This window comes from Gopherus evgoodei, chromosome 9, assembly GCF_007399415.2.
Source record: "Gopherus evgoodei ecotype Sinaloan lineage chromosome 9, rGopEvg1_v1.p, whole genome shotgun sequence".
In the NCBI taxonomy this organism is placed as follows: domain Eukaryota; kingdom Metazoa; phylum Chordata; order Testudines; family Testudinidae; genus Gopherus; species Gopherus evgoodei.
The window spans coordinates 40,727,554-40,871,732 of NC_044330.1; the positions used below are offsets into that span (position 1 = coordinate 40,727,554).

At 42.4% G+C, this 144,179-nt stretch overlaps 1 protein-coding gene across 3 annotated transcripts; it reads left to right on the top strand.

Moving 5' to 3' along the window:
* The first annotated feature begins 33,376 nt into the window (after positions 1-33,376).
* On the top strand, positions 33,377-89,361 carry SLC25A36 (solute carrier family 25 member 36). Of its 3 annotated transcripts, none has more exons than XM_030574319.1 (7): positions 33,377-33,682; positions 50,869-51,039; positions 62,196-62,273; positions 67,200-67,300; positions 77,989-78,055; positions 83,693-83,982; positions 84,819-89,361. In XM_030574319.1, exons 1-7 carry the CDS (start codon positions 33,642-33,644, stop codon positions 85,010-85,012), a joined length of 942 nt encoding a protein of 313 aa, XP_030430179.1. In that variant the 5' UTR covers positions 33,377-33,641; the 3' UTR covers positions 85,013-89,361. The 3 variants fall into 3 exon arrangements, with proteins under 3 accessions (XP_030430179.1, XP_030430178.1, XP_030430180.1); XM_030574318.1 differs by lacking the exon at positions 33,377-33,682 and adding an exon at positions 35,628-36,173; XM_030574320.1 differs by lacking the exon at positions 33,377-33,682 and adding an exon at positions 35,635-36,132.
* The last annotated feature ends 54,818 nt before the right edge of the window (positions 89,362-144,179 follow it).

Below are 144,179 nucleotides of genomic sequence, written 5' to 3' on the forward strand. Positions count from 1 at the left end.
ATAAACTTGTTAGTCTCTAAAGAGCCACAAGCACTCCTGTTCTTTTTGCGGATACAGACCAACACGGCTGCTACTCTGAAATCCATACAATCAGTAAATTTCCAGTCTTCAGCAACATGAAACTTGCATTTCTTCCTAGAAAAGCAGGAACTCGATAGCACTGTGTGGATAGTATTGCTGCAGTCAAAAGGGCTGAAACTGAGATTGAGTGACAGTGACTAATACTCACTAGAACAAAATACTTGGAGTTGGAGAAATTAAACATACATATTAAAGGGAAAATAGTTTAACTTATCAAGGCATTAGGGCATGTTTTTTATTAGCTGAGAAAAGGGAAACTGTCAAATCCAGGAGTATTCTATAGGTCAGAGATTCATTCAGAACTGTAGTGCCTTTTTAAGGCCAGAAAGCTTCATTTATGACATTAAACTAAAATTAAGTTGGAGGAGTGATGCTAAACCTGGGCTCCTGTGTTTCGTTCTATGCTGCAGCATGAGAGCACTGAACATTTTATATAAGCTCAGAATCTTATATAAGCTGTCCAATCCACTTATCAACTCTTTAGGGACCAGGATTAATAATGATCAAAATGTAACTAGGGGCTCCAGTTAACTTCAGTATAAAACTAACCAAACGGCTGGCCTCTCTCCTGCATAAGACTATAGAACCTTGTTTTTTTTTCCATCCTAGAACTCAAAAAGGCTTTTAGATTTTTTTAAAAAATCGAATATAGTGTCCCTGAATACAGTTGAGTCCACAGGTGCCAACTCCATGGGTGTTCCAGGGCTGCACTACCAAGGATAAAATTAGGGGGTGCTTAGAACCCACCAGCAGCCAATCCCTCACCCACCAGCACCTCCCCCGCTCCCACCCAGTAACCCCACTGATCAACTTCTCCCCCTCCCTCCCAGCACCTCCCTCCCGCTGCAGATCAGCGGTTTCATGGCATGCAGGAGGCACTGGGAGGCAGAGGGGACAGGGCATGCTTGGGGAAGGGAGCGGTAAGAGGCAGAGTGGGGGCAGGGGTGGAGTGGGGGTGGGGCCAGGGGCTGAGCAAGGGCAGAAAGAGGCAGGGTGGGAGTGGGTGCTTGGGGGAAGGGTTGGAGTGAAGGTGGGGCCTGGGACAGAGTGGAGGTCGAGCACACCCCGGGTAGAGAGGAAGTCGGCACCTATGGTCGAGTCTCTCCCTCAGCCATCAGTACAGAGGTACATAAATGTTATGCTTCTAGGTCACCTTGATATGTAGAAGAGCTTTGACAAACTAAATCCATGAGAGGAAGTTGGTGGCAATCATACGCTGAGGCCAAAGATTTTAAGGAATTTTTCTTCCTCTCCATAACCACATGCACAAAGTCTTGTCTAGCAGAACTGTTCCAGATGGCAGACAGCTTGGAGAGTATGGGCTGCCATCATCTGGGAGGAAGAGCAAATATTTCTTGCTGTGATTCTTTCTTGTGGATAAGACTGATCGGCTGTGAACTAGAGTGGTTGAATCTCCAGGGTCAGATCCATATCTGGAGGGAATAAATATCACATTTCAAGTTTAAGTTTTGACCTATTTCATGTAATGAGTTCCTGGATGTGCATGGGGAACTTTGGACTGCTATATGTGAGCTGGACCTGTGCACTTTATGCTTAGTAAAATTTAGTGGAAAATTGCTGAATTCAATGTTTATCAATATTATTAATTCTTCCTAAAAGCCTGCTGCAAGCTTCCCTCCTAACTGGCTCTTGTTACTCTAAAGAAATGGTTTCTTCAAAAATCTCATTAATTATCTCTCTCTCTCTCATGCTGCCTGCCATTTTGGGGCAACATTACTGAGAAGATGACAAGTTTAGCATTTATGGGAGTCTGTAGATTTCTTTGATCCCTATCTATCAGATTTTCAGGCTGTGATAATGGTACAAAGACTTCACTGGTTGTCTTGGTTAATTATCTCCTAGTGATGGGACAAAGAATAACTGTGCATGCTAGTTATCTGAGGCCAGTCAGCAACCTTGAATATTTTGTCCCATTAAGTGTTAATGCCACTGTGATGGGTTGGATCACAGAAACCCCCTGGGAGCTGCCACCTGATGTGCCAAGAGCACTTCTGCTCCTGCTTTCCCTGCCAGCTCAGGACTCCTGTCTTGCTAAGCCAGACACCCCCGTCTGCTCCAACAGAGACCCAGGGTCTGAATTACTTGCCTCAAAGCAGCAGGTTTACCTGAAAGCAGCTCACAGAAGTATTCCTGTCTTTAACACTCAGATGCCCAACTCCCAATGGGGTCTAAACCCAAATAAATCCGTTTTACCCTGTATAAAGCTTATACAGGGTAAACTCATAAATTGTTCACCTTCTATAACATTGATAGAGAGATATGCACAGTTGTTTGCTCCCCCAGGTATTAATACATACTCTGAGTTAATTAATAAGTAAAAAGTGATTCTATTAAATACAGAAAGTAGAATTTAATTGGTTCCAAGTAGTAACAGAAACAACAAACAGACATGCATCTGAGGAAGTGGGTATTCACCCATGAAAGCTCATGCTCCAAAACGTCTGTTAGTCTATAAGGTGCCACAGGATTCTTTGCTGCTTTTACAGAAACAACAAAGTAAGTTATCAAGCAAAATAAAATAAAATGGGCAAATCTATGTCTAATCAAATTAAATACAGATAAGATCCTAACCAGTTCCAGAATGCTCCATTTTACAGACTAATCTCCTTTAGCCTTGGTCCAGCAATCACTCACACCTCTTGCAGTTACTGCCCTTTGTTCCAGTTTCTTTCAAGTATCCTGGGGGGTGGAGAGGCTCTCTCTTTAGCCAGCTGAAGACAAAATGGAGGAGTCTCCCAGGGGTTTAAGTAGACTTTCTTTTGTGGGTGGAGACCCCCTTCTCCTTCCTATGCAAAATCCAGCTTCAAGATGGAGTTTAGGAGTCACCTGGGCAAGTCACATGTCCATGCATGACTCACAGTTTTTACAGGTAGCATCCATTGTTTACATGCTACCTTGAACGTCCTCAAGTAGACTTCTTATGTGGATTGGTGCATTCCAAGATCCATTGTCCTTTAAGTGTTTCTTGATTTCGACTTAATTTCGACTTAAGGTACTTAATTTCGACATTCCTTTCTCCAGGAACTGACCAAATGCTCTACAAAGTTTATTTAGAAATTAAGCCAGTACACAGCCAAAATTCATAAAATGCATAACTTTGAATACAAAAATGATACATGCATATAAATAGGATTAATACATTCAGTAGATCATAACCTTTGAGATATGTTACATGGCCTATGTAGCATAAAACACATTCTAAACATATTTCCATAAAGCCTTATGGGAGGTACCGTCACAGACTTGACTAAAATTATTGGTAAGGATGGATAGTATCACAGTTGACTCACATAGTTCCTATTTTTAAGAGATATCTCAGAAGGCTGTGCTAGGAAATTACTTTCTCAATGGCAGAGATTGTGAGATGATTTTGTTGTAATGCCAACACCAGCTGTATGTCTCTCTTTAATTGAATCTGGATGCTTGAGTGTCTTATTTTTGTGATTAAGATAGGGACTCAAGTGGCAGCAAGCTAGCTGAGACTCAATTCAGAGAAGATTCATGTTACAAAGTCTGTATTAGGGAAAACTCCAGAGCAGTGGTGGGCAACCACTGCTCTAGAGAGAATGGCAGGTGTGGTTTCTGGTCCCTTTGATAGAGAGAGCTTTATATCCTCTGCATTTAGCATGGCATTGGTGACTGGAAGTGTTTGTTTCTGATCTGGATCTGGACGTGATTATCAATGCATGTGGACTCAAGATTGAATTCCTGTACTACACTTTATATTGAGCTACTATTGAAGACCTCTTGTAAACTCTAAGTGCTGACAATAGATCAGGTTCCCATATTTTCAATAATTTATTTATTTCTGAGTTGTACCAATTTCTGTCTCACAAGAGTTCCCAGTAGCAGAACCCACTTCACTGCAGTGTCTTGAAAAGAACTACAGAAATGTTGATAGTCTAATGATGCCTGATTTTCAGAGGGGCTGAGCATCTGCAGCCCTCCCTGACTTCAGCTGGAGTGGTGAGAGTTTGACATTTCTAAAGATCAGACCCCTATTGAGCATATGTTCAAACTCTGCACAGCTTCCAGGCAATGGCTGTGAATTATATTGGAGAGCTAAAAAAACAAAATTTGAATAACACACATGATTCATTCTAAATGAGTAAAATTTTTCACCTTGCCTGGATGTTCATAAAATTTTGTTTTATGTCCCCCAATGATCTTATTAATATTCATTCATTGTAGTGCTCCCTGGAAAGGAAAGCTCTATAATTAAGGTTGTAAACATTATTTTCCACTATAAACCTCTGTTTTCAGACACAAATTAACTTCCTGGATTTCTCCCATTTGACAAAATTTCCATGTTTGGTTTCAGCACAGGATTTTTTAGACATTTTGAAGAAATATCTGGCAACCATTTCTATATTCTGGCCACCAATTTTAGGGGTTGGGGACAGATTTACAAATAACTTAAAAAGATCTTTAGGAGGCTGATTCACTATTATACTACTCCAGTTTTATGCTAGTATAATTCATCTGATTTCAGTGGAGTTACACCAAGATGAAGTTGGAGTGACATGGTAGTGAATCAGACAGCATCCTTGAGGGGGAGTTATGCCTTAGCTTAGGTTAGGTAGGAAGAGGGACCAAAAAATAAAGTTACAACTGAAAAATCTGAGCAGCGGTTAAACTTTCTTTCCAAACCTAATGACTACTGCCTCTTTTAAACATCACATAGGGATAGATGGTCTCACTCTTGGGACTGTCCTGGATTTTATAGACTTGCCCAGTGCCTTGCCCGTAGCCCTGACACCCCTCATTTTGTGGCTGCAGCCCTAACCCCCCCTCCCCACTGAACTCTGAGCCCCAGGCTAAAGCCCTGAGGCAGTAAAGTCTTTGCTGGGTTTTTTTTAACCCTATGCCTCCGCTGCTGCCTGATTACTTCCCATTCCAGAGGGTGTCCAGTTGACTGGTAAATATATAACTCTGGTGTTCGTATCTTTGAGGTTCTACTGTATGCAAAAAGAAATGGTCTCAGTCCACCTACTAATGCATGCATCACCAAAAGAAATCTTGGGCATGTGAATCTTGGCAGAGCCCCCAAAAAGTAAATGAGATTGAAGCCTGAACTGCCCTATTAGCCCTCTGGCTCCTCTAGGGCTAAAGCACATTAGCAGTAATTGTGAGGAAGTTTGCATTGCCAGTGCTTGTGCTGAACTGGTTCTATGCATAAATGGGGGGCTTCAGTGACTGCTAGAACTATCAATCTGGCACTTAATACCAGTGCTAAATTCACTATTCCATTTTAGAAAGGAAAAGGACATCATACTATCAGACTGGAGGGCGAGGGCAAGGGAACTTGACGTTTTCCCTGCTTTCAACTGATATCTCAGTTGTCTGACCTCTCAAAAAGACCAAGGCAAACACCATAGTACACATTTGTGATTTTTCTAATCTCTTCCTAGCCTGGTTTATTGACACTGAACTCTGATTAAATTCAGTGTGGGAAGTTGTGTATATAGTCTAACTTTGAACATAAGGCCTGGTCCCAAGCCCATGAAAATCAATAGAAATAAGGCCCCTAGTGTGTTTCGCAACCTGAAACTCAATTGCTAGAAGTTAGATTTCAGAAATTACAGTCAGAGTAATGGATTATGTTTCTTTCATCAAGATCAAACAAACATTTGAGAGAATGTCGTTTAATCAGCTAATGATTTTCTTATATTGATTACTATGCAATTGCATAAGGTTTATATCATGGTATATTTTCGTTTGAGATAGTATACATTTTGTTTAAAAAGCCACTAATTTCCAATAAAATATAAATATACTGTTTAGCAACAATTCTAATATATATCCTAATTTCTATATTTCTTTTCCCTTTTTCTAGTAGTGACATATGAATGAAATTCAGATTTATATTTCTGAAGGATTCCTCTATTTCTATTACTTATACCTTTCCTGAATTATCCTTTATGCTCAGTTTTTACCATCACAGTAATTTCCATATTGGCCAGTATTGATACTACAGACATAAGATTATATATATTTCTGGTGAGAAATAAGCAGCAGATTATGCAGGAAAATTATTCAGGAATAAAAATCTAAATCCTGAGACTCTAATGAGCCCCACCTTCTGTAAGACAGGCACCCAAAAATTAAGTAATCAAATATCACTAGTCACTTCTGAAAATGTAGGCCCTTGTTTTACAAATATCACTTATATTAAAATGCAGAGGGATGAAAAATTTGGGAAGTATATAAGTAGGATAGTTTCTATATCTCTCAAAGTTTGCTGTGAAGTATCAGCAGCTCTTTATTAGTTCATTGATCATGTATGCATTGTGCTAGAGCAGAGGTGGGCAAACTATGGCCCGTGGGCCACATCCGGTTTGCGGGACCATCCTGCATGGTCTGTGAGCTCCCGGCCGGGGAGGCTAGCCCCCAGTCCCTCCCCTGCTGTCCCCTCTCCCCCGCAGCCACACGGCCACATAAGCAGCGCTCTGGGCAGCGGGGTTGTGTGCTCCTGCCAAGCAGCATTGCAGCATGTCTAGCTGTGGACAGGTGGCATGGCTGCCAGACATGCTGCTCTGAGCAGCATAGTAAGGAGGCTGGGGGGTTGGATAAGGGGCAGGAGGTCCCAGGGGGCAGTCAGGGGACAGGGGGCAGTTGGATGGTGTGGAGATTCTAGGAGGTGGTCAGGGGATGAGTGTGGGGGCATTGGATAAGCATGGGAGTCCCAAGGGGGCCTGCAGTGGGCAGGGGTGTGGATAGGGGTCAAGGGACAGGGAACGGGGGGTTTGGATAGGGATGGGGTCCCAGGAAGCCTGTCAAGGGGCGGGGGTGTGGATAGGGGTCAAAGCAGTCAGGGGACTGGGACTGGGGGGGTTGCATGGGGGTGGGGTCCCAGGAGGGGGCGGTTAAGAGACAAGGAGTGGGGATTGGATGGGCCAGGAATTCTGAGGGGGGCAGTCAGGGGGCGGGAAGTGGGCGGGGTCAGATAGTGGGCAAGGGCCAGCCTGTTTGGGGAGGCACAGCCTTCCCTACTTGACCCTCCATACAGTTTTGCAATCCCAATGTGGCCGTTGGGCCAAAAAGTTTGCCCACCCCTGTGCTAGAGGGTGATATAGAATTGTTTAATGGGATAAGTTTTTGAACATTCAAGCTTGTTACTGCTATTTTGTTATATAATGATTTTATATGTATAGCCCTATGCTAAGGAACTAGTTGAGTAAAGAAGACACAGAAAACTTTTGTATCCTCAGCATCACCGAGATGTTTCTTTTAAAGATCTCCTAATCTTCTTGTGAGATCTGGCAAGCTGAAGGCCACAATGATATAGTGGAGTTGTATTAACTTTTGTCCTGAAAAGGACATTACATTTGTATCACTGTAATTATGAATTATTGTAGCCAATGTTAACATAAAATAAAGCTTTGTGTTATAAATAGCCCTACTCAAAACTAGAGCAGATCAAAACATGGAATTTCCATTTTGTGGAAAAATTTGATGCTGAAATTTTCCACAAAACTGAATTTCAGTAAAATATTGTTCCTGATACACAAACACATAGTATTTGCAAATCATGCTCCCTGGAATCCGCAGTAGCTGCTGGCTGAAATTGACATGATTCTCGTCAATCACTGTTGCCCACCACTGAATAGCAGTCCTGAAACTGAGTTCAGCCCACATGGTGGAACTACCACAGAGCTGCAGGCTCCGGAAGCTCTGGAGTCCCTGACACTGGATCAATCCACATAGCAAGGTTGCCCATCATGAATCATGGACCCTGGAAGTCTGTCCTAGGATTTCTAGGCTCCTAGCTCTGCAGCAGGGAGCCTGGAAGCCACAGCTAAGGCAAGAGTCTGGGAGCTGGTACTTCCAGGCTCTTGGCTGTGTAGCAGCAAATCTGGAAGCTGGAGGATACTGACTCCAGAGCAGTACCTCAGGCAGGCTGCTGAAGAGCCAGGCTAGTGAGCAGGCAAGTTTTGAAACCTGCCTGGCAGGCAGACTGGCTTCTGTCATCCCCCTGCCTATGTTTTGATGGAAGATTCCTCAAAAGCAAAAGATTTCCACAAAACAAATACTTTCTGATTGGAAAATTGTTCCACTAGAAACTTTCTAACCAGCTCTACTCAAAAGAACGTGAGGCATTGGTTAGAATTGCAGTGTACATGAACTGACATACTGGAGCTGTATTTGAAAATACTCCTTTTTATTCTTTTTGTATAATAATAGCCTCTGAAGTTAGTGGATACTCATACCTTTCATGTGACAAAAGGGTAATTTTTTGTAGCCCTCAGCCATGTCAGTTGACTGGCGCCAAGAACAAAGATTATATAATTAGTAATTTAGAGTGCCTCAATATTTTGGGTGCCTGATTGGACACACCTTTTAGGAAACTATTTTGCAGAGGGTGGATACACACAAGTTTCTAAAAATTAGGCCCCTCTAAGGAATCTCCACTTAGGCAACCGCTAATTGTAATACTTGAAATCACAAGTCACTTCTGAAAATCTTGGCCCAGTCTCCTACCTGTATTGCTATATGTCACATCTTTATTTTACAGCGTCTTCTTTCCCTTGTAAGAATGGATGGATGGAACACTCTAATCAGAACCTGATTTATATGAATTGTTACTTTTCTTAAATAAAAAAAACTAATATGGCAGAAGTAAAAGAGACCAGAAGTTACAATAGAGTAATCATTCTCTTTTGCCCTACACTTCATGTAAAGCTGTACCCATGTCATTTAACAATTTCTGACTTGTATTCTACTACAGGGAAAATATGATAGCAAACAATGAATCAAGCTCTTCTATTATTCTTTGTATAACATAACTCAGTACATAACTGAATAAACTAAATTAATATAGTATGCACACTGCAGTATATTGTTGAATTCTGGCTGCACTTTAAGAACATTTGTACTCTATTTGGAGATATTGAAGCACATGCAAGTTATACAATCACATATATACTCTGATCTGTTATCCGATAATAGATTGCTGCTTCTGCTCACATGACAGGGTAAAATTAAAATAATATCCAGATATGACTGAAAGTTCATTGTTTTGAAAGGATAAAGAGTATATTCTTAGCGGGGAATTCTAAGGCTCTCTCTTCTACCAAAGACTCCTGTCAATAAGATTTAAGGAGGGATGACTCACCTCACAGTAGGGTTTAGTTTTTCTGAAATTCAGATCCATAAATTGTGCTGAACTTGTTTTCTCACTGCATTTTTGTACATTTATCTTGAAGAAAAATGAGCAGTTTCTCTCTCTCTCTCTCTCTCTCTCTCACACACACACACACACAGAGTTTTATTCATCTCCCAGAGCTTTCAAGCCACACATCTGAGTATCAAAAACTTGTATAATAGATGACAGATCCTCCTAGCTAGTTCTTTTGAGAGGAGCAAAGCCTCTTTTATACAGGCCATTAGTTCACTCATTAAGAAAATATGGCATGAAACTTTCTCCCTGTAAAAACTTAATGTTGGTGATTAGATAGGCCCAAGCTTCGCATTTCAATTTTCTGATTGGCCATCCAAACTCAGGGCAGCTCATGTATAGAGTTGTTCAATGTCAGGGTAATTCCCAGCCTAAAACAGAGTCAGCAAGCTACTTTCTCTCTTCTCAGACATGCTATAAAAGAAGGAACTCCAGCCTCAACCCAGGAGTTCCTCTCCCAGGGAATCACAAGACCTGCACTGGAAGTTAATATTAACCCACACATTTAGTGCACCATGGGATCAGCAAGGTATTAGCAGCTGTAACCTGTATTTAGGAATGGGTAGAAGGTGAGAAGGATTCCCTTTTGAGTATTTGCTGGTCTAATGTTAATTTGTACTAACACTAATATTACTGGAATTGTTACTATTTACAGTAAGGTCATTTTTATTTGTAGTAGTGGGTCTAGAAAATATGGCATGAAACTTTCTTCCTGTAAAAACTTAATGTTGGTGATTAGATAGGCCCAAGCTTCGCATTTCAATTTTCTGATTGGCCATCCAAACTCAGGGCAGCTCATGTATAGAGTTGTTCAATGTCAGGGTAATTTCTATGTTGAGACCTACAAAGTACATAAGTGGGGCCCTAGAAAAGCTAGTGTCCACTTAATAGCACAACATTTTAAATAAATAGAATACAGACAATATTCATGGTTTAACTGAAATGGGGAGGGCAAAGCAGCCAATAATTCTGAATTGTGTAATCCAAAATATTTACAGTGAAGCAATTCTTAGCCCCATCCATAGGTTTGTTAGTATTAAGTAAAGGCTGACTCTAAGACAGGAAGCATAACCTTCATACAGAACAGTTTCTTAAACTTTTCAGTAATGTTAAGTGTCTTGTAGACATCCATGGTTTCACAGATCATCTCCCGTTTATAAATACCCAGACTGCCAGTTCTCGCATTCATGATCACATAACATTCCTGTTGCAACTACAATTGCTGACATGGAAAAGGAACATTAGGAATGTGCTGTTATGGTGGAAGATTTAATGGCTGTCATCAAGTGGATCTTTTTTCTGTAGTTACAGTCCTCATTAAAGCTGATGGCTGTGCTAGCCATCCTTAATTCCGGGGGAAATGGAATAAGTAATTAAGCTCCTTTATGGAGTAAGATTGTTAAAACAACAAAAGCCACTGCCAAAGGCACTAGACCACATGGGAAGGCCTGAGCAAGAACTAACTCCAAAGAGTTATTGATTGATTGAAAATGCAGAGACTGAAGCATTGTTTGGATTGCAGCTGTGTGTGTCTGTGTTTGCTAGAAGCAGAAAGGAATGAGACAGCCAGAGAAACAACTGGCATAATGGTTCTGAAAGGTAGCAAAGACAGAACTCCTTGGGGCACAGGACTGGCTGGAAAAGCAGGCTTGAAAATCCTGAGCAAAGAAAATGTCTGCTGTGCTGGTATTAGTTCCTACTGTTTAAGTGAATCAGGACTTGGTGTATGTTTATATAAATAAACCGGGATGCATAAAGAAACATCTGACTCTGTCATCAATTTCTCCTCTTAGCAAATGCAACCTGGCAAGGCCCCAAATAATAGCTAACCGCTTGGGTTAAGGGGCAACAGAACTTCATGTGTTTTTAGGTGTCTTTTAATGTAATTTAGTAGGTGGGAATAAGGAGGAAGAGCCGGGATTATGTGACATTGTCATGCAGACTACCATCAAGTGCTGCATGAGCCACAGTTTGGGAACTCTGGTGTGGTTTACACTAAGGCTAAAACATGCTTTAAGATCTAGTCATTATGGATGGGGCCAAATCCATATTCAAATTGAGTTTGGCAAGCATGGTTTTAGCTCTAATGCAAATTAGATGTATCATTGACCAAAGAACATTTCTGAAGCAAGTGAGGCTAGGGTATGACTAAGGTTAAGATTTTGTCATGGTTACTTTTAGTAAAAGTCACTCACAGGTGACAGGCAATAAACAAAAATGAATGGAAGCCTGTGACCTGGACATGGCAGCTTGGATCTGCAGAGCCTCTGCCACCTGTTGTGTCTGTTAGCTTTGGCCCCACCGCCCCAGACCTGAAGCCAAAGCAGAAAATGTCACAGACATCTCTCAAAATCACAGAATCTGTGACCTCCAGACAAAATCTTATCTTTAGATATGACCAGTGTTTGGTATGTAAGCTTATAGGTTAACTCTAACCCTGATCACACATACTTATGTAAGCAGAGTCAGGATGAGCTCTACCCTGACATCTGGTGGAAAGAATTTCAGAGAGTGTATTTGCATAGGCACGCCTACCCCATCCCATGCTGCCAAGCTGTGGGACTGCTTTGTGACAGAAATGACTCAACCTCAGTTGAGTGGTACTTGCTAGACAAGGGACATGGGTTCCAAAACCCAGTGAATTGAGAGAGGCTGGGGACAGGTATCTGTGCCTGGTGGTGCAGTCTCCTTGTGGAGCCAGAAGCACCAGTTCCACCCCCTCCTCTCTCCACTGTGGAATGTCAGAGTTGATTTTTTTATTCCCTCAAGAATCTAAATACAGGTTACTGAGCTGAACTCACTTTGGGCTAATGGTGCACTAGCACTGGGGCTCCCCTACTAAGAGCTGAGATCACTAAGAGTTGAAATCACTAAAGAGCTGAAATTACTGAGCTGAGAGCACTGAGTACTGTGCTAACTAGTGGAGGAGCCTGAAGATATGCTGTGGAACAGAGCAGCTGGTGGAGTGGAGCAGTTGTGGGGACGGCTGGAGTGGATCACGGGACAGCTGGTGGCAGCAGAGCGGCTGGCAGAGTGGAGTAGCTGTGGGACGGGTGGAGTGGCCCATAGAGCGAGCGGAGCCGAGCAGTTTGCAGGGAGAACTGGAGCCACTCATGGAGCAGAGCAGTTTCTGAGGACGGCTGGAGGAGCAGAGTGGAGCGGCTGGTAAAGCGGAGCAGTTTGTGGAGAAGGCGGAAGCAGAACCCACGGAGAGGCAGGGCAGTTGGCCCCGGACCACGTAAGGTGCCCCTTTCTACCCAGGTTGGGGGGAGGGACCTCTACAGATAAACTCTCGAACTCTGGGGTGGCATTGACCAGAGACTTTTGGGTTGTTGGACTTTGGGGTGATTGGACTTAAAACCATAAGGGGAAAAAGGACAGTGCCAAACGTACTTAGAGGTGGGTTTTTGTTTATGGTTTGTGTTATAACCCTATTTGTGGTGTTTCTCCAATGGGATGCCGCATTGATTCCTTCCTTTATTAAAAAGATTTTGCTACACTCAGACTCCGTGCTTGCGAGAGGGGAAGTATTGCCTCCTAGAGGCGCCCAGGGGGGTGTGGTATGTGAGTGTCCCAGGTCACTGGGTGGGGGCTCGAGCCGGTTATGCATTGTGTTACTGAAACGGAACCCCTGGATACTGAACCCAGCCCTTGTTGCTGCCAACTCAGAGGGGCAGAAGGGTTACACTTAACCTGTTCACTACTGCCAGTTGAAAAAAGAAAACAAATTGATGAAATGGGGCAGGGGGAAGGAAGGGCAAAGTTGGGTATAGTTGGCAAATATCCAGATTTTTTCTGAGAAATACCATCACAAACAAAATTAGTTTGTTTATTCATAAAGAATGCAAGTCTCACAAGTTGCAGAATTCCAGAAAGTCCTAATGACAATGTTAGTCCTCTAGAAACATTTGTAATTTATACTACCATGATCTGAGAAAGGATTCTGTTATTCTTGACCTGAGACAGTTGATAACCAGATCTTCGCACTACCTAGATTTAAAAAACTGTTTAATAACTTTGGTTTACTTCATTACTAGTGTTGTGAATGTTTCCATTACTGTGGGCTACTTTCCATCTAACTTATATTCTGTTTAAATAACTTGCAGTCCTCCTCTCCTATCCTCCAGGCAGTCAGAATATTGGAACATGTGAGAGACTTCTACACACAGAGAGATAAAAGCAAATATATAATTCACAAGTAAAAACACTCAGAACATTTTTTGAAAAGATTTAACACAGTTTTTGAGGAGCTTCCTTCCCTCCCCAGCAGACATCAGAGAGACATACCCAGGAAGGCAGTGTAGACAGGGTTCCAGGCAGGGAATCAGGAGATTTGGTTTTGTTCCTGTCTCTGCCATTGACTTGTCTGATTACCTTTTAAAATTGGTGTGCTTTAGTTTACCTATCTGTTAAAGGGGGATAAAAACATTTACCCAGTTTTGTAAAACAGTGTCAGAAAATCATAGAGATCATATCATGTCTCAGAGAGTGAGTTCTGAGATAAATGGAAGCCTTTAATTAGGTTAAACCAGTGGTTCTCCAAATATTTCATTCTATGGACCACATGAAAAAAGATCCTCTTTTTTCCTCCAAAATCCTCAATCCTTGTTCATCAAAATGTTAAATTCTATGGTCCACTAGGAAGAGCTCCATGAACTACTGATGATCCTCAGATTATGTTTTGAAAACATCATCACACACTAGGCTAAATTATTCCTGGACCTGCTTAGATTTACTTAAGCATGTATTACAAAATGGAAAATACTTTACAGGGTAATCAGATTCATATAGCCCTGAGGAACCCCCTCTAGCCTTAGGTTCAAAGTTACAGCAAACAGAGGTAAAATCCTCTCAGCAAAAAAGGAACATTTACAAGTTGAGAAAACAAAAATAAGACTAACATGCTTTGCCTGGCTTACTTACAAATCTGAAACATGAGAGACTGATTCAGAAAGATTTGGAGAGCCTGGATTGATGTCTGGTCCCTCTTAGTCCCAAGAGCGAACAACCCCCAAAACAAAGAGCACAAACAAAAGACTTCTCTCCACCAAGATTTGAAAGTATCTTGTCCCCCCATTGGTCCTCTGGTCAGGTGTCAGCCAGGTTTACTGAGCTTCTTAATCCTTTACAGGTAAAAGAGACATTAACCCTTGACTATCTGTTTATGACATTAACTAATATAAAATACTAAGTTCAAGTGAGAATGAGCTGTAGATGTTAATTTCACCAATAAGCAATAGGGCAGAAGCCTTTAAGCCCCTTCATAATTTTAAATGATATATAATTATATTTTATACATTTAAAGTATAGTACATCTGATGCTATTTGAAGAAGGGAGTGGAGCATTCCATCCCATTCCAAGTGGAAATCCATCAGCAGCAGACTTATGAGAGCCAGACTGAAAGGGAAACATCATAATATCACCCTGATTCAGTGCTATGTTCTGACAAATGACAGTGATGAAGAAGTAGAGGACAAATTCTATCTTACACTACAGGCGGAGTTAGAGAGAGTGCCATAACCTAACTCTTGTCATGGGAGGTAAGGTGAATGCCAAGGTTGGTAAGGACAACACAAACAATGACAGAGCAATGGGAGGACATGTGTCTGGCACCATGAATGGAAATGGAAAGAGGCTTATTGATTTCTGTAATATGAATGATCTAGTCATCAGCGTAACCCTATTTTAACATCATGAAATTCACAAGCTGACATGGTGTTCTCCAAATGGCAGAGATAAGAACCAGGTTGACCAAGGGAAGAGAGAGAGCTCAGTGGTTTGAGCACTGGCCTGCTAAACCCAGGGTTTTGAGTTCAACCCTTGAGGGGGCCATTTAGGGATATGGGGCAAAAATGGGTTGGATGATTTAATTGGAGGTTGGTCCTGCTTTGAGCAGGGGGTTGGACAAGATGATCTCCTGAGGTTCCTTCCAACCCTAATATTCTATGATCAATGGTAAATGGCAAAGCTCACTGACAGATGTGAAAGTGAGAAGGGCTGCAGATGTTGGCAGCAACCATCACCTTGTGACAGCCTCCATCAAGCTAAACCTGAGAAATGTGGGGCCACCAAACAAGGGACATAGATGTTATGACATTGAAAAACTAAAGTCCTCTGAAATAGACAAAGCCTTCATTTTGCAGTTAAAGAACAGATTTCAAGCACTTGCAGACCTTGATAAAGAGGAGGAGAATGCAGATGAGGAGATCAACAAGAAGTGGGACAAAGTAGCAGCAATTTATAAACAGAGCAGTGAAGCCTGTCTAGGGTACAGGCAGAAAAGGAGGAAGGAGTGGATTACACTCAGCACATGAAACGCCAAATAAACCAGACAAGCCCTGAAGAAAAACGTTTTAGACACAAAATCCTAGAAGCTAAAGGAAAAATACCACGAATAGTAGAGCAAGGCACACCGGGAGGTCAAGTGTCTTGTGAGAGGGGACAAACGGCATTATACTGATAATCTGGCAACACAAGAAAAGGATGCAGCTGCTCATGGTGAACAAGGAACCATATACAAAATTATGCAGCTTATAAGTGGTAAACAGCAGACACCAATAAACACTCTCATCAGCGACAAAGAAGGCCACCTTCTAACAACCAGAAAAGGACAAGAGCACTGCACTTGCTCTGGACAGAGCATTTCAAAGAATTGCTGAACAGGGAGCCACCTAAAGAGTAAGTAAACATCCAGGAGGCAGAAGAAGATCTTGATATCAACATAGACACCCTAACTAAGGAAGAGATTATTCGAGTAATCAAATCCTTAAAAAATGGGAAAGCTCCTGGGAAGGATAACTTGAATGCAGAATTGTTCAAGGTAAATCCTGAGTTAGCAGCATCTATTCTGGCCCTTCTATTTACATCAATGTGGGAAAGGGATAAAGTGTCAGATGAGTGGACCAATGGGGTTATAGTGAAGATACCAAATAAAGGAACTCTGTGATTGTAATAACTGGCATGGTATCACACTTTTATCTGTGCCAAGCATAGTATTGTGTAAGATCATAGTCCAACATATACCAAAGGCAGTTGATAGCATTCTCGGAAAAGAGCAAGCTCGTTTTCGGAAAGGGCATGGATGCACAGACCAGATCTTCACTCTAAGAAACATAATAGAACAGTGCTTAGAATGGCAATGGCAACTCTACATAAATTTCATAGACTTTGAAAGGACTTTTGCTAGCATTCACAGGACCTGCCTATGGCACATTCTGCAGGCATATGGAGTTCCTCTCTGTATAATCAACATCATCAAAAGCTTTTATTTCAACTTTACATGCACTGTTGATCACAGTGAGCTCAGTTTTGAAGCCAAAACAGGAGTATGTCAGAAGTGTGTCATGTCTGTCATCCTCTTCAACATTGCCATTGACAGGGTAATGCACCGTAGAACAGAAGACATCCCAAGAGGCATTAAATGGATATCTTTCTCATCCCTTGAAGACCTGGACTTCGCAGATGATCTCGCTCTCCTATCACATGCTCAACATCATATACAAGAAAAAACAACTTGACAATGCATTCAGCCTGCAAATTGGACTGAAAATCAACTGCACTAAGACAGATATCATGACCTTTGATATTGCCTCACCATCACAAGTATGGGTAGATGATTATGTTCCCACCAATGCAGAAACATTCACATACTTGGGCAGCAACATCAGCCAGGATGGTGGAACAAGCCAGGACATCCGGAACAAAATCAATAAAGCCAGGAACACCTTCAGGAGCTTAAATACAGTCTGGAAATTATCAATATACAAAACCAAAACCAAACTCAAGATTTATCAGAGCAGAGTACTTTCAGCATTACTTTATAGTGCAGAATGGTGGGGAATGAGAAAGTATGACACGTCCAAACTGTCTTCATTCAATACAACCTGCCTCAGAAAAATCCTCCGTATCTTTTGGCAAAGGACAATCTCAAACCAAGATCTTTTGACACAGTGCAGCAAAGAGGATATGAGCACCACCACTGCCAGAAGGCGTTAGAGATGGATTGGCCATGTGCTTCGGATAGAAACTGATTTTATCACTGGAGGAGCAATAAGATGGACACCTGAAGGCAAGCAAAAATGAGGCCGCCCAAAAACAACATGGTGAAAAGCTGTGGAAGTCTATCTCAAAAACCTGTGGCACAGCTGGGGAACCATTGAAAGACTTGCCAGAAACAGACAGGAATGGAGGAGGTTTGTTGCTGCCCTAAATGCCAGAGGCGTAATGGAAACACGATAATGATGATGATGATAATGACATCCGATGCATTGGTCTCTGGCTAGGTTATCCAATGGGTGATTGCAGAAGTCAACAACTAACTGTGATGTAGAGTATACCCTTTGGACATGTCTGCTCAAATACTATAAATAATGGAGAAGTGAGTGGGAAGAGTAATTCTTGTTCCAGGATATTGTGATAACTTCATGTTACTGCATGACATCTTGCAACTAAAATCTGTCTCATTCAGACAAGAAGTGGGTGTAATAGCAATAACATGCATGAAAACACTATTGCTAAATACTGTGGGTGGTTGCAAAAATGGGGATGGATTGCCTCAATTGGCAATAAAATGTAGAAGGGAATTTAGAGAAAGGAACTGTGATGATGTCCTTATGGAAAGTCCCTCCAATTGCTCTGTTGCAGGGGGTGAGCTTTGATCCCCTGCCGAACAGGCTGAGAAAACCAACCTGTCAAATTCTTTGGTGATTTTCAGAAGGTCAGGTTCAATTGCACAGAAGTCCCATGCATCTGTGCTCTCAGCAATTCTGCCCTCCCACCCCAAAACTGATAGATAAGCTTTCTTTTGTAAGCTCCACTTGATATGCATCTCTCACTCCAACTTGTTAATTGTTCCCCTCTCTTGAACCCAATCCTTCCTCTCTCCATGCAGCATTGAGGCCTCTGTGGTATCTGTATGAAACTGAGTTACAGAGCCTCAGCTCTGCAGGGAATAGGGGAGATCACATACATTTTGGGGTAGGATAGCCCCCATAGTGTGCAATCTGTCCATGCTCAAGGATTGGTTTATATATGGGTTAAGAAATCATGTCCTGAGCAGTTAATATATGGATTGGAAAACAATCTGGTGACATTCCAAGTCAAATGGCTGGATTTCTAGAAATAAAAATAATTTCAACAGGGGAGAAAATTAAGTTATAGCCCATAATTTCATGGATAGTTTCATCCATTCTTCTTCCAAATTATCTTAAAACACTTTCTTTACTCTTCTCATTATTTTTAAAAATATCTTCTTAGACTTGAATCACGAGTCTTCATAAATTTTAATTCCACACATACATTATTCAGTCCTGAATAAACTGGTTTCAAAATGGACCATTTTATAAGATCTCATCTGCTTGTTGATTGGCACTGGTACTAGGAAGATGTGGAGAAAGAGGCAAGGTACAGGTGAGGGTCATCTGAAGAGGGGGAAGAAGAGAAAGAGCTAGAGAATATGTGTATGAAGCATTTATTTGTAATAATCTCCAATAAACAGCATTTTAATAAATTTAGAAAGAGAGAGAAGCCTTGTTAAGAGATGGACAGAATGCTGAGTCCTGAAGATTCCATGGCAGTTGGAAAGAGATAAAGGAGAACCCGGGAAATGGAGTAATTAGGGGCTTCCTTACCACGGCCCCTGCCACTAAGAGCGAATGAGGGCAGGGAATCAGCAATCATGTGAGAAGGGAGGAAAAACCATTGGTGAAATCCTGGCCTCACTGAAGTCACTGGGAGTTTTGCCATTAGCTTCATTGGGGCCTGGATTTCATCCCAGGGACTGCGAACAGGAAAGGGAGTGAGTTTATTAACTTAGTGGAAATAGCAATCTGTACATAAAGAAGACCCCCTCACAAGAAGGTGGGAATGGGCGACAGGTGATGGATCACTTGATAATTACCTGTTCTTTTCATTCCCTCAGAAGCACTTGACATTGGCCACTGCCAGAAGACAGAATACTGGCCTACATGGACCTTTGGTTTGATCCAGTATGGCCATTCTTATGTTCTTAAGAGTCTGTTAGAGATTGAAGGGATAACCCCATCAACCCCAAGAGCCTTTCAAAGAAAGGGATTAGTCCTCCAATATCTTATTGTGGCAGGAATTGAGGGATTAACCCCAGCATTCCCCAGAGTCTGGGATTAACTCCAGCACTCCCAAGGGTCTGTCACAGACTGAAAGTTTAATTCTGTACCCCTCCCATACAGATGCAGGAATTTACCCACCCATCTCACATCAGAATTTAACACTAATGGAGAATTTAAACTCCCCTCGCCCCTAAACCTGACAGGGATAAACAATTTTATCTCAGAAACAGAGGAATTTTGTAGATGCAAAGAGAAATGGATTAAAATAGTTCAGAATCAAACCTTCAGTAAACTCAAACTGTAGTCAGTTATATCATGTTTGTGTGTGTCTGACCAGGGAAAGGAATAATGTGTTACTTAGATAAGTGAGTTGTCTGAGAATGTTAAATATTTCTCTTTTTAAATAGAGTTAATATAAATATTGTTACAAAGGGAAACAGCTAACCTTGGGGGTTGGCAAAAGATAGCAAAGGATATTTTGGAAAGAATGTTCCGTGCAATGGTAAGCAAAGCCATGATTACAATAAGTCCATGCTTCACGTTTGGAGGCTTCTTCTTCCCTCTTTTCCACCTAGTGTGGGCTTTTTTTAGTTTGTGCAAGCAATGTTGTCAACCCTTTCCATTGGAAAATCATGAGTCAGACCCTAAAAATAACATGATTGGCCTAAAAATCAGGAGGGGTTTTTTAAAATGAAATATGGGTTCTCTTTATTTCCCTTCTGGTTTCTGAGCCTTTAATGTGCTTTCTGGTCATATTTTCAGTCTTTCCTCTGCAACCACACAGGCTAGAAACTTACCTTTCTAGTACAGCAGGAGCCCTGGCCACCCTGGGGCTGATTGCAGGGGAAGCCCCAGCAACCCCAGGACTGACTGACTGATTTCTAAGGGTATGTCTACACTGGCAAGTTTCTGTGCCACAAGTTATATCACTTTTATTAAAACACTAGAATTAAACCACTGTTGAGTGTCCACATTGTGCTCCCTGTAACACTGGAGTGCATCCACATTAGCAGCTCTTGCCACGACAATGACAGCAGTGCATTGTGGTAATTATCCCACTGTGCAACTGGATGCAGGATGCTTTGGGAAGGGTTTGCAATGCCTCATAGGGCAGGCACAGCATCACATGATGCAGGTTTCCCAATCCCATTGTACCACGGGCATCCTACTACATTGCCAGCTGCTTTTCAATTGAAGTGGGGTGTGTAGGGGGGGAGCATGTGACAGAAAGTGTGTCAGCATGCTGTCTTGTAAGTTCAGACAGCAGCAGGAAGCACCAGTCCTGAGGCAGGGGGAAACTCCATCACCCCCCCCCCACACACACACACACAAACACACACACACACACACACACCCTGCCTCTGTGTTCAACAGTACAAGCGTTCCACATTAATGGTTTGCTTTGTGTCCCGGAGCAGATCAGCACAGCATGCAAGGGCTGTCAGAAACGGTGCTTTGAAAGGGATGGGGTACATATCTCCAGGGCAGCTGAGTTCAAAACAATGAGCAGAGCGGTGACTTGAGGCATTATGGGACAGCTCCGGAGGCCAATTACAGAGCAGAAAGCAATCAAGTGTCTACACTGGCAATAGAGCACTGGAGCCTCTGTCCAAATACCCTTACGTGTCTCATCTAGGTGTTTGTTTTTGAGCACTGCAACTGAGGAGTTTCTGCACACAAAGTGGCTTGGCAGCGTTTACACTTCTGCAGTTTGAGTGCAAAAAACTGCTTTACTGTGCAGAAACTTCCCAGTGTAGAAAAGTCATAAGTAAAATTAAGCCTTACTCATGATCTTGCGAAAGAACTCTCAAATGTCAGGATTTTTTTTTTTTCAGCCACTTGCTAGAAAAAAAAATTCTGACATTTGAGAATTCTAACCCGAGGTCATGAGTGAGGTTTAGTTTTACTTAGAAATCATCTTTTGTGATAAATTTGCATGAGTTGACACATCTGAAATGCCTACCCAATCAGCAAATGTGGATGCTCTGTGACCACATAGAGAGAAAGATTATGAAGCACCAGCACAGAATGTCATGGGCCCACACATTCTTTAGGAGCCCAAATAAAATAAAAGATTGTCTGTAGACAACAGCAGCATGAATTTTGCTGAATGGAGAAACATGCTATTATCCCACGCTGGGTAGGTGAGGTATTGTGGCCTGCTACATGCAGAAGGTCAGATGGTCCCTTCTGACCTTAAAGTCTATAACTACCAGAGAAGAGCAAGAAAAACTAGCCAGCTCTACCTAGAGCCATGAGAAAGAAGCAACTGGAAGAGTGTTTCTGCTACTCCTTCTGACATGAAAAGCAATTAGCAGGACAGAAAAGCTGCTGAGTTGAAAAGCGGCTAAGTTAGGGACAGAGACAAAAGTGGCTTCTGGTCAGAGGCTACAAGAGAAAAGTCCAGCAAAGAGGAGAAGCAGGTGGAATCCTGAGAGCTTCCAAGCTAGAGAACATGGGAACAAAGGGACTAGTTTTCTCTCACAATTTTTTACACCAAGGAAACTTTTCTGGCTCCAATTACCCAACACCTCATTTACTCCACTGCAATAGAGGAATAAGGCCCAAATAGTTAAAGTACAGTAATACAAACAAGAAAGACCATCACCTACTGCAATTGCTCGAGAATCCTGATATCCAGATATAAGACTCAGCAGGAGGGTTAGCCAGGTTTAATAGTAAGTGTGGGGAAGAACGCACCTTACAAAAGCTGGCAGGTTAGTGAGGGGGTAGGGAAAACCTGAATGAACTGCCTCTTTTAGACTTTCTGGTCTCACGCTTACTTGAAGTTTTCTTGCAGGGAAGTTACTTTATTTCCCTATGGGTATGTCTACACTACAAAATTTAGTTTGATTTAATAGAAGTTGATTTTTTAGAAATCGATTTGATATTGTCATTTGTGCGTGTCCCCACTAAGTGCATCAAGTCGGTGGTGTGTGTCCACAGTACTGAGGCTAGTATCGATTTTCGGAGTGTTGCACTGTGGTAGCTATCCCACAGTTCCCACAGTCTCCGCTCCCTATTGGAATTCTGGGTTGTGTTCCCAATGCCTGATGGGGCAAAAACATTGTTGCAGGTGGTTCTGGGTACATGTTGTCAGCCTCCCCGCCCTTCCTCCCTCCATGAAAGCAATGGGAAAAAATAATTTCTCGCCTTTTTTCCTGGGTTACCCATGCAGGCGACATATCACAGCAAGCATGGAGCCTGCTCAGCTCACTGTCACCATACGTCCCCTGGGTGCTGCTGACAGATGCAGTACTGCAGTGCTACACAGCAGCAACTCTTTGCCTTTGCAAATTGGCAAAGACAGTTACCAGTCATACTGTACCATCTGGTGCTTTGCAAGTTGGCAAAGACGGTTACCACTCATACTGTACCGTCTGCTGCTGTCATGGGTGCTCCTGGCCAGCCTTGGTGAGGTCAGTCGGGGGTGCCTGGACAAAAATGGGAATGACTCCCCAGGTCATTCTCTTCTTTAAGTTTTGTCTAATGGAGATTCAGTCCTGCCTAGAATATCAGGCAAGCCTACTAAAGAACCACAGATGCAAACCGCCACTTCGGGTCAGAGCCCCAGACATCCCGCAGAAATGATGAACTGCATGCCATCCTAGGGAGTGCCCCTACAACAACCCCACCCGTTGCTTCCCTCCTCCCCCATCCCTCCCAGGCTACCTTGGCAGTTATCCCACCATTTGTGTGATGAAGTAATAAAGAATGCATGAATTTGAAACAATGCTGACTTTATTGCCTCTGCAAGCGGAGATCAACGGGGAAGGGGAGAGCGGTTGGCTTACAGGGAAGTAGAGTGATCCACCATTCTCCACTTGCTCAGCCTATAGTTGGACTGCTCCTTACTACTGTCCAGGCTTTATGAGCCATGGGAGCAAGGGGTAGGCTGGGGTGGGTGCGACCGTGTGGTGCTGCCGACTGGGAGAGCAGCCTGAGGCAGAAGCCTCCAGCTGGCATGATATTCCAGGCAGGACTGAATCTCCATTACACAAAACTTAAAGAGAGAATGACCTAAAGACATTCCCATTTTTGTCTAGGTGCCCCCGACTGACCTCACCGAGGCCAGTCAGGAGCACCCATGTCTGCCCAGGCGCCCCCGACCGACCTCACCGAGGCCAGGCAGGAGCACCCACAGGACAATGAATACAGCTACCAGTCATACCGTACCGTCTGCCGTCTGCAAGGCAAGGCAAGGCAAGGGGATGCTGCTGTGTAGCACTGCAGTACTGCGTCTGCTAGCAGCATCCAGTAGACATACGGTAACAGTGAAAAAAGGCGAGAAACTATTTTTTCCTGTTGCTTTTATGGAGGGGGGGCCTGATGACATGTACCCAGAACCACCGGCGACAATGTTTTTGACCCATCAGGCATTGGGAGCTCAACCCAGAATTAAAATGGTTGGTGGAGACTGTGGGATAACTACAGTTGACAGTCACCCCTCCCTCCGTGAGAGCAACTGCAGACAATTGTTTCACACCTTTTTTCCGCACAGACGCCATAGCACGGCAAGCATGGAGCCTGTTCAGCTCACCGCAGCAGTTAGGAACATTGTAAACACCTCACGCATTCTCATGCAGTTTATGCAGAACCAGAAAAAACAGGCGAGGAGGCGACGGTGGTTTGGTGATGAGAGTGATGAGGACATGGACCCAGACTTCTCTCAAAGCATGTGCCCCAGCAATGTGGACATCATGGTGTTAATGGGGAAGGTTCATGCTGGGGAACGTCAATTCTGGGCCCGGGAAACAAGCACAGACTGGTGGGATCACATAGTGTTGCAGGTCTGGGATGATTCCCAGTGGCTCCGAAACTTTTGCATGCTAAGGGCACTTTCATGGAACTTTGTGACTTTTCCCTGCCCTAAAGCTCAAGAATACCAAGATGAGAGCAGCCCTCACAGTTCAGAAGCGAGTGGTGATAGCTGTCTGGAAGCTGGCAACGCCAGACAGTTACCGGTCAGTCGGGAATCAATTTGGAATGGGCAAATCTACTGTGGGGGCTGCTGTGATCCAAGTAGCCAGTGCAATCACTGAGGTTCTGCTATCAAAGGTAGTGACTCTGGGAAATGTGCAGGTCATAGTAGATGGCTTTGCTCCAATGGGATTCCCTAACTGTGGTGGGCCAATAGACAGAACTCATATCCCTATCTTTGGACCAGACCACCAAGGCAGCCAGTACATAAACCGCAAGGGGTACTTTTGAATGGTGCTATAAGCACTGGTGAATCACAAGAGATGTTTCACCAACATCAACGTGGGATGGCCAGGAAAGGTTCATGACGCTCGCATCTTCAGGAACTCTGGTCTGTTTAAATGGCTGCAGGAAGGGATTTATTTCCCAGACCAGAAAATAACTGCTGGAGATGTTGAAATGCCTATAGTTATCCCTGGGGACCCAGCCTACCCCTTAATGCCATTGCTCATGAAGCCACAAACATGCACCATGGACAGTAGTAAGGAGCTGTTCAACTATAGGCTGAGCAAGTGCAGAATGGTGATAGAATGTGCATTTGGATGTTTGAAGGGTCGCTGGCGCAGTTTACTGACTCACTCAGACCTCAGCGAAACCAATATCTCCATTATTATTGCTGCTTGCTGTGTGCTCCACCATCTCTGTGAGAGTAAGGGGGAGACATTTATGGTGGGGTGGGAGGTTGAGGCAAATCACCTGGCCACTGATTACGCACAGCTAGACACCAGGACAATTAGAAGAGCACACCAGGAAGCGCTGCGCATCAGAGAAGCTTTGAAAACCAGTTTCATGAATGGCCAGGGTACCGTGTGACAGTTCTATTTGTTTCTCCTGGATGAAAACCCACCCCCTTGGTTGACTCTAATTCCCTGTAAGCCAACCGCCCTCCCTACTTCGATCACAGCTTGGAAATAAAGTCACTATCATTTAAAAACCGTGTATTCTTTATTAATTGATTATAAAAATAGGGAGATAACTCACAAGGTAGCCCAGGTGGGGTGTGGGAGGAGGGGAGGAGGGAAGGAAAAGCCACTTCAATACTTGTTGAATGACAGCCTTCTGTCCACTGGGGTGGAGTGGCTGGGTGCCCGGAGTCTCCCTCTTCCCCCCCCCCACATTCTTGGGCATCTGGGTGAGGAGGTGGCTATGGAACTTGTGGGGGAGGGAGGGCAGTTAAACGAGGGCTGCAGCGGCAGTCTGTCCAGCTGACGTTCCTGAACCTCCACCAGATGCCGGATCAAGTCCGTTTGTTCCTGCAGTAGCTCCAGCATTGCATCCTGCCTCCTCTGATATTCCTGCCGCCACCTCTCCTCACGTTCACTGGCCACTTTCCTGTCCTGTGCTATTGTGTTCCTCCACCCTTTCTGCTGAGCTCTTTCAGTGCGGGACGCTGCATGATCTCAGAAAACATTTCATCGCATGTGCGGTTTTTTTGCCACCTTATCTGAGATAGCCTTTGGGATGGAGGAGGGAGGCTTGAAACATTTGCAGCTGCGGGAGGAAAAAAAGGGAGAGAAGTATTTAAAAAGATACATTTTATAGAACAATGGGTATAATCTTTCATGGTGAACAACACTATTCACATTACTTAGCATATGATGATTTCGGTACAAGGTCATTTTTTGCATTTTATATTGAGTGCCTGCAGCTATGATGTTAGAGATCAAACACGCCGGGAAACAGAATTTGGCTTGCAGGCCACCACGGTAAGCCATAGTCTTTCGGCTTCTGCAACCTTCATAACAGCAGTGCCCTCCTTTCTCATACCAAGCAAAGCCCGTTGAGCTGTCCGTTTAGGGCTGCAGTTTTCATGTTAATGTGCAGCAGCAGAAACCAAACTAAACACTCCCTCATCCTTTTCTCTGGGATGACCGCTTTAACCCTCCCCCCACTGCACTGCGCGGCTGGTATCAGGGAATATCCCTGCTAGCCAAATGCGAACAGTTCAGCGTGAAGCTCCCCCCCATCCTTTTCTCTGTGATGATCATTTTAACCCTTCCCCAACCGCGTGGCTGGTATCAGGAAAGATCCCTGCTAGCCAAATGCAAATAGTTCAGTGCCAGTGCTCCTCCCCCTCCCCCGCCCACCGCTTGGCAACTGCAGGGAGGATTTCTTTTCAGCTATAGGCAAACTGCCCAGTAGGAACGGGCACCTATGAATGTCCCCTTAATTAAATTCCCGTATTTCAACCAGGTTACCATGAACGATATCACTCTCCTGAGGAGATAAAGAATGGATGTTGCTTGAATGCCAGCAAACACTGGGACCATACACTTCCAGGCTTTGTCATGCAATGATACCAGATTACTTGCTACTAGCATGGCATAGTAAAGTGTCCTACCATAGAGGATGGAATAAGGCTGCTCTCCTCAGAAACCTTCTGCAAAGGCTTTTAGAGTACCTCCAGGAAAGCTTCATGGAGATGTCCCTGGAGGATTTCTGCTCCATCCACAGACACGTTAACAGACTTTTCCAGTAGCTGTACTGGCCATGAATGCATCCTAAGTCCTCAGAGCAAATTAATCATTAAAAATGCTTGCTTTTAAACCATGTGTAAGATTTACAAAGGTACAATCACCAGAGGTCCCTTCTATGGCTTCATGGTGTGGGATACCGTCTTGGGAGGGTTGGGAGGGTATTTCAGTCAGGGTGAGAAAAAGATCCTGGCTGTCGGGTAGAACAGTGTGCTGTGTGCTCTCCTCAACCTTGTCCTCCTCCTCCTCATCTTCCCCGTCCACAAAATCCTCAGGCATGGTGACTGAGAGTACCCCATCATCCGAGTCCATGGACAGGGATGGGGTAGTGGTGGTGGCCCCCCCTAGAATTGCCTGCAGCTCAGCATAGAAGCAGCATGTCTGTGGCTCCGTCCCGGAGCATTCATTTGATTCTTTGGCTTTCTGGTATGCTTGTCTCAGCTGCTTAAGTCCCTGTTGTGGCCTCTGTCAATCATGGCCTTGGAGATTTTTTCAAATGTTTGGCATTCTGTCTTTTGGAACAGAGTTCTGATAGCACAGATTCATCTCCCTATATCTAGTACCTCCCACACAGTCCATGCTGGAGCTCTTTTTCAATTCTGGGACTGCTCTCCACCCTGGGCAAACAGGAAATGAAATTCAAAAGTTCGCAGGGCTTTTCCTGTCTACCTGGCCAGTGCATCTGAGTTCAGATTGCTGCCCAGAGCAGTCACAATGGTGCACTGTGAGATAGCTCCCAGAGGTCAATACCATCGAATTGCATCCACACTAACCCTAATTTGAACCGGCAATGTCTATTTCAGCGCTACTCCCCTTGTCAGGGAGGAGTACAGAAATCAATTTCAAGAGCCCTTAATATAGACAAAAATGGCTTTGTTGTGTGGACACATGCAGGGTTAATTCGATTTAACGCTGCTAAATTTGATCTAAACTCGTAGTGTAGACCAGGCCTATTTTATGTAATTCACTCTGTTATTATGGTGAGGAGGGGCCTACAAGTAAGTACTAGAAAGACATAGTCTGCCTTCTTCTTTCCCTTTGCCTCTGCCTTCAGTTCCATGCATACGTATGCCCATAGAGACTAGGCTACTGCTCTCCTCCCATACCCAGGATGTTCATTATACATAGGAAGATAGGAAGGGGCTAGCCATATACAGATTACTCTTAAAGGACCCAGAAGTAAAAACCTGCTAGTTAGGTACTGGTAGGAATGTTGGTGAGATGCAGCCTGCATCAAAAATAAGGATAGATTAGGACTGTGAGCCAGTTAATGGGCTTTAGCAAGTGTTAAAATGAAATAGTCCTAAATATTTTACCTGAATATTAAAATAGATTTACAAATAGATCTGATTGAAAAATAGTGGTTTTTCCCCCACAGAAAATTTCAACATAAAAAGATTTTTTTTTCATTTAAATTTAATGTGGAAAGCTTTAGCTTTTTGGTGAAATATCAAAACCAAAAATATTCAATTGAAGACCAAAATAGTTCAATCCAAAATGGTGCTGCAGTGCCTTACTGGAGTTGTAGTTGTGGTGCCTTATGCTATTGTTCTCCTCTGTATGCTGTTCTCTCTGACTAGATTACATCTTCCAGGATGCACCACTCTTATCTTTGTTATGAGGAGTGGTAGTGCATCATAAGAATCCATTGTTATGGTGTATCATGAGAGATGCAGTCCACCCAGACAACACTGCCCATCAAGAAGAACAGGAACCTAAGGCATGCAGCACTATTTTGACTCAAAATATTCAGGTTTTGGATGAAAACCATTTTTTTTTCAATTTTGGGGCATTTGATTTTTTGATAAAATATCAAAAATTTCTATGCAACATAGACAAAATGTTTAGTCAAAGACCCAATTTTTCTGTCAAGTTTCAGTGGAAAAATTTTGACCTCCTCTACTTTCAATCTTTTCAACAAACATCCACATCACCTAATGTCATTTTTAATTTGTCAGTGTCTAAGCCAAAAGTACCACATGCAGCTATCCATTTCCAGTTTAGGAGTTCATCTAAGAAGAGGCAGTATTGAGCAAAAGAGTCTTTGTCATGCCTTCTTAGATTTTTAATCTTCTTTTGAGTTCCTTGGGATATGTGCTTAATGGTGAATGTCACATGGCCCTTTGAAAACCATCTTCTGTTTCTCCTAACTAACTGTAGATAGAAAAACTTGAACTCATGTGACCTTGGAGTATGCATCTGACAAATGCATCCTTCATGCAGCATTTAATGAAATCACTGATTAATGAAAACACTTTTCGAACAATCCCAAATTAATTTAACTGTTATTACCTTCAGCAAATGTAATGATCTTTTCTTGTTTGCCACCTGATGCCAAACTGCACATGATCCCCTTCAGCCTCTAGACCTGCCAAGTCTTACTCATCTGGAGAGGAAAAGCTCTCTCCATAGGTTTAATTTTAAGGTACTTTTTAAAGTCTTGCCATTTTGTTATGAAAGATTTAGCTGTGTGTTTCAATAAGAAATTTCAAATCTCCCTCATTTTCTTGCTGTTCCATCTTGAGAGACATTCTTCTATTTCCCCTACATGCTGTATACAGTAAAAATATATTATATCATGTGCTATGTAATTTGTAAAAAACATTGTCCATGTCATCTTTTGTCTCAACTACTGCAGCTTATGTCTTTCTGCATCTTAAATGCTATTGCTTCAACCATCTTCATTTCCCACCCCTCTAATCATTTCACTTTCCTCTTTGAATCATTTCACTGGCTTACTCATGCCTTCCACATCAAACTCAAACTTCTTATCTTCATCATATGTTGTCCATGTAGTTTAATAGGAAAAGTGTATAACTATCAAATATGGGAAATTATATATGTGTAGCCTTGCATTTTAAACTGACGAATGTGTAATTTGTGTGTACCTTAATGTTGCTTTTTCAGAAGGATTTTGTGTTGTGTTTATATTTTGAGATTACTCATAGGCGAACAGTATTTACTTTGGATCTACTATTGTGATAAATATGCATTTCAAAGTTGTACCATTGACATAATTATAAGCATTTCCATTATAGTTGATATGGATAGAATTTGCTTATTATATAGGCAGCATAAAATTTATGACGTCCTCAACTATTCATTTCCTTGCTCTCAAGTGCTTGGGTTCTGAAAATGTTGAGTTATGCCACGATTTTATTATCAATTAGCAACCTTAATGGGTTTTTGAAGCAAAAATTTTGGATTTGGGAATTTATCAAAGGTATTTTATTTTTTTAAACTTTTTTTATATAAGAAAATACAGAAATAGATTTTAAAATTTTCAATTCATGCAATGGAAAGTTATTAAACCAACAAAGCACGCAGCACTATTGAAGCTAATGAACCTCCTATGGAGCCCTGCTTCTTTCAATGCACAGTTGACATGATGCACTGATTCATAAGGCCCTGATCCTGCAAAGATTTATGCATATGCTTAACATTATGCATATGGTTAGTTCTGCTGAAGCCCAGTCTTAGCAGGATTATGAGCTAGGCATGCATGTATAGCACAGCCTACCTTCAGTTTGAATCCTGAAAATCTGTACGGGTATTAGTAAAATATTTTTGAGCTACATTAGCTATAAGTAAAAAATAAAATAAGATAATTTTAAATGGCCTATGATTCAAAAACTAATTTGTTAATTTTCTTCATGCTTCGCAGAAAAACACCCTTTTGCCTTCAGACTAAATGTGGCAATTTTCAGGCATAACACATTTTCATAACCAAAGTTATAGATGTGCTAGAATAAAGTTTTATCATAGAGCTGTTCACTACCTTAATATATGGAGAGACTATCATCTCTCTGTACTATTATTTCAATCTTTCCACAGACTCGGGAAGACACCATTACACTAGTTTATGTTTGGTTCACATTTGGAAGTTTTTCCAACCATAAGGAATATTAAACAACAACAACAACAACAAAATGAATTAAAGTTTAGATTCTGCAGAATCAGATGGGTCCACTTGAAATGTACTGGTGCTGTGTACTGCACATTACTAACTTAATTAAAGCTGATCCTTGCATTCTTAATCTACAGGGCTAGACCCTCAACTAGTATAAATTTTAGACTTTAAGGGCAGAAGGAACCATCATGATAATCTAGTATGACCTCCCATACTCTTGTAATTGGCCTATAACTGAGTTATTCATGTCCTCAGATTCTGATTTAAAAGACTTCACGTTGCAGATAATTCACTATTCACTCTAGTTCAAACCTGCAGTACTTGCTGAGGAGACTGAAAATCTCCTAGGGTATCTGCCAGTCTGACCTAAGCCAAAATTCCTTTCTGACCCTAAATATAATGATCAGTTAGACCCTGAGCATGTGGACAAGACCCACCAGCCAAATACCTGGCTTCAAGGAAGAGGACATGTAGGCAAGAATGGAAGGACACAAAAACTATGATCAGTTATCTGGCTTTTCCAGAAGACAGGAGGCAAGGAGAGGAATACAATACATGCAAAACAAACGTATACTCTGCCTTGCACACCACAGAATGCCATCTGGCAGTGAGACATTATCATCATGTCTCGCATGATCTTCTCATAATCAAACTAGAGAAACACAACCTCGATGGAGCTACTATAAGGTGGGTGCATAACTGGTTGGAAAGTCATTGCCTGAGAGTAGTTATCTGTGGTTCCACAGTCATGCTGGAAAGGCATAATGAGTGGGGTCCTGCAGGAATCTGTTCTGGGTCCGGTTCTGTTCAATGTCAATATCCATGATTTAAATAATTGCATAGAGAGTACACTTATCAAGTTTGCGGACAACACCAAGCTGGAAGGGGTTGCAAGTGTTTTGAAGGATAGGATTAAAATTCAAAATGATCTGGACAAACTGGAGAAATGGTTTGAAATAAATAGGATGAAATTCAATAAGGACAAATGCAAAGTACTCCACTTAGGAAGGAACAATCTGTTGCACACAATGGGAAATGACTGCCTAGGAACGAGTACTGTGGAAAGGGATCTGGGGGCCATAGTGGATGACAAGCTAAATATGAGTTAACAGTGTAACACTATTGCAAAAAACAACAACAACAACAAAATAAACCCATCATTCTGGGATGTATTAGCAGGAGTATTGTAAGCAAGACATGAGAATTCTTCTGCTCTACTTCAAGCTGATTAGGCTCAACTTGGAGTATTGTGTCCAGTTCTGGGCACCACATTTCAGGAAAGATGTGGACAAATTGGAGAAAGTCCAGAGAAGAGCAATAAAAATAATGAAAGGTCTAGAAAACATCACCTATGAGGGAAGATTGAAAAAAATTGGGTTTGTGGTTTGTTTAGGCTGGAGAAGAAAAGACTGAGGGGGGACATGATAACAGTTTTCAAATACATAAAAGGTTACAAGGAGGAGGCAGAAAAATTGTTTTTCTTAACCTCTGAGGATAGGACAAGAAGCAGTGGGCTTAAATTACAGCAAGGGCAGTTTAGGTTGGACATTAGGAAAAATTTCCTGTCAGAGTGGTTAAGCGCCGGAATAAATTGCCTAGGGAGGTTGTGGAATCTCCATCACTTGGATTTTTAAGAGCAGGTTGGACAAACACCTGTCAGGGATGGTCTAGATAATACTTGGTCCTGCCTTGAGTGCAGGGGCCTAGACTACATGACCTCTCAAGGTCCCTTCCAGTTCTATGAGTCTATGATTCTATGATCACCATTATCACTCCCAAAAATGCATTGGTCATTGGGGCATCAACACTGATGAGCAATCAACCAATTGTCTCCACCCCGGACGATTGTATGTCAGTGCTCAATTCTCCATGAAGACCATTCCTGTCCGCTCTTTTATGTTGTCACTCCATCTCTTCTTCTGCCTACCTCTTTTTCTCTTCCCTTGTACTGGCCCTTGGAGGATGATCTTGGATAGGCCACATGATCTTGTTACATGGTCATACCACTTCAGCTTGTGCTTCTTCACTGTCGAGTGAGACAGTATATCACATGCCAAATGTTATCATGCAGTCTTGTTATTATGCATGCCATAGGGTACTGTATAATAATAATAATCTGCTGTCTTGTAAGTTGTATCCCATATGGTACCACAAGACAGTGATACATTATCTTCTATATCAAAAGGATACCATATAATAGTGATAATAGTATCTCACACACCACAGATAGTACTATACAATAGTGATATGCCTTCTCACATACTGTAGATAACATACGGTACTAGAGGGATGTAGTATTTCCATTGACGAATGGTATACTGATGTACTATATTGCATGCTGTAAAACACATGATAGCAATATGCTATCCCCTATGCATATGGTGTCCTATGGTATCTTGTATGCTTTACAGGACTGTGCGATTGTATTAAGCTGTTAGCTGTACATTAATTATACACTATAGCCTCACATCCCTGTCTTCTCCACTCTCTCTGACTCTAGACAACAGCCTCCTCCATCACCCTTAGCTATTTCATTGAAGAATTTGCGAGTCACGTGAAAGGAGCCTACTGGAGCTGGGCCTGGGCGCTGATGTCACATCCTCCCATGGGCCAATGGCAGGGTCTGTTTATGTTGGGCCTAGTTTTATATTCATAAGCGAAGACCTGTAGGGGCACTGGCTTTGCTGCGGGTAGTTGTTGCCGCTGGAGGCTCCAGCAGCAGCTGTGATCGAGGCTGCTATTCTCTCCGCGGGAGGAGGGAAGGAGCCGGCGCTTGGTGGCACGTTCGCTCGCAGCAGGAAGCAGCTTTGACTCCGTGTCTGTTCATTCAGCGTCCAGAGGAGTGAACGAGCAGAGCGGAAGCGCCCATCACCTCCTCCCTCCCGTCTGCAGTGGACGAGAATGAGAGAGAATGAGCCAGAGAGACACCCTGGTGCATCTGTTTGCTGGAGGGTAGGTGCAGCCACTAATTATTTACTCTGGCCTCACCTCGTGCCCCACTGGCGTGTGTAGGTGCAAACCCTCTGCAATGTGATCAGCCAGGGGAGAGGTCTGAGGGAAATGGGGCCTGTCAAGGAATAGAAGGAGGCAGGGGGAAAGCAATTCGCTAGCGTTTCTCAGGAAGATCCCCTTTGTGCGAGATGTTTTCCCGTTCCTGGGTGTCAGCGAGGCCTGTACATGCAAAGCAGCACCTCTCCTAGCTCCTCCTCATTGCTGCAGCCACCAGGGAAATGGTTTCCAGCTCTGCAGTCTGGTGCAGCCGCTGCTGTTGTGGGGGGTGGGACTGCTGACGAGGCAAATCCTCCTTTGCTCTTTGGAGGAGATGGGTGGTTGGGTCTCCACAGCCCTCATTGTGGAGGGCAGAAGAGATTGCAGTGAGTGGGGTAGTGGCAGCAGGGAAACTTGTCTGGAGTGTGGATGGGAGGAGGCCACCCACTGCAGTGTCTGCATGGACTAGGGACTGATCTGCTGGTTGTGTGTGTGGAGGGGGGAGTGTGAATCTCAACCAATTCTCTTCAGGGGGAGGTGTGGGCAAAGGGGTGAGATGCTTGGGCTGAGAGTGACTTGGTTGGCGTTTGGGGGTGAACGAGTTGGCTGGCTGCCGCGAGCGATGCGGAGGAAGGGTTGAGATGGGGACCGTGGACAGCACGGGGGCAGAGGGTAGCTTGGAGGGAGGGAAGGGGGTTTCAGGCCACTGTAGGTGGAAACTGGCGAGCGGGGAAGTAAAAGGGTGTCTTGGGGTGGCGGCGGCGGCGTTTCAGGAGGAGGTGGCTGGGCTGCATGGCAGCAGGGGCTGTTTGCAGTGGGGAACGCGGCTGTCACGGTGCGAGTTGGCGGGCACTTTCGGGCAATGTCTTGCAGAGGTAGCTGGACAAGCAAGCGAGTGCTTGGGCCGAGGCTGGCATTGTTTGCGCAGATACCAGGGTTAAACAGTATCAGAGGGTAGCCGTGTTAGTCTGGATCTGTAAAAGCAGCAAAGAATCCTGTGGCACCTTATAGACTAACAGACGTTTTGGAGCATGAGCTTTCGTGGGTGAATACATGCATCTGAGGAAGTGGGTATTCACCCACGAAAGCTCATGCTCCAAAACGTCTGTTAGTCTATAAGGTGCCACAGGATTCTTTGCTGCTTTTACAGGGTTAAACACTTTCTCTCATCTCCTTCTTTCCTGTAAGGCGGCACAGTTTATTCTGCAAGCGGATGGGTTCCCCTCTCCTCCCCCCAGCCCTTCCCTGCTGCAACACCCAGCCCCTGCCCAGAGTCCTCAGGCACAAACAGCAACCTCTCCCCTCTTGTAACTAGCTATAGTTTCCGCCACGTAAACATGACCATCTTGGCTACTGCTGAGGACGTGCAACCGCCTCGTCACACCGGGGGCCGTGAAGATGGCCTGAGCCTGCTGCATTTTTCTCTTCCCATGTGCACCGCGGTGTGGCTGCTTCAGCTCCGCATTTTGCTCGCTACTCCCCACCCCGGTGTTACGCCGCGCTCTCCGGGCCCAAACGCCGAGCCGGGACAGTGCCCAGCCCCGCAGAGCGAGGATCAGCCCTCAGTGCCTCCATTCCGGGGAGGAGCCGGCACCAAACAGAGACCACCTGGCTCTTTGAGAGCCTCAAAGCAGAGAGCGTAGGGTCTCCTGCCCCTCCCTTTTTATCTCTGCCAGGGGAGGAAACTCTTCTGCCCTTCGCTGAGAGGACCCACCTTTCCCAGCTGCGTGCAGCCGCAGGGAGCAGTAGGGAGGGCGGGGAGGCTGCAAAGGTAGAGTCACTCCCCCCCGCTTGTGATTATCTAGACACAGAAATGCTCTCCGACCCGCCGCTGCTGCTAGATAACAGCGTCCCTCCCGGATATCCCTCTGCCCCGTGTGCTAAGAAATCTCCCCCAGGGAACACCCTACGGCACCCCTTTTCTCCACCCCCCTCTTGCCGTGATCCACCCTTTCCTTTCCCTCCCCGTTTCTGAATGTGGGGGCAGGAGAGGAGGCTGTAGGCGGATTCCCTCCCTCCAGCCGCCTGAGTTAACTCCCCTCTTTGCACCGCTTCTTTCCAGCCTCTCCCCTCCCTCTGCGGTGCTGGTCATGTGAACGGGGCCAGCTGGAGCGGGGCGGCGATGTCACGTCCTGCCGGGGGCCAGTGGCGATGTCTGGTGATGTTGGACCCAGCTGCGTGTTCATAAGTCCAGGTTCCTGGTTTGCCGTGGCTGCAGCCGCGGGAGGACGCGGCAAGAGCAGCAACTCCGGCTGCCGTTGCCTGTGACCTGGGAGGAACGGGTGTGGGCTCGCTCTCCACGCGGAACGCAGCCGTCTCTGTCGCCGGATAGCTCCATGTTCAGCAGCAGTTAGGGACCCTGGATGAGCACAAGCGCCCATTACCTCCTGTCTGCAGGGGCCAAGCATGAGAGGATGAGCCAGAGACACAGCCTGGTGCATCTCTTTGCTGGAGGGTGGGTGGTGGAGCCACTAGTTTCTCTCTCTAGCCCCCCACTCCTTATACTGCTGCATGGTATGGGGGCCTGGCAGGGGGGAGAGGCTCTGATGGTGGGGGTGAATCTCTCCGTTTTTATGTGGTCTCTTAATGGAAATTGGAGGCGTGCCTTGGGGGCATAGATGGCCATGGGGGTATTTTATAGTTTGTTTAATGGTATGTTTCTCAGGAGAGAAATGTGTCATTCACACACCTCCCTCCACCCCAAAGGCAGAAGGGATTGCAGAAGTGCTGCATGCAGAAGCATGTATCTGGCTGGCAGCAGGGCCTGTTGGCTGGGATGGTTTTTGAGCTGTTTTCTGCATCATTTTATATCCTTGCATAACAAATGATCTCATCACTCTTGTTCTGCTGGAGGAGTTGGGTGCCCGGGGTTTGTCTTAATCTTCTCAGGAGCTGTAATGTGAGGAACCTCTTTAGATAGCCTGTCTATTGTAGTGTTTGCAGGGCCTTCAGACAGTTCCTAGGGTAGGAAGAGGGACCTGGTGTAGGGGGAGGAGAGGAGAAGGTTCATCTAGACAGATCTTATAGAAAAGGAGGGCAACTTAACTGGACTCTGTGTGTGTGTGTACATATGTACAGCTGTGTGTTTGTGTGTTCGTATGTACAGATGCAAAGGTGTGTGGAGGAGACAGGGATGGATTCTCAGGGTTAGTCATTTGGGCTTCTGGTACAGCTGGGAGAGGATACCTTAACTGTGTTCCGTGAAGAATCATGAGGGTGGTCTATCTAGTTGCCCTGGTTTTTGAGGATTGGGAGTATGGCTTTGGGGAAGGGTGGGTCTCTCTGATAAGAGATTGCAGATTCAGGCTGAAGCAAACTATAGGATTTGGGTGTGAGTACACACTCTAGGATCTTAATGAGCAGAATGTGTGTCTGATTTCCCCAGCACTTTCCTTTTAACAGTGCTTGGGCAGGTACAATTACTTCCAGTTTCTGCCCTCCAGATGTACAAGTGGAAGGAGAAGAGAAGTAATGCAGCAGCAGGGCCCAGGACAGCGCCTCCTGGGTTTCAGCTCCTTGTAAATCTTCAGAAAAACGAATGAGAGAGAGAGAGAGTCCCTGCTTCCTCTAACATTTTGAACCCTCATCTCAGCACCCTGGCTTGACAGCTCTACAAAAGGAAGGCCAAGAGAGTGAGAGAAGCTTGCTTGAGAGTAAACACAAGGTTCAGGTCTGTAAACTGAATCAAGGCCAGATACAGATTGTTAATCTCTGAAGCTAATGAATTTCTCTGCCCTTGATAAGAGGTCTGATCTATAAACTTTGTGGTCTGGCAACCAGGCCCTTCAAATGAGTCAAAGGTTCTGTTGCGTGGAAGATGTTGAGACACCTTATATTACCTTTTCACTGGATGCTAGGCACAGATTTATTTCTAATCCTGGCTCAGCAAAGCCAGAAGTATATATTCATTCATTTAGCAGCGTGAAAGTTATTTAGGGTAACTGAAAAACCCATATGTCACTTTAGTTTATAGCATGAAGAGTAATCTTTCCTTGAGTGATTCCTTTTATTTTAGATTTTGCTGAAGAACATAGAAGAGCACTTTAAAATATTGCTTTATCAGGACTGTTACCATATCTAATTCTCTACTCAAATTGTGTGTGGTGGGAACAATATGGGAAGGTAGGAAAACAGGATTTCATTCATCTTACTGGGGTGAATGTAGTGCTTGTGAAATGTTCCAGATATGGGACCAAAACAGAAAACTCCAACATCACTTGCTTTAGGGGTGAGGGGGCAGTTGAGTCTTCATTTCCATTTAATTGTTGGCCTCTGTATTGAGACTACTGCTGAAGAAGTCAGTTGTAGTGATTTAATGATGCAGACACATCTTCTTAGAACTGAATTGTGATCACTAGCTCATTTCATAATAGGCACCAAACAAATATCTGATTGTAACAGCTCATGGCTGCTACCAGCTTGGTCTGGATTTTAAATTTAAAGAACTAAAGTTGAGAGGATCCACATTCTATTTCTGATTGCCTTCCTTTCCCCACCCCCACCCCCATGTACATGCCCCATACTCACATAGCTCCCTTTATAGCAGGCTTGATTGATATTGTAGCATACTGAACTTTAAACAGGTTGTAGTTGTTGCATAATTTTTCAGTGTTTTTAACTGTTAAAGCCATTTTACTTTGGTAGTTTCATTTTCTGAAAAATAAGTAAAGATAATGGTAAATATTATCAGTGTTTTATGACATCCAACCTAAAATAGAAATAATATTCAGCTATCTAAAATAATAAACAATTAGGGATTATGGTCCTTGTGTATATTGAAGTAACACAAACTTTTTCCTAGTAAACATTCAAGTTTTACTACATATTTCTACTGGAGTAATTTGATCACCAGTACATTTCTCCTCCCTCCGTAGCTTTATGAAAGTTTCACTATTGTTATGTGAAATCTACCTTTTAGACAACTATAGCTTCCAAAGGTGAGAATCTTTCAAAAATATATCAAAATATGGTAGAAGTCACATTTGGAGCCAGAAAGTCAATAGTGCAGGGAAACATCAAATAAGCATTGGCTCATTTTGATGTGTAGAAGACAGACAAGTAGGAGATTCAAAAATGTGTTGTTAAAACAAGAATTTGTCATTTTGTTCATTTGGTAACAGAGAACTTTGCAAATCATTTTTCTGCTATTGGAGCATCTGGTCTTAAAAAAGAAAAGCAATTTTCATCAGTAATAACTTGCAAGGAAATATTGTTTTAAATAGCAAATGCCTTTGGCCACTTTATGAATCCTTGCTTTACTATCTGTATACTGAAATACCAGATTTTGGACTTTTTTTATTGCAAAACAACAGTTACACAGTAGAACCATAATTCATAGATTGATAGATTCCAAGGCCAGAAGGGACCATTGGGATCATCTTGTCTGATCCAGAATAGAACTTCCTACAACAGATCTTTTACAAAAACATCCGGTCTTGATTTAAAAATTGCCAGCGATGGAGAATCCACCATGATCCTTCATAAGTTGTTCCAAAGGTTTATTACTCTCACTGATAAAAATTTATGCCTTATATCCAGTCTGAATCTGTCTACATTCAACTTCCATCCATTGGATCCTGTTATACCTTTTTCTGTTAGACTGAAAAGCCTATTATGAATATTTGTTTATCATGTAGTTACTTACAGTCCGTAATCAAGTCACTCCTTAACCTTCTCTTTGCTAAGATAAATAGATTGAGCTCCTTGAGAAATCATGTTTTCTAGTCCTTTAATCTTTCTCGTGGCTCTTCTCTGAACCGTCTCCAATTTATCAACATTCTTCTTGAATTGTGGGCACCGGAATTTGATACAGAATTCCAGCAGTGGTCATACTAAGGCCGAATACAGAAGTAAAATAACCTCTCTACTCCTACTCAAGAGTCCCCTGTTTATGCATCTAAGGATTACATTAGCTGTTTTGGCCACAGTGTTGCACTGAGAGGTCATGTGGGAGTCATGATGGATAATCTTCTGAACATCTTTTTCAGAGTCTCTGTTTCCCAGGATAGCGTTCCCCATGATATCAATATGGCCTACAGTCTTTGTTCCTAGGTGTATACATTGACATTTAGCCATATTAAAACACACGTGTTTTGCTTTCACCCAGTTTACCACACTTAATCAGAAGCTTTTTTTAATATTCTACATCAGAAGCACCAAAAGTTGATTGAAAGGATTTATACTTTTAGATATACTGTCAAGCCTGGATAGGTGTTGCATTATGCTTGTGCAATCACTGATACTGCTCACTTTCAACACAGCCAAAGTACTATATTCATACTACATTATTATATTAGTACTATATTCTAGCCATGCATCAGGATCCACAGCCACAAACCCATGTGCCCATGCAGAGTCCCACTAATTTCAAGCACCTTGCATTGAGGATTAGAAATCTGCACTACTGGATCTTGATCTAGGATCAGTGCCTTATGCGAGATTTCCAGTCACCTGAAGACTTGCTTGGATGCACTTCTTAGAACTCTTTTTTTTTTTAATTATTATTTTTATTTTTTAAGAACTACACAATTAATCAGGGGTTAGCATGGGCCCTCTGACTTCTGGTTGAGTCCATGTATTTGTATTCCCATGTAGTCTTGTGATGGGTATTAGATCGGGCATATTAACCCAGGCCAGGAAGGGGAAGGTACAGAAGATTACCAATTTTAAGATTGGAGAATCATGTTAATGGATCTCTGTATTGGATAGCATCTAAATTAATATTTTAGTCCAGTCCAAGCAGGTACATTAAATATATCTCTTGATTATAGGACCTTCTGTGAAAAGATTTGTAGCAGGAATCATTTTTTAAAAAATAATCTATACAATAAAGAATGATGCCCCTTAGTAATTGATTTTGGAATTCATTAGGAGTGGAGGCATCTTAGTAATTGACTTTGTAATTTGTGGGGAGGGAAGGGGTACTAGAAATTGGAGAGTCACAAATGAAAATTAGTTTAGTAACTAGCATCCGTGGTGGAGTGACTTCCTTTCTGTTCCAGAAATGCCCAGGGCCTTGGGGTTGCACAGACTGAGTTTATCCTTAAAACAGTAGGAACTCAGGCTGTGTGTTCTCTGGGACCAGTCAAGGATAAGACATTACATTACTACATAGGAGGTGGGAAACTTCTTTGCATGAGTGGTGTGGCTGAGCTGTGCAGTTCCTTGACTTTCACTCTTTTTTTTTTAAAGCTGTTTGGTTCCCTGCAGCAAGTTGACCTTTCTCCTGGATAGGTAAACATGCTTCAACAACAGTCTCCAGGGGATTCTGCAATCTGTACAGCTAACCAGAAATCTTTGGAATCCTAAAAATAACTGAAGTCATGCAGCAGTTTGTCTGCTTGCAGGTTTATAGTGAATCTCTGCAAAATACTGAAACAGAGTGAAGTCTTTGCAATTCATAGGATGAAGGTACACTGTACAGATTAACAGTGTTAGTGTCTGAAAGGGAGGATTCATGCACTGATAGTTTCCTGTGTTCAGTTTAAGATGTTAACTGGTAGCTAATTGTGTTGTGTTTTTTTTTTAAGTTGTACAAGGCCTGTATAATTAGACTGTTGGGAGGTAATTCATAACAATAAGGCAAAAAGTACTGTCAGGTTTACTTCAGTTGTCCTAACCGCTGGACCAAACCCACTTTCCCAAACTTAAGACTCTGGGCACAAATTAGTATACTTTGATATATTTCAGATTTAGTCCTGATCCTCTTCCTTTCCTAGGCCACCCCAATCCTTCCCTCCTGTAGCTTCCCCTTCCTCTGTTGCCCAAATAATCCTCTCAGGAAAAAAACAGTGTTAGTTTAGAATTGAGACTGTGTAATTTGCTCCATGAATTGGATGTTGCTACTTCGAACTTCTGTGCCCTTGGTAAAAATAGCTAATGATATTTTGAGAATTGTGGCATATCTAGAATATTCTATTGGAAAGCTGATGTTATTTAAAGGGTCACTGTCAACATAAAGATGAAGTTTATAAACAAATTTATTTACTTCTGTTAGTTATAGACACTCCAAAAACAAAGCATAAGGAGTAACACATAAATTGTTTTCTTTTTGTATTTTTGCAGTTCTCTCCGCTTGGATAATGAAAATCAGTTCAGTGTTACTGTCAGATTCTTAGTTTGAAACACAAATACTGCAACATGATTAGAATTTTTTTAAAAATTTAATTTCATTGCGATTTTATTTTGAAGCGGTGGAAGTATTCCTTTTGGTCTTAGGTTTGTAAAAGAAGGTGTTGGCTTTTTGTCTTTTTTTTGGTTTTTGTTAATACAAAAATTAAGTGTTGAGCTTTTTAAATAACCACTAAAATCTGAACAGCTGAATGAGACTTTCTGCTGGCTAATATTGTTAGATTCCTTGCTATATTTTGTGGGTAAAGTGCATTCTCTGGATGATTTGCTGTTCTTAACTAGGGTTTCCAGGTGTCCATTTTTCAAATGGAATATCTTGTTGAAAAGGGACCCTGGTGGCTCTGGTTAGCACTGCTGACCGGGCCATTAAAAGTCCGGTTGGCAGCGCAGCAGGTCTAAGGCTCCCTGCCTGCTATGGCTCCGCATGGGTCCTGGAAGCAGAGGCATGTCCCCTCTCTTACTGCGACATTTTAGGGGCTGTCAGGGGGCTCTGCACTCTGCCCCAGTCCCAAGCACCAGCTCTGCAGCCCCCATTGGTCAGGAACCACGGCCAATGGGAGCTGCGGGGGCAGCGCACAGAGCCGCCTGGCCATGCTTTTGCGTAGGAGCTGGATGGGAGTGGGGGACATGATGATGATGCTTCTTCCAGGAGCTGCTTGAGGTAAGCGCTGCCCTGAGCCTGCAATCATGACCCCCTCCTATGCCCCGACCCCCTGCCCAGCCCTGCTCCCCCTCCTGTGTTCCAAACCCTTTGATCCTAGTCCAGAGCACGCTTCTGGACCCCAAACCCCTCATCCCTAGCCCCACCACAGAGTCCAGACCCCCAGCCAAAGTCCTCACCCTGCCCCAACACCTTGCCCCAGCCCTGATTGCCCTCCCACCCTGTGAACCCCTCAGTTCCAGCCTGGAGCACCCTCCTGTACCCCAAATCCCTAATTTCTGGCCCCACCGCAGAGCCTGCACCCCCAGTCCAGAGCCCATACCCCCTCCCACACCCCAACCCCCCTGGAGATTTTTAAGAGCAGGTTAGACAAACTCTTGTCAGGAATGTCTAGATAATACTCAGTCCTGCCTTGAGTGAAGGGGACTGGACTAGATAACCTCTCAAGGTCCCTTCCAGTCCTATGATTCTATGATTTTTATCAACTACAGTTGGTTAATAACCATAGTAAAAGTGTCTTGATTTAATTAATAATCTAAGTTCTTAACCAATCACATAGTGTTTTAATATCATGTGCTGCAGAGAACCACAGGAGATACCTTAATGAGCTGCTTGCGAGCCTCAGCCTGAGTAACACTGGGTTACAGAATCTCTCTTTAGTAAACTGTAGTAGTTTGTCCATCTATTAATGGTATGCCAGAATTATGAACACACAGAAGTGGGTGTTTCTTTCTATGTATTTTTTGGTGTCAGTCTTAGTAAATAAACTGTGTGTGCAACAAATATTGAAGACTAATATTAGGAATTGACTGATACACAGGGATAACATGTTTTTCCTATTAAAATGCACTTTGGTCTCATTATGCTACTGTCAGAGTTACTGACCTACTTGTAAAGTTCCTTGTATGTCTGTATAAGTTATGTTTAGCAGCGTGTCTGATATTTTAGTTCTTTACCCACAGATTCTGTCTATTGAGTCACAGTGGAGGGACATGCACAGATGGGATTTTTTTTGTCAGTACTAATGATTCAAGTTAAAATTCAATTTTTATTTTATGTAATATATTATAATATATTTACAGTACATTCATTTTCAAGATCAGGGCTTCACTTTGTGTTTCGGTGCCAGTTCAATAAATCTTGTGACTACAGTTAATCACTGCATTGTATTCAGTTCCTCAATGTTTGGGAATTTTCCTTCTATCCAGACAAGTAAACAGCTGATGCATTATTACAAAATCTCTATTGAACCTTCCTCTCCCTACACCATTCTCTAATCTGACAAGTTAAGTGCAAATTCTAGAGAAGTTGATTGTGTGTGGTGGTGGTGGTTTGTTTTGTTTAAAATACTAAAATAAATATTTTTCACAATTCCTCCCCCCCCTTATAATATGTAAGTAAAATAAATCCTGAGCTATAATCTAACTACATTGTGCCTCTTTCTCACAGGAGAAAAGTGAGAAAGCACATAGATCTTCCACACTGATTCCTGTACTGTCATTTATAAGGCTTTGCGTCACTCTGGCAATGTAGGGGCCTTAAAACTCCTACAGATTTTGTGCTCCTGCAGGAATTGACTGAAAATGGGAATAGCTAACTAACAATAGGAACATTAACAATGTTACTGAGCAAGAACAGCTGCTACATTTTTGCCTCAGAGAATGAAATGAATTAACTAGCTAGCAGGCTGCTACATTTCTGCCTGGGAGAAAGAGCTTTCCTTGTGCATAATAAAAAAGCCCTACCCCTCCATGCCCCCAGCGAGCCTCAGTAGCAAGCAAGAGGGACAGAGTCTCACGCTTGTTCACAGGCACGCATGCCCAGCCCCACCCCTGACTGTGATCAAGGTCTCCGTGCACATCCATGTCCAGCCCCCCACAGTGATTTGCATTTTTGAGGGTGCCTGGGCTGCCAGGGAAGAGGCAGGTGTCCCACTGCAGATTTCTTTTGCACTTTTCTGTGCAGGGGGCACAGAAATTTGCAGGCCATATGAATTCTGTGCCTCCACAGGAGCGCAGAATTCTGTCAGGAGTAGCATATGCGTAGGAAGTGAGCTTCTTATCTCCACATACCTGTACTTTCAGCTACTGTAAGCAGGTGGTTATGAAATATTATAATCCGAACAGATGGGCTGTACTGGTATTTTTTTTTCTTAATATAGTGAAACATGGTTCACACTGGTTCAGGTGTTGCTGCAGGGAAATGGAAATGCTGCAAGAATCAAGCCCAAAGAGAGTTCATTTTGAACTCTACAAAATTATCCCACACAGAGTAAGTGAGGAATGGGTGGAAATAGGGACACCAAATGTAAAGCCCTAATGAAAGAAATGGGTCTGACCTTTTTTTTTTTTTTTTTTTTTGTAATGTCCCTTTACTTGAAAGCAATGGCTGAAACTCCATCTCTGTGTCTTGTTGGATGTCAGTGTCACAGTCTGCAGAGCTTGTATGGTATCAAATAGCATGCTACTAACAAGGGTCACTTTCAGATGGCCTCAAATCACCTCTAACAACAGCCAGAGAATGAGGTGATGATTTTAGCCTTAACTTTGTGTGTTTCCTTTAACAATTTTTAAATATATTTGTACCTTAAGATGAGAGATGGTGATGGGAATGAATCTTTTCTGTGAATGTGTACTGAGACCTCTTCAACATGCCATTAGCTTAGGTATACAGATGTGCCAGCTGCACTGATAAAATAAGTGTTAGTGTTTTGTACAAAGAAAATTGTACACAGTTGCTGTTTATTTGTAGCTTTCATAAGACATACAGCTCTTTGTTATGTACTTCTATGTACACAACCATCCTAACATATGTTGGCAGCTGTGGAGGAGAATCTTAATGTGATACAAAATAGAAGTTTTCAGTTTAGAGATCCTCCTCTTATTCAACAGGTCTAAAGAGAAAGAGAGGATAATCTTGTGACTCATGCACAGTCTGTGAGTCAGAAAATCACAGCTCTTTTTCTAGCTGTGTCATGTACTTCTGGTATGATCTTGGCTAGTCACCTAATATCGCCATGCCTCAGTTTTCCTGTCTATAGAAGTTAATACTTGCATCTTTCTTAACGGTGCTGAGACTTAACGATTGTGTAGTTCTTTGATAAAGAATAGCATGCCCTGCATCAGCAATAATTCATATGCAAAGTGCTTAAAAATCTACATTGCCGACAATAGCATAGGTTATATGAGTTTATTATGCCAAGCATTCATCATATATGCTATAATTTTAGAAATGAGGCACTCTACAATTTTTTTTTTGATCCTACATCCATGTAACTGCAAGAGAAGAAAATATTGATATCGGTCTCATTAACAAGTAAAATTCAAAAAGCCTCTTTTAAAAAAATTCATGGTAATAGTTCTTGTCTGTTCCCCTTTCCTGTACTCACTTCTAAATTTCTAAAAACATTTATCTACTCTGCATTTAAATGATTTTCCTGCACAATTCCACTTAATCTAAAAAGAGGCACTTTTTGCGGTATATTGCTTAAAAAAAAAAGGCACCTCAAACCACAATACCTAAATATTGAAATAGCTATATTTGTTTTTTCCCCTTAATTCGAAAATAACTTAATAGATCAGTGGTTCTCAACCTTTCCAGACTACTTTCAGAGTCTGATTTGTCTAGCATACTGTAAATTTCACCTCACTTAAAAACTTGGGCTTTGGCTTCAGCCCGATGTAGCGGGGCTTGAGCTTGGCCCTGGCAACCTCATTAAAACAAACTTGCCCACAGTTTGAGAACCACTGATATAGAAGATAAAACAGTATAAAATATCATTGTGTTAAATTTTAGTTTGTACTGAGTTTGCTAGTGCTTTTTATGTAGCCTGTTGTAAAACTAGGCAAATAGATGAGTTGGTGTACCCCCTGGAAGACCTCTACATACCCCTAGGGTACATGTACCCCTGCTTGAGAACCACTGGAATAGATGATTTGAACAGAGGGTAAAAGATTTTCTAGGCAGGTGCTTTGAATACCAAGTTTCATTCCATTTAATTTCTTTTCCCCTTCAGCAGATAATTTTTTTAAAAATTGAATCAACATAGTCTGAACTTATTTGAACAAATATGTGTACTAGTTCCTAATTTAAATTATTGAAACCTTCACAGATTAATGACTTGAACTTGGTAAAAGTTCGTAGTAACAATAAAGAATCGTTTGTAGTTTTGCATTTTCTAAAGCCTGCAACTTTAACTTTTTGGGAATTTTTAAAAAAACAAACAAACCTTCAACTGTGTACTGCAAGGTATTTTTGAAAACCTTTTTTAAAATCACTGCACAAATTTTGAAAGGTAAGACAGGATGTTTTACAGCTAACCTTTGGTTGGGGGCTGGCACAGATTTTCAAATTTTCCACTTTTCCAGATTTTTAATTGATTAAGCAGTGAAAAGACAAATAATTTCTCCAATCTTGTAAAACTGTGCAAGTTTTACATAGTTAACAAAAAGATTGGGCAAATATAGTATGAAGTATGTGGCATCCAAACATTAAAATCACTATAGCAGCCTTACAAAGTCCCAGGGATAGAGAGTAATGCTTAACACTGTTTGGAGGAAAGGCTTACAGACTTTCAGATGTCATCACATAACATCCCTGTGTGAACTACAGAAATTGTTTACATGTAGAAGTTGTATTAGCTACAAATATATTCAATATTTTCCTATCTTTTAGGGCAACTTGACACTTTCCAGGTGTCAAAGTTGTCAAGTGTCAAGTTGCCCTAAAAGATAGGAAAATATTGAATATATTTGTAGCTAATACTATTTCTACATGTAAACAACTTCTGTAGTTCACACAGGGATGTTATGTGGTGACAAATGGGACAGAGGTCCTCCATATGATTGTAGATGAGAGGGGAAGGGATTCAGAAGACAGTCTCCTAATGTGATCCACAAGAGGAAAGTCTGACAATGCCTGGTGTACAGCCCTGGTGCATGCTCTAAATGTGTGAAATAATTAACTGTAAAACCAGGCTGGAATGAAGTTTGTGTGGGAGAGATCAAGGGTGCTTCTCATTAGTGGTTTTGTTTTGTTTTAAATATTTGGTATCTTAAGGACCAACCAGTGTGGAATCAAATGCTGTATTACCAGCTTAGTTTTCTATTGGTGAATAATATTCATAGGTAGCCTTTGTGGATGATAAGATAATGGATCTGTGTTTGAACCTGGGCCATTATTTAGCAAAGCAAATCCCAGACCTTGGACCTGCAAAACATTTGCTCCCTGAAAGTGTAGCACTGTTCTTTTACTCATTAGCATCTTAATATTCTGCCCCTCTTCTCCTTCATCTAAGAAAATGCTATGTTTCTTTTCCCTACAAATTGAAAGTACCCAGCAAGCAAAAAATCTATGGGATAGAAAGCATAAGTACTCATTCCTTTGTCCTGGCAACATGAATATGAAGCCAGTGTTAGAAATACATTTATTACTATGACTGTAATGAACATTGTATCTTTAAAAGCAGCAAAGAGTCCTGTGGCACCTTATAGACTAACAGATGTATTGGCGCATGAGCTTTCGTGGGGGAATACCCACTTCGTCGGATGCATGTTCGTGGGTTTTCCCCCACGAAAGCTCATGCGCCAATATGTCTGTTAGTCTATAAGATGCCACAGGACTCCTTGCTGTTTTTACAGATCTAGACTTACACAGCTACCCCTCTGATAATTATATCTTTAGTGTTCTAATACTTTGCCCTAGCTAATGTTGTGTACATACCACAAATGGAAAAACAATTCATGCATTTATTGTATACTTTTTTTAACATGGTAAAAGCAGCAGTTTCATATATTCTTGATAATTTGATTGTATACCACTTTGCGTAAAGACAACACGTTAGTTAACATTTTGTAGCATTTAAAATATATTCAGGCTATGGATGGAAAATGTTCCAGATGGCATGAAGTAGAGCATGTGAAATAAATTGCACCTCCTTTGTAAAGTGCTTTGAAATCTAATGTTGAGAAGCATATATAAGAGCTTGGATAGAACAGGTCTGTTAATGTGTATATTTGTATGGCTGTAAATAAGTTTTTTAGTTTTAGAATTACTTTCATTACCAAATGAAGATATCTGAAGTTACTTTAGTAAGCTAATATTCTGTCATACTTCCCTAGGCCAGTGGTTTTCAGCCTGTGGTCCGTGGACCACTGGGGATTCAGAGACTATCTAAGATTTCCAAAGGGGTCTACACCTCCATTCCAAATTTTAGGGGCGCACAAATGAAAAAAGGTTAAAAACCACTGCCCTAGGCTATTTTAACTTTTCTATGCGTGAAAGTGCTTGTATGGTCCCATCACTATATTATTTGAACTCCAATTTTGGAATCTATGTAGTATTTAATACACAGACATTCTTTGTTAGTATGTTGACTCCTAATCCCTTAGTGACTGTGTAGTGACTCAGGGTGCTGAGAATAGACATGATCAAGAAAAATGTGCTTCTATTTAAAACTTGGAAGTGAATTCACTTTAGAGTAATCTTGGAGTTGGAGAAGAGACTGATTGGCTCTGGGGATTGGTAATGAGATACTTCCGGGTCACTCATTTAAATATAGCATGGGTGAAGATGACCAAACTTTTTTATTATTCCCTGTATAGCTGTTTGTGAATTGAGTCTAGTGGGATGCAATACACAAACCATAATCCTAGTTGGCATGAATTTTGTGGCCTTCTGTGCAACAGGAAAGGATTGACGATTCATACAGAAGCTAAACTACATTTGGGTGGGAAGTATGTCAGTGCTGCAGCATAGTGGCAGGGTGACGAAACTCTCACTGCTATCTGTTCTTTGGATAGAGTGGATTTCGTTCTTCTGGGTTCTGGCACATTTCATGAACATTACATTATTATTTTTTTAGAATCACTATCTAGTACAGAAAAGTTTTAACTCCTAACGTGAAATCCTGGCCCTATTGAAATCAGTGGGGCCAGGTTTTTACCCCTAATCGTTAACTGGAACACTATATGGTAATAATAGCAGGTAGATGAAAAGAGCTGTTAAATCAGCAGAATTTTAAACAATAAAAATTACCAGTTTTGAGACTCTCCTAGTCTTTCAACAGAAAATGTTTGATGGTTAGAATCTTATTCTGAAACTGTTTAAATTCCAAGCAGTTCCCTCAGTTATGTCTTCAATAAGCAAGCACCACTTCTGTTGAATTCAGTGGGGGTTCCACATGTGTAGCCCCAAGTAGAATTGGGATCATTATATATAATTAACAGGTTCTGACTCAAATCTTCAAAAAAATTAGAATGATCAGAGTGAAGTGTAGAACTCTGGATTTATCAATTGGAGGATTGTTTATATAAACTCATCCAGGAAGTGGAATAGTATTTAATCCTTTTTTGAGGTTTTGAGGCATGTACTTTTTCAGCAGTGGTTGCAGTAAAGAAACATTGGTGTTCTTCATGCCCTAATCATGATTCATGGACTTTCTATTTTTATTTATTTTCCCTGAGAGGTGTTTTTTTTTGTGCAGTGTGCAATGAGCAGATGGGTATGTAGATATTGGTTAAAGCAATTATTAGCACGACATACTAGGATGACTCCTTTACAAAACTGTCAAAATGTCATTTACTTGGCTGTGTTGTGCTGCGGAAGGGAGGAGGAGGAGTGGTGCACCACTTCTCAAAGCAGGACTGTACAGTGAAACTTGAAAAGACCATGTGTCTTTCCATTTCTAACCAGATAAGAAGACTTTTTCATTTTTCCAGATTCAGGTCCATTTTGGTCTATTCCCTGAACAGTAAATCTACTTGTTTGCCTTGAAGAAGCAAGCCAGTAAATTATCAGAAGACTATTGCTTTTCCTGCTACCATTGCCAAAATTTAAGGCGGAATTTTGAAATCTGGAATAACATAGCTCTTAACATTTTGCCTTACTGCTTTCTTTACCTCCCTTCCAATTATCTGTGTATAGTGCTAATGTATTGTGTACATATCCTCATATATACACCCCAGTTTTTCACACTGGGAATGTTAACAGCTTTGTTTTGATCAGGAATGCACCAAAAATTAAGAAGAGAAGGTTAAGTTTCAACCATAAGAAGCTAAACATTTTAGACACCTTCCAGAGCAGAGTTGAACTGCATGCACTAAAGGGAGTGCACTTTTGCACCAATCTGAGTTACTTGTTTTGGCAGTTAAATTTTTCACTCTTAGTTGTGGAATTAACAAAGAGAAATTAATTAACCAGTGTTACTAGTTCAAGGGCATGTAGTAATAACTACACTACTATCATGAATTCAGATAATTGTTAGCTTCTCCATCACCATGATCCTGAGCCATCTTCTGTTTAGCTAATGTAATGACCTTTCTAGTTCCTTCAAGGCTTGGAATCTTATTTCTTTTTGCAGATGTGGGGGTACTGTTGGTGCAGTTCTTACGTGTCCACTGGAAGTTGTGAAAACACGGCTGCAGTCCTCCTCTGTTACTCTCTACATCTCTGAAGTTCATCTCAGCACTGTGAATGGTGCTAGTGTCAATCGAGTAACTAGAGTATCTCCTGGACCTCTCCATTGTTTGAAGTGAGTACTATCTGCATGTTCCTGTTCTTCTGATCCTTTTTAATTTTCATGGGGTATTATTGTTTTTTCTTTAGAGATAATGTCAGACAACCCCTAACTTTTTGCCTTCTAAAACATAGTTGATGTGTGCGCTGAGGTTTTTTAATGTAAGTTCTTTACAATGTAGTCATGCTACAGTCTCTGCTCCATAAATAGTTATCTAAATGTAACGTTTGATCCAAAAACTTCATGGTGGTTAGAGAGCAGCTGAAGAATCTCTACCCTGCTTCTGCCAAGATCTGGAAAGCTGCTATTCAATTTTCCAACATTTTCTGTTATAGGTGTATTGTTGAGGTTGCCTGACACTTCTCCTTCTATGATTCTGTTTTCTCTTGCTTACAGCTTTGCAAAATTTTAACTACTTGTGCTGAATTTTCCATACTTGGGTGTCTGTCTCAGGCTGGGAAAAAATATGTTATTTTGCACACGTTGGGGGGGAAAAAAAAATTCTGGCAAAGTTTTCTCGCGACCTCACATTGCGGAGCAAGAACTTCAAATTTGGTAGGGAATGAGGCATTTGTGTCAAGGATGTGCCTTACATTTATTACTTTAAATTTCAGAATAGCAGTATTTTTTTATCCCTGCCTACAAATCAGTTCATCAAAAGATGGCTATATGTACCTGAAAGGGATCATACCGAGAAGGTTCCACTCTTTTTTAGCAAGAAAACCCAAGTTCTGAATGAATAAATAAGGTGAAACAACATAGGATCCAAACCCTGAATCTAACCTCGGGCAGCGGAGTAGGCTCTAGCATCAAATAGTGGTGCTGCTGCTATTGGATGAGTGATAGCAGTGTTCCAGTTTGATAGACTGGGCCTCTGATACTGTCCAGTTGTTAATTATTTTATAAATGAATGATGTTCTTTCCTTGATTATTGGTCTACATATTACAGGTGAAACTTTAGCTTCATTGAAGACCATGGGAGTCTTGCCACTGACTTCAGTGAGGCCAGACTTTCACCCTTCATGTCTTAGGCTAGTAACAGATAGGGCTGCATCTAAATCTTACTCCTGGGGACATTCTATGCCAAAAAATTAAGAATTCTGCACACAATATTTTAAAATTCTGCTATATTCTGCAATCTTATTTGTTAAAATAACACTATGTAATCAAACCAGTTTCAGTTTATTTTGGTAATTTATTTCAAAATATCTGTCAGCAAGTATGTCTTTAACAATACAGAGACACACACAAATTCCCCCAGAAGTACAGAGTTTAAAAAAAACCATTATAACAACCCAGTTCCTGTGTCTCTGCTCCCTTTCTCCCTGCCCCTCCCCCCAGGCCAAGCTACAGTGCCCCCCCCAGCTGGTACACCCACACCCCCTCTTCCCTCAGAGCTCAGCCGTGGGGATCCCTCTTTGCCCAGATAGCCACACCCCCTCTCCCTCTGAGCCCAGCCATGCCCCTCCCCGCCACCCCCCCCGAGCCTAGACATTCGTGCCCAGGGATCCAGAGAGAGAAACAGCCAGATGCATGGTCCTAGGCTTGCATGGAGTTTCCTGCCCACCATCATCTCCTTCCCTCAGTGCGTGCTGGGAACTACAGCTTCTAGGAACTCGCTTGCTCCCTCCCCATTTCACCGCAGTATCTTCTGTGTGTGAGCTGGGCTCTGCTGGGTCTAGTGACCCCCTAGTGGCGGCCAGCAGCACTGCAGCCCATTTCTATGGGGGGAAGGAAATTCTGCACACACAAGGTTAATTTCTGCAAAATTCTGCATTGCACAGTGGCGCAGAATTCCTCCAGGAGTAAAATCTAGAGCTTTTAGCTTCTTAGGTGAGTTATGTGGCAGAGTCTCAATTTAAGGATAATTCCATGGAAAAGTTGTAATTGACACTAATGTTCATAAGTTGCATAGAAAGAACAATTCTGGGACTGGGGTGTGGACAAGAAGCAATGAACTGCTGTCCTCTGTAAAGCCTTGCAACCTGACCTGAACCCAATGATATCCAACTATTAGTTTTGTGACTGGGTTGGGTCAGGTTATCTCTGATCATCTGCTTCTGCCTGTGGGCTCGCCGTAGTGGCAGCTGCTTGCCCCACTCCTGTCAGCCGCCACCATCTCATTGTGCTCTACATTTGTTGTGGACTGAGTGGCTCCCACTCCTTAGCATGCACACGGTGAAGTGATGCGTCAGTGGCAGCCAGGATCAAAGCACGCAGCTGCCACTGTACCAACCCCCTAGGCCGGAGGTGTTCGGAGACAGATTGTGGCTATAGGGTGTGGGGAGTGGGAAGGCCCCACCAGGCTGAGCCCCAAGGTTGTGCAGGTTCAGAGGAAGGCTGTTGAGTTTGGGTTGGTCTGAAAATGACTCGACACTCGTGGGTCAGGTATGGGTTGGTTGTGCTCAGGTCAGCATTGGGTCCACCTTGGGCTTTAGAATTAGGCATGAGCAGAGCTCTAGTGCTGTAGTCTTTTCTCTTAGCACCTTGAGAAGATGGGCAAAGGAATGTTAAGTGGGAGACTCACAAAAGATTGTTCCTATCTTGTACCTCTGAGATATTTCAACAAACCCGTTTCTGACAATATAGTACATCTATAGTCTCATGAGTCTGAGATATCAATCCTAGAGCATCCATCGGTAGAAGGAATTATATAAAATATATTCTTAGCTTGGATATGTATATTGTTAAATTATTTGAGTTCACTCTGTCAATCAATATGACAATATTTACAAACTACTCAGCTCGATTTTCAAAAGAACCTCCATGTCTAATGTGTACTTTTAAATAGTTTGGCAGATGCACATATACAGCTGACAGATTCTACATGTCCATAACCCATTCCTCCCAATGAGTTTTGTGGATGTGACAAACAATATCATAGGCAAACTACTTTTTGACTATCAATTGCGTAGCTGTTAGCAATGCATTTTTTTTTCACATTTATCATTCAAAGAGTTAACCTCCTCTTTTGTTCGCTGTCAGCAATTAAGTTAATGCAATAGTTCTTACGTGCTTTACATGAGCTTGCTTCTCTTTAGAACAGTGGTTCTAACCAAAGGTCCGAGCAGGTTTCAAGGGGTCCTCCAAGCAGGGCCAGTGTTAAAATTGCTGGGGGCCAAGGCAGAAAGCTGAAGCCCCATCACATGGGGCTGAAGTCTGGGGCCCTGAGGCCCGCCACCTGGGACTGAAGCCAAAGCCTGAGCATCTTAGCTTCATAGTTACCCCTGTGGCAAGGGGCTCTGGGCAGTTGCCCTGCTTGTACCCCCTAACGCCAGCCCTGGCTTTTATATACAGAAAATCAGTTGTCATGGCACAGCTGATCCTTGGAGTTTTTATAGCATGTTTAGGGGAGGGGGCTCAGAAATAAAAAGGTTGCAAACATCTTGGAACTTATCCGGATCTATAGGGAATAAAATCTAAAAATTGTTGCCAAAGTTAAAATGGATAATAGCCGGTTTTTAAAAGGTACCTTAAAGTGTGATCAGTGCTGGAATAATTTGGGTTACATTTTATAGATATATCAATTCAATTTAGCATACTTAGTTTCTTCACAGCTATTGAACTTGGAGCCTCACTTGTGATTTCCCATATTTAATAAACCTAGGTATGTTTGTTCTTGAGCCTGATTGCCCCAAGAAAGCACCAATGTATACTGGAGCTTCTTTATGTGTTGTCAGAAGTCTTTTAAGACATTAACATATTTAACGTGGTTACTTTTATTTAAAATTTCCTTCTAGTTTTAGAGGTTGATTTCTGTCTTCTGTTCTGCTAGCATGCTATGTCTGGCAGACATAAAGTCTGATTATTATCTGACACCTGTGAGGGAAAAAAACTGGTGTAATGCAGTTGCTCAATACAGTTACTTGTGAGTTAAGTGACATCATATGCAGATTACTCTTGGGGGAATTCTTCATCACTGCGCATGTGCAGAATTGCATGTGCATCCCCCCCCGCAGATTTCTTTGCTTCCCTGCAGAAAAGGGAATCCACAAGAGCAGTCCCCAGCAATATGTTTCAGGTGCCCAGGGCAGCCAGCAGAGAAGTAAATCACTGTGGGGCAGGGTGCTGGACTAGGGAAGACCCAGCTAGTGACTACAGGTCTGCCCCAGGCTCAGCTGCTAGTCCCAGCTGGGCTGGTGAGGACAGGACTTCCTCTTCCCTTGCATAGTATCTGGGGCCATGTCAGACCCACTTCCAGATTTCTTCCCCAGCTGCAGAAAGCTCTTCAAACTCCTTTCCCCTCCCTCCTCCACGCTTCCTGCACCCATTGCTCCTCAGCTGCAGGAGGAGTGATCATTGTACAAGGAGCTGCTGCCCCATCCACCCAGCCCCTGTGCATCCGGACCTCAAACCCAGATCCTTCTGTCTAGCCTCACTCCCTCCTCCCACACTCAGAACCCCCCTGACGAGCCCCATTCCCCCTGCACCTGGATCACCACAATGAGCCACCCAGACTCCACCCTACCAAGCCCCAACTGGCTGCACCTGGATCCCCCCTACTGTGGCCCCCACACCCAGACCCCCTGCTGAGCTCTGTTCCCTCCCACTGAGCCCTAATCACCTTCATCTGCCCCCCATAGAGTGCCATTACCTGTGCACCCAGAACCCCCCCAACAAGTCTCTGTGCACCCAGAACCCCCACACAGAACCCTCTCAATCCACATCTGGACCCCTCCCCCAACACTAAGCCCCTCCACACTTGGATCCTGCTTTGCTGAGCCTGTCTGTCCATACCTGGTGCACCTGGCACAGAGGGGCAGGGCCCTGAAGAGTTTCTGGCGCAGGCCCAGTCCTTGCACCGTGTCAGGGTTGGGTGCAGCTCACTGCTGAGTCTGTGTCCGGGGGAGTGGAGTGGGAGGTGCACAGTGATATCCCACCTCTGTGCAGCCAGTGGCCTGTACTTCCCAATGCCATGCTGGAGCCTCCACATTTATTTGATAAATTTTGCAGAATTTTAAAATGTGTGCAGAATTTTTAATTTTTTGGCACAGAATGCCCTCAGGAGTAGCAGATGCATAGGTTGTGATGTCAAGAAGTTCTGTGCACCCTCAATTTTCATTGACTTCTGTACTTTACAGCAGTTGTTCTCAACCTTTTCTTTTGCTGGCCCTTAAATTTCAATTAGAGGTGTGGACCCTGTTGGAAATCTGTTATCTGTATATATAGTTGAATTCTTCCATCAGTTTTCAGTCTGTCTTTCACACACACCCCTTAGAAATGGTCCCTAGGCCACAGGTTGAGAACCACTGCCTTACATAATGAGCCTATAGTGCCACAGTTACTCAAGGTCTCTGCTAAAATTTGAAAGTGCTGTAAATATTGAAACTTTGCCTTTAGCTTTAGTTTTGCTAGTAACTCATATTTTGTGGGGTTGTTCACTCTGCTTTTGTAAACCTCATCTGGCTGGATGTTAAGAGATACTGTCAACTTGAAATCTAATCAATTTTTTTAAAATTGGTTTACAGTAGTTTAAGTTATTATAACTGTCCCTGAGTACTTTTGTTTTCCAATTTTTAAAGTTTTTTGTTTTGTTTTGTTTTCCCCCCTCTCCCCAATTGTGATGTGAAAAGCCTGCACAAACAATGGGGAAAACTGACAAACTGTGTTTAAGAAAACAGTAAAACTGACTAGACACAATGTGATGTCATTTGCATAAGTTAAATAAAAAATAATAATGAAATATTTCCCTCCCCCCATTTCAATGATTGTCATCTTAGAGTTACAAATAACTGTAGTGGGTAGTTAAAAATTTCAGCAAGAAATGTGAGTTGTTAAGTTGACAATATTTCTTAAGGGTCATCTCTGATGTAGCTCTCTAAAATTTGCTTTTTACCAAAATATTTTAAGCTGATTTTTATCAATGGATGACAAGAGCAGTTTGACTAACTAATTTTCGTTATTGTTTGTCCAAATGCACCCATTTCCCACTGTATATGTGTATATATAAGTAATTAATTGAATTTAGACTCCCAGGATAGCTCTCCAGAGATCCTATTCTTCATCTCCTCAGATGAAAGCCTGAGTAAATGCCACAGAAGCACTACTGAGTGGAAATTTAAAGAGAAATTGTCAACTTTATTAATTTTTTAAAATGAACTAAAAAAAAAATCCAGTTTCTGATGGGACATCCTTTTAAAATAATATGCTGTTCTTGGTTTGTATTCAAGTAGTATCTACACACACACAGGTAGTTCCTGTCCAACAGAGCTGCCAGTTTTAAATGGATAAAGGATAGGAAGGGGGAACAGAGGCACAGAGAGATAAAGTGACTTACCCAAGGTTACAGATCAAGTTGGTGGAAGTTATTGAACCCGAGTCTCCTGATTTCCCATCTTATGCTATATCCACTAAACTATTTTGCCTACCAACATGCTGTGTGGTGGGATTTTTTTTAATAATCCTGTTGCCAGTTTATAGTGGATTTCTTGTTAATATTTATAAGGGTCCCTTATGTAGAGCAGTGATGAAGGTCCTGATTCTGCATTTTGGTCTCTGGGCGGACCCCCGCACCTGTGCAGTGCCCCATTGGCTTCATTGGTACTCTCTATAGGAGTAAGGGTCTGTCTGTACAGATGATTGCAGAACCTGGCCCTGAGTATACAGGCAAAACCATGACTTGCTCAAATGCATGAAGTAAACAAACTAAAAAAGGAGAGAAATGTGTGTAGTCTTTTTCTTTTAACGGCTATAACCTATTCCGACAGAAGTATGTTTTTTCTAAAATTCATGATGTCCTTTAAATGCAACTAGCATGGCTGACCTTGTGTTGTGAAAAAATGAGTCGGAATCATGTACAAACTAATCTTCTATCTACACCCCTGCCTGACACTCTACAGATCTTCCCAGGCTGCTGCTGCTGTAAGAGGCAGCCATAGAGGCCAGTGCGTATGTGCCTCCTCTCCCTCGGGTTCCAGGTTATCTCATCAGCAAGGATGGGACTTCGTGTGAGAACCTGAGGAGGAGGGGAGGGAGAAAGAACATGGCCTCATCTCACAGATGAGATTAAAATAAAATAGTTTATGTATTGATTTTAAATACTGATTAACTCCCTACGACTCTGTCTTTCAGCAAGTGAGGCTAATAATGCTGTAGGCCAGGGGTAGGCAACCTATGGCACGGGTGCCGAAGGTGGCACACGAGCTGATTTTCTGTGGCACTCTCACTGCCCGGGTCCTGACCACCAGTCCGAGGAGCTCTGCATTTTAATTTAATTTTAAATGAAGCTTCTTAAACATTTTAAAAACTTTATTTTACATACAACAATAGTTCAGTTATATATTGTAGACTTATAGAAAGAGAACCTCTTAAAAATATTAAAATGTATTCCTGGCACGTGAAACCTTAAATCAGAGTGAATAAATGAAGACTCGGCACACCACTTCTGAAAGGTTGCTGACCCCTGCTGTAGGCTGAGATCCTTCCATCTGTCCTTTACTGATGAACGTGTGCAGAGCCACTTCAGGGGGACTTTGCATGACCATAAGTGTTGGTCCATGCAGACCAGCTTGTAGGAATAGAAATCCTTCATTGTGTTGGGAAATTCTTTTAACATGGCAAATTTGTTTAAGTATATGTTGTTGTAGTGGTTTGCAAAGTATTTTTGGAAAGTGGCTATCACTTAAGTCATTTCAGTTGAGCACTTAAGAGATTGTGAAATCACATCTAACTTACTCCTGGGGAAATTCTGCGGAACACTCTCTACCCCCACTCCACCAGAATGCCCGTGCTTCCCTGCAGAAAACATCAGGAAAAGCGCAGTTGCCCTTCCTGACAGGCGAGGCATGGGCTGGCACACAAGTTTACCTGCCACTCTCCCTGGCCCCCTTCATTTCTGTAAGTGCACAGTTGCTCAGCTGAAGGAGGCTATGTCTGGGCTCTGCTGACTCTGCAGCTGAATGCCGCCTCCTGGGTCCTAGTGTCAGTCGTGTTACACTTCTGGGTGCTGGGAGCCTTCCTGTTTTCTGCGCAACAGTGAGTGCCCATGGTGGGGCTACGTGAGGGGAGGGGGTGAGGGAGGAGGTGTGGGGAAGAGGCAGTGGGGAAGGAAGAGAGGGGTGAAATAGGGCAGAGGAAGGGGAACGTAGGAGTGAGGGGAGGGGGATGGGGCATGAGGCAGTGAGGGAGGGGGATGAGATGGAGAAGAAAAGGAGACAAGAATCACAGGGGGAAGCAGGAACCTGGCATGTGGCTTCCCCTCGGCAGCAGCTGGGGTCTTCCCGTTAAGAGGCTCATTGAACAGTCATCCTGACAAACCCTATCCCCCTACACCTGGACCCCCCCGGATGAGTCCTGCACACCCAGACCCACACCCCACTGAGCCCCCACACCCATATCCCCCCTGCTGAACCCAATCTCCCCACACCAGACCCATCCCCCCCACTGAGTGCCAGCCACTCTCACTTGGCTCCCCTGCAGAGACCCATTGCCCCTGCACCTTCAACCCCCTCAGTGAGCACTTGTGCACCCAGGCCCCCCAACGAGCCGCCCACACAGAAACCTCTCACAGCACACCTGGATCCCCCCACACTAAGCCCCTCCACACTTGGATCCTACTGGGATGAGCCTGCCCACCCACACCTAATTCGCCTGGATTTGCGGAATTTTAAAATACTGTGCGCATAATTTTTATTTTTTTGGCACAGAACTTTAAATTTTTGCGGGCAGAATTTCCGCAGGAGTACTAACTGCTTTGGGCATGAAGCTGAAATGTTGTCAAACATCTAGGAATGCTCGTATACCTCATAACCAAGAGATATTGTGATTGTATAATGCCATTATAACTTTATGGAACACAAATGCTTATTTTTATAAACTTTTTAATCTAAATTTTTGGTTCTGTTTTGTAGCAGAAGTTGGGTGATTAGATAGCAAGGGTGAAAAATTGGGAAAAGAGGTGGCGGGTAATAGGCACCTATATAAGACAAAGACCTAAATATTGGGATTTTCCCCATAAAATCAGGACATCGGTCATCCTAACCAGAAGAGTGTGATGGAGTGGACACACTTGCTCGGAATTCGACTGTTTTCAAATGCTGGTATTCAGAATAGATTTGAAATCCACTTGAGCACTGTACTTAGTCTAACCGTGCACATTCAACTAATCTTTTGAAACCTTTCCAGACGGGCATTTTACGCAACAGATGAGTTTGCAGAATTGACTAATTCTCTTGTTGTTAACCTGCATGTCAGTTTTGAACAGGAAATGTGCCTGAAAAGTGTTGTCTATATTGAACACCATATCTAAACTGATAAGCTTGATGTCCTATATTGCAACATCGAGTTGGCGGTTAAAAAAAATCATTTAAAAATCTGAATCTCCAGGGGGGTTTGCAGTGGCTCTGAGGTTATACTTGCATCTTCCCTGCTTTTTTTTTAAAGCAAGCCCTGAAATCAGTATTAATGTTTAGGCTTAAATAGTTTTGGTATGGTCAACAATATGGAAGTTTAGAGATATATTACCATGTCAAGAGATCAGGACAAATCCTGTGCTATGCTACATCTTGTGTTGTTTGGCCTGCCTTAAAAGTCACAACCCTATGGGACAAGTATTCAAAATTCTTGTATATTGACATTAATTAATTTAAAGTATCACGTTATTGCTTAGTATTTTTTGTCCATTCCTTTGCAAGTCCATTAAAAAAGTGTGGTGGTCTCCCTCCACCAACACTATTCTCAGAGCTGTGCTGATAATGGGCTCAATCCTGCAAGATGCTGAATGCCTTGTTCCCAGTCTAATAAAACTCTCTTGTGCCTCTGGTTAACTTTAAACCTGAATAGTCCCATTGCAGTCAGTGTGATTACCCATGTGATTAAAGTTTAGTACATACTAAAAGACTTTCCTGGGTTGGGGTCAAAATGCTGAGCATCTTGCAGGAATGATCCTAATGGTAGGAGAAATGGCTCCTATTTAACCTGGCTTTACACCCCAGTAACTTCATTGGGAATACTTGGGATATACAAATCAAAGAAGAATCTGGCCCCACAACTGCTGAGCCTTAACCCTGCAGTATGGGAGGAGAGGAGCTTCTGGAGACTGAGGGAAGGGAATAGGATGTGCTGGAGAGCATGCAGCTCTGCTGCATATCTGCCCTATCTGTCTCTGTTCATATTATGGTAGGGGAGTCTCGGGCCCAAAATTAGTATTTTGTCATTTTCCAAACACAAAGTTAAGTTAAAAATCGGCTGAAGACCAAACACTCAGTTGAACATCTGACGGCTCTGTGAATTGTTTGAGCACTAACAATATTTTTTTCACTCTTTAGAAGACTTGTATTTTGCTAGCAATCCTGTTGTGCTAATGAAACATATAATACATTTTTAAAAAATCCTATGCTGGATGGAAGGAGGTGTTAGCATTTTTGTATGTAATGTGGTGTTTTCCTGTAGGCTTCTGCATATATTTTAATTTATAGTTTGAACATATTATGCTGTTGTGTGTCTTGTAAAATTTTGTTGAAATAACCAGAGATGATAGGTTGGTGTTTGCTTGTTTGTTTTGTGGTGAGGTGTTTTTTTTTGTTTGTTTGAGGAGCAGGGAGTGGCTTCCATCTGATTTTTGCCTTGGTTAGATTGGTGATATTAACTAGAGTTAATTTATCCCTAAAATCAGAACCTTTTGGCTATCGGGAATTGCCATGTCCAACTCTTCTAGAGTGTATTTTTCTCAAGAACCTCCCCAGGCGTAGTTTTTTGTTTGGGGATAGGAGTTTGTGGGAGAAGAGAACAATAAAATTAAATGTTTGGTCCCACATTCCGAAAACAATACACAGGAATCTACAGCAAGATGAATAGTCCAGCAGTAATAATAGACGGTAGACATTTGGATTCATTTTACTAAAAGGCCCCTTTTGTAGCTGGAAGAAAACATTTATATGTTGCTGAGCCTCTAGGATGATCTGTGTTCTTTACACATGAAAATGAGAAGTGAAACTGAGAAGCGTGTGTGTAATATAGCAATGATGGTATAAAGAACTGAATTCACTTTTTGTGCATATTTTAGGAAAATTTGGTTCGTTTGCAGTTACAGTATTAAATTGTTAAAAAGAATAATTAGTTTGTACGTAAAACATGAGCAAACCTTAAATTTAACTTAACTATAGCACTACTATGTAGGCTTGTTATACACTTCTAATGTATATTTAATGTTTCAATATCACTTTGTTTTCCAGGATGATCTTGCAAAAGGAAGGTCCTCGTTCTCTGTTTAGAGGGCTAGGTCCTAATTTGGTAGGCGTTGCTCCTTCCAGGTAAAATCTAACAATATGTTCAATAAGTGAAGTAATTTTAGTCTAGTGTTTAAACATGTGTATGTCAAGATTTAAGGCATGGGGGACTTCCTTCAAGTGAACTGTTACATCTGATGTGGAAATATTTAGTAGTAAGACCACTTTTTCTTTCCCCTTTGTATAACTTCTGAATTTGAGAGAAACCAGTTAGGCCACTTCTCTACAGAGCAACCACCAAACCCTACTGAGCAGCTTCCAGATCTGCATCTCTGTATCCACAGCAGTATTTGATAGTGCCTGTTTCTGAACGTTTCGGCTGTCCAGTTTTGTACACAGTGAGGTATACAGTATTCTCACCTCTAGTTTGCAGAGATGTACATGTGCATTATGATGAGTATGTGACTCTGAGATAAAAACAAGGGCACCATTTCCTATGGTGTAAGGTAGTAACTAAATATACATTTGGAATCTTCAGTTAACCTGTCCTCTTCAAGAGGACAGTGGGGAAAAAATGCTCCTAATACATTGGGCCTGACTCACTCCCTGAGATCTGCTAATGAAATACAGGTTTTGGGCCTCCTGCAATGGGAAGTCCACTGGGGGAAAGGCATAATAATGCAAGCTATCTGCAACCCCCATTTCACCTGGTTCAAGAGCCAGCTAAAGCAGCCAAGGAATTGGTGGGACCTGCCAGTGCAGGAGCAGTATCAGGGCACAGGGCCAAAACCTGCTGAGCCCCTGTTGGTACTTAAATCTACACTACCCATTGGAATCTGATGGGAGGGCAGTAGTGATGCTGACATTTGCCTTCTTCAGGAGTGAATGCTTCTGCTGATGTACCTGTCTCGGTAGGCACAGCATTGTGCGGTTGCACCTGCTGGAGAGACAAGCCTCATATTTTGAGTTAGCTTAAACAGAAGCTGAGATTCTTTTTAAAATGTTTATTAATAATAATTAATGGATGGAAAAGACCCTAATATCGTTTCAAAATAAATGGTAGGCTGTGTGGTTAACCCATATGGCTGCTTTCACTATATGTACTGTATGTATTTACAATTACATCTTCCTATTGCTGTCTTATAGTCCATTCATTCTTAGCTTCAGCTCATCTCCTCTGTCTATTTTTGAGCCTGCTACCCTCCTGTAGTTTATGGAATCCCCTTTTTTTGTGTCCTTTTCAACATTTTAGGGGAAGATTTCCAAAATTGTGCTCCTAAATTCTTTAGGCAGTCTCTTTAGGTGTGTTTGAAAATCTAGTCATTAAGCCCTAACCCTTTCTCCATAACCTTGCAGACAGTTTATTATCCTTACTGCCCTTGCTTGTACCACTGTCAGACATATGAGTTGCTGTCATGTGAATAAATACTTGCACAGTTCTTTGGCATGCTGCATGTGGAATGTGGATGTGGTATCTTTTCATGACCTGTCAAAATGATCCCAGATGAATAAGCTATTCTTTCTAATTCACTATTTAGTATAGCTAAGGATCATAATACTGCTGTAAATGTGTTAGGTAAAATTTATCCTTTGTGTGACTTCATGCTTTTACCCCAAGAATAAACTTAGCACATTGTGCTAATTTGGCTTCCATTGTGAGTTACTAGTTTCCAAAATCCCTTTTAGGGACTTTGTCATGCAGTCTCCTGGAACAAGAAGTTAAAAGAGCAATTCATTTCCTACTCTTCCAAAGTTAAACAAATTTAAAAAATCAGAGGACACTTTGTAATGTATATTTTGCTTAATAGCTATTAAAATGACTTTAAACATTTTGAAAACTTGCAGAAAAAAGTCTATTTTAATGCAGAATACTATGTGTTTTTGTTCTGATCACAAATTCAGCACCAATGCTTGCAAAAGTTTACTAATCCCGTAAGGACTCTTACTGATCTTTGCATTCCTTATCCAGACAGGTTGTAAGATACTGGAATGTAAAATTGCATCATTCTGATTATGACCTTGATTGCCGTCACTTAATTTCTGACAAGATTATTGGGAGCAGAATTCTCTTCATCTGCCTGGGTATAAATTTATAGCTAATGAGTTTTTAGCTCCAGCTGTTTTCAAGATATCAACTGCTAAAATTTGTATAAGAATTCAAAAGAGGGGAGAATGAAGATTTGTAATTAGAATTATACAAACTGGAGATTGAAAGCCTCTTTAAGTCCTGAAGTCACCCTGAAAATGTGGGGGAGGTTGTCTTGTCCCCAAACGCACACTCGTGCCTCGTGGGAAAGCTTTGGATGTCATTCTGTTAATGAGCTGATGTGTGGGAACAGTCACTTTATTTCCTTTTACTTTATTTTGTTGCTGGGTATCTGTACAAGAACAGAATCTGTTCTGTTGCTTATTTTTCCACTTGATGTCATGAATGACAGTGTAATTGGTTTCCGTTGTCATGAGTAATGTCCTAATCAGCTACGAGAGTAGATCAGCATTGCAGAAACAGACTCTCTGTTTTCATGCAAATATCCCTCATAAGAAATGAGAAATTAATATTTGAAAATATCACACATACAGGGAAGAGTTGTTTCTAAATAGAATTGTTTCATCAAGTTTTCATGAGTCATTAGCAACTCTTTGAAGGTACTCTGGTCTTACCATTTTAATTAAATGCTTAGATTTTGCTTGAATAGCTTAATTCTTCCACACTTTCAAAAATTTCTCTTCACAGACGGACCTAATTAAAAAGTTTTTGCTCTACCCAATAGGAATCCCTACTTCATAGCTATTGCACACTGTAGAGTAAATGGCTGATCACCTCACAATCCTTAATGGAATTATCCTCACAACACCACTGTGTTTTAGGGAAATGCTATAAACCAATATTATAGATGAGGAATTGACACAACTCTCTGCCCAACATTACTTAAGAAGTCTGTGATAGAGTAAAGAATTGAATTCAAGTCTCTAAGTCCCATGCTGGCATCCCAACCGCTGGGCTGTCCTTCCCAACACAATTTTTAGTGGCATATTTTCGTACAGACCCAACATGTACACCACTCATATACCATAAATTCTGTTAGGCAGTAATGGAGCCTGTAGTGTTAATTACTTTCACACCCCAACCTGAAAAGTATTATAAAACTATTTCATGTGTTCACAAAATTAATTCTAAATGCATCTCTGCTATACATTAATTGTGTTACATGGGTTACTTTGCAATGTTCTCTTCTTCAAAAAGGGGCTCAAATATGGTAGCTTGTTTTTTCCAGAGTTCTCGCTAGAATTGTCCACTTGGTAATGTGTTTAGCTTTATAAATTAGCACATCATGTTTTTTTACCAGTCATTAGCTTTGATCAAATACTGTTTGTTTCAATTAAGCATTTGGTAAGTGACTTTAACAGCAGTTCTTTGTTTGAATAAGCTGTAAAGAGGTTTGTTTCATAACATATACAGCATACTCAACTGGGTTCCAAATCCCATTTCAAAAAATTACACCGCAGAAAGCAAGCACTTCATCATTTTGCTGGGAAGAAAAACATGTTTGCATAACTAATAAGGTTAAATTAATGTTTATATTTTCACTCCTGTAGATTTTATGTATTTATTTAAAAATGCACAAGCCTTATAACCAACCTAATGTCAGTAAGCATGGATGTTTTCTGTTCTTTTACAAAATAAGTTTTGTAGTTGTAACAAGCGAACAGCTACTTTTTTATTGATAAAGAAATTAGTTTAGATGCTAATAAACACAGTTTTATATAACTTTGCATTTGATGCAAATTTACAAAAAATCTTTGCTACTCTTCATTTCTTTTACACGTATTCAGTTAGAAAGTTAAAACACTTATTCTGAGAGATTAAAACAAAACTGAACAAGGAGAGAAGATTGGAAGTTGGAAAGGTGGTATTTCCAGTTTACCATGTAAAATTCATGTGTTTTAATAAAGCAATTTAGAAGCCAGAAATAAACTTGTATCTTGCCACCCTGAGGCATATCTTACATATCAATTACACTTGTTCTGCTGGCAGAGCAGGTAAAAAAATAAAAGTTGAGTGCTGCCGGCAGAGCGAAACATCATGACAGATTTGCATCCCGACCAAAGATTGGTCAGGACGCAGGACAAACACCTAAATATCGGGACGTCTGGTCACCCTTGTGGTAATGTCATTAAAATGGGTTTATGGACAGCACTGCTTGACACTGCATTGTTAGGGGCGTCTACAGTAACAACTCCATCTGCAAATTAAGCAAAGCATTGCCACTCAGCATTACCCAGAGACTTTAGTACTCCAGGTTCACAAACTCTTCTTATGCGCACTCACCTCCTCTCTCTTTGAAGTCTATGGGGACTGGATACATTACAGAAGTAATGAGATATGAAGATTGCAAGCTGACCTCATTCCTTTAATTTTTTTTCTTAATTCTAAATATTTCTCATTCCTAAATATTCTAACTGCTTTGCAGAATTATGGTTTGAACAGCTTTTTGTATAGCAAGTATATTTTAGTGATTAGCTAACATCTGCTTGCAGTCAGGACCAGCGCTAGGGGTTTGAGCGCCCTAGGCGGACGGCAATTTCGCTGCCCTGCGTGCTGGTCCCGCGGCTCCGCTGGAGCTGCCGCAGCGGTATCTGCGGAGGGTCCGGTGCTCCGTGGCTCCGGTGGAGCTGCCGCAGAGATGCCTGCGGCAACTTCACCGGAGCCGCGCGAGCAGCCGACCGTCCGCAGGCATGACTGCGGCAGCTCCACTGGAGCCGCGGACCCTCCGCAGGCACCACTTCGGCAGCTCCACCCGAGCCGCCTGCCGCCCCCTCCGGCAAAACGGCGCCCACCATTTATTCTGGCGCCCTAGGCTATTACCTAGGTTGCCTAAATGGTAGCGCCAGCCCTGCTTGCAGTACAGTAGTATAATGAAGCCTGTGTCTCTCATGCATTAGCACTACTTGTAGGTACATCTGAGAATAAGATACAATAATATAACTTGAATCTTATTCTAATTTTAGAGCAATATACTTTGCTGCTTACTCAAATTGCAAGGAAAAGTTGAACAATATTTTTGAGCCAGACTCTACCCAGGTACACATGATTTCAGCTGGAGTGGCAGGTAAGGATCTGTAACTTTTTGCCCTCTTTTTCTAGAGGCTTGCTAATGATTGAGAGGCTATGATGAATGTGAAATTTTAAAAATAAGAAGTGCCTGAATGATTCCGGATGTAGTAGCTAGATATCTGTGCAGGTGCCTCATTCCCCTTCCCTCCTCACACTCCCCCCCCCCCCCAGTGTTAAATAGGGAAACCAGCTTGAGAACAAATGCATAAAACTTGCCCTTTATGTTAATGGGTGTCTGTAACTGTGTATGCGTGAACAAGCTTCTGTAGGAAAACTGGCATGTGTTTGTTTCTAGTTTGCTAAGCAAAAATAATTACCAGTGTTCTCTACATTACTGTAAAATTATGGAGACAAAAATGTATTCTTTCCCCCTTCACTTGATTTTTTTTGTTATGACTTTTTTAATATGCTACATGTTTTGTCTTCTCTGAAATATGCTGATAAGTCCTGGTAAGGTGTACATCTGTCCCATGTTCAAATGCTGAAATATTTCAAGTTTACTTTAGTGTTAAATAATCCAGATTGTGATTTGGAAGAGGGATTAGAAATTAGATTGCAGAGTACATTAATATATTGGCCTAGCACCTCTGAAACTGTAGAATCAGACTTGGATAGATCCAGAATGAAATGGATCAGTCATTTAAATGTAGTCCCTAAAGTATTTCCACCAGTGCAACAGAGCTGCCACTCAGTGTTAAACTTGGTTTGTAATCTCTATTTGAGGGTAGTAAACCAGGGTTATGAAAAGTCAGGTTGGCAAAATTGTGTTGGGGAAGCCCAAATGTCACCTGCCAGACCATACTTGCTGCTCATGATGCCACTCATATTTAGATGTAGTAAAAAAAAAATTTTAAAAATACTATTTATTCTATGCATATTTTAAGGCTGAACTTTGGCTGCTTAAGCATAACAGAAATGAAATTGGCTAACTCACACCAAACTATGTAACCAATATATGATACTGCTTGTCTATGTTTTGGGCTTTAAGAATATCAAATGTGCAGTTAAATGTGTAGTGCAGTTAAATGTGTAGTTAATAGACCAGTGGATCAATGTGGAAAACCCTGGAATGTCCTAAAGCAGATAATTGACTGGGGCACATAGAATTCAGTATCTAGATGGGAGATCAAAGTGGCATTAGATCTATGTTTATGTAATACGGTGATGGGTGCCACACAGAAATCCAAGAGAGATAAATAGTAGTAAAGTTTAATCTTCCCATGATAGAATGAGATGACCCCTAAGGCCAGTAGTTTGAGGTTTTTTAAAAATAGAAAAGACATGGAACTAATGCCTTCCTGGAGGTAATAAAGTATCTCTGCATCACATGGCTGTGGGTTGTATGGGTGAGGAGGATTGAAGAGGAAGAAAGGACAAAGAAAACTTAACTTAATTACCGTTCATCCCAATCAATTAACTGCTTCAGAGACCCTCCTTATGTTAAAGCTTTTTCGATTACCTGTGTTCTTTTTTCTTCAGAATTTTAAAGAAATGTTATTTTTCTCTTGACAAGGAGCTGAAGACATGAAAATGGATTAGCAATCTTTTCTTTTCTTTTTAATTGAAGACCACATATTTAATGTATGCAATCCTGCAAATAAATGTAGGTTCTGAATAGCCCTTATCTTTGGATGTTCCTGTACTCAATGCTTCCTGATGAAAAAAACCTCTGTAAATATATACAGTAGCAATTTTCCCAGTCCACATGCAGATACTGATTCTGGGTTTGTCAGTTAGTTTTGTATCTGTTCATTGACTTTGTTTCCTACCCCAAAGGCTGATACTGTGATTTGCCTTCATGATTATCGGGTGCTGGATGAACATGTTTGAGCCTTAATAACCATCTGCCTCTTTGTGGTTACATTTGGAGGTGCATATTGTACACCAGTTTAATTACTGAGAACACTTTCTCCGATTTCTATGGCTGTTTTCTTGACATTATTATATCAGCGTACTCATGCAGTACTGATGAGCATTAACGTTTAGCTTTGCAGTTATGCACCTATACCACATGGTTGGTGAAACTGAGTGCCCCATGCAGATTCGTACTGAAGGTAGCAAATTTTCTTTCTTTCTTGAAATAGCCTAGTTCAGTATGCTCTAGAAATTCTCTAGAAGCCATGTAAAACAAAGTTCTGTGCTAAATATGAATAATCTCTAGTACATTAGGCATTAGTCAGATAACTACTATAAAGGGCCATAGTTAAAATTTAACATAGCTTCTAGAAAAATGCTAACCTTGTCATTTTGTAATTCTAATAATGTCTTTGAGAAAATGCACTAAAATCAGCTATTAACAATTTTGCCTGCAAGATTTGCATTGCTGTACCGTGCCATGTAACTTGAAAATTAAGAATGCAGTAAATCCTAGGGATAGAGAGAGGTTTACAATTCTAAGTACTAATTTGTTAGCCTCTTGAAATTTGTCTCATATTAAAAACTTATTATTTTCTTAAATTATATGTTCAAAAAAATTACTTGTTCCACCAAATAGTAAAATTAATCAACTTAGATATATACGTTTTTTGTAGCTGTCATTGGTTTCAACAGTAAACTGAATTAAGTGACTTCACATACAGTAACTCCTCACTTAACGTTTTCATTATGTTCCTGAAAAATGCTACTTTAAGCGAAATGATGTTAAGTGAATCCAATTTCCCCGTAAGAATTAATGTAAATGGGAAGATTAGGTTCCAGGGAAATTTTTTTTCCAGACAAAAATGTGTGCGTATGTGCGCGTGCACACACACACACACGATAAGTTTTTTAAACAAACAATTTAAAACTGTACACAGCAATGATGATTGTGAAGCTTGGTTGAGATGGTGAAGTAAGAGGGTGGGATGTTTCCCAGGGAATGCCTTACTGCTAAATGATGAACTAGCACTCAGCTGAGCCCTCAAGGGTTAACACGTTGTTAATGTAGCCTCACACTCTACAAGACAGAATGAATGGAGGGAAGTGGGAGACTGCATTTCTGAGAGAGACAGACACACACACCCTGTGTGTGAGAGAGAGAGAGAGACGCGTGTTGCCCCTTTAAGTATGCTGACACCACTCTAAATACATTGCATTTTTAAATAGATTAGCAAATTGAGAAAGCATCTACTGCCAGCAAGCTCCCTCAGTCCTGAGCCCTGTAGTGCCCCCCTGTGATAGCCTGCTGAGCGGCTGCCCCACAGGAAACTTAGGGGAGCGGATAGTGAGGCTGCCTGTCCATCCTGGTTCCAAGCCCCCACCTGCTAGCTCCAATGGGCTGCTCTTTCTGCAAGCAGTGGACAAAGCTGGTGGCTGCCAAACGACTTCATAAGGGAGCATTGCACAACTTTAAACGAGCATGTTCTCTATTGATCAGCAACAAAACAACTTTAACCGGGATGACTAAGTGAGGAGTTACTGTAACATACTTTTTCTGTTCAGGTGGTACTTTTTTGTACAAAAAGCTTCTAAAATTTAAAGACCCCCATGCTGCTTTTGTTCCGTGCAGCTTGTCTTCTGAAATGATAATGTATCCATTGATTTGTCATAGACGATAATAATAATAATAATAAATAAAAAAACCCAGTGGTTTGGTGTGTGTATATATATATATATATCCTCCTTTAAGGAGAATTCAAGACACTTGTCTTCAATTTTCCTTGAATATAACCTCTAGCTGTGGCTCAAGAAAAGAACTTTATTCATTGCTTAACAGTATATTGCACAGTACAAAATTTGATAAGTACCTACGTCTTTTAATCATGGGACTTATAATGATTTCTGTGAAGCCCTTTGTCTCACCAAGGCCTAGAGCCTTGATTTGGCAAAGCATTTGAGCATGTGTTTGTTCCAGTGATTTCAAAAAGTTGTGTGCACATAGCTGAGGTTAGAATTTGATCCTAAAAGTTTAAACAAGGAGTAGAAGAATTGTCCTCTGTTACATACTATTTTAGGAGCAAGAAGAAGTTAAGGTACCTTCTTCACTCTTTAAGAAAATGTTCAATACAACTTAAAGCTTATGATTCCTAGGCCTGACTCTCCCTTTACAAGATACAAGTAACTCACTGAAATCAACTGCAGTCACTTTTATTCTGTGGCAGATAAATTGGCCTCTATTAGTAATGGAAATAGTATACAAGTGGAAATTGACACATATTTAGGCTTTCAGGGAGATCCTCCTTGTTACTGTATACAGGCTTCCAACATACAGTTCACATCACTTTCATTCCTAAAATATTGCACTTCTGTATGAACAAAGATTTTTATAACATACAACTGTACTACATTCTTTCCGATCCAGTGGATCATGAGGTTTTTGTTTTCATACTGTGACTGTATAGAAAACATTCCTTAATGGAAACAAAATAAAGGATATTTTTGTGTTTGTAAAGATGTTTGTTAGTTCCATCTCTGTTCCAAGGTTGTACCTAAGGATTTAGCACACCATATAAATTCTGCTCTCGGTTACACTTGTGCAACCCTGTTGACGTAACTGAGCTAGAATCCTTCTTGGTTTTTGTCTGTTGATCTGTCTGTTTTACATTTCTTAATTTAAAAATGATCCACAAGTTAGTTTAAATGGAGTACACTTGCAAATCTTGGCACAGTTGAGGAACAGAGTCAGTAAACCTTGTTTGAGCCTGGAATGCAGGAGCAAAATGCAGTTTGTAATAAATTTGTGTCCAATTTTATATTAATTGACTACAGTAGGAGAAACATTTTGGTTTTGTGATTTAAACTAAGCAATATGGACAAAACATTTCTGAATGAATAGCAAATAAATAAATATATTTGTAGGTCATTAACCCATTGATGTCAGTGACTTCTGGCAATACGAAGCCTGGCCCTGATGTCAAAAGACATCTAACTATGTTTTCTCAGCTCTATATGACAAGGTTAGCATTTTTTAACTGAATTTTTGTTTTGTTTGTTTTTCTTTCTTTTTTTTAAATGTGATCATAGGTAAGTATTTACAAGCTGTAAATTTGGACTGCTGCAAATGGCAGAAATTTCAGTACTCAGTGCATTTTACAAAAATATTTTAATATCTGCGGCCTGTTCTGGTTTTTTTTTTTTTTCTTTTTTTTTCCCTAAACTTTTAACCTGAAAAAGTTAGATCTCACATTAACTGATTCACAAATCCTTCCAATGGGATTCAATTTGTACACATGTGTCTGATGAGGTCACTGCTTGTTGTTATGATACAGAAAAGCCTGTGTCTATTTTAGGCATTTACTGTACATTTCTCCCGTGAAAAGAGTGAGATCGTGTCATCTCATGCTCCCCATCCGCAGGTCACTTCCTGCAGAAATATGGACTAACTTAAACCTCGTGAGTACTGAACTGAGCGTCTCTTGCAGCCTCTAGTGTAAGAACCACACTTTGGGTTTGTAATATCTATTAAATACACAAAATAAGGGGAATGCACTTTTGTTATCTGAATTCCAATTTATGTGCACTGTGCGAAAATGTAACTCTACTCCAGAGTTAAAGAGAAGTAAATTTTTTTTCAGTGCAGTTCAGGGAAAGGTAGAAAATACCTTTCACTGATAGCTGCTATTTACTTAGCCATGTTGGCTAATTAAAGGTCTCTTGTTGATTATAGCCAGGACATTTGATTTTTCAAAGTATTTCATAGCTGCATTTAAAATGCTGCAGCTGATATCCTATGTTGCCATAATGTATCAAAGACATCCTCCTCTTTTACCTCTTTCTTTTTTGGTTGGTTGGTTTGTTTTTTTACTACTATGGATTTTTAATCCAGCATTACATATTCACGTGCATTTGTGTCAATTGCAATTGTCTTATGGATAAAGCCAAACTTTCAAAGATGATGCAGAATAGGAATACCTGGGATCTTACCTGTTTTTAGTTCTTGGTCAATTGTTTGGCTCCAGAGATAAACTTAAATAATTGTTTTAATCTGAAATTCAGATATAATTTGCAAAAGGCACTAGACAGCAGGCAACAAAATTTAAGAGTGTTATGTTGATCAGCACTTCTGATCTGTTTATTTAGTAGTCTCTTACAAAACTCACGTAAAACTAAAATACAGGATATTTTATCAAGCAACAAAATTCACTTGCTGCCAACTTATGAATTACTCAGTTAAAACTTTGCTACTATAACATTTTATACTGTTTACATTTTGAGAGTAAAAGCCACATGAGAGAATGGAGGACACTAGGCCTAGGGAGTCGCACACAGCACGCTCACCTACCCACTTTCCTTACTCTGGCACAGAGTGGGAGTTGTAGCTGTCTTGTTCTTAACAGAAGCTCTGCCTTTGTGACATAAGACAAATTATTTAGGCCTGTATTATCAAGTGTTCACTAATTTTGAATGCTTCCATTTTTGGGTGCTTTACTTGAGGCCCACAGGGTCTGCTTTTTCAGAAGTACCCCCTACCTTCAGTACCTTGTGAAAATCAGGCTTCAAATTGGCCACCCATAGTAATTGGACAATTGTTGCAAGGTTGAACCTTAAACCTCTCTGTACCTCAATTTCCTATTCTTTAAAATAGGAATAATGCTTCCTTACTGCACAGGGCTGTTGTAAGGCTAAGTTAATTAATGATTTGAGGTGCTCTAATACTGTTGTGATGAGTATAGGAAAGCCCATAAGTTAAATACAACAAAGAACATTTCACAGAACATTAGAATGGGCATTCCTAGGCAGGATGGGACCTAGCTTTGTCTCATCTCAGCCTGCATGTATTGACAATGGACAAAGGTCAGCAGTAGGTGGAATAAAACTGCATCTTTTCCAAATGACTAATAAGAGCCATGCCTGCTTCTGCCGTAGGGGGAGGTAGAGTGACTCCAGCCCCTCCTACTCAGATGTTGCACCTCCATCTCCACTACCTCCTCCATATGGGTCTGAGGCCAGGAAGTTTACCTGAACCCAGTGAGATTGATCATCTTGGGTCAATAGGACATGAGGAGTAAATATTATTACAAATACAATCTAGTGGTAACACAGGCATATCCTTTTTATTATAGAAGCGTTTGTTTAAATAGGAAAATAAATACGAGGGGCAAGTGAAATACCTTTGTGTCTTGCTGTCTGATTTTAAAATTTTAGTGTGTAAATGAAAGGTTATAAGTCTGAGTCTCTGGACCAGAATCTGCTCTCACATTAGTAGGGCCCTACCAATTTCATGACTATGAAAAATGGGTCATGGCCCTTCCCATGAATTCTGATCTCCCCGAAATCAGCCAGGCTGGGGAGGGACAGGACTTGTCCTTCCCCTGCATAGCTGTTATGGGGGAAGATCAGACTCACCTCCACAGGCAGCACAGAAGTGAGGGTGATACATTTCTGCGCTGCAACAGCCCCAGAACTGGGCTCCAGGCTGCTGACACCCCTCCCACCCCCAACCCCCACGGTTCTTGCTGAAGCTCAGGATGCCTGGGTTTGGGGCTGTCACTTCCTGCGGTTCCTGCTATGGCTCAGGGCATCCTAGCGCAGAGGCTTTCACCTGCTACCACCTCCATGGTCCCCCACCCCAAGCCCCTGTGTGGCTCCTGCTGGGGTTCTGGGTGCCCAAGCTGCTCCTGCCACCTGTGGCTTCTGCTGGCGCTGAGGGTGTAGTGCCTGCGGCTCCTGCCCAGGCTCAGGACCTGGCCTGGGAGCTGCCAGCCCCTGCAGATCCTGCCTGGCTCGGGGCTTCCCGCCCCCTCTTCCTCCCAAGACTCCTGCCCGGGCTATGGGTACCTGGGCTTGGAGCTGCTGCCCACAACACCGTGGCTCCTGCTGGGAGTGTAATGAGAGAGGTTCCTGCCCAGGCTCAGGGACCTGGGCTGGGGACTGCCATTTCCCATGGATCCAGCTGGGACTCAGGGCTTTCACTCTCCAAGCTCCAGGCTTCCCTGCCGTGCACCCAACCCCTGGTGGCTCCAGATGGGGCTCAGGGTGCCTGAACTTAGGGCTGCTGTCCCCCATGGTTCCTGCCTGGGTTCCAGGCTGCCCGAGCTTGGGCCTTCAGTTCCTGCCAGGGCTGTGGCACCCATTTTTTAAATTGTCCGTGGCCCATGGGACAATATGTTAATCCACCACTGCCCCTGACTGGCAACTAGGAGCCCCTGGGTGGGGCACTCCCAGCAGCACTGGGTAAATGAGACCTGCCTACACCTTCAGAAGCCTCCTCCAGCTGCAGGAAACTCTGATGTGAGTATGGCAATCCTGCAACTTCCCTACAACAGCTTTGGGACCTCCCCACAATCCCCTTTTGAATCAGGACCCCATGATTACGCCACCATGAAATTTCAGATATAAACTGAATTTTAAGACTTCATAGCGGTGAAATTGACTAACATGAACCGTGAATTTGGTAGGGCCCTACACATTCATATAAATCTCCTATTTTAGTGCAGATGCTTCAGATTAACAGTGGCATAACTAAGAGCAGAATTTGGCCCTGTGTTTTACTGTTTAGTGTTCCTTTTAACTGAAAGTATTTTTCTGGAAAAGAGATTTTTTTTTCCTGAAAGTTCACATGCTCCTGCTTTTATTTCTCCATCTTAAATCAAAATCTTTGGCTTAAAAATGAATTCCTTTCTACCACAACCCATTGTGATTTTTTTGTGGAAGGATTATGATTTAAGGTAGTGAATAAGCAAATTCTGTTAGTGATTAATAAATAGTGTTATAGAAATTAAGAATATATAGAATCATAGAATATCAGGGTTGGTAGGGACCTCAGGAGGGATTGGTTATCCTCCACTTCTTACATTAGCATGAGTAACTCCAGTGAAATCCGTGAAGTTGCACTTGTGTAAAATTGGTATAAGAGTCACATACTCTTGTAATAAGAGTCGTTTCTAAGGGTATTTTCTTTTTACAGATATTTTACACCATGCCCTTTTAGGGACATTCTGACCCATCACTAAAGCTAACTGGGTCTAATTCTCCATTGCCTTCTATATTGTGTAGTTATTTACAGATGTGCAAACTGGGTGTAAAATACTGCCATTCTGTTTCGATAACATTTGACACTTCCTGCACAAGTTTAAAGTACTGTGCATACAGCAACCGCAAGGCACTTGCGCTTGTTTAGTTAAACAGAAAATCAAACTATCCTCATAAAAGTACTCTTATGATCTATGTTTTAGGTGTATGCACTAGTAGCTTTCAAAATGCAAGTTAATATGAAGATCTTTAATTGGGAGGGCATTGTAGGAGTTTGTTTAAACACATTGACTTCTAAATGAGAGATTAAATTGTGTTTATTAGTTTTCTACACCTTTGGCACAGCACTGCAGCTATATCTTTGGAGGTATTTGAATGATCTTAGCTGTTAGAAAGCATAGATAGTTAAGGTTATTTTTGTAGTGTAATTTGAGATCTCAAATTAGGATTTAATAATACATTTAAAAAATGTAAAAAAAAACTTTTTTTTTTTTAAAACAGTTAAGATCCTTTGGCATTTCTGTTTTTGAGTACTTCAGTCATTTGTGTACAAGTTTTCAGTGTAAACGTAGATGGTGATTTGAACAGAAGTAACTGGTATGCAAGCGGGTCTGCTTAAATATGTGTAATTGTAAATGATCTTCTTAAACAAACTTATCAAAGCCCTGTTTTGTATAGCTGAGGTGTGCATCAGAAATGCACTGAACAAGATACTCTTTGACACTTTCCCAGGTCCTTGAGTCTGCAGGTGGGCAGGAGACTGTATACTGAGACTGTTTAGTGATATGCAAGTAGTGTGTGTCACTCAGGAAGCACAAAGTATCAAAATTATCTTTTGCTGCTTGGCAAATGTTCAGCTCTTTCTCTGTTCCCTCCTGCAGACATGTCACCTGATTAATGGTGCATGTATGGTACTACAAAAGTAAATTTATCCAGAGTTACCTCTGACTCTGCTTGGGTGTGCAGGAGCAAGAGAAGATTTTTTTTTTTTTTTTTTTGTGGATAGAAAACAAAAACTTTTAGAATTAGCCCTAATGCAAACCCAAATAGTTGCTGTCTGACTAGTTAGTAGTAGATATGCAATCCATTTTTTAAAAAAATTTTAACATTTGTATGCTTGTACAAGTATTCCTGGGGCCAACCAACAATCCTTGCTTTTGAATTCTAAATAAAACGTTGGACTATTAATAAACTCCCAATTTAACTATTCGTTATAGGTCAATATTAAAAGGTCTTTAATATACAGTAATGTTACGCCTTTTAGCTGCATCGTAGTAGACATTATTCAGTTTGCATGCTTTTAAACTCAGATTGTATTTCAGGTAGTAAATTAAATCTACAGAGAACGTTGTTTTTATACTATTTCAGTTCACTTCAGTTACATTTGCAATGTGTTTTTATTAAAACTTTTTTCCAAATTAATTGACTAATATCGGTTTAGCTAGCTAGTCTTGCTGTTCAAAGGTGTTAAAAAGGGATGTGTATAAATAGATTCACAGAGAAATATGTACGATTGGGAAAAAATTTTTATATGGAGAACCTTTTTTGCTAAGAATTGAACATATGAAATGTCAGTGTAAAACTAAAAAGGGGGGGGAGAGTTTATTGGCTCTGTGGACTTGTAAAAGTAATAAAATATCAGTAGAGGCCTACAGTAGAAACATTTTTAAAAATCAGTATAGTCTGAGTTTTTTTTTCTCATGGACTGTAGCTTATTGTGTACATTTAACTTTTTACTAGGTTTGTGTTTTTCACGACATTATCAAACCTAATTTTCTTTAAATATTTGTTTAGGTTTTACTGCAATCACAGCAACCAATCCTATTTGGCTAATAAAGACGCGATTACAGCTCGATGCAAGGTAAAGAACCTTTTTCATACTAGGATTGCTTACCAATTTTATTGTATAAGAATTGGCATAGAAGGATGCCATAAAATTGATTCTCTCCTCTAAACTGAGAGTGGTTTTTCTAATCAGGATTTCAGTTAGTAAGGCCACAAGTTAACTGATTCTGAGATACACACTGTCCTTGTCCTAGTAGTTCAATTGGATGGTGGTAATGATGTTGCCTGGAGGTGCTACGGTATTCTGGTGGCCAGCACTCTTTGACTGTTTCCAGAACTAACAGTGCTTTAAACAATCTCAATCTGATTAATGAAACGTTTGCTTACTTAATTGAATCCCTGACGCAGGTAGTTTTGTATTCTTTTTATTAATCATTTGTATCGTGAGCTTGCTTATAAAAGGGAAAAACTGGTTTCACTGATCCAGAAGCGGTTCTGTAACAGACTGCTCAGTTGAAATTGGCTTGATTCTGGTTTATATCATAAATAGATACTGTGATAAAGGATGGCTTATTCTATATTATTTAGTTAGGCTGGAACATAACACGCATCTCTTTCCTGCCCCATATCCACTTAGAACAGCTGGGAGAGACTTGGCTTGATCTGATATGACACTCTGTAGCCACTTTGACTGTTTTACAATCCCTCCTTTTTCCATAAACATCACACTACTATCATGCCCCTCTTTCCATACCCTCATGCAAACACATTCATGACCCAACAAACTGCTCCACAGAATAGCAAAGAACACCAAATCTAGCTGGTTTCACTTGTAACACAGGAGAGTAAGGAGAGCATAGAAATGAGTGAATCATTCATCCTTTTCTGTCTGATATAGTTTACATGTAAAGCACCTAAAAAACTTAGGAAACCTAATCAATGGACTTAGACTCCTAAGGGACATAGGCACTCTGCATCCTTCCCCAGGCCTGAAGAAGAGCTCTTTGTGGCTCAAAAAGCTTGTTCCTTCCACCAACAGAAATTGGACCAATAAAAGATAGTACCTCACCTACTTTGTGTCTCTCATAGGAACTTGCAAACATTTTACCTTGTATCTTTATCTTTCTTTGAATTGGAAATGTAAGAAACATTAATGCTATCCCTCTCTGCAAGAAGGATTAGTGCAGTAACAGGAAGTGCAAGACCTAGAGTAAATATCAGCACAAGTCCACGAAGTCACCTGCAGCAGCCAACTTCAGATAAAAGCAAAATCTGTAAGATCAAATCAACTTTGGTCCTCTGTTTCTATAGAAGTCTCTTAACATTAAACTTGTAGAATAGTTGGATTATGGTGGATAGTGCTTTGGGTAGATGTATTTTAATCCCCTTTACCTCTTGTGACTGAGGTTCAAAATTTATCTACTCTCATATCTGAAAACTTGTTTAGTTTCTTTATTCGAGTATCAGTATGGCATTTTAGTCCCAAACCTATCACTAAAATGCCAAGTGTTTTGCTTGGTTTTGCTCAGATGTATAATTTATAGGACACTGGTGTACCTGTATGAGACTCTTGTGTTTACATGGGAAAAGGGATGCAACTTAAATGTGACTTATTCTTTGACAGTCACAGGACACTCTGTATTTAAGCAGGTGCCTTAACGTTTTGTCCTTCCCCTTACATTTCCAATCATTACAATCCAGTGGTTATTTCGGGCAGAGAATACAACCCTTCAAATCATTGGCTGCTATAATGGGCCTGATGATGCTTCCACTGAAGTCAGTGATAAAACTCCCATTGCTTCCAGTCGGAGCAAGAGTTGACTTAGTGTTTGTGGTGCACAAAATGAAATTGTTCTGGTCTTCCAAGGTGATATTACAGAGTATATACATAGAGTAAAATATGCTATCTACATTTATGCACCTGTGCATCTTGCACATTGAAAAGACAATTTCTTCTTCAAGTATTTGTCTGTGTGGATCTCCACTTCAGGTGTGTATGTACATCATACATGTGGGATCAGAATCTTTGAATAACAGTGTCCCTTGGGACCATGTCTGTACCCTTCATGTCCTTATCTCCGTCCTCCCTCCATCCCTATCCAACGGTATAAAAGCAGAGCAGCCACAACTATCCTCTAGTTTCGTCTTACTATCTGTGGCAGCAGGGTGGAATCAGCGGTGTCTGTCACTTCACTGTAGCATTTCCCTAGCTTAACTCAGCCAGGGTTCAATTCCCTAGTATATAATCTATCTCTTTTTGTTTCTGTTTACTCCAAAAAAAAAAAAAAAATCCACCCCCAAACCCTTTTACAACTTGGACTTGGCACATTGTGCCACTGCCACCCGTAATGGCAGATCCAAAACCACTGAGCTATGAGTTCTGCTTGTATTTTTATGGTCTAATTCCCCTCACCTCCCTGTTCCCTGCAGTTTGAAGACAGTTCATCCCCTCCAGCCAGTGATATACATTTTAGACAACTGGCTTCCTCACATTGGCCTAATCAGCCATATATACCACCTTCGCCGTATTGGGCATCCTGAGGCCTGCTGTCTAGAACCTCCAGTACTGGATCTCTCTATTGCTCATCATGCAAATGCAGATATTCTCATTCTCCTTCCACATCAGCTTTAAAGACCTTCTGTAGAACTGGACAGACAAATCACAAAAGTAAGAGGCAGATCTGGAACAACTGGATCAATACCATACATCTTCTCCCAGAGACCCCTCATCTTTGTCTCCTGATGAGGCACTCTCATTAGCCCCAGTGATGACTTTCAAATCTTTCAGGAAATACTCTTGTATAGCTGAAATTCAGGCACCAGTAATCGAAGAAAAGGCCCATAAACTGCTCGATGTCTTGTAGTCCACTTGTCCAAGTGGGATAGCACTGTATGTAAACGAGGGCACTCTAGAATTAATTAAAAGTCTGTAGTAGAACCCTGTTACCCTTGCCCAGCAAAGAGAATGGAGAAAAGGTATGTTTCCCAAAAGGCGTTTCAAATAATTCTGTACTCTCTTGGTACAAGAGAAAACTAGCAGCTAGATCCTGTCCGAGCAATTCACAAGGGTAAAGATCCCCTAAAGCTCAGTTTCTTTGGTAGAAAAGCCTATTCTTTTGCCTGTTAAAAAATGATATAACAAATTACCTAGAGTTATCGCTGAAGTAGGACTCCTGAGGTGGGACAAGGTATCTCCCTTTCTCAACAAATTCCTTCAAGGGAGAGTTAAAAATCCATAATCAGAGGGACAACTAGTAGTGAAAACTGCTCTTCAGGCAGTCATAGATGCTTCAGATAGGATACTGCAGCTTGGTCCATGGCCTCTGCAGTAATAATATGAAGGGTATCGTGGCTGCAAGCCTCAGGTATCCCAAGGAAGGTACAGAATATGACTGAGAATTTCCCTTTGCTTTGTTCAGCATTTTGACTGATGAGGAATTGCATTCACTAAAAGATTCCAGGGCTGTGTTAACATCAGTGGGGATCTATACCTCAACCTCAGACCACCTAGCTACACCCAGCAGTGACCTATGGATTACCCTCTGAGATTCTCCTGTGGGAAACCACCACCTTCTGCAGGTGCCAACCTTCCTGCACAGTCATCTAGTCAGCAGATTAGGTCAAGGTTCAGAGTCACAACCCAAACCAGGATGATCTGTCCCTGAAGCTGTCTTCGGATGTTCTGTTCTCTATTTTATCTGGACATCACCAGGGCCCTATTAGATTATCGGGAAAAAATGAGAACTTTTAAAGTATCTCTGCCCTGCAACTGAGAATGTGCCTCCCTGCGTGAGTAGATAGACTTGCGCTAGTTTTGCTTGATCCTGCGCTGAATAGTCTCTATGGTGATGGATAGCTGGGTTAGGGCTGGCAACTTTCTAATTGCAGAAAACTGAACAACCTTGTCCCACCCCTTCCCCAAGGCCACACCCTGCTCACTGCATCCCCCGTCCCTCCATTGCCTGCTCTCCCTCCCTCCCTCATTTTCACCAGGCTAGGGCAGGAAGTTGGGGTGTGTTGTGTGGGGTGGGTGGGGAGGAGAATGGGCTCTGGGATGAGGGGTTTGGAGTGCAGGAGGGGGCTCCGGGCTGGAAGGTGGGGCCGCGGGGTTTGGAAGGTGGAAGGGGACTCCGGGATGAGGCAGGAGGTTGAGGAGTGGAAGGGGGCATGGGCTCTGGGCTGAGGGTGCAGGCTCCAGGGTGGTACCAGGGATGAGGGATTTGGAGTGCAGGAGGGGTTCGGGGCTTGGGCCTAGGTATGTCCAAGCTGGGGTGGGTAGACCAAGCTGCCACCCATGCTGCAGTGTCCACACTGATATTTTTAGTCTGTCTGCCCAGGCTGGGATGCTGGCTCCTCACATTAGTGTAGCTGTACGCTTAGACAACGCCCTTACCTCTTTGACAGTAAGCAAGGTAGTTAAAAGACAAGCATATCTAAATGGATTACACAGTGTATTTCTGTCTGACACCAAATGGCAGGAGCACCCCTTCCTCCTAACATCAAGACTCGCTCCACTAAAGCCCAGGCTGCAGCCTCTGTATGTTTCAGAAATATCCCTGTATCTGAAACATGCAAAGCAGCCACCTGGAGTAATCCTGTTGTTTTCATTAAACATCATTGACCTGACCTCCAGATCAGAAGCAAAATTTGGGTCAATAATTTTACATTAAGTGTTTAGCTAGTGGCAGTTAAATTCCACCTTGCATGTGGGCCCTGCTTGCTAGCCTCCTGAAGTGGAGATCCACACAGACAAAACCTCTGGAAGAATAAGTTACTGTAAGGTAAGGAACTGTTCTATGTAAGCCAGAGTTCATATGCCTTAATTCAGAAAGGCGTTGGGGCAACATAAAACAAAATATAGTCCCAAATGCCTCTAGCAGTAGTGAAAGGGCAGTGTCCTGCATTATTTTGTATAATTTACTCAATCCTACAAGAGACCTCTGGTGGTAGAATCTATGTAAGTGATGCAGGTAGCCAGTGAATTGTGGATTCATGCTCATTCTGTATAACTCCATGTGAAGTGTGTTTTCTCCACTTGTACCTTGTGAAACATCAGCAAGTGGGAACAAGTTGATTAAATTAATCCATTATTAACTGTTCCATGTGGTATATACACACACACATTGTTTTATTTTCTAATATAAATGATCCGCTGAACTTACATTTGCAAGTTGGGGATGTTGAGGACTGAAACTTTCTTTTTGTGTCCTACTGGTACAAAATCTGCTCGACCCAATGTGCACAATTATTTGACCTCAAGTGTTGTTCAGTGGTTTGTTTGCTCACTCCCTCTGAATGTTAAGGTATTGTTCTGTAATGAGTGACATACTGTAGGCAACCGGGGCTTTCAGCTCCTTAGTCTTAACTTTCTAATGGTCACACATTTATATACCTTGATTGTCTCTGGTTCAGGCTGATTTTCGAACCTTGAAGATGAGGAGGGCTGGAGATTTGTCTGAGACTCCACAATCCTTGAAGTGTTCAGTACATCCTTTGGTCCTGATTCAGCAGAGTACTTAAGCATGTAATACTGAAGTCAATGAAACAACTTGTGTGCCGAAATTGTGCATGTTCTTAAAACACTTTTGAATTGGAGCACCTTTGCATTATTTTACCAGCTATTTCCAAAGGACTCATGCTTATAGTTAAACATTGTGTAATTAATCATTTAAAATTATTATTGTGAACCAGTTAAATGTTCCTTCTCTTTCAGGAATCGTGGAGAAAAGCGAATGAGTGCTTTCGAATGTGTCCGAAAAGTCTATCATTCAGATGGAATTAAAGGCTTTTACAGAGGAATGTCGGCCTCCTATGCAGGCATATCTGAAACTGTTATTCATTTTGTTATTTACGAGAGTATTAAGCGAAAACTACTGGAATTTAAGACTGCTTCTAGTATGGACAGTGAGGATGAATCTGCAAAAGAAGCTTCAGACTTTGTTGGAATGATGATGGCTGCTGCCACTTCCAAAACCTGTGCCACATCTATAGCATATCCACATGGTAAGGGCAAGCGTGTTCCTTAAGAACGTGAGCCAAAGCCCAAAGAAGTCAGCAGGAGCCTTTTGATTTCTATTATTCTCTGGATCAGGTCCCAATAAAAGAGTACTTTCAGCTTCACTTCTGTCTATTGTTCGATTTAGCAAATTGGCATGGCCAATTTCTGACTCAGCAAGTCAACCAGAGGCTTCAGTATTTCTGAACAGATATTTAGTCTGACCCCTTTGGACAATAACATTAATTTATAACAGGGAACTGCTGTAATCCAGTCCATACAGGTTCAGGGAAATATGGCTTCATTTGGACCCCTATATTATGCTCATTATTTGTGTAAGTTTCAAGTAAGTAACCAACAGAGCTCTTGCTTTTCCTTTTTAATGTTTAGGGAGATATGTCAGCAAGATCTCCTCCAATCTTTCATTGTGCTGTTCTTTTGCTCAATTTTCCCCAGTGACGCTGCTTACTATGTCTCAATCTAGCAATGTACTTAAGAATATGCTTAATTTGAAGGTGAAACAAGTGTGATTACTCACATGCTTAAATGGTTTGTTGGATCTGGGCCTCTCAAAGCACCATCACTTCACCTCATTAACTGGGCATCTGGAAATATCTAAACTTTTAGGTTATTTTGCTCTTGAAAGGACGTGGCTTGTCTTTTTCTTCCAGATTCCCAACCCCGGCAATTGCCATGTTGGCTTTTTTACCTACTATCTAAAGAGTGTATGGTGTTGAGGGTTTTATGCTTGCTTAATCTGTCGGCTAAATTAATTAATTTGTTTTCATTACATTTTTTGCAATGTGATGACCAAAATAACCAAGTGTTATTTTCTTTTACACAGAAGTTGTACGGACAAGACTACGTGAAGAGGGAACAAAATACAGAGCTTTCTTCCAGACACTATCTTTGCTTGTGCGAGAAGAAGGGTATGGATCCCTCTACCGTGGTCTAACTACACATCTGATCAGACAGATTCCAAACACAGCTATAATGATGTCAACCTATGAAGTGGTAGTCTACTTACTGAATGGATAGCAAAGTTACAAGGCTATCTCTAGGAAGGTGGAAGACCAAAAGATTGCAGTGGACCACCAAATATCAGTGCCAATGTGGTGGGCAGAAGAAAATTATCTATCAGGAACAGGCAGCTATGGACGAAATAGAAGATTGATTATAGGCAACCAAGAGCAATTTGCTGCCTTATTGTATGGTTCTTTTGTGACCATGTGACAAAGGAGCTGCCCCCAGGGGAATGCCTTTAAACACATCTTACTTCAGAATTGCTATTTTCTCGCCATGTGTTAATTTACATCATGCAAAACCATGAGCTTCAGTGATTTGGAGGGAGGGGGTTATATATTGTATTCTATTGCAAGGATAGCCTTGTTCCACTCATAATGTTTGGTCTTCAATACATTTTGTTTCAATGTACAATAACCTCTTAGGGTGAGGAGGATGAAAGCATAGATTCATAACTTTGTATGTCTGAAACTTGTATTCAACTCCATCTGAAGTCTCAAATGATGAGATTGAGGTAGTAGTCGCAGCATGTAACTTCCGTGTTACTATCTCAAGGAATGTGGCACAGGGACCTAAAATAGAGTGTATTTCAATCCCACCTTTTGAATACAGTTCAAAGTTGTGTGAGAAGCTCTCATTGCTTAACTTTGCGGGATACCAGTCTCTTAGCAGAACTGGTAATCCAAGCATTCCCATACTGAGTCCTCTTGCATTCATTATCATAGATCTCTGCTGCCTTTTAGAATTTAAGGAAGACCATAAGGTATACTGTTAAAGCAGATCATGGAGTCTCCTCACCTGTTCTGTAATGTGACCCACACTACTAACACTAGAATTGCAGAACAGTCTTTAAGGAGTCTTAATGAAGTGTTAAATTCTAACAAGTGAACCTGCTGTACATGATGCAGGATATATAATGTTCAGTCAAACATAGCTTTATGCAAGCTAGTGACTAGAGTACCAACACTTCTCCTGGATTAAAGGAGGAGGGCACATACTTCACCATCTGTAAAGCTATAGGAAAGCACATAGATAAATTCCTGTGTAGTAACAAGTTGGGAGTTGCTGTTGATCATTTTCAGGGAAATCCCAGCCACTTGCAGAATGATGGAGAAGATGGTAATTGAGAATATTTTGTTTAAACATTCCTCTTAAAAGTTGCCGTTTCCCTTGTTTTTCAACCTAAAGCTGGGTGCAGAACTGCAGATAACCATATAACTCTGCCCTTTCAGTTATGTGAATATTCAGGCATTGATTTTTAATTAATGTTTTGTAATACTAATTACAGAATAACGCATTATCTTTGACAGCATATCTTAGCTAGTTCGGTTACTTGTTCTGCCATAACTTACCAAGTTTTCCAGATCCAGAGTATGAGAAATAAGTTTCACGCTCTGCGTAGCTTTTCAAACTCACAAGTAGACCTTGGAATACTTCCAAGATTAAATCTGCTGCCCTTCGGATGAGAGATTCACAGTGATTTTCATGGCAGTAGCTTTCTATCTATAAATTCCACTACACTGGTGTAACAAAGCAGTGCAATTAACTCCTCCAGTGTGGTACTTCAGTATACATTAAACTGTGTGTTTGCGTGCAATGGCTTTATCTTGCAAATGACTCCTTATGCACTTTTGTGGCCTCTTTTGTGATTTGTGATTTTTCTCCCATTTTAAGATTTTAAATAGTGGTCATGTGCAGTTAGAAACAGTGTTCAGCGCGCACAGATTTTTTTGAAGCTAAGTGTATGGTTTGATTTCCAAACACCTGTGCAGAAAAAGATATTGTTTGCAGTAGATCACTAGGATCGATGTTCAGATAGTTTTGGAGACTTTTATGTATAAAAGTTTGATGCATACTGAACAACCAGTTTGTCTTGTTCTATTTTCCTTTGAGCATTGTAGTGTCCATCATACTATGGCAGAAATCATTTAATATACACTTGCAAGCCTTGGTGTTAGTAATACTCCGTGATAACTGCCTCCCCTTTTAAGGGCCACCATAGAGCACAGAGCACCACTGCTATGCCCGTTCAATAGGGGCTTGGCTTCATTGATATGCTTTCTGTAGAAACTGAGTATTCTTACCTGTTTTTTAATACTAGAAGTGTTCTCAGTATAGCCTGTGTTGCACGTATTTAGACTAACCATGGCAATCTTTGTATTCTTATTAGTACAAGGAAATTATTTAAAAAGAAAAAACGAAACAAAACCTCAGTTAAGAGATTTTCCCAGTGACCTCTCTATGGGAAATCTGCTAATGTTGTATTACTCACAACTAGCCTTCCTGCTTCCAAACATTAGTAGCCATACTCCTCAGATCTTGCTGCTGATGCCCAGCATTTAACTAACAGCAAAAGTTTAAGCGCAGTAACCTGAAAGCCAAAAGTGATTGTAAAGTAAAAACTATGTTACAATAGCTAATTATGGGGAATGAGTTGCATTAAAAACATATTTCTCTTCAGGAGATATCCAGGCAATTCAGCTATAGCTGAATTTTAGATTTAGCAAGTGCACAGGCCCAAATTCATCCCTGGAGTTAATGGATATAATTCCCACAGTTTCATTGGGAATTGTACCTGCATATTCCAGGGATAAATTTGGCCAACTAGATCTGGTCTGCTTTCAGTGTTACCCTACGAGGTTGTGCATGCGTGCATGCCTCGCAGGGAGAAGTGAATCTTGCTTCCAAAGGCGAGATATCTCAGTAGAAAGTTCTATCTTTTTGTGCTTTACACTCCTTGTTGTCGGCTGAAGAGAGACAATCAACCTCTTGTTCCAATTCTTCATGGAGTTTTAATCCTTCAAAGACAAAACCTTTTAAATTTCTTCAGGGGTGAACTTTTACTGTAACAAAGAAACAAACCAAATTGTGTGTGTGGTTTTGTTTATAAAGCTACCACAATGTACAAAGATACCTCTGAATTATTTCCCAAAGATATGGAAATTCTTTACATAGTTTTCTTGGTATCTATTTTGAAAACATACAGAGACAAACAGATGCAACATTCAATTATACCATTTATTAAGAAGTTGAAAGAGGAGTGTACTTTGATGTTGTTTTGGGTCGTCATCTCTTGCTTGGTTCTTTTAATGTAGTTTACATTAAATTATACCACCATGATTTTCTGTCTAACAAAGGTTAAATCTCAGTTTTCTGGAAAGGGTAACATTTGAGAATGACTTTACTATCCATCTAATTTATATCTAAACCAATATCCATTCTTCTTTAAATATGATACATTTTATTTGACTTAACACCTGGTTAAGAGTCAAGAATTGTTGTATAATCCTGCAGATGTCCACATTAGCCAGAAGGTGGCACTATAGTGTGATATGCTCACAGCAGGAATGGATCTGTGTTCCACTTAAACTTGTATCTGGGTCTTAAACAATTCTCAATCTTTCTACACTATACTGTATAATAAGAATATTTATAAAATAATGGCTTATCACTGTAAATTTTTGTGGCTGGAACTTGGAAAGCCATGACAGAAAGTCTGCAGTGGATAGGTATGTATTTTATATCCCTCTCAATATCCTGGATTTAGAAATCCTAATGTTCAATGTGAAATGTTACAAAGCAAGGTGAGTTTTGGTGTACCAAATGGAAACTTCTTCCTAATCATAAACTGACTGCAAGATCTATGTTTATTTTTTCCCAATCTTTGATTTGTTAGCATACATTGTTCTTTGTGGGATCACATTAGTGATTTATGATGGGTTTTTATTTTTCTTTATAGTGAATGACTGAAACATCAGCCTATCCATAGGTCTATTGACATTGTACCTATATAATTCTCCGATTTACATGAGACACTCCACATATTTACTCTGTTCAAAGACGTTCAAGAATGACAGTTTGTGCTTTATTGCTGTTTTTATTTTTGCCTCCTGATAGTCACATTTGAAACATTGCTTAGATTGTAACATTTAAAAAAAATTACTTGCAGAGAATTCAGTTTGAAGACACTTTAAAAAATGTTGCTTCCCAAGTGTTTTTATTCTAGAAACAAGCAAAACACTGAAATGTGCTAGCTAAATGTATGACTTTCCAATTTTTTGTAATACAGTTCTCTCTCTGTAAAAACTGAAGTCATGTAAGTTTTCAATTGTTCTGTTTAAGAGAGTCTGCAAACCCTGCATATGTGAACATAATTATGCCGTAAGAGTTGTAGCTAAACACTCACAAATGACCATCTGAGAATCCTTTAACGTTCATGTGAGGTTTGCTGCTATTCTTGCATACATGCAGTTGGCTGTAAACTATGTGCATTTACTCTGTATTTATATTATATAGCTAACTTTTTTTTTGTTTGGATTATTTTAAACTTAAAAAAATAAAATGATGTGCTTATATTCAAAGATGGCTGTCTGTGGTGTTGGACCAAGATTTAAAATAAATAAATAGAAATTTGAGACTTGATACCTAGCTGAAGAGCTCAGGTTAAAAATAAGAGACTAGCTGGGAAATCCCCACAAATCCTTTCATCATGTGTCAGTATAAATATAGCTGAAAGCTACAATGCATTTAAATTGTGATCTCTCTCTGAAAATGTCTGGGTTCTGCCTAGTTACTGCTAAGTGGAGCTTTTTGATGAGATTTAGATAAGACCCCAGCTCTTGTCTAATCTACATGGACATTTAAAGTTCTTTATAGCACTTTTTGAAGAGCAAGCATTTGACCTGGAATCCTTGGTCAACATTTCCTCATCCTCCACTGTTTTGCAGCATATTGGCTGTCCATTTAGACAGTTTTCCATACCACACATGACTGCAATTCCCTGGTGCAATGTGTGCCATCTATAGTATATAGATTCTGCGGGATAATACGTACTACAGGAGAGTGCTCTAGCAAGATAAGCTGTTATATCATTTATCTAATAGATAGCTTATGCACAGCAATGCTACAATACAACCCTCTACAGTTCTATAAGGTAGAACACTAAAAAGCCTAGAACTAATAGAAATGTAAAGTGCATAATTTACTTGTTACATAAAATATTTTCAGTCTGAGTCTGTAACTTGACTCCTGCAGCAAGTGTATAGTTACAGAATCTGATGGTGCAAATCTATCTCTTGCTTAGTCAATCACAACCCAGCACAACATACTCAGTGCTGGGTTGTGTCCAGATGCTTCCTAGCTGCATGGGTTAGGAAGGGTCACCCATTATGAAGCACAGTAACTGCTCCCTACACATGACCCTTGGAGTGCAAGACAGCCCAAAAGAGGCAAAGAAGATTGTGTGGGTTTGGCTCTTTACCCGTCCCTATGCTCCAGCTAGCTCTGTCAGAGAGTATGTTCTAGTATTCCAGTATGTTCTACTCCCTGAAGAGTTGTAAAAGTGAGTGTACTTCCTCTTCAGAGTTCATTCTGGGGCTTTTCACCACTGCCAATGTGAAGTGATGCTTAATTGGCTTGATTGAGCCTTTTAACACACCCCCCGCCCCGCTCCATGTATACCAAAAATTTGTAATAAGGCTTAACAGCACATTTAAAATAAACTGTGTTCAATGGTATATTAGTGTTTATTGGTAACAGGGCTCTATACTGCCCTCTGCTATGCTATTCAGAAGAGGAAGGGGTTTAATGGAAATGAGTGACAACATGCAAAAGGGAAGGGGAAGCAGGGGCTTTGTGGCATGATCTGCTTTCCCCAGCCTCTCATTTCTGGGAAGGTCCCTTCACAGGGGCATCTTGGCCTCAAGGCTTCATCCCTTTCCCTGCAGCAAATGATGCAATTCAGATACTGGAGTGGGAGGAAGGCTTGTTGAAGAGGGAATGGTGTAACAAAGAACAAAGTTGTTATCATAACTGTCCCAACATTGATCACTGCTGGTTGGGAGTATGTAGCCCATCTGTAGTATCACGTGTAACTATGCCAAAGCCTATTGTCAGGGAGGCTAGGTACAAATACATAAAGGGCTCTATAGATTTCAAGTAAAGGAAAGTAATGGGCTCCAAAGTCTTCTGCACCTGGTCAAAATACCTACCAGCTTATCCAAATATACTCTCAAAGAGCTAATATGTCCCATTGTGTTAGGAACCTCCTAAGTCCCATCCTCAAATGTGACTCAGGTGCTTAGGAATGACAATTGCACTGAAAGGCCATATGTATGGTGGCTGTTCAGGCACTGGACAAATCATTCCTGTTTACTTCTTTGAGTTTGCCTTGAAGACTTGCATTTCATTTTGAATGCTTCCTTCTTGCCCTCTGTCAGGAACTGCCAGATCTCTGCACAATCCAAGTGCTTGTTTATGCCCTGATCTTCCCTGGAGTGGTCACACAAAGCATTAGCCCCAGTACATCTTCGTGGCAGGAGAGCAGCAGAATAGTGACTGCACAAGTGCGGATTAGGTTTATTAAAAAGTAGCTAAATGGACTGAATTAGTGTTAATGCCAGTAGGGAATTCTGCAAGGAAATCTCAGTCAAGAGCTACCTGGACTAGAAGTCCCATCCACTAGTGTTGTCATACCCTCACACCTTAATTAAAACAGCTGTTGAGGATATGGCAGACTCGTCCTACAACTGCCACAATTTTGAGGGCAGTTTAAAACAAAAAACATGCCCCTGGAGGACTGAGAACTTGGTGGTCCTGGGGGCCAGAACAAAGATCAGCCAAATACACAACAGTGCGTCCCAGAACTTGCACATGGATGTCTTTTTTTTTTTTAATTATTATTATTTTTATGGCAGGGAGGGGTGGCCTGCCAGGCCTTATTGTGCAAATAACAGTTCAATATGGAAATTCTGTATCGGTCCAAACTCTTCTCAAAGCAAGGTCAAGAAACAAAGAGAGGGTGTACAGGTAACTCCACTGCATACAGATGTACACTAATGGTATAACAGCCACTGGACAAAGTCTGAGCAGGTATTAAGTGTGTTCCTATTAAAACCTAAACAAAGGTTACAGTGTTAATATGAACTCAAATATATATCATAAAATAATACACTTTTGACCTAGATAGGTGTAAACATCTCTCTTTTTAATATCTTATTTCTTTCTTACAGGTATGAATTAAATTCGTATGTCACTTTTACAAAAGAAAGTTCCTGAATTTGGTACCCTGATTTTTTTTATCAGTTATATTTTGCTAAAAGATTGCTTTTGCTGCTGTCAATGAGGGCTGCATGCTTGGTGCAGACAGCAGAAGATCATTCATTTTAATAAACCACTTTTAAATGTCAACATTTTCCCCCTCTTCAGCTGATCTTTTATGTACTATTGCCAGAAAGCTTAATTTGTGCTGACTCAGACCATCATTGCCCTTAAACATGTTTTCTGTCAATGGAGAGTGGTTACGTCACAAGAGGACCGAACTATTTCATAGATATAATTAAGGCTTCAATATCAGAGGGGCAGAAAGTGGTTCAAAGTAAACTGATAAAATGAGAGTATTAGGGATGCAGGTATAGAGGAGAGATTCAGTGGTGAAGTCTGGCACTTCAGAAAAATAAACAAACAGCATTGAAGCTGTACAAAATGTTCAGATGTGACCAAACAGCAACACCTATCACATGGATAGGAGTTTATTTTCAGCTGGTCTTTTTCATAGTGACCTAATCGAACTTCTCCATTGAACAAGGATGCAGGATATATTGAAGCAGGTTTCGTGATCTTTAGACTAACACGGCTACCCCTCTGATATCTTGAAAACTAAATCTTTAGCTTGAAAGGTAATCTTCATTTTAATATTTGACAATCTCTGCTACAGCAGGAAAACCTAAAAGGGAAATTGACTAACCTGAGTAGATGAGCAAAAGTAAAACAGACTAGTGTATTATGCTTTTCCTAATAGAAAAAAAATGCACAATATAAAACAATAGAGAACTGAAGTAAATTAGATTTTTATAAATATCTGATCTAAGGTCATATTAACATTAGTAAGGACATTTAAAATAATATGGGGTCAAATAATTCTCTGTTTATTAGTCCCACGTAGGAGAGTTAAAAAACTCTGAATGAGTATTCAAAGAGTTTTCTCCTTATCGATTCATCACAAGTTTTGCCACAGCTTGGACTGCACTAGCAGTTTAACCCAAAGAACTATGGATCCTTCAGGGCCTGCATATTTCATGGGAGATTCTCATGAGATCCTGCGCCATAGTGCCTCTTGAGAAACAAGGCTCCTGTACAAACCATGCTACCTGAAAGTCCCCCTCTAGTCACTTCCCCTGGTTTCTCCCCAGTGTAATCATCATACGAAAAAAACCCATAAGATGTGAATGCTGTGATCTGATCATTTGTTTGGGAAATCCCACAGTGCTATTGTCAAGAATATGCTACGGAGATTGGTCCCCTCTCCTTGTCTGTGAGGGGCTTTGGTGGAGAAGTCATGGATTCATGAGGACATGACATTCTCTCTTTTTGTGTGACTATCTCTTTCCATGCTCCTCCATGTAAATCCACGAGCCCACCCCTCTTCCTATGGACATAGCCCATGTTTTCTGAACCTGAAAGTTTCTCTTTAACACAGCCTGGCAAAATTCTACTCATCTACAAGCAGTAATCTTTATTCACATGCAAGTAAAATATAATAATTTTTTCTTTATGATCATCATCATATGTTAAGGGCAGTCAAGTAGATTTTTTTTCCACGGCTGGTAAAGTTTTATGACAATTGTGCTCAACTACTTCCAGTTATTAAAGTTAAACCAGCTGATATGTCATTCCCTGGCATGTTTCTTTCTTCCCAGCTCCAGAAATAATAAGTATCAATACAAGACTGTAGGTGCCCCACACATACACACACAAACACTCTCTCTCTCTCTCCCACTAGTAACACTAGCACACCCTCACAGTGATTACATAATGCACAAATTACTTAAGAGACTTCCAATCTCATTGATACTGGATATGTTTAAAGGCTTAGGAATGTAGTTTAAATTACTGATTAACAAAAATGATCCATTATCACTCACTCATTTCCCTAAGAGAGCAGTTGAAGGCAAATGGTGAAAGATGACTGTGCAGTTTTGCTTGTAGTGTTACTATTCACTAATTCAGCAAACCAATGAACGAAGATTTGAAGTGCTTTTCTTGCCATGAAAAAAGAAAATTAGAATCAGTAGAAAAATATTGACCATTTGTTATGAGAGAGAAGAATAAATACCAAAGCCTCAGCTATTGTAACTGAGAAACCCATTGCCGAATCCTTCTAGCTTAGCTGCAGGTGGAATAGTAGTCAGCTTCACCTCAGTCCCTGGAAAAATCATGGAGCAGGTCCTCAAGAAATCAGTTCTGAAGCACTTAGAGGAGAGGAAAGCGATCAGGAACAGTCAGCATGGATTCACCAAGGGCAAGTCATGCCTGACTAATCTAATTGCCTTCTTGACTAGATAACTGGCTCTGTGGATGAGGGGAAAGCAGTGGACATGTTATTCCTTGACTCCAGCAAAGCCTTTGATATGGTCTCCCACAGTATTCTTGTCGGCAAGTTAAGGAAGTATGGGCTGGATGAATGGACTATAAAGTGGATAGAAAGCTGGCTAGTTTGTCAGGCTCAACAGGTAGTGATCAGTGGCTCCATGTCTAGTTGGCAGCCGGTATGAAGCAGAGTGCCTCAAGGGTCAGTCCTGTGCCCTGTTGTCAAGAAGGCAAGTGGTCTGAATGATCACTCTCCTGCAATCTATTAATGAACTGAAGGAAAACACCTTCTGAACAGACCTTATTTGCATGGACAAATCTACTTCCCCAAGGTAATCAACTTTGGCTGTTTAGGGTTAAAATTCATTTAAGTCTTGAATGCAGCAGTAATTAAATGTCCCTATCCTTACTATATGACCAAAGGGAAGCAGAGCTCTACTTCGTATGGCCTACCTGAAGAGTAACCATAGCTGATACCTCATTTGCTAACCATATGGTAGAGAGTCAATGCCAAATGAAAGACAATGAGGAAACAGATGTTTCTGTCTAGTGGTGACGATTTTGTGTAAGGGTCCAAGTGCTATGTGATCTTCTACCTCCAATGAAATATACTCAACTGGCGTGTCCTTGTTTTTTCTCAGTGACCACTACTGCTAAAAATCACTGATAAGTTGGACTAGGGGCTGAGCTTTAAAGCGGATATGGAGAAAGAAAAGTAGTAACAGTGAAGTTCACCACCACCACCCCACCAGTGAAATCATCAGAGCTGAAATCACTAACAACTGGGCTGGGGGGGAACCTCACAACATGACATCACAGCTACAGGCAGCATGGTGACAGACACAGCAGCAAAGGCACCTCCTACCCAGTAAATCCTACAGCTGTGATTACTAATAGCTGGGCTAATGGTAGTTATGGTGCTGTGAAACTGGGCTAGATTACGCTTCACAAAGCACCCAACAGAGCGGCAGTGAGAAGCAACTGTGGTGAAAGGCAGCAAAGCTGTGACAGAGGTAACAGGGACAAGAGACAGAAGCAGTGGAGGTATCTGTCCTCCTTCTCTACCCAAGGGGGTGGAGTTGAACCAACCTGAATGCACTCCTGGATGCTGGGACTTTGCTCACCTCAGACAACAAACTGTAAGTGGGAGGCAGCAAAGGGAAAGCAGGAGGGGCACGTGTAACCGTGCCTTTATGGGTCACAACCAGGGCGGGCTTTAGGCACCAGCAAAACAAGCAGGTACTTGGGGTGGCACATTTGCAGGGACCAGCATTCAGGCCATCCTTTTTTTTTTTTTAACTCACTTCCTCCCCTCTCACAACCCTGCAGAAGCAGAGCCATGGAGCAGCTGGGGATCCAGCATGGGAACTGAGAACCTATGGGACCCTGGGAACTGTAATTCCTTGCCTAGCATCCTGTCTATTGAGCCAGCCCTGGAGCAGGGAAAGAACTACATTTCCCAGCAATCCCTTGGCAGCTATCAACAAGAAAGGGAGAGGCAGGGACTGAGGTAACTGAGCCATGCTTCAGCTTGCTGTGAGTCAAAAGGGATGGCACTGTGACTGGGGAATAAGTATGCCCAGGGAGTAGAAGGCTTTGGCCCAGATATCCCCTTCAGAAGACTTTCCCAGACTGGATTAGGGATACTGGTGTGACCTCACCTTGCAGCCCCCAAAGAAGGAATTGGGTGGATTAAATGGGCAGTGCCCCTCTCTAGCTGAAGCCTAGCAAGGGAGGTATGTGCATCCCACTAGAATATAAAATAAAAAGTAAAGGAGGAGAGGCTCTACTACAGGACCTGGGCAGCTTTAGATACAGTACCAGGTACGTAGGAGATTTCCACTTCTGAGTCGTGGAAGCAGAAATTGACTTTTTTCCTTTCCAGATATAGCTAATATTCAGAAAGGGAATCTAGCACCTGTCTTCCAGATTTGAAAACCGCAAAATTCAGGAGTGTTCAAGCTCAGTTTGGGCAGCTGTTATTTCATTTCTCCCAAATCAAATATACTGATCCAGTATAACTTGCTGTAGAAAAAGTAGGATAAAATTGAGCAAGAAATGCTTCCCAGTGGGTTTTAGGACTGGAATTGCTATTTTCAACATTGCCTTTGGGTTTTTTTTAAAGTTTTATTTGTTTAAAAGGACGACAATGATATTTATTGCATTGGCAAATTCCCCATAGAAAGAAAGAGTGGAAAAAAGAATAATAAAGGCACTTTATCTTTTCCTCATTTATGTAGGACAGTCTTATAATATGCATCCAGATATCCTCCAATCACACAAGCTGAAAATTGTTCCACTTTACTGCAGTTCTGTAACCATATGGGTACCAATCCTGTCTGTGTTCTGTGCACATCTAAAATTCCTGCTGAATGACCCACTCTGGGAGCGAGTTACCAGTGACCCAGGACTGGGCCAGCAGGAGGGTGCAGGTTGGGGGAGAGCCCAGGGCTGGGGTGGCAGGGAAGTGGGGTAAGGGCACTGGTAGCAGGGAAAGGGAGTAGCCCAGCGCTGGGTCAGCAGGGTGTGTGGGTGTGGGGGGAGAACCCAGGGTTGGAGCAGCAGGGGAGTGGGGTGGGGGAGCCCAGGGCTGGAGTAGGGGGAGGGCAGCCAATTTTTTTTTTGCTTGGAGCAGCAAAAAACCTAGAACCGGCCCTGGTCACAACTGAGAATACCAAATTCAGGACAAACTGCTGAGAAATAGGGTAGATACACCCCAAACTGATGATTATTCTTCCATAAGATATATCAAACAGCAACAAAAGAAAGCTTCTGTTTCACCATACTGGCTAACAAGAAGTCATAAAAGAAGTTTCCTTGGGTATTCCAGTCCTTGTATCACTGCCCAAAACATTGGATTTAAAGATGAGTGGTTCTTTAAAAACCAATCTCTTCAAATAAAAGGTTCTTCTAATCCCAAAGGACCAACCACACACCCAGGTCAATATACAATTTAGATCTTACCCAAAAACCACACTGGTGCCAATCCTTTAGTATCTAAAATCTAAAGGTTTATTCATAAAAAGAAAGAAAGGTGAGTTGGTTAAAGGAATCAAATACATACAGTAATTGCAAAGTTCTTGGTGCAGGCTTGTAGCAGAGATGGAATAAACTGCTGTCTTGATAAGTCTCTAGTTGATTCCAGATAATTGGAAGGTCCTCAGTCCTTTGGTTAGAATGTTCCCATTAGTATAAGTCCAGAGGTTTGAGCAGGAAAGAGGCAAAATGGAGGTGTTTCCAGGGCCTTTTATAGCTTCTGACATGTGGAGGGAAAACCATTGTTTCAAACAAAGCCCTTAGCACAGCAATGGAAAATCACAGGTGACAAGATGGGGTTTGGTATCACATGGGCAAGTCGCATGTCCATGCATATTTTTGCTTAGACACAACAGGAAAGTCCATTATCTGTAGATAGGCATCTCCCATGGTCCATTGTGAGTTGAATCCTTTTGATGGGCCACTCAATTTGAATAGTCCTTCCAAGATGTGCTGGCTAACTACCTTGTGAGAATTACCCCAGGAGCAAACATTTGAAATCCAGGTATACAGCCAATATTCATAACTTCAAATTAAAAAATGATACATGCATCCAGATAGCATAATCATAATCAGCAAATTATAATCTTTTCATAGACATCTTACATGCCACATTTTGTACAAGATTTGTTGCAAATACATAACAATGATCTATGAACAATGGTCAGATTTTAATCAGATAACATCACAGCATGTTAAAAGGACATTTGTTCACTGGACTTTCATATTAAGGTAGAAAATAGGCAAAGGACCTAGTGCCCAAGATACTATAGGGTGGGTGTTTTACTTATTATTTGCATACTTTTGAATCATTGCAGCTGAGTTGTCTCAATTAATGCTGTGTTCCCTCTCCGCTTGACGCAGCACTTGTGAGTGAGGAAAGTATCATCTCAGTGGCACACAGGAGATTATTTAGTTTTTCCCAGATTTCTGGATGAGGGCTCAAGCTGGTTTTGTAATTTTAAGAGGAACTCCTCAAGGTAGTCAATTCTTTTTTGTCAAGGTCAAATTTCTTGATCAAGGCCTAGTCAAGGTATAGAGTCCAGAGAACAGAATAAAATAACCCCTACAATAATAATAATAAGTAAATCAAAAGATTTCAGGGTCTGTTCAAAAGCTTCTCACAGTCCAGATTTGGCCCATGGGCTGCCTATTGACTACCCCTGCCCTAGATATTGACCATGTTACTGCCAACACCGCCTGGTAGAGAGGTCACAAATGGATAAAACCAACGTGCCACTGCTTCATTTTCTTTTCAAACAGTAATTACAGTAGTAACAGTCTGCTCTGAGGCTTTGCAAATGAGATGTTCCCTGTAATGCAAAAATATGAAGGCCAGGATTTTTAAAAATGAATGTTTAAAGTTAGACTTCTAAAACCTGATTTTCCAAAGTGCCAAGTAATGAACAGTTCCCATTGACCTCTGCCTGTTTACCCATATAATTTGTATGCATACCATTGGGTATGTCCAAGGCCAGCTCCAGGCACCAGCCCAGCAAGCAGGTGCTTGGGGCGGCCAACAGTGAGGGGCGGCACGTACGGGTCTTCAGTGGCAATTTGGTGACGGCGGATCCCTCAGTCCCTCTTGGAGTGAAGAACCAGCTGCTGAATTGCTGCCAAAGACTGAAGCAGCAGCGGTAGAGCTGCAGATCGTGATCGGGGCTATTTTTTTTTTCCTGCTTAGGGTGGCAAAAACCCTGGAGCCGGCCCTGGGTATATACTGGTTCATTAGACTTGGATACTTTAGGGAAGGTGTGGCAACTGTTAAATTGTTACAAGACTATAAAAAAGAGTTCCAGCATATTTAAATTCATTTGCAACTGATAACAAGTGCTACCGCCATACAAATGCAATCTGAAATTCTGTAAAATGTACAGTTTGTGGGAGATGGGTGTCATTAGTTAATATATTCCAACCTAGAGCGATCCAGAGGAAGACAAGTTCATTTCATGGAAACTTTTAAGTTTCAAAACTCTTTTTTTTTCTTAATTCAGAGGAAAATTGTCCACTCCAGATTACTCTGAATAAGGCAGAACGGGGACTGGGACGTGGGTGTCTAACATTCCAGACTAATACCCTAACCATCAGGATAAAAGGTGTCTCCTTCTTGCCCCTCTCCTCTCCAATTAAAATTTTGTCAAATCTGATACATCTCTGAACATTTCAGTTCTGACAAAATTTCATTTAGCCAAAAATATTCTGACTCACTGTCATCCAAACCCAGACTGATCGCAGTTAATGTTAGCCTTGGAAAACACAAGTAATAGTTAAACGCCAAAATTTAGAGCAAAGCATTAGTCATGCTAAGTGTGTCCTAAGGTAGCAGTCATTCTGAACAAAAGGTCAAGGCAGTGACACCACGGCCCTATCATCATATACAAGCTTTCCAGAGGCAAGTGTGAAGTCGTTACTACTTGTCTGGGCATGTTTATTTTTGTGAGTAACGGAGGCAGCAAAGGAATTGCCATTTAGAACTCCTTTATAGTGAACAAAGAAGGGACCAGACTCCTCATACTCTTCTGAGTCATATGTTGTGGAAGGTGGATAGTGAAGCCAAGCTGGAACCCAAAAGCTAGGCAGGATATCTTCACTTTCTCCGGTTAAAATATTAACTGAGAATAATTTGTCTGATAAATGTTCGGAATTTTACTTTAAATAAATTATTTGGGGACATAAATTATTTATTTTATTTGCCCAGCTCTACAGATGGTCAGATAGTATTCTGTGAATAATTAAAACCTAAAATTTATTCACAAACCTTTCCCGCCACCCCTCATTGGTCACCCAACTGTAATTTACTTGTAGGCCAAGCAACTGTCTTTAATCTCATCACACTGGGCAGGGGAGCTGGGATTTTCCTCATTATTCTTTTAGCCATAGCAAGATGTATGATGTTACTATCATCAGATAACACTGGGTTTGCAAGAAGGTAGTTTTGAATACTCACATCACATTTTGTGAGAAAATTGAAAGTGGTTTGGTAGGGAGACAGAACTCAAGCCCAGCTAGACCCGGAGCTGTATAAATCTGAACCACTCATTAACAATAGTGATCATCGTCTCCAGGGAAACCAGTAAGGTAGCAATAACCATTTCCTTTTCAAAATCCTGAGTGGGAAATGCAGCATGGGTATTTCCTTTCCACTGAACACTACTTCTCTGTTGGCATACTGAGGAGGCTCTTGTCTTTCTTCTACAAAATCTTCATGAGGTAGTCAGCCAGGTTGCACTCAGTCAAGCTGAAATAAAGTGTGGGAGGGCACACACCTCATAAACAGGTGCTAACTGGGTGATCTCATCATCTGTGTCCTGCATATAGAGGCCCAGAGGGATGTTATTACCTGGATATCCCCTTGCACCGCTCCCAGACTACTGAAGGTCTGAGACATGGTTGGGATTATATTTGCCAAGTTGGTAAGGGTTGAGGGGTGACACAAAGCTTCTGCCTATCTTCTCAATGTCTCCCAACTGAAGATGACATCATATTGTGTTATGTACCAGAAGGTCATATTACCCCCCTCTTATGGATCCTCATCCTTTTTGTAATTATCCCATCCTCACACAGGGGTTCCTGGTACCACTGCACAGCAGAGGAAAACGTAACATGGGGAGCATCCTTCTCAGTGAAACTGGCCTTGCACACACCAGAACTATTGTCAGTCCCCAACACCATGGGTTCTTCGTTATCCGTTTTGATTTAGCTGCACAAGGGGCTCACTTGAATGGCTTGGACAGTTGAGTAATCTCAATCCCATCCCCAAATGAATATTCAAGGGTGAGAACCCACTCACCCGCTTTCTCCTATTTCAGAGAAATCTGTAAGCCCATTGGATCATAGTTACCCTTAAAGCTAAGACATCTTGGTCCTTCATTTGTCCTTCTCCTTCTTTTCCCTTTTCCCCTCTCTAGCAAGCAAGGGAAGGGAGTCTAATAATGCTAGGGACACAGGCTTTTTGTTCACTATTTTCTCACATATATATATATATATATATATAATTTGGTAAGTCTAGGGATATGGCTGTTGTTGACATTCTGGAGATAACCGCTGGCAGTACATCTGTTTCCCTGGGCCCCAGACTGCCAAGGATGACACCTGTTCTTAATTTACCCTTGTGAGTAACCTCAGTGAGTTCAGTGGAACTTCTCTTCTCTGGGGCATAAATTGTTGTGGTATAAGGTCTCTTGTCTGTAAACTCTTCAAGGTACAGACTTTTGCTTTGTCTTCATATTGTCTGCAAAGTGTAGTAATCTTCTGGCCCTATAAGGCTATTTGATACTATTGATAATTAAACTATTCATTTCAAGAATTTCAGCTGTTGTCATGAGATTTATTGAATGGTACAGTTTGGAGCCAAATAGTTCCTGGTTCTGTACCCCAACTGTAAAAGTTTGATACAAATCCCAGTGTATGAAAATGGTGGATTTTTCAGACCGGGGTTCCCCTCCACCCTTTTGGTATTGAATCCAGGTGCTGGACTTTTGGTTCCTGAAGAACTGTTGTTGTATAGCTTTCATCTTCATTTAAGCTCTGGTTCTCTAACACAAGCTCTCTGGGTGAAAGCTAAAGGATTTAAGAAAGGAACATTATACTAATCTGATTTTTTTGAGTTTCACATCAGTTTTTGTCCAGGAACACTAAAACCAGCATTATTTAGCAAAAACTACATGTACCAATCTTCAGCTGAAAGGCTATGTAGAGCATTCTTGTAACTAAATAATGAGTCTGGTAGCTTTTGCTCAAAAGGAATCCAGTGCAGAATATCAGGCATGTCAGAGGTAAGGAATGAAATATGTTGCACACAAGGAAAGACTACATGTTTTATGCTTCCCTGGCTCATGTCACTTTACTTGACATTAGAAAGTGAACTCTGAAATAAAGTTAAGATAAATATGAGGAATTTGTCACAGAACAATTACAATACGGGGTCCAAACAAAAATTATCTGCGAGGCTGATATCATTAAGGGATTCTGTTATTAGAGTACATGAAATATGTTTCCTAATAATCCCTACTATGGCTATCTAAATACAGTAGGAATGAAACAGGGTTAATCACAAAGGTTTATATTGTACTGGTCTGGGATTATAGAGAGCAATTTTGTGATTGAAATAGGGGGAAAATCATTCCATTTAGGTTGAAAGACGATGTAGTAAGCTCTCATTTCCTGCATGTTCTATGGAGTTGTATAGACAGTATGTTGACATTAGTCTCCTAAACCTTGACTTTACTATATGCATCTGCACTGTCAACTACATCTGCATTAGATAGCTATAGTATTTATCTGGATAAAGTACAAAACACATCATCTAACACCACCCATCAGAATTTTGCTGAAGCTGCCCTTTCTCCTTCTTGATGACGGTTGTGATCTCATCATGTGTCAGCCTTACGCCACAATTTCCTGGAGATGATGTTTGAAGAATGATATGGTGATGCAGTGTCAGGACATCATGATGCAGCATCTCTTTCCTATAGGACAAATGTGTGAGAAACCTGTTTTTTGAATGTTACAATTCTTAATGTCTGATTTGTACCCATTTATTCTTGTGTGTAGAGACTGTCCGGTTTGGCCAATGTACATGGCAAAGAGGCATTACTGGCACATGATGGCATATATCATATTGGTAGATGTGCTGGTGAATGAGCTCCTGATGGTGTGGCTGATGTGATAAGGTCCTATGATGATGTCTCTTGAATAGAGGGGCAGAGTTGGCAATGGGGTTTGTTGCAGGGATTGATTTCTGGGTTAGTGTTTCTGTTGTGTGGTGTGTAGTTGCTGGTGAGTATTTGCTTCAGGTTGGGGGGCTGTCTGTAAGTGAGGACTGGCCCATCTCCCAAGGTCTGTGAGAGTGAGGGATCATCCTTCGGGATAGGTTGTAGATCCTTGATGATGCACTGGAGAGGTTTTAATTGGGAGCTGTATGAGATGGCTAGTGGCATTCTGTTACTTTCTTTGTTGGGCCTGTCCTGTAGTAGGACGTTTGTAACATTCAAAAACCAGTAAGAGAGCACTTCAATCTCCCTGGACTCTCAATAACAGACTTAAAAGTAGCCATTCTTCAACAAAAAAAACTTCAAAAACAGACTTCAATGAGAAACTGCAGAACTAGAATTAATTTGCAAACTTGACACCATCAAATTAGGCCTGAATAAAGACTGGGAGTGGCTGGGTCACTACAAAAAATAATTTTCCCTCTATTGATACTCACTCCTTCGTGTCAACTGTTGGGAATGGGCCGCATCCACCCTAACTGAATTGGCCTCATTAGCACTGACCCCCCACTTAGTAAGGCAACTCCCAATTTTTCATGTGCTGTATATTTATACCTGCTTACTGTATTTTTCACTCCATGCATCTGATGAAGTGAGTTATAGCCCACGAAAGCTTATGCCCAAACAAATTTTTTAGTCTCTAAGGTGCCACAAGGACTTCTTGTTGTTTTTACTGAAAGGACCTAGGTTGCCATCTGGTGACTGGTCTGGTTTTGTGCCAGTGGAGGATTGTTCCCTATTTTCCATTTTGTAATGGTTTGTCAAGTCAGATTTTAAACGTCACCATCACATTATAGAGTTTGATTGGAAAATTGCAACACTGTCTTTCTTCTTCTTTATAACAAAGTTTTTATAATTGTTTCTCCCTTATATTTAGTGAACTTTAACATATCCCCATGGAGGGAAAAATATTATAGTGCAATGGGCCAGATGAGTCCCTGGTGTAAATCCACTGTGCTAGGCCATCTACAAACATATGGTAAAAAGCTAATCACTGTCCCAAAGCGCTTCCAGTGGTGGTACATGACATGGGGAGGAAACAAACAAATGGGGACAGGGTTAATATACAGGTTAGCCTTGTGCACAGTCTAATTTACTTCCTACCTAGTTGTTATTGACTGGCACAGTGCAGATTAAAAGCTGTTGCAGAAGGGGGCGGGCAATTGGATAGATGCCCTGTCTACATAAACAAATAACTATTTACCACCCCCAGTGGCAAGCCTAAAATGCCATTAGCCAAGAAAGTTCAGGATATTTCATATGGTTCCAGGACACATCATGCCTGTTAATAATTGCAGCCACGGAGGAGCACTAAATCAAATGGAAACAGATGCACTCAAGTGCATTATAGCCAGTAACAATTTCATCCAAAGCCAGTTGAAGTCAATGGGAGACTTTCTAGTACGTGGTTCAGGCTCTAGTTGAGACAAAAATAAAAAAAATTACTCTTCTTTTTTTCAAAAACATTTATCAAGTGACAGAAAATATAAATATTTACTGTGTGTCAAGGATCAGATCCAAAGCCAATTGAATTCAGCTGAAATAGTTTAACCTACATGGGCTTTGGATTAGGTTCTTGGTTTTCTTTTTAGGTGTAGTAGATAGTTCTTCTACCAGTTGTTAGGGAACTGGAGATCCCACTACGAGCCCACACCTTTAGATGCTCCTGTGTTACTGGTGTGTGGCACCTTTATCCTTCTTGTTTTAATGTTTATCTTCTTAGAATGTGTTCACATTTTCCAGCAATAGGGAGAGCTGTGGTTGGGCCTGTCTGGGCACATGACTATCATAAGGTGCATGCATAACATGAGAGATATAAGGATGATGAGGCTAAGAACTTGTCTGTGTGGAGAGGTGTCAGACTATGACCAGAAGAAAGGTTTGTCTGCCCACAACTAGAGTGCCTTGTGAGACCACCCAGCAGGGAGTGAGATTGTTTACTTTTCTTGCTGTACTGTAGTGTAGGATCGTTCATTTGGAAGCTGTTGTGGTTTTCAATAAATGGTTAAAATCTACCTGGTTTCTCGAACTTAACTGAATTGCTCTGGGGGAAGGGCAGTTTGTAACACAGTGGATCACAGTCAAGGCAGAATCATGCAGGTTACTGGTAATTAGAACTTACAAATAACAGGTGTTTTGGTTTGCTGGCAGTTAACAAAAAATTGGTTTGTGTTGATCCAAAACAAGAAATTTCAAAAATTTTGGAGAATCAAAAATTTGGAAAAAAAAATTTCAAATCAAACAAAATGTTTCATTCAATCCAAACAAAACATTTCATTTTGCTTTTAAGCTTTATTAATAGTTCAATTTTTAAAAAATAAAATTGAAGGAAATTACAAAATAAAAAGTTGTTCTGAATAAAAAATTGAAATGTGTTGAAAAAATTGACTCAAAACATTTTGATTTTCTTCAGATTTTTTTTTAAATTTCTTGGGATATTTTTGTTTTTTTGCCAGAAACAATGCAGTGAAATGTTTGGTTGACTCAATTCTGCATTTTTTTTGCCAAAAAAAAAAATTATCAGTTGAAAAATTTCAACCCACTCTACTGGTAATAGACACACAGATCAATTTTCTAGCATTCTTGCGAAGCAAAGATTCACTCAGGTGCACAAGCCAGTCAAACTACCTTGTGATTTGACTTCCACACATCACATTTCAAAATGTAACAAAATTCAGTAGGAGGTGAAAAATTTCCACTTGCAGTATTTGAATTTATGTGACAGAGCAACTCAAGTGACAATCTCAAATGACAGAGCTGTTCTTTGCCCTTTTAATATGAAGTGTTACAATACAGCTCACTAGAATAAGAGAGACCAGTGTAATGGCTATTTTTGTAAAATGTCATTGTGAACTTTTGACACTGAAACCTGGGCTTGCAGTTGACCTTGGGATTTCTGGTCATGGAAGCGGTGGAGATCAGGAATATTGAAAACAGAGCTATGTGAAACTGCTAATTTTAACTTTGTGAGAAAACTGATAGTTTTGCTAGTAAATGTGTGAATTTGATCTGGTTCACAACTTGCTATTTCTGCCCGCCAACACTGCTTTTCATTGTCTAAATGACTGAAATTCTACCCTGGGCAAAATGGTGAATTTGTTCAGGCATTTTCATGGAGAAATTTCATCCCTTTTAGATAAAAAAAACACTGTTTTTTCTAGTCCTAGGAATTTCTCAGCAGAAATGGTGCTATGGTCTTTTGGGAGTAGGATGCCAGCTAAAGCACTCATATGGTTCACTAAGCAAACTTTATGTACTCCTTGGGGGTGCCAGCTTAACAGCAAGTTGTAGGACGAGATGAATTGAGGTAAAATTGCATTAGAAGCTGGCTAAAAATGACATGTTCGGCAGAACATAACCTAAAGTAAAATAAAACAATCATTCCTCAAAAGCATTCCTGGTCTTTATCAAAGGTTTCTTAGAAATCAGGTTCATCAACAGGGAAGAACAGAAATGCAACCCTGCTTTTATGATATTGGAAGATAACAGAGGTGTCTACTGAAATGAGGATACATAAAACATAGAGGACATTGTGCATATGCTAAAAGCATAAAGGTACAGATTTATGAGTGCCTTCAGACTTGAGGATTATGTGATGTTATTCAAAAGGTAATGTGAAAAATCAGATGCTCTCAAGGACTGATGCGTTATAGTGCTGTCAAGGACAGCAAGGAAAGCAATAAAGTACAACTATGGTACCAGAGATACAACTTGAATAACTGGGGCTCAGTCTGTAAATACCTATGTCCTTATCTGTAGGCCACCCTGACTCAAACTGAGTAGTACCTTCTGCAAGAAGTCCCATGATTCCAGGGGGAGTACCCATGTGAGAAAGGCATCACGTAAGGTGTGTAAGATTGGAGACTTGAGCCCCAAACTTACAGTTCTGCTGGAATCTCACTTGAGAAGATGTCTGGTGACAGGATGGTCGCAAGAAAGCCAGATTAGTCTCTTGAGACTATTTTAAATTGTTCTTGTTAAAGCCTGAAGTTTACATGTGCACTGTCTTGTACCTTCATACCATTTGTTTATAGACAATTACACATCTCTTCACAACTTTGACATAAAAGCACATAGCAGTAAGAAAAGCCCCAACACATTTTGTACGAAACTTCTTGAACTTAATGTTGATATTGCCATCATAGTCTTTTATCATTAAAGTGTTAGCAGCAGCACTGTAGGGGTCATTGAACAATAAACAATGGAAGTGTCATATCATTTATAGATCATGAGTTTTGGACAATTTTGCACAAATGAACTGAATTCTTCCTGCTCCACAGAACTGAGAGGAGGTTATGGTTCAGATTTTTTTCATACTTTTAGTTAGTTTATAAAACTATACGGGCTCTTTCTGATCTAAAGTGACAAAATGTGAATATATTTATATGCACATTTTAAAGAAAAATTAAAAAAAAACAGAATCTAGGGGCTGGATTTTATCTACTTGTTAAAAATTGTTCTGTACTGTGGAAAACTCATTAGGTTTGGCTTCATATTTACCATTACTGATTGTCAACTATACTGACTAAAACACACATAAGTGCTTGACCCACACCATTACCCTTAACAAAAAAATCTATGTAGGTGTTTGGCACTAAACATAAGATTCAGGCTTAGCAAATCAAATGAACTGTCTGCTTTACTTGCCATTAAATCAATTTGCAGAGCTGTCAGTCTGCAACATAGAGTCACTGCTGCTCTCTGGAGACAGAAATAAGACTCAAGAAGAGCTAAAGATGTTTAATTTGCGAGCGTGATTCAGATTGGAGATTTTTACTTGAGTTCTCAGTGAAGTTGAAATATCATAACAGTATTGTGTTACATGCTAACTCAGAGATTCTCAAACTGGGGGTCGTGACCCCTCTGGGGGTCACAAGGTGGTCACATAGGGGTCACGAGCTGTCAGCAACATGGGGTTGACAGCCTTGGCCCCTGAAGCCCCATTAAATTAAATTACCCCCTCTGCCCCCATTTTTAATTTATAATGGGGGGGATCACACTCAGGCTTGCTGCGAGAAAGGGGTCACCAGTACGAGCCGTTTGAAAACCATTGAAGCATGAATCATTCCTTGCCAATGCATGAGGCCTGCTGTTCCTAAAAATGTTTAGGGCCAGATCTACAGCTTATGAAAAGATTTCCATTAACTTAACTGGGCCTTGGCTTAGGCCCTTAGAGCTAAGTTTTATATAAGTATGTACATAAAATTAAACATCTGCTTAAGTGTTTTGCTGAATAGGGGTGTTAGATATAACTCTAATGGGGCATTGTGTAACCCTTCTGCCCCTCTAGTTGGCAGCAACAAGGGCCGGGTTCAGTATCCAGGGGTTCCGTTTCAGTAACACAATGCATAACCGGCTCGAGCCCCCACCCAGTGACCTGGGACACTCACATACCACACCCCCCTGGGCGCCTCTAGGAGGCAATACTTCCCCTCTCGCAAGCACAGAGTCTGAGTGTAGCAAAATCTTTTTTAATAAAGGAAGGAATCAATGTGGCATCCCATTGGAGAAACACCACAAACAGGGTTATAACACAAACCATAAACAAAAACCCACCTCCAAGTACGTTTGCCACTGTCCTTTTTCCGCTTAGGGTTTTAAGTCCAATCACCCCAAAGTCCAACAACCCAAAAGTCTCTGGTCAATGCCACCCCAGAGTTCGAGAGTCTATCTGTAGAGGTCCCTCCCCCCCAGCCTGGGTAGAAAGGGGCACCTTACGTGGTCCAGGGCCAACTGCCCTACCTCTCCGTGGGTTCTGCTTCCGCCTTCTCCACGAACTGCTCCGCTTTACCAGCTGCTCCACTCTGCTCCTCCAGCCGTCCTCAGGAACTGCTCCGCTCCACCAGCTGCTCTGCTCCATGAGCTGTTCTGCAAAACTGCTCGGCTCTGCTCACTCTGTGGGCCGCGCCACCCATCCCACAGCTACTCCGCTCTGCTGCCACCAGCTGTCCCATGATCCGCTCCAGCCGTCCCCGCAACTGCTCCACTCCACCAGCTGCTCTGTCCACAGCATATCTTCAGGCTCCCCCACTAGTTAGCACAATGCTCAGTGCTCTCAGCTCAGTCATTTCAGCTCTTTTTGTGATTTCAACTCTTAGTGATCTCAGCTCTTAGTGGGGGAGCCCCAGTGCTAGTGCACCATTAGCCCAAAGGGCATTCAGCTCAGTAACCTGTATTTAGATTCTTGAGAGAATAAAAAAACCAACTCTGACATTCCACAGTGGAGAGAGGAGGGGGTGCAACTGGTGCTTCTAGCTCCACAAGGAGACTGCACCACCAGGCACAGATACCTGTCCCCAGCCTCTCTCAATTCTCTGGGTTTTGGAACCCATGTCCCATGTCTAGCCAGTACTACTCAACTGAGGGTGAGCAATTTGTCACCAAGCAATCCCACAGCTTGGGAGTCTGGGATAGGGTGGGCGTACCTATGCAAATACACTCTCTGAACTTCTTTCCACCAGATGTCAGGGTAGAGCTTATCCTGACTCGAGTCTGGGATAGGGTGGGCGTACCTATGCAAATACACTCTCTGAACTTCTTTCCACCAGATGTCAGGGTAGAGCTTATCCTGACTCTGCTTACATCCTCCCCCCAGCCAAGAATTTGTCGTCCCGACAAATCACATTCCCTACTATACCAACTTATTGGTCCCCTCCAAAAGGCATTAGATAGCCCACTTTAGCTTTCACAAACCTGTGTGCTAAATGTATAGGCTCCTCACTAATCACCCCAGGTGCATCGTAAGTTAACCGTTTCACTGGTCTTATTACCCTGTCTCGCCTATTGAGAATCTCTGTTGCTATGGTAGGGGGGACATCCTCTTGAGTGACGGATGGGGAAGTTTCCTGTGAGTTCCCCTCGGGTACTGGCATAGGCCCCTGCATTTCTAGTTCTAACCGTGGAGGGTCGCAGGTGCTCTGGACATCCTCCCTCTGTATGTCACCACTGTCCAATAGTCTGTATAAGTCATTACACGGGGGTCCCACCAGTGGCTCAGGGATGTCAGGAATGGGCCTAAATACTTCTGCCATAGGGTTTAGGGCGGAAGAGGATGTGCTCTCTTCTGATTCAGCGGATCGAGACTGAAATCTTGTCTTCATCCCAGGATACACCATGGTTGTGTCTTCCTCCTCAGACTCACTCTCAGATGTGCTGAGTAGGGGTAGGTTAGCTGCAGGGAGCCGGCTGTCCACGTTGGAAGGCGGCTTTGGCACAGCACCTTTGTTCTGCCCAGTTGCCCGGTTATGGCCAATCTCATAAGGGCTGCCTACCAATTCCCCCACAGGGAGCAAAAGGTTTCTGTGCACGGTCTTGGTCTGCCCTGTACCCTCTTCAGGTTTGATCTTGTAGACCGGCAGGTCTCCTAGCTTTTCCATCACTAAGTAAGGTATTGCCTTCCATCTGTCAGCTATCTTGTGCTTGCCAGCAATACCCAAATTTCGCAGCAGGACTCTGTCCCCTGGCTGGAGTTCTTGCAGACGCACCCTAGCATCATATCGATGTTTGTTGCGGCCTGCATTCTTCTGAGCTGCAGATGTAGCTAAGTGATAAGCATCCCGCAGCTTTTCTCGTAGACGGGATAGATATTGCTGGTGAGTTTCATAGCTATCTCCATCCTCGGATACACCAAAGCACAGGTCTATGGGTAATCTTGGTTCTCGCCCAAACATTAAGAGATATGGGGTGACTCCCGTAGCGTCGTTCTTTGTGGCGTTGTAGGCGTGCACTAGAAATGCGACATGTTGGCTCCAGGTTGCCTTCTGCTCTGGCCGCAAAGTCCCTAACATATCTAAAAGGGTTCGGTTGAACCTCTCTGGCTGAGGGTCACCCTGTGGGTGATAAGGCGTTGTCCTTGACTTTTTAATTCCTGCTATCCTCAGCACCTCCTTCAGAAGGTGACTCTCAAAGTCTCGTCCCTGATCCGAGTGTATCCGGGCTGGGAATCCATAAACTGAGAAATATTTTTCCCATAGTACTCGAGCGACGGTAGTGGCCTTCTGATCACGTGTGGGATATGCCTGCGCATATCGCGTGTAATGGTCGGTCACTACTAGGATGTTCCCAATATTCCTCTTGTCCACTTCTAAAGACAAGAAATCAATGCAAACCAGCTCCAGAGGTTTGTTGCTGGTGATGTTCTTCAGATATGCAGCCCTCGTGGGCAGAGTTTTCCTTTGCACACATCGCGCGCAGGTCTCACATTTCCGGCGAACATCTTCAGCCATCCGTGGCCAATAGAATCTACTGCGGATAAGTTCCAGGGTCCTCTCCATCCCTAAATGTCCAAAGTCATCATGCAGGGCCCTCATGGCCAGGGCTCTGTAATCTTTTGGCAGCACTAGTTGATTCCGTTGCTTTTGTAGAGGGTCTGTGGTCGTGCGGTGTAGCACTCCCTGAATCAGTTTTAGTTTGGTCCATTCTCTCAATAGTAGTTTGCCCTCTGGGGTAGGTGGGACAACCTCAGCTGGGCCTCGCCCCTCTCTTTTGGCAAGTAGTGTATCACGAATGTCAGCATCTTGTAGTTGGGCCTCTTGCCAGTCAGCCGTATTGAGCATGGGCAAGGGAGATTGGTCCAAAGCAATATAGTTCACTGAAGCAGAAGGCACGCCTTCAGGGGGTAGGCCCAAAGCTTCAGCAACACATCCATGAAGGCTCTCAGGGGACTCCGGCTCTCGGCGACTCACACTGCAAATAGCTCTCACGCCATCCGTGGGTATCACAGCGACATCAGGTGCCTGCGGACGTCTGGACAAGGCATCTGCATCTACATTGCTCCTCCCTGATCGGTATTGAATGCTGAACTCATAGCTAGCCAAGGCGGCCACCCATCTCTGGCCTGTAGCATCCAATTTAGCACTTGTTAACACATAGGTCAGTGGGTTGTTGTCTGTCCACACCTGGAACTGAGCACCGTACAAGTAGTCTCGGAATTTCTCAGTGATGGCCCATTTCAAGGCCAAGAACTCCAGCTTGTGGATGGGGTAGCGAGTTTCACTGTCAGACAGTCCTCGGCTGGCAAAGGCTACCGGTTTGCGTTTGCCTTCCACTTCCTGATACAGTACTGCTCCCAGACCCTCCAAACTGGCATCAGTATGCAGGATAAACGGTTTGCTTGGGTCAGCAAAGACTAGGACGGGAGCATGAGTTAAGCGAGTAATGATTTCTCGAAAAGCTCTCTCACATCTTTCATCCCACCGCGGCCCAAATGGTTCAAAGGGGCCATAGTGTCTCTGCAAAGGCGGCCTTGGAGGCCTCCGCTTATTCTGAGTCTTAGATTTGTTCTTGTTGGACTGGTATCCCCTGGTAAGATCATTCAGAGGTTTTACAATCGTAGCATAGTTCTTCACAAATCTGCGGTAGTAACCACTAAATCCAAGAAACGTCTTGAGTTCTCTGTAGTTAATGGGACGTGGCCAGGTAGTGAGTGCTTCTATTTTATCGGGGTCAGTACTCACACCCTCTTGGGACACGATGTGACCTACATACTTCACTGAGGTTTGGCAGAACTGGCATTTATCAATTGAAAGCTTCAAACCGTATGCCTCCAACCTGTCGAGCACTTTAAGAAGTCTTTCTTCATGTTCCTCCAGGGTTCTTCCAAACACAATCAGGTCATCCAAGTAAACTAACACCTGCAGTAAATTCATGTCTCCCACGACTTTTTCCATAAGACGTTGAAATGTGGCAGGTGCTCCAGAAATCCCTTGGGGCATGCGTTCGAACTGATAAAACCCTAATGGGCAGATGAAGGCTGTCTTCTCCTTATCTTCTTCACCTAGAGGGATCTGGTAGTATCCACTCCGAAGATCCAACACAGAGAACCACTGACTACCCAGCAAACAGTCCAAGGCATCTTGTACTCGAGGCATGGTGTACTGATCAACTGTAGTGCGCCTGTTTAGGGTGCGGTAGTCAATACACATCCGGATTTTTCCACTCTTCTTACGAACGACCACAATGGGTGAGGCATAGGGGCTTCGTGACTCTGTGATGATACCATTCGCGATCAGCTCTTGAAGATGATGGCGCACGTCTTCCATCTCAGAGAGGGCAATCCTTCTAGACCTCTCCCTGAAGGGTCGGGGATCTTGTAGCCTGATATGGTGTTCCACTCCCTTTGCACATCCCACGTCCCACTCATGTAGTGAGAACACTTTGGATCTCTCGCAAAGCTTCTTCCTCAGGCGATCCTTCCACTCCTCAGACAGCGGTGAGTCTCCGAAGTCAAACTTCGCAGGATCTATCATTGGAACTTCATCTTCACACTGGGGTCTCACAACGCTTTCAGGCTCAAAAATGTCTGCAATCTTCTGCCCTGGTTTTACAAACACATCACGGCGTGTTTCATTAGCAACCAGTATCGTCACCTCCTCCTGGGCTTCAGCAGGTAGGGTTATGACTCCGCTGAGAACCAGCACTCCTTCTGGGAGCCCTCCCTTGGTTGGCTGCTCTACCACAGCTAATGTTCCCTTACTGCCTTTTAGGCAGGTACTCCTGACAATCACCTCCTTTTCTGACATGGCAGGCACCACTAAAGGGACCGGGCCCTCATACCTCAGTGCTCCGACTGGCAAATCAGGCATCACTTTTCTCGTGTCCTCAATTTTTCTGTAAGCCTCGGCACAGTGTGTGTGTATCACCAAGGTATTCAGATATTGGTCTCCTGCTCGCTGTCTGCAGTAATCGGCCAGTATCCTAAAGAGGCTGGAGTTGGTCCCTATTAGCACAGACACATCAGAGGCTCCTTTGGGGTCAGGGCATATTAAAGCTGCAGTGTCCACCTCCTGTCTTACCCCAGCAATCTCTTCTGGGAATTCCAGGTGTACTATGACATAGCCCTGATAAGGGTATTCATCCATGCTGAGGCCACACAGACCAATGCCAGTCAGTGGCTGTATGGGCAGGTGCCTAAGCATCTGTTGGTAGAATGACTGAAATATAATAGTCACTTGAGATCCAGTGTCAAGCACGGCTTTACACTCCGCCCCTTCAATCCTCACCATGACCTCTGCTCGAGGCCTTATCAGTCCTGCAGGGATCCCAGCTGGTTGGTCTCTTCTGGGGGAATCTTCAAATCCTCTAGGCCTAGGTGGTCTCCGTCCCCGGACCTTCTGGCAGCTACTGGATCTCTCCCAACTGATCCTCAGCTTTTCATACACTAAGGAGGGGTTCTCTTCCTTATGGCAGTTAGCAGCACTGTGCCCATCCTGACCACACCGGTAGCAAAAGAAGTGTCCTTTCTCCATTCGGCGAGGTGGGACGGTGACTCTAGATACTGACTTCTCTATCATCACAGTCTGAGGCTCCTTATTCCTGGAAGTCTTAGCTTGGTCAATGATGCTTTGCAGCTCAGCTATCCGTTCTGTCAGGACCTGCATTTGTTGGGCAAGTTCCTCTGTGGTGCTCACCATCAGTACACTGGCCATTGGCGGTGGCGTCGTACTGGCTCGTTCCAATGTTTGGGCTTCCCAACACTCGCTGGCTGCCTGCCTTTCTTCTTCTTCCCTGACCTCCTTTATCAGCTGGGAGTAACTTGGGGGATGTTCCTGCCGTTCTCTTAGTCGGAGATGAAGTAGGATCGGGTTCCAATACTGAGTCCCTCTTACAACTTGAGCCAGTCTGGTCTGATCCATCTGCTCAGCAGTCACTGCTCCCCTCATAACAGCTCTCTGAAGTAGTCTCTCCAGCCTCTGTATATAGGCTGAAATTTTCTCACCCCTTTGCTGTCGGGAATTAATGAATTTACAGTAACTGTCCGCAGGGCCCTCTACGCTCCCAAAGGTATTATCAAGGGCCTCTAGGCAGTCCTTCACACTGACCTCAGGGTCAGTGAGCTTCAGGGTGCGAATTACATCTAATGCTGGGCCACTAAGGCTCTCTATTAGACATCGTCGCTTTTCTACATCGGGTACGGCCCACTCCCGCAGCATTTCAGTAGTATGCTCCGACCAGAGTTCAAACTCCTCTTCCCCATCAAATAACCTTAACTTACGACAAGAGTTCGACGTAGCATAGGCCAACACAATCTTGTCCAATATATGCCCCAGTGCTTTTGCCCAATCATAGGCTGAGTCTGCCGCCCCTGAGCTAGAGGCTGCAGGACTGGGGCCCACCAAACCCGACATATTAGCCATTATACAAACAGTAGTTTCCTCAAAATATAAACATAATTATTTCCCAATACAGTGGAACACTCAACAAGTGCTTGCGAGGGGTACTGACCCAGGGATCCCGGACGAGCCCCCAAAAATGTAACCCTTCTGCCCCTCTAGTTGGCAGCAACAAGGGCCGGGTTCAGTATCCAGGGGTTCCGTTTCAGTAACACAATGCATAACCGGCTCGAGCCCCCACCCAGTGACCTGGGACACTCACATACCACACCCCCCTGGGCGCCTCTAGGAGGCAATACTTCCCCTCTCGCAAGCACGGAGTCTGAGTGTAGCAAAATCTTTTTTAATAAAGGAAGGAATCAATGTGGCATCCCATTGGAGAAACACCACAAACAGGGTTATAACACAAACCATAAACAAAAACCCACCTCCAAGTACGTTTGCCACTGTCCTTTTTCCGCTTAGGGTTTTAAGTCCAATCACCCCAAAGTCCAACAACCCAAAAGTCTCTGGTCAATGCCACCCCAGAGTTCGAGAGTCTATCTGTAGAGGTCCCTCCCCCCCAGCCTGGGTAGAAAGGGGCACCTTACGTGGTCCAGGGCCAACTGCCCTGCCTCTCCGTGGGTTCTGCTTCCGCCTTCTCCACGAACTGCTCCGCTTTACCAGCTGCTCCACTCTGCTCCTCCAGCCGTCCTCAGGAACTGCTCCGCTCCACCAGCTGCTCTGCTCCATGAGCTGTTCTGCAAAACTGCTCGGCTCTGCTCACTCTGTGGGCCGCGCCACCCGTCCCACAGCTACTCCGCTCTGCTGCCACCAGCTGTCCCATGATCCGCTCCAGCCGTCCCCGCAACTGCTCCACTCCACCAGCTGCTCTGTCCACAGCATATCTTCAGGCTCCCCCACTAGTTAGCACAATGCTCAGTGCTCTCAGCTCAGTCATTTCAGCTCTTTTTGTGATTTCAACTCTTAGTGATCTCAGCTCTTAGTGGGGGAGCCCCAGTGCTAGTGCACCATTAGCCCAAAGGGCATTCAGCTCAGTAACCTGTATTTAGATTCTTGAGAGAATAAAAAAACCAACTCTGACATTCCACAGTGGAGAGAGGAGGGGGTGCAACTGGTGCTTCTAGCTCCACAAGGAGACTGCACCACCAGGCACAGATACCCGTCCCCAGCCTCTCTCAATTCTCTGGGTTTTGGAACCCATGTCCCATGTCTAGCCAGTACTACTCAACTGAGGGTGAGCAATTTGTCACCAAGCAATCCCACAGCTTGGGAGTCTGGGATAGGATGGGCGTACCTATGCAAATACACTCTCTGAACTTCTTTCCACCAGATGTCAGGGTAGAGCTTATCCTGACTCTGCTTACATCTGTAAGTACTTTTAAGTGTGACTGTAGTATCTAAGCCTGTGTGTAGACCCATCAATGTAGTAACTGAGCACCTCACATGCCTTAATGAATGTATCTTCTCACACCACAGTGAGGTGGACAAATGTTACTATTATTTGTAGAGTGGGTCGGGACATTATGATAGTGAAAGACAGAAATGCAAATTTTCACTCTAATTTTATTTTATTCTATTTTTTGAACAGTTCTAATTTATCCCCATTTTAGAGACAGGGAACTGAAGCACAGTGACTTGCCCAGGTCTCGCAGGAAGTCTGTGACAGTCAGGACCTGAGCCCAGATCTCCTGAGGCACTATCTGGTGCCTTAACTACAAGGCCATCAGCCTTCCTCTTTTCCCAACTCTGAACAGTCCTCCTCTCTTGGCTCCTGATTCTAGCCCCAGTTACAGTGGAGTTCCTATCAAGCATCTGTCTGTCACCACCTGCCTACCCCCACCTCTGTAACATAGCCCAAGAATAAGGCTGCCTTGACCCTACCTCTGCAGCATGCCTCTTTATGCCTTTAACTCTTGTTAGAGTGACTCTTGTGACCTCCCAAAGTCCCAGTCCTCCAGCCTCCAATGTGCAGAACGCTTCTGCTGCTGCCCATTTTCTCACACATGAAAAACCACATCAGCCCTGTTGCCCAGCTATATACAGGAGACACTGGATGTGGTTTCATTAGGCCACAAGTTTGTTATGAGATGTCTGGGGGGACGCAGCAGATAAACGGTACAGTGCAGGTAACACCATGATCATTTCAATATCTAATCAAGGACTTCCGTCAGCCCCTCCCCTTTCCATCCTGGCCTCCAGCCAACCCGCTGGTGGGACCTAACTATCCCCCCCCCCCAAATGACAGATAAGGTGGGATACAAAGGAGGGGGATGGCTCACTACCATACCAGTCTCAGGTGCCCCGATCCCCACCCCCCATTCCATTCCTACGAAGGAAGGCTGAAAGAATTGGGTTTGTTTAGTTTGGAAAAAAGAAGACTGAGAGGGGACATGATTGCCGTTTTCAGGTACCTAAAAGAGTGTCATAAGGAGGAGGGAGAAAAGTTGTTCACTTTAACCTCTAAGCAATGGGCTTAAACTGCAGCAAGGGAGGTTAAGGTTGGACATTAGGAAAAACTTCCTAACTGTCAGGGTGGTTAAACACTGGAATAAACTGCCTAGCAAGGTTGTGGAATCTCCATCTCTGGAGATATTTAAGAGTAGGTTAGATAAATGTCTATCAGGGATGGTCTAGACTGTATTTGGTCCTGCCATGAGGACAGGGGACTGGACTCGATGACCTCTCGAGGTCTCTTCCAGTCCTAGAATCTATTAATCCTTTACCAAACCATTTATCTGATCAGTGTATCCCCTCCCTGTGGAGTACCTGCACTGGACATCTGACCAACACTTACCTAATGAGCCATAGCCTAACTCCCATTCCCTACTCACCCTAATAAAGGCCCCCTCTTGGAATCTGCTGTGGGGAAGGCAAACAAACCCTTCCCCCCCAATCCTCCTTGGCCAATCTGGTGGTGAGGGAACTATTTCTTCCCAGCCCTCCAAGAAAGGAGCAGCTAGCACGATGCCCTCAGCAGGTCTTGACCAAACCAGGTATTTTGCTGCTTCCAAGGATGGAGAGGTGGGTGTTGCTCTGTCTGATCTGGGAAAGGGGAAGCTTCTCCTGCCAGGCCTGCCTTTTATCAACTCCCTGCCTTTCGGGTCCCTGGGGAATGAGTCACCCACACTCACCTGCTCCACTTCTGCAGCAGTGTCCATGCCTCTCTCCCCGCTTACCTCCTTAAAGTGATATACCCCTTCCACTGGCAATCCAGAGACTCCCTTCCTCCCCTGCTTAAGGTATGATGTGGTCATTCACTTCAGCCTTCCTCATGGACCCTGTGTCCCTGGTTTCCTCTCTTTTATCCTCTATTAATGCCAGCCACTTCCTTGCCAGTCACATAAACTCCCTACTGTAGGTGCAAGATTCTGTTTCTCCACCGCTCTTGATGTCTTGAGCAGTCTTTCTATAGCTTTCCACCTTATTCTTTATTTTTATATCTCATCTGAAAGCGTCTCTCTCACTAGCTGCACTCTCCATCTGCTTTCACTTTTTAAAATTTTAATGTTGATGGTGTTATTTAACTCCAAAGAACATATCTGGATACAGTTTGTATGAAAGATGCTACACCAAATACAGCTCTTCTGTGTTATAGCCTTCTTTCATCTTCTCCAGTTGCTTTGTGTCTATCAGAAATCCATGATTTCTAGCAAAACTTCTTTAACTTCTATTTGGTTGTATGTAAGGGAAATAATGTTATACATTTTTACACTAATACAAAACAAAGGTAGATCCATCCTTAAAATAAAAACTAGGAATTGGGTTATTTTTAAAGGCATAGATGGCATTTAGATGCTTATCCCTCACTGAAAGTCAATAGGAATTGGGTGCCTATCTCCCATTTGTGAATCTGCCCCAAGGTCTTTTTGTATGATTCTTTAGAGATAAACTTAAAAATAAAGTTGTACCCCCTCTACTAGGGCCTGGCCCTGCAAAAACCTTTACTTCCATTGCCGTTTCTACAAAAGAGGCTTAGTGGGGCAACGCATGTGAGTTAATGTTTGCAGGATCAGGTTCTTCAGGGGGTTTAGCTTAGCAAAACCTCTTATGTACAGAACACAATAGTCAGGTTGTCCTGTGTGGTTCATCAAGCTGACTCAAAGCCAGGCAGAAGTAAGTAAGGATTAGGCAAGCGTTCTAATGGAACTTTTACTGGTGGAGTTTACTAAAGAACATTGTTTCATTGATCACGTTTTATATTCAAATTCCATTTATAAATTGTTTATAAAAGATTAATAAATATCAATAGAACTTTTAATAAATGGTTAATTGGTGATTATAAATGTCACAGGGTCAGTAGGGAGCTTACAACTACCTATAACATCTTCTATTGATATACAATATCACATAGTGCTTCTATTAATCTAATATATATTACATCTGTCATTCATTTAATAACCTTTTGTAAATGAGCCTTAATATAAAGTGTGGCCATTATATTTATGTTGTTTCTTGAGGTGGTGTGATCTTCACATATTTCATGGAATCTATTCATTTTATCAGCTAAGAATTTATCAAGGACAACCTGAATTTGAGATGGACTCTTTTGTTTAGCCTAGTCCACACATGAATGAAGGAATATGGTATAATTTTAATTCTATGTCATTGAGCTGTGTCTAAGACTGGCATAATGCTTGATTTTTTTTTTCTAATCTTCCTTTCAGAAGGTCATTTCTCAGCAGCTCCAGTCACTGAGAGAATTTTGTGGAGTTTAGGTATATAGTTTTCCACAAGACCTAGAGCTAATCTGAGAGCAGGGACTGCAGAGTTGTTTATCAGGGAATCTAAGTAAGAACAACCATTAGTTTGTCCAATCCAGAAATGTCCTTACCGAACTCTCCACTAAGGTTCTGAATCTGAGCTCATTTACTCTGGTGTAAATCAGGATATTAGAATATTATTATTTATTGTTTGTATTGCAGTACTTGCTAGAGCCCAGGGCCTCACAGACACTCTACAGAAACATTACACAAATATGGTCCCTGCTTACAATCCCCATGAAAGTCAGTAGAGGCACATCAGAATATAAACAGTCTGAGTGAGTCCAGCATCACCCCTCACAAGTCTTGAAGTTTTTTCATATTCTGTTTATATTCAAGAGCTGAGCTATTACAGTTTTTTGGGTTTTGTTGTTTTTTGTTTTGTTTTTCCTTTTTCAGTTGGGTTTATTTTGCCTTTGAGTTGACAGGAGACATCTTCTATAAATGCAAAACCAGATAAGGTTGGTATGTCCTTTATGATTTGCATAGTAATAATGCTGTCTCCTTTTTGTTGTTGTTGTTTATAGAAATGCAATGAACTATTTGAAAACAATTTGAATAATCAGCCAGCTATTGTTTCCCATAGTTAACAAGTAGCACAGATGGCTAAGCTTTTATGCACCCATGGCAATTAACTCAGATTAACTACCTCAGATTGCTACAGCTATATATCTCATCAAAACTGCTGGCTGGCAGGAATGACATGCATATTTCTTTAGCAGCTTTTTTATAATCATATAATATTATATGGATATTACATTTCATCTTTATTTTATGATAAATAGTAATACAATCAAAATGCATCCTCATCTGCAATTATAATTGCATCCTCCTATGAGCCTGATTCTGCAACCCTTACTCACTTGAGTAAACATTATTTACATAAGCAGTCCCATTGACTTTGGTAATGTTGCAGGTTTGTGCTCTACCACCACATTATAACTGTACAGCATTTCTGTATTTTTTGCTAATGCGATATAATGCTGTCATTAAGTGGCTGACAAAGTGTACAACAGGCTTTCTGCTACCCTTCCAAGTTGTTTGCCTTGTCTGCTGTCTCTGTGACTCTGCTAAAATGTTTGGGGAAAAAAACAGGTTTTGTTCTAATGTTATCACAAATTGTCTAGCCTTCAAGTTCACTGAAGAACTCAGTGGGTGAAATGTTTGGCAGGCACATGAGACCTGCTATCAGCAGGCTCTTCCACTCCTGACTTTAAAGGTCTGCACCATATACACCTTGATGTGTACACCACTAATGTTTGATTAATCAATTGCTCTGTCATTTTCCTAGGCTTTAGTTTATCTGTTCACAGAATAGATATGAAAAGATGAATGTGAAATTAAGTGTATTAAACTGAAATTACAGCCTAACAATGAAAGTATTTTGTGATAGTTACTCTGTTACAAATCCAGTTACATTATGACCTTTACTGAAAAACTGGCCTTGATTAGCTGCATGTTTTGACTGCAAAAGTTCTTCTGATCCCATTATTTGCCATCATGAACAGTATAATCTATAGAACAGGCTATGGACTTCTGTAGAGATCAAGATCAAGCTGTATTGACTCCGGGAATGAATGTTGATAGAAAAAGATTGCTGTGTGAAAACAACTCGTTTTCAGCCTGGAGGCCCTGGGAAGTTGAAGTTAACCTGCCAATTTTCATTTTCCTAGAAAAAGATTCACTTTGTCTTTATAAGAACTGCTCTTGATACCAAAAGAAAATAGATTTATAGCCTATTTCAATGGACTATTAAAAAACCCACCTTTTAGCTTTTCTCCCATCATGCAATTCACAAGAAAGTGTTTCTGTTAATTTCAGCCTTCTATCTGTTTTAGGCCAATTCAAAATTGATCCTGTTGTGCTAAAGCTTGCACTCTTACCCTTGGATTTTGCTCACCTCCTGGACCGAATTTTTTTTGTTCCAGGAAGGAGTTGATTTAGATAGCTGGTTAGTCATCCCTGACTCAAAAGCCTGTACCCTGGTTTAAATTAGAGCAGCCTAAGCACTGATCTAATTTACACCAGCTGGCAATATCCCTAATGAATGATACCCCAGTTGAGAATTGGGGAATATACCCATGCTCCACCCTTCCCAGACTCATCCCTGGCATGCCCCCCTCTGCCAGGCTAGGGAAGATGTCAGGTTTAGGAACTGGTTATGCCAGATTTATGCTGCCTGAGACCTCCCCCAGAGGGGCAGGGGAATTGTTAGCTGGCCAGCTTCCGGCTGCTTTGTACTGCCTGAAGAGAGGAGGAGAATTTGGCCTGTGTGGATCATTTTTTTCTTCCCTTTTCCCTTTCCCTCTACAGCCCAGTCTACCTACTTTTTTTTTTTAAACCGATTTAGCCATTTCAGTTTAAGGTGCTTTTTGGATTGAAATAGTTAAATCAGTGTAACTCCCCTAATGTGAATGTATTTATATCAGTGTAAAGGTGCCTCATACCAGTATAGCTTATTCCCCTTGCCTCAAGGTATAGCTATACTGGTACAAGACACTTTTATGCTGATACAACTGCACCCATACTAGCAGGATTGTAGCACTCAGACTTTGCACTCAGGTACATCTTTTGTGCATAGAGAAGATTTTAGAATACATGACCATAAAAGGGGCTAGGGTCTCTTTTGAGGCATGCATGATTTCTAAAACTAGTATCAGGGAGAATTCAGACGCAGGACATATGATGTCTGGGACACTCCATTAGCCATACTTAACTTGGTTGCTGGTGCCAGATCCTTCCCTGCCGGCACTCCATCCTGTGATATGTTTGGTCAGGACTTTCTTGAATAATGAGTACACTTTTTTGTTTAATTGGAGTGTTCCCCAGTGATAGCTGAAAGGAAGGATCCTAGGGAGCAGTTTTTTCCACTCCATTCCCTCTGATGAGGATGACAGGCCAGGCAATCTGCCACTCCCAGCATGATCAAAAGGAGATGAAACACTCCAGCTATGTACACACTAAGTAGGTGTAAGTTATGCCACTCGGGCATGAATAAGCCACCCCCCCGAGCAGTGTAAGTTATACCAACCTAAATGCCAGTATGGACAGTGCTATGTTGGCAGAAGAGCTTCTCCTGCTGACATAAGCTGGACTACATTAGTGGAGGGGTTCGAACTAACATACGCAACAGCTATGCTATTCGCATAGCTGAAGTTGAAGTTTGACTTACCTGGCCGTCCTCATGACAGCGAGTCAACGTCACGGCTCCCCCATCGACTCCGCTTACTCCTCCTGCCGAGGTGGAGTACAGGCATCGATTTGGGGATCAATTTATTGCATCTAGACGAGATGTGATAAATAGATCCCCAATACATCGAACACTACCCGCTGATCCAGTGGGTAGTATAGACATACCCATAATTACCGCCTCTCACGGGGGCTGGAGTACTAAGTCAACGGGAGATCTCTCTCTCATTGGCTTAGAGTGTCTGCACGAGCCGCTGTACCCTCTATAGTATAGCCATAGCCTGAAAATTTTAGGAAAATGGGGAGTGAAGTGATTCCTTCTAATACTACCTGGTGTTTGATGGACTTCTCCACCTAAATCCAAAAACAAGGCAGAAGTAGCACAATATCCATAAGTGAAAAGGAAAAACTCCCACTGACTTCAGTGGGAGCAGAACTGTGTCCTCTACTGCATGGTAGGTGACTCAGTGACTCTAATTACTACTGAACCCTGCCTTTGCATACCATTCCCATCGTACAAGTATTGCCATTGATTTTCTGGATTTGCAGTATGGCCACACTGTTTATTGTCTTATGATACAATACTGCTGAAATCTACATGTTGCTCTTGTTTTCTTGCACTGCTACAATACCTTCTGCTCCTGCATTCAGAAAACTGAATACTGAAGACAGGAAGAAGTGCCATTTTTTAAACTTCCACATTCTTTGAAATCACGTCCCATTTACATTTTATGTTTTCTCTGGCATAGAAGACTTCCCATTTTGTCAGAAGCACCAGGATGGGGAGGAGGGAAGGAGGGGTGGAAATGGGAACAGGAGGCTGCAAAACATTTACTGTCACTGAAACCTCTAAGTGACATACACAAATTATCTTGCATATTTCAGCTTAGCATAACAGTATATATCAAGCTAATGTGACTTAATGGGAAGAATTATTACTGATGCATGACAGTCAAATTATAGAATTAAATGAGCCAATTTATGGATAATTTTTATTTGTATTATTTGAATTTTGTTTGCATTATCCTCTCTGGGATTTGAATACTGAAGTGAATCATTTTACATTTAGAAATTTTTACATACCTTGTTATTATTATCTCTGATTTCTCTATTCACACTTTATGAGCCTCTTTTCATATTCTTATTGCTCAGTTTACCATTGACAGACTAAAATATAATTGACTGCACCACTGATTCCAATCCAAGGCCATTTCCAGGAACAAGTATTTTTATTTTCTAACATGCAGTGGCTGCAGAAAGTGTTTTGTGTCTAGACATTCTGGGGTGCAAAAAATTACCAATATGTTTATACAAACAGGAGTCACTCTTATGTGTCTGTGGATGTGAGGTAAATGTGCTGAAAGCACACCACATTCCTTATTTTTTATGTTTCCAAAATAGAGGGGAAAGTTGAAATAACTCTCTGAAGGCTCAAAAATTTATGTGATCTGCTGCTGTGTTTTTTATTTTATTTTTTTAGTATAACCATTTTCATGTATGTAGTTATTTTTGTATTATACTGACATATAAAATTAATAATAGGGTTTTTTTTAATTACCAAGATATAAAAAAAGCAAATGTCTATAATCAAAATATAAATGGATCCAGAAATAAACACAAAATCACAGTTTTATCAGCAAGTTTACTGCAATGAGATGTTTTCAAGGGAAAATCATTAATTCACTTTTAGAGTTATTCATATAAATGCCAAACCCCTGTGGTCTCTTCCTGCAGTTTGCAGTGTTTTTTGCAATAGAGAAGGGGCACAAGACGGGGTAGAAATGAACACAAAGGAGATTTACTTAAACCAACACAAAACCTGCAATTCCCTGGGTCTCTGATTTCCTTGTGCCACAGGGTACGTCTACACTACGGGATAATTCCGATTTTACATAAACCGGTTTTATAAAACAGATTGTATAAAGTAGAGTGCACGCGGCCACACTAAGCACTTTAATTCGGCGGTGTGCGTCCATGGTCCGAGGGTAGCGTTGATTTCTGGAGCGTTGCACTGTGGGTAGCTATTCCATAGCTATCCCATAGTTCCCGCAGTCTCCCCCGCCCCTTAGCATTCTGGGTTGAGAGCCCAGTGGCTGATGGGGCAAAAATCATTGTCGCGGGTGGTTCTGGGTAAATGTCGTCAGTCATTCCTCCCTCCGGGAAAGCAACGGCAGACAATCATTTCGTGCCCCTTTTCCCTGGATTGCCCTGGCAGACGCCATAGCATGGCAACCATGGAGCCTGTTCAGCTTTTTTTTTTACAGTCACCGTATGTGTACTGGATGCCGCGGACAGAGGTGATACTCCAGCGCTACACAGCAGCATTCATTTGCTTTTGCATGATAGCAGAGACGGTTACCAGTCATTCTGTACCATCTGCTGCCAGTATAATTTGGCAATGAGATGATGGTTACCTGTCCTTCTGTGCTGTCTGCTGCTATCATGGGTGCCCCGGCTGAGATCGGCTGGGGGCGCAAAAGCAAAACTGGGAATGACTCCCTGAGTCAATCCCTCTTTTATGGTTTCTAAAAATAGAGTCAGTCCTGCCTAGAATATGGGGCAAGTGTACTAGAGAACCAGTGTATCAGAGAGCACAGCTGCTCCACGTCAGATCCCACAGAAATGATGAGCTACATGCCATTCACGGTGCCCCTGCAACAACCCCACCCGTTGCTTCCCTCCTCCCCCAACCTTCCTGGGCTACCATGGTAGTGTCCCCTCCATTTGTGTCATGAAGTTATAAAGAATGCAGGAGTAAGAAACAGTGACTTGTTAGTGAGATAAAGTGAGGGGGAGGCAGCCTCCCGGTGCTATGACAGTCCAGGTAGGACATTAAGCGGTGCGGGGGAGAGGAGCCCAGCATGCCACTGCTATGATAGTCCAGGCAGGACAGAATCTTTTCTTTACACAGGAAAGGGAGGGGGCTGATGGAGCTCAGCCCCCAGTGGCTATGATGAAGACAGTTACCAGCCGTTCTGTACCATCTACTGGGAATGACCAGGAATCATTCCTATTTTTACCCAGGTACCCCTGAGGCCAGCCAGGGGTATTCAGCAGTTATCAAGCATGTACTGTCTGCCACCAGGGAGGGGAGAGGAGCTGTCATAGTATAATTTCCAACTCTGGACCTCAGCGTCCAGGATATGGGCACTAGCCTAAAGTCCTCTAAGCTTAATTACCAGCTTAGATTCTGTAGCGCTGCCACCAATCAGGAATTCCAGGGCCTGATACCCTCTGGTCCCCCAAACCCTTCCCTGGGGACCCCCAAGACCCAGATTCCTTGAGTCTCAAAACAAAGGGGAATAAACCATTTCCCTTCCCCCTCCTTTCTTCCTCCCAGCTCTTTCCTGCCCTGAGTACACTAGGAGACCCACCCTGAGAGGAATGTTACCTTCCCCCTCCCTTCTTCCCCAGAGAGAGATACAGAGATAAACGCAGAGAGCAGGTTTTTCTTCCCTCCTCCCTTTCCTTTCTCCCACCAATTCCCTGGTGAGTGCAGACTCCCTTCCCTGGAGTCCTACAAAAGATAACCAAAAAATCAATTAGATTCTAACAAAGAGGAAAACTTTAATAAAGAAGGAAAAAACATAAAAACTGTCTCTGTAATCAAGATGGTAAATATACAGGGTTTTTATAGCTATTAGACAATAGAAAGAAGCTTTCTCCAGCAGAAACACAATTTAAGCTACTTCCAGCAAGTACACATCTGCAAATAAAGAAAAACAAGTTAAAAGACTATAACCGCCTTTGTACTTACTCACTATTCTGAATAGATAAAGGACTGTAGCAGGGAGATTGGCAGAAACCTGGTTGCACCTCTAGTCCCGTCCAGGACCCAGAGAGAACAACGCACAAACCCAAAACCCACAAACAAAGGCTTCCCTCCACCTAGTTTTAAAAGTATCTTGTTTCCTGATTGGTCCTCTGGTCAGGTGTTTGGGTCCCTGTTTGTTAACCCTTTACAGGTAAAAGAGACATTAACCCTTAACTGTCTGTTTATGACAGGAGCGGATACTGCTCTTCACTGCTGCAGCATTGCGTCTACCTGCAGCATTCAGTAGACATAGGGTGACATTGAAAGAAGTCAAGAAACTATTTCTTTTCCTTTTCTTTCACGTCGGGGGGGGAGTAAATTGATGATCTATTCCCTGAACCACGCTGGACAATGTGTTTGAACCTACAGGCATTGGGAGCTCAGCCAAGAATGCAAATATTTTTCAGAGACTGCTGGGGACTGTGGGATAGTTGGAGTCCTCAGTACCCCCTCCCTCCCCTCCTCCATGAGCGTCCATTTGAGTCTCTGGCTTCCTGTTACGCTTGTCACGTAGCACTGTGTAGCCTGTAGATTTTTTTTTCAAACACTTTGGCATTTCATCTTCTGTAACGGAGCTCTGATAGAACAGATTTGTTTTCCCATACAGCGATCAGATCCAGTATCTCCCGTATGGTCCATGCTGGAGCTCTTTTTGGATTTGAGACTGCATTGCCACCTGTGCTGATCAGAGCTCCACGCTGGGCAAACAGGAAATGAAAATCAAAATTTCGCGGGGCTTTTCCTGTTTACCTGGCCACTGCATCCGAGTTGAGATTGCTGTCCAGAGCGGTCACAGTGGTGCACTGTGGGATACCGCCTGGAGGCCAATACCGTCGATTTGCGACTACACTAACCCTAATCCGATATGGTAATACCGATTTTAGCGCTACTCCTCTCGTCAGGGAGGAGTACAGAAACCAATTTTAAAAGCCCTTTATATTGATATAAAGGGCCTCATAGTGTGGATGGGTACAGCATTAAATAGGTTTAACGCTGCTAAAATCAGTTTAAACGCATAGTGTAGACCAAGCCACAGTCTTACCACACAGGTTTGACAAATTTCTGGTCTGGAAGTATGGCATGGATTGCCATATACAGGCCTAGAGGTGTGCAGCTTAGCAGATGAGGCAGCTTGGCAGCAATACTTAGTTGTTATCTTGCCTTGGAAAATTTTCCCTTTGATTTGGCCAGCAAGCAGTAGCCTGAGTGTAAAGTCCAGTGGGCCTCAACATTTTGAGGTACTTAACCTAACATAATGTAATGGCGTGGAAATGCTGATAAATTTCACAGCCCTACTTTACACTGTAAAACTCATTTATTCATATGAGAGAACTTGACTCACAGACTCAGCGGCCCCCACCAACAGGTTATTTAACATACTGTTAAATAGTTAATAGTTAATAGTATTATGCAGCCACAACTTTGAATTTCCAAACTCTTAATGTGTGCCTCCTTTTTCTTTGCTCATTAAGACGATCAGCATAAATCACTTTGCTTCTTGAATTTTGTTGCCTAACATTTAATTATCCATCTTGAAACCAACCGCCTTCATCACAAAAGAGGCACTAAGTCTTAATGTTCCCTTCTCTTCTGTGACTACTTTGGAAAGGCAGCAATATATCACAGCTGGAGTACTGGATCCAATTTTGGGCGCTGCACTTAGGAAAGATGTGGAGAAATTGCAGAGAGTCCAGAGGAGAGCAACAAAAATGATAAAAGGTTTAGAAACGCTATGGTCCTATGAGGAAAGGGTTAAAAAAAACCTGGGCATGGTTAGTCTTGAGGAAAGAAGGCTGAAAGGAGATCTGATAACAGTCTTCAAATATGTTAAAGTCTGTTATAAAGAGGACAGTGATAAATTGTTCTCCATGTCCACTGAAGGTAGGACAAGTAGCAAGGGCAATATAGGTTAGATATTAGGGAAAACTTTCTAACCTTAAAGGATGTTTAAACACCAGAATAGGCTAGAGAGGTTGTGGAAACTCCATCACTGGAGGTTTTTAAGAAAAAGTTGACAAACACTTGTCAGGAATGGTCTAAGTTCACTTGGGCCTGCCTCAGCACAAGGGGCTGGACTTGATGACTTCTTGAGGTCCCTTCTCAGCCCTACTTTCTATGTTTCTATATCAGTGGTTCTCAAAGCCGGTCCATGGCTTGTTCAGGGAAAGCCCCTACTGGGCTGGGCCAGTTTGTTTACCTGCTGCGTCTGCAGGTTCGGGCGATCGTGGCTCCCACTAACAGCAGTTCACCGCTCCATGCCAATGGGGGCTATAGAAAGCAGCGCAGGCCTAGGGATGTGCTGACTGCCATTTCCTGCCACCCCCATTGGCCTGGAGTGGTGAACCCTGGCCAGTGGGAGCCGCAATCAGCCAAACCTGCAGACTAGGGTGACCAGACATCCCGATTTTATCAGGACTGTCCCGATATTTGCATGTTTGTCCCGCGTCCCGACCAATGTTAGGTCGGGACACTGAACAAACAAGCAAAGGCTCCGGAGCCTCGTGCCCTCCCCCGCCCCGAATCCGCCCCCTCCTTCCCCTATTGGATCTCTCCCTGCGACGGAGGCATCAGCAGCCCAGCCCTGTTCGTTTCCCTGTGGGACCCGAGCGGGATGGGGGGGCTGGGGTCTGCTGCCCCCACTCTGGGGCCGCCCACGGGATTGCACCAGCTGGGCAGCCAGCCCAGACGCGACTGGCCAGGGGCTGGGCGCGCGCAGTGTTCGCGCTGGGTCCCCACAGCAGGTCCGGGCTCGGGGGGTTCGTGGGCGCCAGAGCTGCAGCCGCCAAGCTTGACCAGCGGCTGCTTCCTTCCCCGCGGCAGTGGAAGCTGCAGCAGCGGCTGTTCCCGAGTCTGCCTGCCCAGGTGGGGAAAACAGCCGGCACCTGGCCCCGCAGGCCACTCCCTACTCTCCCTCCAGGTACCACGCCCGAGTCCTGCCTGCTTGGGGCATGCTGGACTCACACTCACCCATGCCCCACGCTCCCCTGAGTCTCCCAGGCCTCCCTCCAGCGCTTGTGGAGGGAGGAGGAATCAGGGGTAGGGGATTTTTTTTTTTTGCTCTGCCACCATTTTTTTCACCTCTGCCCCCGCCCCAGCCCCCTGTGTCCTGATATTAGACCTGGGTGATCTGGTCACCCTGCTGCAGACGCAGCAGGTAAACAAACAGTCCCAGCCCACCAGGGGCTTTCCCTGAACAAGCAGTGGACCAGCTTTGAGAAGCACTGTTCTATATTACTCCCACTTCTGAATCTAGAAGCGAATGTGTTGTGTCATTTGCATTAGAAATTTTTCATCTCACTTTCAAAATTAGAGAGTTTTTTTTAAAGTTTTGATCATTTAGAAATCAAAACTCTAGGTTTCTGTGCTCTTCTTTATGGCTGGACGTGAGGAAAAAAGCTTGTTTTGGAATTTGGGAGACCTGGGTTCAATTCTCTTCTCTGCCACAGGCTTCCTCTGTGACCTTGTGTCATAAACAGATAAGTAAGAGTTAATAGAACAGAAGTACTTCATGTCTCTTTTGCCTGTAAAGGGTTAAGATCTGTGAGCCTGGCTGTCACCTGACCAGAGGACCAATCAGGGGACAGGATACTTTCAAATCTTGAAGGAGGGAAGTTTTTGTGTGTGCTGCTAGATTTTGGTTGTTGTTCACTCTGGGGGCTCAGAGGGACCAGATGTGCAACCAGGTTTCTCTCCAATCTCTCCGATACAGGCTCTTATAGGTTCAAAATAGTGAGTACTAGGCAGATAAAGCGACTTAGGCTTATGTTTGTTTGTTTTTATTTGCAAATGTGTATTTGGCTGGGAGGAGTTTAAATGTGTATTTGGTTGGGAGGAGTTCAAATGTGTATTTGGCTGGAAGGAGTCAAATTCGTATTTTGCTAAAAGGATTTTAATTTGCACTTGAATACTTAGGCTGGGAGGGTATTCCCAGTGTCTATAGTTGAAAGACCCTGTAACATATTCCATCTTAATTAAAGAAAGAACAAAGGTAAAAATTATCTTTGTAAATTTAAAAGTTTTTCTTGTTTAAAGACCTGATTGTTTTTGTTTTTTTATTCTGGTGTGAGACCCCAGGGGATGGGGTCTGAATTCACCAGGGAATTGGTGGGGAGAAAGGACGGAAGGGGGAGAGAGAGGCTAATTTCTCTCTGTGTTAGGATTACTGTCTCTCTCAGGGAGAATCTGGGAGGAGAAGAGAGAAGGGGGGGGGAAGGTGAATTTTCCTCTCTGTTTTAAGATTCAAGGAGTTTGAATCACAGTGATCTTCCAGGGTAACCCAGGGAGGGGAAGCCTGGGAGAGGCAACGGTGAGGGAAAAGGTTTACTTTCCTTGTGTTAAGATCCAGAGGGTCTGGGACTTGGGGGTCCCCGGGCAAGGTTTTAGGGGGACCAGAGTGTACCAGGCACTGGAATTCCAGGTTGGTGGCAGCACTACAGGTTCTAAGCTGGTAATTGAGCTTAGAGGAATTCATGCTGGTACCCCATCTTTTGGACGCTAAGGTTCAGAGTGGGGAATTATACCATGATACCTTGGCTAAGTCACTTCACTTCTCTGTACTTCAGTTCCCATCTGTAAAATGGGGATAATAGCACTTCATATCCTCAAAGGTGAGTTGCAAGGATAAATACACCAAGGGCTGGGAGGCTCCCAAATACCATAATAATGAGAGCCATCTGAGTATTGAGATGGTTCAAAAAATTTTGACATTTCCAAAGCTGCATACTAATTCCAACTACATTTGTATAGATGGGGTGAAATCTTGGCCCAGCTGAAGTAAATGGGAGCTTTGCAATTGATTTCAATGGGCTAGTATTTCACTGATGGCATCCTACAATCAAATCATAATTTAATGCATCATAATGAAAGGATTGCTGTATCCAGAATTATGCACATTATTTTGGTATAAGTTTCTCAAACACAAACAGCTGAATTTCTGGAACAGTCACTTGTAGCTGTCCACCTGGAGATGCAATATCATCCAAGCTCACAACCAAAGCATATTTCAATGCCTGGTTTGGAGATTCATCAAGAAAGCCGAGGATGTTACAGAAAGTGTTGTGGTTCAGTAGGTAGCACTCTCCCTTCTGTTTCAGTGTTGAGTCACTTTTTTTTTCAAAATGGGCAAAACACTGATTGCACTAAGGATAGTTCAAGACTTATATACCTTCCTGATGGTATATTCTTATGAAAGGGGTTGTTGTAGTTGCCACATGGATGCTATATAATACTGAATGCAACTGTAATTGACAGGCACTCCACAAAGCAATCTCTTTGTGAAGATTGTGGTCCATTCTGTGAAAGAGGGCAAGAATCCCCATGTGATGGGGTATATCAGACCCTCTGAGCCCCCCCTGCTGGAGAACATGTGTCTCTGCGACACCCTGAGCCCAAAAAAGGCAGTCGAGAGGGTCCTCCAGGCTGCCTAGAGTGGCTGTGTGGGACACAGCCAGTCAGGGCCCGGCAGCCTAATATAAGAAGAGGGGCAAGGCCAGATGGAGTGGAGTTCCTTGCTGGAGCTGAAGGAGTGTAGATAATGTATGGTTGGCTGATGGAGCTACAGAACCCCAGACAGGGCTGGGCTGGGCTGGGCTGCCAGGAGTCAGGGAGAGTGAGAAGGAGCCCTGAGCTGCTTGTGGAGATTCCATCTGGACAAGGCCCAGAGGTAAGGGTGAAGATGGCACAGGGCTGTGGGGAAGTGGCCCAGCAGCAGCAGCATGACTTAGATAAAGGGACACAGCAGATAACTGTTATCTACAGGGTCCCTAGGCTGGGACCTGGAGTAGTGAGCAGGCCTGGGTACCTCCCATCCCCTGTGAGCCACTGGGTGAAGTGGCCTGGACAGTGAGGCACCCCAGAGGGGGGAACTGAACTATAGTGGCCCAACTAGAGAGCTGTAGCCAGGAAGCCCCAAGAGAGTGAAGATGTTGTCTTCAGAGGAGGGACAATCAGAGAGAGAGAGGGTGTGCACTTTGCCACCGGGGTGCTCACAAGAGGTGAGTGCAGCCTGTTACACTGGTACCAGAAGTGTGATTTGGGACTGACCCCTGAAACAAGGGAACAATGGAGGAGTTGGTAAGGCTGCACAGCATCTAGTGTATATAAACATCTAATTCTGTATTCCTGTGGCAACACTGTAAAGCATGAGAGGAGAACACAAGGACAGAACATTCAGTGGGTCTGTTGATTATTATTATTATCTAAAATGTCCAGTGATCTCCCTGATGCTTAATGTAGGAAGAAGTCACAATTACCAAACAAAAGCAATACAGTAGCTTAGTTAAAGTGAGACTGGTTTTGTTTAAAGTTTGTGCACAAATATAAACAACTCACATTTGTTTTGATGAGGGGAGAAGGAACGCAGTCCTTTGGTGCTAAGTCAAGGTTTATGAGATCCCTGTGCCAAATCCCCATGACTACAGATTTTGAAAGATGTATTGAACATTCATTATGTCAGACTTCTGACAGAGCTGCCAGTTATGTCTCTAAAGTGATCTTGACAAAAAGTCTTTGCATGTGCAACTGATTACACAGAGAAAGGTCACTGAGGCATTAAACAATCCAACCCCAAAGTACCTCATATCTCTGTCAGTTGGAACCTTACTGGCTGAATTTAATGAAGCAGAAAACAGGCTGTAGAGCTGTTGTGACCTTAAAGCTACCACAGAAAATGGTGCTAGTAGAAGAAACATTGAAAAGGGGGAGGAAAAAATTTGAAAACAGTAAGAGTAAAAATAACATTAGAAACTGGAGACTCCATGCAACTCTTTTCAAGGAGATTGGGTTTATCATGATTAAGAAGAAATAAACTGAGGATTGTGCACATTTAAATAATAAGAATTATCAGATACATAGAACTTGAACTGCAACCCCAGACAGCCCTGAGGCTGCTAGGAAAGGTACAGCCCTGTCTTGATTCCAAGTCCTCTAAACTAAACTCCTGCTCCCAGTGGAGCTATATATATATATTTGCAGAGCTGAACAACAGATCTATATTCAATTTGGTGTAAGTGGCTAGAAGTTGTTGATGCCTGCACTTCTTACTGCTGCTGGCTATGTTACTGCTGCTCCCTTCTTTGGTCCTGGTTCTGCAGGTATCAGAGCACTAAGTACTATTCAGCCTTTGCTCGGTAGCTACTCAGGTCTGTGTAGGACCCAATCCTGAAAGATTCTGGAGGCCCTTAGCTCTTCGTGATGTTGGTAGAAGTTGAGAGTACTCAGCATCTTGCAGGCTTGGGCTCAGAATGGGGACCATTATGCTCAGCAAGGCAAATAAAACTCATCTGCACTGATCTGAGCATGGTTTGGTAGCAGACACGCTGGAGGAAGAGAGATGAAGAGGCGGTAGGTAGGCCTATCAGAGAGCAGGGTTGTTTAAAGGCAATCCAGTGAATGCAAATGATGGGCTAAATTCATCTTTTGGGACTGAGGTGGTCCCTTGTAGGCCAACTGACACAAGTTTTCAGCTGCAATATTCCACCTGAAGATCCTCATGACAGCCTTTCTACTGCAGAGGTCCTCTGCCAGGATCTAACACCAACAGATGTTGTCATAGACACCAGTGGATCAATTCACCCCTAAAAAGAGAGCATAGGCCTTACCTGGGGGATGAATTGCACCCCGTGTGAACTCAGTCCCATGTGCAGAGCAGCTATTTGTGTTAGTCCAAGAGTCTCCTGCTGCTGCCCAGAGGCTCAGCTTGCCCTGCAGTGTGGTGAACAGCTTACCCCAGGAGGAAATAAGAGTGGGGCAGTCAAGAAGGTCAAGACATTTTCCCATGAGACAAGATCTGCCCCAGTGACCTGCCTCAATATTCTGGGCAGCAGCCTGCAGCGTCTGCTTCGCGCAGCTTGCTGCTCTTTATTGGTTGGTGAGTTGTAAAGCACCACGCTCGCTCAGCAGTACTTGGCTCAGTGCTGCTGGCTTGTGACCTTCATATAGGCACCTGCACATTAGAACCCTCAGCTTGGGCCAGTAAATATTCAAAACAGGATGCGGATTTAACTAGGCATCTATCAATGTTAATGGGAGTCATAGTGTATCCCCTCTAAGCCACTTTGCCAATTCTCCCCATATACAGATGTGATTTAAGGGGACAAGGGCATCTAAATTCATAATCAAGAGTGACAATTCATCTTCAGTTCATTCTACTACTTAACTGAGTCCCATCAGCCTGCCTGCCTCCCATCTGCAAGACCAATACAATACCTGGAGTGTCTTAATGCATACTAATTCCCTAGGCAGAGAGCTAGCAAAAGACACATGGGCCATTTAAGTCCCACAAAAGTACTTCAAATAGAACTGAAACAGTGTCACTGCCTTGAGCTGCCCCTCTGCACAGGGGTGAATTTGACCCCAAATTAAGAATATGTAGGGGGGAAAAGTTCCCTTTATTTAATTACATTCTTATGTTTGGTTACTCCAGCCCTCAAATCAGCCTCTGTAGAACAAGTCACACAAACCCAAGACATGTTTTTCACATGCAAACCTCTCCTGGCTAATAAAAGCGTGATGAAAATGTAAAAGCATAACAAATCTTTTTTAAAAAGATCCAGAAATCAATCACATAGATCTTTATACTCCTTTAAAGTGATTTTTGTTTCACAAATTGCATATTTATTGCAAAATGTAGTTATGTCTTTTTTATACTTATTTAAAAATGCAAGTTAAAGTAGAGCCTTTCAGGAACCTAACCTATTTTTTTTCCCCTAAATTACAGACAGCTTCTGATTTTAAGAAGGTTTCCTTGTTCATTACAAACGCATCATAAAAACATTAAATCAAATGTATGTCTCTTCTTTTTAGTTCCCTATTCTGCTATGAACTACTTAATGGAGTCTTTTCCTCTATTGTGCAGGTGACAATGCCCCCCGCCCCCTTTTTCCTCAATAAAATGTATTATTTAAACCCCTCACAGTATGCTAACATCAAAACACTGTACGACATATCAAAATTTTCATCACACTGTAAATTGCACTGGTAGTGGCACCTGTCTATAGAAAGTGCCATTAATAGTAAAGTATAACTAAAGTCTCAGATTGTTCTCAAACTGTTTAATAGGGTGGACCACATTTTATTGGCCAATGGCTACCTCCCTTCCAATTTACAGTTGTTCAAAGCACTTCCCGTCCCATACCACAGCAATTGCTTACAGTGTATTTTCAGCTTTTGTTAATATAATATAATGGCTGGAAATAAGGCGAGCCAGAGCAATGTGACCCTAAGCTTTCTATGGATCACAAATAGTCACCAGCTGACACTATGGAAACCACTGGGTTAATACTATTGTGTCAAGTGTCACCTGATGGCACTGTTACACAGGCATTCAAGTTTTTAGAGTGCAAGCAAATGTTTAGTCTTGGGAAGACACACTGTGCTGTTAGTTTTTGTGATAAGTTTCTATGTAAAGGCTGCAGTCTTTGGAAAGGGAGCTGCATGAGTAGTAGGATTTTGTTCTCTGCCTTGGTCTTTGATTGGAGACTATTCTTGAGACTGAATTGTGCCTGGACATGGAGCATTGGTGCTGAGTTGAGATTCCTGGAAAAAGGGCTTTCCCTAAATGCTGTTAGATTACCTCTGTTCCAGGATGGTGTATGCATGTAAATAAAACATGTTGCATATATCCTAACTCTGCTTACTGATTTCTCCTCTGCTGAGGAGCTGACTTGCAAGACCCTGGACTTCTGCTACTGCTTTGCAGAGGGGTGCAACTGGTGTCAGAATCAGAGATTTGCGTTGGAAAGCAGAAGGGGCAATAGTGTGTTAAGGGAATATTATAATTACATTTTACTGAATTTATAGGAGCAAATCTCAACCTTCATTTCCATTGGCACCAGTACCACCTTACAGTATAACTAGTAGTTTTTTCTTTTGAAGGGAATGAGACTATACAGGAGGAAGAGGGGACATGCATAAATGCCCATCCTCTCTCTGGTGCACAGTCCCTGCTCCCAGATGTGGGTGAGGTAGGGTAGGTGTAGCCCAAAGATACAGTGCTATCTGGGGCACCTGGCATTGGCCACTGTCGGTAGACAGGATACTGGGCTACATGGACCTTTGGTCTGACCCAGTACGGCCATTTTTATGTTCTTATGCTATCTGGATTATTATTTTTATAATGATAATCCATGAAGTCCCCAGCCTAGACTGGGTTCTCATTGTGTTAGGTGGTGGTGTACATACACATAATGAGAGACAATCCCTCTCCAAAGAGCTTACTATCTAAAGCAAGTCATTTGAGCTGGGCTTTGTAAGGGTGCAGGGAATGTAGGACTGGGACCTTAATAGATGAAAGAGTGGGAGAAATGAAGTATTATCCCCATTTTATAGTTCAGGAACTGAGGCACATCAAGATTTAGTGGCTTTCCCAGGAAGTCTGTGGCAGAACCTAAACCTAGAAGACCTCGAATCCTAGTCCAGTGCTTTAACCACACAATCATTGAATCTCTGGTCTGTCCCTATCCCACAGCACTGAAGTATTATGGTGGAGGAGGGCTACATCAGTCACTCGAAATTTCCTCCCATATACCCCTTCTGAGATAGCTGGTGCACTGCTTGCTATTTATTTAGGGTGCCAGTTCCCTTTGATCTACAGTGAATTTGTTCTGGGGAGGTGGAAGGGATATCACGCCAAGAAAGTGCACTATATTCCATGTTCACTTTATTTATTTGGCAACAAAGTATAGAGAAGGCTACAAATGCAAGATGAAGTAGGAGATACACTAGAAAAAATGTATGCTGTCCAACTGAAGTGAAGCAAGGTAATAATTTTAATCTTATTACATTTTAATGGCACTGTGATTTGAACAACTGTGGTTAATGCACTAGAATAATCCATGCAGTGTGTAGTAGTATTACAAAACTGACATTATTACAGGAGAAGCCACTGAATGAATAGCCATGAAGTCTGAACTCCCCTCTTCTCCCTAGAGGTTGTCCTAGCAGGTCAGGGTTGAAGCTTCCCTTTGGGGAACCTTGCCTTGCTGTCTCTAATACAGTGTTCATTCTGGGGATAGAAGATTTCAGTCACTAGGTCTGTCCGTTTTGTGGGAGCAAAAGTCACATAAAAAAACAATTGACCATTTTAAAAAAAATGCTAGGTGAATCTTTGATGGTAGAGATTAAAAATCTCTAAGGGCAGATTCTGATATCTCTACTCACATTGGTAGCATTGTTATCCACAAGTAACTCCATTGACTAATAGATTGGGACCATTTGAAGAGTATGGTATGATACAAAATTAAGGTGTCAGACTTTGTCCCTCTGAGTTTCTGACCTTTCGAAGTTTTACTTAGACTCTTCTGATCTGCTTTCTGCCAGAAGATGGAGGTAGATTACATAAATTTGGAAGGACATAAGGAGTGTTTTTATTCTTCCCAGTCCCCTTCCTTCAATTCTTTTTTGCCTACCTTCCCTCCAGGGTTTTTCATGTTTTAAGATTGGTGACAGAAGAAACAAGTTTGGAAACTGCATCCCAGAAACTTAACTGACATTTGCATCCATTTGATGGTTTATTACAAAAGATAAATGAGTATTTCGGTCCACTTGGAGTGGAGGCATACCCACAGCACAAGACCAGCACCCAGCTGAAGCACACTGGCAGGACAGTTTGGGGAAGCTTGCAGTGCTGCTCTCATGATACAATTATTTGGTAGATAAACAGAAGAGCTCAGACTGCCAACTGTCAGAACTCTCCTTTAGCTCACATGGTACAAGCCTCTAGTTTTGGAACCAAAGGCTCTGGTTTCCAGCTTCTTAGATATGTGTGTAATTTATACAGTCATATTATTTGCAGCATGCAAATTACAAATTCCGAGAGCAGGTTGCCTCTACCTCTCCTTCTCTCATTGGAAATAATTACTCAGATTGTCTTCAAAAACAGCAAAATAATTCCTTTTATAAAGGAATATCTAGTGCCTGCTAGAAACCACAACTGAGTAGATTGGCCTGAATCCTCCTTCCAGTCCCTTCCTCTGGAAGCCAGCCATCTCTACACCCTCTTTCCCATTAGCTCATACATTCAGGTAAAAGCAGAATTTTGCCCATAATCTGGAGTCATGCGGCTCAGGTGAGTTGTTGGGCTGAAGGAGGCGAATCACTACAAAAAGAGCCAGTTACTAACTTCATGCATTTGGATGCACCCTGACGGTACTACTCGCTTTAGCTACAGGTCGTCCACAACATCCTTAGATTAAACAGGCCTGGGTAACAGCTATGCCAAGACAATGACTTTAAACTACCCATCTTTCTGTCAAAACAATGGTAGTCAATGTGTTAAAGTGACTGAAAGGGAAAATGTTATATGTTAATAGTGATCAGCCTCTGAAATGGCACCTTATTAATTATAAAACCCAGCAATTCTTTGTTTATAGCTAGTGATTTACATCTGGATCACTGTAATTATTTTGCTGTAGAAATTTGATTTATCCAGTCGAGTGCTTGATGTTCTGCCGAGTGCAAACTGAACTGAAATAGAGGTTGTTGGATGTTGTCTGCTGTATTAGATGGAATATCCTGCATTTTGTCATTTTTATGACTCTAAATTATGGTCAGGTAACACCGAGCAGCTACTGTCCCCGCAGGACCCTCCTGACCATGAGAGTTGCTTCTCATGCATAGAGTAAAACCTTGTATGAATAAAGCAAAAGCTGTGGAAGAGAGTGGCCAAGGGAAGCTGGTCCCAGACCAATCAAAATTGTCTTTCCCTATGCCAGGAGTTTTGGCCCAAGGTTTTGTTCTAAAATGTATAGCTCACAGGCTGTAATTAACACAAGCAACACAGTTTATTTGAAGAAGTAGAAAACAAAAGAAAAGAGGGTAAGGTAACTCAGTCCTTTAGGTCCAGATCATCAAAGTTTATTTAGGCATCTAAATGGGAGTTGGGCATCTAAATACTATGTGGTTCTCAGCCTCAGTCAATGGCTGTTGAACTCTAACTCTCAATTGATTGGACTCTTACAGTTGGTATGGCTACTTCCACCTTTTCATGTTCTCTGTATGTATAAATACCTTCTGTCTGTATGTTCCAGTCTATGCATCCGATGAAGTGGGCTGTAGCCCACAGAAGCTTATGCTGAAATAAATTTGTTAGTCTCTAAGGAGCCACAAGTACTCCTGTTCTTCTAACTCTTAAGAGGCTCTTTTAGTTTCTGACTACCAAAAAACTGCTATAGCATGGACTGGTTTCCCTTTGAGTTTCTGCTTCATTCTGAGCCAACTTTATTCCTCTCCCTTTTATAGCAGAGGGAGATATTTGAAACCTTATTCTCCTTTTACACTGTTTAAATCTGAGTAAGAGGTATACATAGGGGAATGTAAGCAACACCTTACACTTCCTTGCCTGAACTGCCAGTGATTTAGCAGTGAAGTTAGTTTTGCATAGCAATGGAGACAGACCACCAGAGATGCTCACAAATTCAAGCACACTTTCAATACTGAAGGAAAAAAAGACGGAAATCAATAGCTAAGTACATCCTGTGTCCTTTCTGTATTGTAAAGTTAGCATCATGACTATGGAAATATTGTGAGGCTGCCAACAATTTCATCAGGATTATTGCTGCCATACATCAGGTTCTGATCTCTGTTACATCAGTGCAAATTGTGCATAAATCCCATGAAGTTAGGGGAGTTATACTGGATTTGTACTGCCAGAATGGAGATCAGAATCTGGCCCCACATGTCCAAATTGCATTCAGAAAATCTGTATATTCTGAATATCCCTGTTCTGTATTCAGTATGCCCCCTTCCCAACAGATATTAGGTGAGGAAGTCAATAATTGGCCTTACATGTGTAAAATTAATCTTGCATCCTTAAATCGTGGGAATGAAATGGGGGTGGGGGTGTCACAGTGGAGGAAGTGAGTAGATGAGCATGCAGTCTGATCACTTAGGCCAGTGGTTCTCAATCTGTTTATCGTTGTGGGCTTCATATGTGGCCCACAAAGTGTTACCTACGCAGCAGGTTGAGAACCACAGTGCCCCTCACAAACCCCCATGCCCAGTGCCCTCCACTCAGAGACCCCTCCACAGAGTGGGGCCAGGAGCAGAGCACCAGGCATGGGGCTGGTGGCAGACCTGCCACGACTCTAGAGCCCCCTGCAAACCCAGAGTCTGCTGTGCAGGGATGTGTGTGTGGCAGCCGGCAGTCAGAGCTCACCACACAGCAGGGTGGCTGGGATCGAGCCCCACAACCTTTAGCACACAGCTGAGCTGGGCTGCAGCTGTGTGCTAATTGGGCTGCATGTGGCCTGTGGCCATGGGTTGAGAACCGCTGACTTAGGCTATTGTCTATGTTACCACTTATGTTGGCAACATAAGTTACACCAACATAAGCACTACTGTGCTTAGCACTATGCTGACAGGAGAGCTTCTTGCGAAGCTGGGTTTTTTATGCCGACAGGTGATCTCTCACCTCTTGGCATAGTTTCCTCACCACATGCGTGGCAGGAGCTGCAGCACTGTACATAACCACAGCCATACTGGGTCAGACCAAAGGTCCATCTAACCCAGTATCCTGTCTTCTGACCATGGCATGTGCCAGGTGCCCCAGAGGGAATGAACAGAGCAAGTAATCAGCAACTGACCCATTCCCTTTCACTCATTTCCAGTATCTGGCAAACAGAGGCTAGGGACACCAATGATGGACCTATCTTCCATGAATTTATCTAATTCTTTTTTGAACCCTGTTATAGTCTTGGCATTCACACCATCCTCTGGTAAAGAGTTCCACAGGTTAACTGTGTGTTGTGTGAAGAAATACATTCTTTTGTTTGTTTTAAATCTGCTGCCTATTTTCATTTGGTGACCCCTAGCTCTTGTGTTATGAGAAGGAGTAAATAACACTTCCTTATTTGCTTTCTCCACATCACCCATCATTTTATATCTCTCCTTAGTTGTCTCCTTTCCAAGCTGAAAAATTCCAATTTTATTAATCTCACTTCATAACCCTAATAATTTTTTGCTCTTTTCTGAACCTTTTCCAATTCCAATATATGAGATGGAGTGACCACATCTGCATGCAGAATTCAAGAGATGGGCATACCATAGATTTATATAGAGGCAATATGATATTTTCTGTCATCTTATCTATCCCTTTCTTAATGATTCCCAACATTGTTAGCTTTTTTGACTGCTGCTGCACATTGGGTGAATGTTTTCAGAGAACTATCCACAGTGCCACCAAGATCTTTCTCTTGAGTTGTAACAGCTAATTTAGATCCCATCATTTTTTATGTATAGTTGGGGTTATGTTTTCCAATGTGCATTACTTTGAATCCTTTTGTAGCTCTTCATAGTCTGCTTGGGACTTAACTATCATAGGTAGTTTTTGTATCATTTACAAATTTTGCCACCCTGCTGTTTGCCCCTTTTTCCAGATCACTTATGAATATGTTGAATAGGACTGGTCCCAGTACAGACCTCTGTACTGTTTCCAACCCCTCCATTCAAAAAACAGACCATTTCTTCCTACCCTTTGTTTCCTATCTCTTAACCAGTTACCAGTCCATGAGAGGACCTTCTCTCTTATTCCATGACAGCTTACTTTGCTTAAGAGTAAGTGTAGACATGGTCTTAGAGCAGGGATGGGCAAACTTTTTGGCCTGAGGGCAACATCTGGGTATGGAAATTGTATGGTGGGCCATGAATGCTCACAAAATTGAGGGTTGGGTGCGGAAAGGATGAGGGCTCTGGGTTGGGGCCAGAAATGAGGAGTTCAGGGTGCGGGAAGGGGCTCCAGGCTGGGGCATGGGGTTGGGGTGCAGGAGGGATGAGGGCTCTGGGGTGGGGCTGGGGATGAGAGGTTGGGGGTGCAGGAGGGTGCTCTGGGCTGGGACACAGGGGTTCAGAGGCCTGGAGGGGGATCAGGGCTGGGGCAGGGGGTTGGGGTGCAGGAGGAGGTGAGGGGTGCAGGCTCCAGGCAGTGCTTACCTCAAGCAGCTCCTGGAAGCAGCAGCATGTCCCCCATCTGGCTCCTACATGGAGGTGCGGCCAGGTGGCTTTGCGCACTGCCCCATCCGCAGGTGCTATTCCTGCAGCTCCGATTGGCCTTGGTTCCCAGCCAATGGGAACTGCAGGAGCGATGCTTAGGGCAGAGGTGCTGTGCAGAGCCCCCTGTCTGCCCCTGTGTAAGAACTGGAGGGGGGACGTGCTGCTACTTCTGGGAGCCGTGCGGAGCCATGGCACATGCAGAGTGGGGTAAGCCCCCAACCCCATTCCCTGGCTGGAGCTCGAGAGCCAGATTAAAACGTTTGAAGGGCCGGATGTGGCCCCTGGGCCATAGTTTGCCCATCCCTGTTTTAGAGGCTAATTAGTGCCCCAGGAGAATCTGATCAGGGTAATAATCTGGTCAAGCTGGTGTTCTGGGAGGGGTAAAAACTTAATTGGCCCCATCAGCTGGGGCTGATAAAAGAGGCAACAGGAAGAAAATGCAGGGGAGAGAGGAACAAGGCTAGTGGGGTCTAGTTATACAGGGGTCTCAGAGTAGGGAGACCTCTGCTCCCCCTAGGTCCTGCTGAGAGGGCCTAAAGCTTGGTAAGTATTGTAAATAGGTGAGAGCATGGGGGACTGTGGCTATATTGGTGAAGGGGAATCAAAGTAAAGTTTTACTGAGAGTACACCTGAAGTCCGTGCGGTTTCTCTAGGGAAGAGGTCAGGGTGAAAACAGGCCCCTGTTATAGGGTGGAATTGATTTCAGAGTTGTGGGGAGCAATGGATGCTTATTTATACTATGGTAATGACCAAAGGCCCCAGGTGCCAGAGACTGTAGAAATATATAGAAGGCCATGTGCATTTAGACAAGGAGCTTACTCTACCAAGATTTTGATTACCCTGTTCCTGTTCCTGTTCCTCCTTGAAGGACTATAAAATGTAGCAAGCGATACTGACAGATTCTCTCATAAATAGGGCATGTTTCTCTAAGGGCCTAAATTTTCATTTGCACTAAGGCTTACACCTCTCTGATAGTGTAAAGAGGGTTTCAGTTGGGTGAACATATAATTCACTCCTCACTTCAGAGCCCCTTACTCTGCCAGAGTCATGTAGCTTTAGAGTACATAGGAGCAGCCTAAGGAATTTAGGTTCCCAAATCCCATTGTTTTTTTAGTTAAATCCTCCTGCCCCCCAAAATAAGGATGTGGT

Bases quoted from the DNA above. Each gene is read 5' to 3' on its own strand.
- SLC25A36 (XM_030574318.1), top strand. From the start codon at position 36,082: ATGAGCACAAGCGCCCATTACCTCCTGTCTGCAGGGGCCAAGCATGAG. The intron at 51,040-62,195 runs GTGAGTACTATC...TTTGTTTTCCAG, and splicing joins GGACCTCTCCATTGTTTGAA to GATGATCTTGCAAAAGGAAG. The intron at 83,983-84,818 runs GTAAGGGCAAGC...TCTTTTACACAG, and splicing joins ATCTATAGCATATCCACATG to AAGTTGTACGGACAAGACTA.